The sequence below is a fragment of the Vanessa tameamea genome, chromosome 8 (assembly GCF_037043105.1).
Source record: "Vanessa tameamea isolate UH-Manoa-2023 chromosome 8, ilVanTame1 primary haplotype, whole genome shotgun sequence".
In the NCBI taxonomy this organism is placed as follows: Eukaryota; Metazoa; Arthropoda; class Insecta; order Lepidoptera; family Nymphalidae; genus Vanessa; species Vanessa tameamea.
In genome coordinates, this window is record NC_087316.1 from 9,473,652 (window position 1) to 9,576,893 (window position 103,242).

Consider the following 103,242-nt stretch of genomic DNA (forward strand, 5'->3'; position numbering starts at 1 on the left):
TACATCTTAAAAAAATAGAAATTAAAATAACGTAATTAATATTAACACCCGTTGGTCCGTTTAATAAAAACCATTTCTAGTAAACTTTTACTTGTTAGAAAAAAAGGAACGCTACTATTAGCTTCTGTTTCTTTTGTGAAAAAATATAGGCACCAGTTTCAGCATTTAAGAGTTAAAACCGCCACATGTTTTAAAACGAAACAAACAATACGCAGCTGAAACTCTCGAAACAAAGCGATGGAAAAACAAAAAAATGTGAATTAAAATGGTTGAATAAATGTCTACGTAAATGGTGCAATTCACAGCAGTTTCTATTCGAACCAACAAACATAAATAAGATAGACATACCTACATGCGTGCACGCACATATAAAACGTTATCGATCATACAACATTTTTCTATTTGATTTACTTTATATTTATTTATCATATTGTCAGCATAACATTTTATGCAGTGAGATAAAGCGTGACGCTGAAGAGATATTTAGTTGAAACAAAGAACAAAAAACTGATTAAATGTTTATCTCATCTAAATTTTAATTATGTGGAGTCCTAAAATTTCCAGAACAATCTGCACGCAGGTAAAGGGGATAATAATTACCTTTAACTTTGTTAATTAATGAATTAAAATCTTATGTTAAGAAAAAAGTATAATCGATTATATTCAATACAAGGAACATACTCAAAAAAGACAATGAAAGCGTGACGATGAGAATCAAAACCACGAAGGAATAACAAGAACCAAATAAATAAGAATAATGTAGTTAAAAAAAATATGAAATAAAAATGAAGCTCAATTATTAGATCATGATAACAAAGCCGTTAAATATTGAAAGAGATTCGACGACAATAAAGGTAATAGGTACGTGTACCCAAATAATATAAATTGAACCTTACATTTCCTGTAACTATGCATAAAGCGCCATTATTTCTTATGAATGAGTTACTTAAAATCGTAGAGATAAAAATTTAATCAAAGCGAGAAGAGGTAGCTATTATCGTCGAGAAAAAAAATAAACATCGACGTGTTTAAAATGCGTTCTGAAACAAGTTTTATGCGAACATTGCAAAATCAAAGCATCACCAACTAATTTAAAGACTCGGTACCAAAAGAAATCACTGTATGGTTGCATGATGCGTCCTCGCATTCTGTGAAACTCTGAATCCTTCATATAAACGGTGGGATGGGATTCCACCTTTCAGAGGACTCTGTGGTTTGTTCCGATGTAACGTTGGATGAGCGTACGTGAACAGTCCACTTTTTAGTTCATTTCTTTACATTATAAAATTGTTCAATTATTAGACAATGATAAAAAAATAGAAAATAAGAACAGTAATAGTGAGTTCATCTGGGTAACGACTTCAGACGGATTTACGCTATTCAAATAATGATCCCGTTTCCCCTCAGTAATCATGTCATAATGACCCGTCGCACAGTGAACAAGGGACATTACAATACGAGAATAAACAACACAAATGTGTCTGAAAATCTACATTGTGTTTCGGATAAATAGTTTAGATAAACATGTAAGTGACGATAAATATGTATTACGATAAGAAATATTAAGCATTTTATCCGATGATTGCGGACACAAAAATTAAGCACTGAATTTTCATGTGTTTAATTTGTGCATATATTGTTTTATTTGTGCATCCTGCATTCGGCAGCAAAGGAAAACATCGTGATTTGTGCCACATGTATATCTACCAAAGCAAAAGGAGGCCTTAGCCTATTTGTCATTTACAACATTGAAACTAAGATGTTATGTGTCTTATGTCTGTAATTATAAATTAACTCATTAAATAAAACAAGACAGGAATAAAATTCTCACCACAATAGAATAAATCAATAAGTGACGTTCAGTATAAATGTCTTTTATGTTTAACAGGATTAATCTATACCTTTATTACATTGTATTCATTCACGAGTTACAATGTTGCCAGTCCGTGACCTTTAAACACAATTACAATTATACCATTATTGTTGTAACAAAATCCAATCCAATTATTGTATTTTTATTAATATATAATTTCTAAAAAATGAATTAAAATGATATGCATTTCGTAGAAGCATATTTACTTATAATAAGAATACCTACATACTTAATCATACTATAATTTGGATATTTTCTAAAAAATATTTGTCGATGAATATCCAACGGTACAAATTGTTTGAAAACAATTTAAGACTATGTAATTAGATCGCTTAATCGTAATAACTTATGTCTACGTACAAAAAAAATCTTAAAAAAATTAATCGGATAAAATAAAGTCAGATCCCGCTAATTATGAACATCGAAAATAGGTATACGGTTTTCTAAGATTTCGTAAAAAATAAGAAAATTAAACTGACTGAGCGATAGTGATCGAAATTCGGCCACAATAATTGAAAACTTATTATGATAAACATACATATATATATATATATTTCAAGTTTCAAACATAGTTTTTTCCTCGACTCTTATTCCCAATTTTTTTACGCTAAGCTAATAAGCTGTTAACAAACAGAATAGAAAACCTACCTACATACTAAACTGTTTTGTCTATATCCAATGAATTGGAAATTTCGATAAGATACGATTCTATTATTATCTATTTTACTTTCTAATGACAAGTCAAACAGTTTGTTTATTATTTATAACAAAAGGTAATAATGAACACGTAGGTCTAGAAAGAAGATAGAATATAATACTTTTTGGAATCTCAACGATCTTTCGAGATCAGTGATAACGCTACTTGACTCGACGTTCACTGAATAATTTCCTCTTCCAACATGTAAACAACATATTTCCACCGAGAACAGAATAGTTTTAACACTCGGGATAGTGATAAAATATATTAAGCCTTAATACTGCAGTCACAAGATTTAATTTTATCTGAAATCAGTAATGAAATGAAACGTTAGTGCGGTTCGTGGTTGAGGTTTATTTTTGGCTGCGGTAGGCGGTCGCTCGAATGCACGGGGCTTTTTTTTAATCTTTCATCGTGTTTTTGTTAGCCGGCTTTGGTCCGCATTTAGCCCGTGCTTCCGGCTTTTGTGCAAGAATCGTTTTAATCAAAGGCCTTACGATTTGATTCAGCTTGTGGGAACTCGTGTATCTATACTTATATTGAGTTTCTCCTTTTGTTTTGATTTTAATTAAGTCAATATTTAATCGATTTTGAAAATGTTTTTGTTTTTAAAACATTCGAAGAAGCGAATTAAACCTATTTTCATTAAATATTCGCGATCATACAAAAAAATTGCATAAAGCACTATTACATTATGCACTTGAATTTAGATTAGGTATAATACCTAACGTTAAATTGTTAGAATTCGCCGTAGTAAGGATATCGTTAGAAGGCATGTAGGTACAAACACACACGAAAAGTAAAGCAGAGAAAAGTCATGACGATAATTGGTCAACTCATCCAGCTAAGGTATTTAAACACAGGAGTGTTTCTCGATATATATTCAAGAATACAGATAAACCAATTTACTAAGATAATAAATAATAAGAGCGTTAATATGTAAGAGTCACTAACAGACGTGGCGTCGCATCAACAGCGATTCAATGATCAGGAAATAGGTATACTTAAATTAAAACTAGGCCCTTCTCTCCAACGCAGTGGACATTTAGAAACGAGCCACCGGTTCACCCTACAGTATTCCGTCCGTTGCAGAGTGAGTTGAGATGACTCAGTAGATAGAACACATGGAAAGATCATCTTCTAATCTAGTCAACTCGTAAAACATCGTGATGAAACTTGCAAGTGTCGCCTGGAACAGTGTGCTAGAATAAGTTGCCAAATTTTTATGCCATTGGTTGGCGGTCGGCCAAATTGGTTACCTGATGGGTAAGTGGTCACCACTGAGTATAGACATTTGCGCTGTAAGAAATTTTAACCATTCTTTATATCACCAATTTACCACCAACCTTGGGAGGTGAAGTGTATTTTCTAATAAGTATTGTAGTTTGGGGGTAGAATATAGATGACTGTTTGGTACCTAGCAAGACGAGCTTGCACAAAGAACTAACAAGAAGTAATTTCCTTAAAAGAAGTGGAGGATTTTGTCCGGATTTTTCTGTTCCTAATCGTCAAATTACTGTTGCCCCGTGCCGCGTCGATTTGTTCGTCTGATACAATATTTGTTTTCACCAATAGACGGCATAAATCATTAGGAACATTAAGTTGTACAATTAATTATGGTTTCTTGTAAATTGCCCGGAATATAACAATGATTGTCGAATGATGCCGATGGGAGCTTACTGGCATGCCATGGGTAGACCGATCGAGTTATATCTATTGCGATAAAAAGTTTTAATGTAAAGTTTCATCCCATCCGTGCGAAGCCGCGGAGATATTACAATATATTTTCTATGCTTATTTTCGAGCGACAGCACACGCACCTATAATATATATTTCTGTGACGTCACCAAACTATACCGTAATTTAGGTACATCATTGCATGTATTATGGTACAGCAAGACTTGTTGAATTCATAGTAACTGTATTTTGCAATCACAACACTTTTATTAAAAGACGCGTGCTAACTCTAGGTCGGACTCTAGGTCGTATAAGTTCATTATAGCATCGTCTCCGTGTATGGTAGCTTGCTCTAATACCTATATGTTAAAGTACGGTATATTCATACATGTGATAGGCTACAAACTAACAATGTATAAGTATTAGTATTCCCTATTCGTAGGGAAAGTACCACATAACGCAAAACTGGTTTCGTGTCCATTACATAAATGTCATCGGAATTACTATGACGGTTTGATTGATTACCGTATAGATTTCCTCCGATCTAACTAATAATAATAAATAACAGAAAGTAGGAGTGGTTTAACGTTACTTCTCTATTTTGTCACTCGTAACGCCATCTAGTAAAATGTATGTGAACTATTGCGCACGCATGCGCGGCTTACGTTTAAAGGCGCGTCGAAGTGACATTCAGGTTGACAGATGAAGAGCATTGTGTGCGAGCGAGAGGGAACAACAACAAGCGGTTTCCATCGATTCGCCGGTCGGCGCATGTCAAGAACGAAGCGCTACCATGGTAATGAGGTGTATTTTATTTTAATGTGGGCGTTTTATTTATAGCATTTTCTATTTTTAGTACATTTAATGAAATGGATGCGTATCCATTTATTCCTTTAATACAGGATTCCATTTCATACAGCACAATTTTGATGTCGAATGTATCTATTTTATCTATCTAATCTTTATTAAAATTTAATAAATATATATTGTTAAATAAATACTTATTCTGCATTGCAACCAAAGTTTTCTTGACATTTTATTTTTAATGTTCTCGTTACATTCGTACACTGTACATACCGATGCAGATGCTACCCATATTTTTAACATCAATAGATAGATATTTTTGTCAATGTGTTCAACCATAACCGGGGTTAATATATTTTTATATAAATTTCCTGTGGGAATCAAATCATTTTATTGAGTTAAATTTTCTCGTATGTGTGTTTATTAAATAAACACATATACAAAAGTTTTTTTTTAAGTGTTACTACGCTGCCAAACTCACATGATAGTCACCGCATTGCTTTTATATGTAGCTGTGTAAACTTAATTTGAATAGGTTTTTTTTAAACTAAGCGGCACGTGAGTGACTTTTAAAACGTTAGTAGGCGCTCCCTTTCAAGCTACGTTAACGATCGATTTTTCCTAACATTCATATACACGATCTAACCTTTAAAAATGTATCTGGAGATACATTGTCATTATTTTTTTTTATTTAATTACTTACAAAGATTATATAAATAGAAATGTAATTTTCCCATTATTCAAAGTATTTAGTTTATGTTTTGTAGATTTAGAATTTACTTTATAAAATATTATAAATTATAAATTTAAAAAATATTATATATATATTTAATATGTGTTAAATAAGTATTTAAATGAAACAAATTACACTTTTTAAATATTTTTGCTGTTTATTTTTACAACAATAAAAATTACTTATTTAATATCGATATCTCGAGATTAATCGCGATTATTTTATACCTAGCACATCAGACTTATCGCACACAGACCAAATGTACCTCCCACACATAAAACCAACCGATACGTACACTAGAATACGTCGAGACAAATCCTTACACACAGACACAACACGTTACGCAATTCTGAACCTTATAGTTTTGGCACCCTCCGTTATGTGCCCTACATTTACCGATCCGCGGATAACCTCAAAAAATGAGATTTTGAACGGAACATGTCATGGTTTTTAGTAATAATTGTGATTCTATGTTCTTATTGTGATTATAAATTGATAAAGTTATTGCAATATTACAAGTTTAAATGATAGTTTTATCACCGAATGTGATTTGAAGTTTTTTCGTGTAGCATTCGTTTCAGTTGTGTATTTCGTGTCGAATGGCGAGAATGTGGCGTGCCAAACTTATATTGTTACACGGTAATTTATGATATCGTACGTACCGTGACAATAACGTGATATAAATGAGTAAGAATTGTGATATCGAATAGAAATGAGCGTAAGTAATTATTTATTTATTTAAAAAAAAAAAACCGTATTTAAAAGACTATAAACATATGTTTTAAGTGTATCGTAATCTAAGCTTAAATATGATAATTAGGTGTATAACTACATTATTAATGTTCATATAATATTATGGTTAAAAAAATTGATAGAACTTTTGGAGACAAAAAAAGATTTCAGTACATTTCAAAACATACTTTTGTTGAAGAAAAATTAGTTTAAGCTTAGTTGTGACTCATAATAATCATTAATTTATGAGCTTAGTTTACACTGTGCTTGTTATCAATCATAAAACGTATGAAATAAATGACAGGGATATGATTCCTTTATCATTCTTATCGCACATTATATGTCGTGGCAGCCGAAACAAATCCGATAAATAGCGCAATATCAGTTATAATATGACTAATATGTACCCATCTATCCTTATGTGATTTTTAGCACCATCCTTCTGTTCAATTATTTGAACAAGAAAATACTTTGTTGCAAGTTTTGTTAACTTAAGTTTAATAATATAATCATCTATTTTCTTTTTGATTATATTACCTATCTGTATTTTATTTTAATAACTAATATAATAATTAATTAGTATGCTTACTATTAAAAAAATATTTTATTATTGTAATAATAAAATATTTTACATGATTATTTTCGATCTCTTCATTTGCATCGAATAGATTCGATCACGTCACTGATTATCCTGGAATGTAAAACTAACTATATTTATAAAGCTTGACAATTATCGTGTCAGTATATATTCACGGTAAAATGTATAAAATAAGTCGTAAATAATAATTACACAAGATTAAGCGGTTTGAACATATTTACCATGCAACAGTTACGTTCAACAGACAATGCGAAAAGAAAAAACTTGTTGGATATGGACATACGTAAATCATATCAAATCAAAATATACTTTATTCAAGTAGGCTTTTACAAGCACCTTTGAATTGTCATTTAACAAACTATAATAAGTGAAGTTACCACCGGCAGATTCTACTGAGAAAAACCGGCAAGAAACTCAGTAGTTACTCTTTTTCAACATTTAAAAATGCAGTCATGTTAGTTAAATGCAGTTATATATGTATGTAATATATTCTGCCTGGAAGTCAACAAGTATTAAGTCCACGCTTTTTTATCATCAATATAATCTTGTATCGAATAAAATGCCTTCGTTACCAATGTATATTTTTACAAATGACTTGAATCTATGAAACGGCAAAGTTAAAAATGTCTGCGAAATTTTATTATATTATATAAATAAAAACATTAATATTAATGTTTACGTCTCCTTGTAACTTAATAAATAATTATTTTAAATAAGTATTTTACAGCTAAAACGAAAATACATATCGTAGGCTTAAAACGTAAAATTAAGATAGGATTTCTTATTCCCATTGAAATATAAATTTATATTGCTCTTAAAATTTCTATAAGCGAAATATTTTATCGCATATAAAAAAACCATACGTTGACACTTTCTACACGGGGATATATTATTTGAATTGTAACAAGTCAAGTTAATCGAGGGGTCGCTCAGCGCCACCAGTTGAAAGCTTCTGACATTGACCTATTTTTATGTAATGTCATGTCATGTCACTTCATTTGTCTGTAATATCTTATACTGTCTATACAAATGAAGCTATAAATAACTGATAAGAGTAAGTATATTTAAAGTACTATTAATTTTTGAAGCAAATTTTAAGTTAATACTAACTAACATTTTGACAGTGAAACAGTAGTTACTTGAAATCTTTCCACTAGTTTTGCTTTTGTCACAGTACGAATGATGGCCATTGAAATTCCAAGTAGATGCGAGAGATGGCGCTGTAACATAGAAAATAAAACTCAATTTTTTACCCTTTGTTAATGAATCCATACTAATACTATAAATGCAAAAGTAACTCTGTCTGTCTGCCTGTCTGTCTGTTGCTCTTTCACGGCCAAACCACAACCGAATTTGATGAAATTTATTATGAAATAAGCTTGAACTCCAAGGAAGGACATAGGCTACTGTTTATGTCTAGCAGCTGACGACCAACCCCTCTGCTTACAATCGACCGTAAAGCGAGCGAAACCGCGAGCGAAACCGCGAGCGACTAGTTCGACATAAGACATATCGTATTGTGTTTATAAACAAAGAAAAATCTATTTAATATTTAAATCCTATTATATATATAAACATTGAGTCGTTTTCGTTTTTTAACCAATACATATTCAATCCTTAAAAGCTTTTATAGACAGAGTTAATGTAATAAAAAGCAAAAGCCCTCGAAAGACCTTTGAATAATCTTTTGAAGTTTTATATTATTGAGTTTACTTCGATTTTGTATCAAAGATTCAAATTACTCAATACGAAATGTTTCATTTAAAATGTAAATCTTTATAACTATATTATTTGAGTTTGGACGTACGATACAAGAGATAAGAGACAAAAAAAAAGTTTTAGTAGGCAATAAATTCTCAGTATGCCAGAGTTGGGAGGTTCTACCAATCTGTTTTAACTTCCACGCATCAGACTGCACGTAAATCACCTGAGTGCAGCGTCAATGGCTTTGTATGCACAGACCCAATTTGTTTTGCAGAGTTCAGACTTTCGAATCTTGTCGTATTTGTCATCTCATTGGATTATGAGAGTGAAAAAAATTATAGAACAATTGGTACTGTGCATACGATTGTGCATAATATCTCCTTTGAAAATTGCCGCCGCGACTAACGTCACCGTAACCTATAATAGGTTAATCCCAAAATAACGACACTATTTTGATAAAATTAGTTTTTTATTTAATTACTCTACGTTTATTTATTTTATTTACTTAGAAGTCTTTGTTCGTATGTTCGACCACTTATCGATACGAATTAAGTACATTGACATGAAAAACTGTATACATTTTCTTAATTTTTCTTCTAGACATTCAAAATTGTAATTCAATCACCGTAATTCGAAAATAATTACTTACTTCACATAAAATTATATAATAGTATTTTATTTAAAATTGAAAATGTTAAGCGTACATACCTACGTATTAAATTTAAGGGAATCAAACTAAGTGCTTCTTAAGCAAATTTTGTTTAAACCTTAATAGATAATGTTAAAATATGACCTTTGACAAATCTTTGAATATTGTATTTAAAAAAAAAATGGCTTATTGTAGTCATAATCCTCTAGGAGTAGGCTCTTCTCATGAAAGGTCGAACTTGGCGGATATTTTTAGCGGAACAAAATAATATGCGAGGGAAATATCTCCTCAAAGGGAGAGGCGGCCTTATCCCAGCAGTGGGAAATTTACAGGCTGTACATGCGTGCTATACGAAGATTGGTTTTACTTTTCAAGACACGGAATAGTGCTAATACCTTACCAGTTATTTCTTTACAAAATTACTAATTATACATATCGGTAATAACTTTTATTAAACGACGTTATAGTACAACAGTAAGCCATAAAGGTTACTTTGAAACAATAGACACCCATAATGGGATCGTCAATGTTACGCTGCGGAAGAGTCGACATTAAACAATGTATTTTATATGATCATGTTGTAAAATTAATGTAGGAACATATTTCAAATTTATATCTATATACGTCATAACGCATTCGTAACAAAATCAGTAAGTACTTATAATGTAACGTATTATTTGACTGTAACTTAGCCACTTTGAGTTAATGCGTTTTACGAGGAATTAAAAAAAAAGAAAAGAAACAAAGTCACAGAAAGTATTATTTGTAATATATGTTTATTTATATTTTTTTAAACATAGTCTACGCCACAGATTTAGAGTATGCTAGATATCGCATGCTCATTAGACAGTATTAAAACCGAGCGTGCCTTCTTTTTCATACCTACGATGACGTCATCAGGCCATACTTGAACATCATTATAAATATTTTAAAATAGTACATTTGTGCAACAAAATGACTTACCGATGGCAGGTAAAATTAACTCGATTTACTGCCCTAGAAGAGTTTTCATAGTTTACCAGTTGTCGCCCGCGGTTTTGCTCTCGGTTTAGGGATTGGTCATCAGGTGCTAGAAATAAAGAGTAATATATGTCCTTTTTTAAAGTTCAAGCTTGCTTCATATCCATTATTCAGTTATTAGACCGTGAAAGAGCAACAGACAGATAGAATTACTATGGAATTTTTAATATTAGAATAGACTATCCGTTATCTAGATACACGAACACAAACTAAAGTCAAGCTTTGTGCATAACACGAACTTAGGGCACGCTTGGTTTTACGATTTGCGGTATCTAGCTAATCAAAATATGTGGTCTACGTTATATTCTATTGACTCTCTTCGGGATGTTTTTAACAAAGTACGAATAATCACTGTTGCGTCACAATATATTTACAAAAATATTATGTATATTCACAGTAACATTTCACATGATCACTTTGATAAAATCAGTGATAATCATTGTATGTGCACAAGAAATAAGGATAAGCTTATAACGCCAAGTTTCCGACGCCGCAAAGTCAATAAATCATTCTTGGGGCACGGTATCCGCTTCTATAATAAAATTCCGCATTTATTTTTAACTTTGCCGTTTCATAGATTCAAGGCGATTGTAAAAAATACATTGGTAAAGAAGGCATTTTATGCGATACAAGATTATATTGATGATAAGAAAGCGTGGAGTTAATGCTTGTTGACTTCCAGGCAGGAGACATAACATACATATATAATTGTATTTAACTAACATGACTATATTTTTAAATGTTGAAAAAGAGTAACTACTGAGTTTCTTCCCGTTTCTCGGTAGAATCTACATTCTGAACCGGTGGTAACTTCACTTTGTTAAATGACGATTCAAAAGTGCTTGTAAAAGCCTACTATAATTTGATTTTGATTTTATTCTATTTACTATAATGCCTCTAGCAGTCTGAATATCAACTGCGTATAACGCTTTTGACATTCTCACTCTAAGGCTTCCGTAGAGAAGTAATAAAGTACACGAATAATAGACGTACAAGAACTTCAGCAAAACGCTCTTTTAATCACGCACATATTTGGTTCAAGGAAAAATAAAATGGTAAAAATAAATTGGATGTAATTCATAGCTTATCCCAATTTCTCGTTGATTAGGTCACACGCCCACCGATGTAGATGAAATCTCATTTGCCTTTTCAAATTGCTTTATCGAATAATGTTATTTTATTTTTCTCTTTTATCCTACTTAATATTTTTTTCTGAAATGAAAAAAAGTATTACCTAAATTGTAATTTTGTAAAGAAATATTTTTTGTTCGATGTGGTTTATAGTTAAAATAGCATTCGCTTGTATTTAAAGCGTGTATATTTTATGTACAAGTTAGGGTAAATATAGAAGAGTTGACCGTAATTAGGGATGACGTAAAGAAAGAAAGACTTAATGACGATTGTTAAAAAAAAAATCAAAATATACTTTATTCAATTAGGCTTTTACAAGCACTTTTGAATCGTCATTTAACAGACTGTATTAAGTGAGGGTACCACCGGTTCGGAATGCTGATTCTATCGAGAAGAACCGGCAATAAATTCGGTAGTTACTCTTTTTCAACATTTAAAAATACAAAGTCATGTTAGTTAAATACAATTAAATGAGTATATAATCCTGCCTGGAAGTCAACAAGTTGATTTTAGAAGTACTTAATTTTGCGTGCGTACTTACATACGTGTACTACTTGCGTGCGTAAGTACTTTATCTTACCTGTTTTTTAAAGCTGTGAAGTACCAGGATACTAAGATACGAAGGAGATAAAGCATAGATCGATAGGGTTTTTCTGTTCATGATAAAAAGTCTATTAAAATTATCCTCTTTCTGCGGTGAACAAAGTTGAAATAAACTCAATGATCTTTGTGGTCAGCTTCTATTTATTCTAGATTTCTTCATGGTTGCTGTTATCAGCTTTAATAAAATGTAGATTAAATAATGACAATGACAACTTTGATTTAAAAGTAAATAAAGAAATAAATAAATATTGGACAACATCACATACATTACTCTGATCCCAATGTAAGTAGCTAAAGCACTTCTGTTAAGGAAAATCAGAAATAACGACGGTACCACAAACACCCATTCACAAGACAACATAGAAAACTAATGAACTACATCGATTCGGCCGGGAATCGAACCCGGGACCTCGGAGTGGCATATCCATGAAAACCGGTGTACACTCTACTCGACCATGGAGGTGGAAAGTGGAAGCACAAATTCAGATTTAGACGGAAAAAAACAACAAATGTATTTCGAAATGAATATCCAGCCAGATGTAAAGTTTTAGATGAAAAGTTGATGGAAACAATAATGTTTTCATTATTATTAAATAATATATTTTATTTACATAAGAAATTACAATTTACAAATTAATATTAATAATTGCGACCGTACAAATAATGAACGCTAGCAACATTTCTCAGTTGAGTCGTAATTCCGATCCTTATTTAATTATAATAATCATTCTATAATCATTTGTTTCATGAAAATTCATTTAAATTTAACCAAATTATGAACGATGAAATGTATTTGTTCGAAATTAAAATAAATTTATTTTTAATTATTATAAAAGTGTTTAATGAAACTTATATAATTCCAATGGTATTTATTGGCAGAAAATTGGCATTGAGAGTGAAAAACTTACACTAACATTTGGTTATACTTGATGTTATAAGCCACTTATCAGATATTCTACCGCCCAATAGCAATACTTCTGTACTGTTGTGTTTCGGTTTGAAGGATGAGGAAGCCAGTTTAACCACAGGCACAACGGAACATCTTAGCTCCCAAGGTCAGTAGCGTATTGGCTATGTAACGCTTATGGGCGGTGGTGACCACTTACCATCAACCATTTGCATTCATATACATATAGTATAAAAAAATCATTATTTAAATTATTTAGTCATTAATTACTTCAATTATTTATCGTATATACATCATCTACAATAATTTATAAGACTATATAATACGGCAATAAAATTAATAGGGCGACATCGACACCGCTTCGAGCGGGAAAGGGGTCCGTATGTTTTATTTCGATTCTTTTTCAATAATTGAGATAAAAGAGGTCGTAGGAGGATTATTTATAAATTAGTTAAAATTGGACCGTATTACCATCGTTTTAAATATTGTTATAATTGATTATTTAAATAATTCCTTTTCAGAAAAGTTGTAATGTAATTCCAGTATTCTATCTGAAGAGACTTTGAATGGCTACCGCTAGTTTATTAGGGGGTATTCAGGTGAGCTGGGACGCACTAGGCGTTCTTAGCACCGGCGAGTCCCACATACCCCCCCATTTCAAGTGGGGGAAACGCGTAAGAGCGTTTTTCCAACGAGAAAAAACATACTATATTCTAAAATACATATAAAAAAGTAGCGCTTCAAATAATTCTTTTTTGAGGCAGGATAGTATGCGCAGCTGAATAGCTTTCGATGAAACTCTTCAGATATTAGTCCGAAAATTACATATTCATAGATAACGTTCAACCAAATAAAATCACGGACAGTTCGTGTTTAGTTAAACCCTAAAATTCAAGTAACCAATTATAAAATGTGACTCGCACATAAATCACAAGCCATTTACACGCTTATACACACAATTATAAAGATCAATTTACAATATATCAACCGAGAACATCGAAAGTCCCGCCGTAAAGGAAGCCGGCAGATAGCGACCTGAATAATAATAAAGATAAGCTCATGAGAGTAATGGGACGAATAACATATAATAACATATCTTTGTTTTAACCAATTCAAAATGTTAAGAGGGTTTGGATACGGTCAGTCCCCTTACTATACACTGTCGTATATACGCCGTGTGCCGTGGTCACCCTTATGATTTAATATGTCTGTTTTTATTTGTCTTGTTCGTGTGTATGTGTGAGTGCAGGAAAATATCTTGAATCTGTTGGATGATATTCCATCTTACGTATACAACCACACTGGAACGACGCTGTGGAGTCCCAAGTTTTCTAATCAACAGAAGAGAGTTCTATTTACAGCAGGCTTACTCATGTCTGTTATGCACATAATGCCGACTCATTTCCTCAATAATTGAGCTATTTAACAAAATAAAATATCCTAATCGGCCTAGTTTCTACTCAACTAGACATAAGTCTAGTTAAGCCATAGGTAGCCATAGATATATATGTATGTGCCAATACGTATACGTAACACCTCAGGGGTGTTCGTGTTTTTTCAACCACGTACATCAACAAACCATCGTAGTCACCAAGTTTGGTGGCGTATTGGCGGCGTAAGGAATGGTTAATATTTCTAACGGCGCCAAATACCAGATAACCCATTTTTTAATCCAGTTACCCATATCATAAAAAAATCCTTAAAATATGAGCAATGGAATTCACTGAGCGAACTATGTCTTTAATTTTTTTATTATAATGCAATAGCTTAAATCTATATTTATGTTAACACGAAGCTTGTCTTGGTTTTGTTTCGCTACGGATTGTAAGATATACATATATACATACATATGTGTAACTCGGAATTGTTTATTCGTGAGCAGGTGTCCTCACTCTATGTTTACCTCTATCTTCAAGCATGAGATGAACGAATCTATTTCGATTCAACCTGCAACATAATCTATACTCTTTACTAATAATATAAATGCAAAGGTGACTGTCTATCTATCAGTTTGTTTTCACGGTCAAACTACTGAACTAAATTTGAAGCTTGATGAAAGCTTGAACCCCAAGTGTGGACAGAGGGTACATTTTATGCCTTACACTTGACGACTAACCTCTAAAATGTGAGTAAAGATGCGGTCGACAACTAGTATAACATATTTAGCATGACCTGGACTAAGCATATTTAGTGTAGACTGAATCATATTTAGATACAAATAGAATACATTTTTAAACGACATATTGGACAATCAATAAGTAATACTTCTAATCAATTCAATTCTTAGTTAAATGAGTAATACCTACATCGAATTAATGATAATTGATATTTAATTAATATTTTTATTTTGACTTTATTATACCTATAAAAAGTAAACCATGAAAATATTATTTAACCGCAAACATCAATATAGATTCCATGTAATATAAATTGATCAATATGAAATATAATGAATCCATGAAAGCGCGTCAGACGATGAAACAATGCAAGGGAAATTGACGCTTATGCCTTTGACATACGAACATTCTCGTGCAGACAGAGTGCTTAACTGTCGTTAGGCGTGGTGTACATCGCGAGTTTTATCGTTACGATATTGTAGTTGGATGTTGCATCCTGTATGTATAAGCCTATTGACAACCGTCTATACATATCAATGCATTACTTTTTACAATACAATTATCTCTTAAATTAACATTTATTAAATTATTTAGCGTTAGGTTTGCGCAGTAAAACTAAACATTTCATATAAGTTGTATATTGATTATACCGTTTAAAAACGTCAGTTACAACTCTCATTATAATACATGCAATAAACTAATTTTCGCATTTTTAACATAAGTTTGGATTCAACAACTATTATAACCTGTTAATTTAATGCTGACTCCAACTATGTATACATTACAATAGTATCAATTGAGTTACGCGGCGATAATGTACAAACAGTGTGTGCCCTACTTTACATATTGGCCCTGGAATATGCCTTTGATGTGTTGAACACAGACATGGTAAGCCGATTGATTGTGTGTCAAAGTCTATTATCATTTAATCAGTATGGCACGAGGTAAACACTGCCATGATCACGAACAATGACAGTGCGCTCGAGCGAGTTTATTGATGTACATTATGACCCTTATATTAGTGCCGACCAGCGTGATAATGTCAGGTTAATAGTACTTATACCGAATACGATAGATCTATGTTAAATTATGATAAAAAATGTAATGTATAGGTTGGCGGACGGGCATATGGGCCAGCTGCTGGTAAGTGGTCACCATCGCCCATAGACAATAGTCCCTGTAGTTACACTGGCTCAATCACCCTTCAAACCAGAACACAATAATACTGAGTACTGTTTGGCGGTAGAATATCTGATGAGTGGGTGGTACCTACCCAGAGGGGCGTAAGCTTTGTGCAAACAAAACCCTACCATCAAAATAGGCAAACTCTTTCGAGCTCAGTACGTTTATGTCCTGTGTTTGCAAATGGTTTTTTTTTGGTAGTTAATGACGTCATCAATAAAGAAATGGTAATAATGGAAGAAAAAGATCCTAATTCATTTACATAAGTACGTATATCAAATTTTCAGTGACGGTTTTATGATCGAATTTCGTTCACCGGGCGAACTCTATTATATTAGTCATAAAACGTTACATCAATCGGAGTTCTTGGTATCTCTACTTATATTATAAGAGGTTACATATGTTTGTCTGTATACAATCCCCCGGATATACGTCATATCCGGAACTAATGATACAATTGTGAAAACGTTTTCAATGTTAGAAAACTATTTTATTCCTGAATGCTATATGAGTCGGGATAGTAATAATCAAGTTAGTTGTTAGCATTCCAAATATATAATATGTCGTTTAAGATATATACGTATAAATAAATTTTATATGCAAACTAATATAAATAAGGTAACAATATAAATTGTGTCGATATATTTCTTTACTTTTATTGTTCTTAATTTAAAAAACAAGTACAAAAGAAATATTATTTTTTTCTTTAAGATCATCCTTATTTCTAAACAAAAGATCTTTTAGAACTGTAATAATATTCTTTGAAGAAATAATTCCAAAGACATTATGAAAATATATTTTTCTGTTGTGCTAACCTATTTCTTATAATAAGCTAAATAATAAAAACATATTTATTTATCATTTACTGTATTCTGTAGCGGAACAGACTGACAGACAGATAGACACATTACGAGTCGCCGCGCTATATTACGATAGTGTTAAACATCTAACACGGTGTGGTTTTGTTATACCATGCGCAAGTTACACAGACTAGACTAGGTTACTGTGCGACTCTCTAATAATTTCGATGGTTCACATCTGCTAGGTGACCTGCGAAGGCTCAATTTTAGTTTATTGTTAAGCAATGATAGTTACAGCCTGTAAATATACTGGGTAAAGCTTCTGATATTTTAAGGAGGGCTTGCAAATATCCCATCTGTTCGTATTTCAGTGCGACTTGTTACAAACACAGTGACAGAACATCAATCAATATCCAGGATCCAGGAGATGTTCACGATGTTTTCTTTCACGACCAAGCACAAGATGATACTTCCATATAATTAAATAAATAAATATTGGACAACGGTACCACAAACACCCAGACCCAAGACAACATAGAAAACTAATGAACTTTCTCTACATCGACTCGGCCGGGATCGAACCCGGGACCTCAGAGTGGCGTACCCATGAAAACCTGTGTACACACTACTCGACCACAGAGGTCGTAAATTAAAATCGCGATGTTGGTTTCAAACTTTCAAGTCGTCGTATTTAATCGTCTAGTCTGGTTAACTAAAAAGAAACGGTCAAGTGTTTAAAAATATATTATATATGGCGACTTGTATTCATGTTTAACGTACCATTTTATATTCATGTACTGTATCCTCAAGGAAAACGTTCTTGTAACAAACACAAGTACCTAATATTATGCTATTTGTAAAAAGATCAAAAGAGTTCCTCTTTATGTAAAATAATATTCAAACACATTTACGTATTTACCTATTCGTTACCAATTGGTATTTTATATAAAAAAAATCTCTATCAAATTTATATCAAAAACAATTTATATATCAATAATTAATTTACATCAAAAACTCAGTTTAAAAGTTAAAAGATATAATACGATGTTTTGAAGAAATATAATTGGTTATATTTATATTTAGCACATGGGAACTGATGACAGTATGAGTGACGACGTGTTTGAAGATGACACGCTCCGTGCCCCCGCGCCGCGCGGCACTCCCTCGCCGACGGGCTACAGGGACTACCGGCCCGAGTCGCCCGTCCGCTCCGCTATTGATGAAGATGTTCCTATACATAAGGTAATGCATATGTTGCAGGCAAGTAGCCTAATTAGCCAGCCAATGAAACGCCTAGCCACTTTACTATACGGCGCTGTTCAATAGGCTATTTGACAATGCGAAAAATAAAGTGTAATTAGTATATATTATGAGTTTAAATATGGTTATTTATCAACGAAAGTTGAAAATAATAATTAATTATTCAAAATTCCATAAATAAAAATGCCTTTTTTTTAAACGTTTGTCACGTGACAGAAAACGCTCCTGATTGGTCGGGCTTATGGTGACGTCACTTGCTTATTAACCTCGTTTGCCTACTGTATGTGGCTTATATGTGTCGTGTCACAGATTACAATACAGGCCAGTGACGTCAGCGACCCCATTGCAGCGCCATATTGTCAAAGTAGCGTTTTCGCGCGCTATTTAAATATGGAATTTTTATTTTGATATTTTTCAGTAAATATGTACTAGAATTAAAAAAAAACAACTTTTACTTTTTCTGAGGGTTTCTTAACCTCTACTTAATAATATAAAATGGATTTTTAAAACCAGTCAAATAGCCTATTGGCGGCCTGAATGTCACTCAGCCAATTCATTTCCGTTCATAGAATACGGATTTGACTTTTTATTGAAAATTAACTCAAAACTGACTATTTTAATTCCGACTCTATGTGGTCTTGTCGCCCTTAACCCTAGAGTGTTTTTTAAGAAAGCCGCTGATTTTCAAAATTGTTGATAAGATTTTAAGGTTACAATTAAAAGATTAGTTTTTTGCCAATATTTCAAGAACGGAGCAAATTCGCATGATGGGAATGGTACCGGGGGATAGGGAGAATAGACCCACCTCCCCTACACCTCTACCACTCCTGCACCCGATTACTAAACCACAACCGGCTGGTTGAACGGCGCCCTTTAGTAAAGTGTCTAGGCTGTCAATTAAATGACTAATTTAACCAGTTGACTGTGACACATATACATTTAAAAACAAAGCCGAAGTACGTATGCACCACCAGATTGTAATTTCGTTTATTTGTGTTATTTTTTTATTTAGATGTGAGAGGCCTATGTGCACATATGTCCATCTGATAGTGAACAGTAACCTATGAGCACAAAGGCAGTTACATTATAAGTCATATAAACACCGTCTTACACTAAAAAAACAGCAAATCATGTGATCCAAGATGACACTTGTATAAGTCTTGTCATCCAAATCGGATTATTTCAATACATGTTTTATTGATATTTGTTATGTTATACAGGGCCTCGAACATGACTGAAAGTAATTTATAAAGCTTATTCTACAACTGTTTGACCAAGCGAGATATCTCTAACAAAGATATTTCGCTAAGGTAGAGTTGAGTAATCGCGCTTGAGTGCACGGGTGTGGCATTCGCTTTACAAATATTTCTGCTTTGCATGGTCGAGCGGGTGTGTTCCAATCTCAATATGAATGAGTACAATCCAACTACAGGTCCCCTTATAAAATAAATATACTATATAGTGTATATATTTAAATGTATTATTGTTATTGAAATGAATAAATCTTGGTAGTTCATCGGTGCTTATAACGTAAAACGTTGTGCTTGCTTAATGACTTATAAAAAACGGTACATTAATTATAATTTTCCTCGTGATAGGGATTCACATAAACTGCCAAACAGATTGGTGTACAACAATACTATGTCAGTACATATACTGTACTGTTGTATTTCGGTTTGAAGGATGAGCCAGAGTAACTATAAGTACTTATTCTAGTTTGGTAACGAATTGGCGATGTGATGAATGGTTAATATTTCTTACGACGCCGATGTCTATGGGACCACTATAATACTATTAAAGATGTTCCGACTAGTCGGCGACTAGTCCGTAAAGCAGACTATCCGGCCGCATTCTTTGTCGGCGACTAGTCGGCGACTATTCAGCAAAAATTGCCAACTAAATGCTTCTTTTATTATATATGTATATTCCTTGATAAAATGTTTGTAGGAGGAATTACATTATTTTATTACAATTATTATTATTATTTCAATTACATGGATTTTAGATAAATTATCATTTCTCACTGGTTATGTTATGGTTATGTATATTATGTATATCCAATTGGTCGAAAAAATTCATAAGCGAGACTTTACTTTTGAGATGATTAAATTATAATCTTAAACTATTTCACTTTAATGAACAATAACACAATATATTTTACACAAAAACACCGCTCTGAACCGTGCAAAGCATAAATGATATGGCCGATTAATTAATATATAGAGATTTACATTTTTAAATGTTTTAGACAATTCTTCTGGGCGACAGTGGGGTAGGGAAGACTTCACTGTTGGTACAATTCGAAACTGGAAAGTTCCAACCCGGAAACTTCTCAGCTACCGTCGGCATTGGTTTCACGGTAAGTACTTATATAAAAATGTATACTGAATATACAAATAGAATTATTCCTTAAATATAGATAAATAAATATAGAACTCTCTGTTATCTGTGATGTCGTTTAAATTAACTGTTGTTTGAATGGCTGCGAAAGTTACTTCCAGTGCCTCAACTTTTATATTTTATATTTAAAAAAAATACTGACATCAAAATGTTTGTTGTTTATTTAAAAGTGGATTGTATTATAAAATTCTGTAACAATAATAACTTTCGTAAAGTTAAACTAGATTATGTTAATTCCCGGTATTAAATTACCTGGAAATTTCTCTAAGAAATAATTTAATAATATGCTATCACTAACTAACGTTTCATTCAATTATCAGTGAAGTAAATCTTTTATTTGGACTTTAATTAGTAAAATTTAACGAACTTGTCAAAAGTTTTAAGAGAAGTTTTGCGAAGAACGTTTCTGCAAAACAAATTAATTTTTTGAATAATTTAAGGTAAGTATAATTTAGTTTTATAACTAATATGTTGTATTAAAACTTCATAAAATGTTCATCAAAGTAGTGAAACTCTAGGAAATGCCTTTTAAAAAAATTTACTTCTATTATTTTTAAGTCGAGAATATTCATTCGGACGGATGAAGTCTTTCAAGTTAGTAGGATTATATTATTAAGTATTCTGCTTGAATTTTGTAATCTTACAGACATTATAATAAAATTTATATTCCTTATTTTTAATACGTAAAACTAGCATGTTCGTTTGTATACACTAATAAATGTGAAAGTAACTGTCAGCTTGTTACGCGGCTAAATAGAAATTGATGAAATTTGGCTATACCAATACCGAAACCTTAACATACAACCCAACACGCGTGCGAAAACTAGTTTTGTATAAAAAACAAATGAAACCATCCTTTATTCCGTATGGTGCAACAAAATAACGGCCGATACAATTGATTATTTTTCCATGGGAAGTTGATATGTGTACCTCATTTTAAACTGTCTAGAAAAGAGATGCAAATGAATATATCGGACAAATATTATTATGCTCGATATCAAAACAAATCAAAATATTCTTTATTTTAATAGGCTCATTAAAGCACCTTTGAACCGTCTTGTTACAGTATTGAACTAAATGTAAAGGTACTACAGATTCGGAAGTAGATTCCACTGATAAAAGTATCCATCCTTTCAATTACGTACAGAATTTGTGTTAAAATTGTTTTAAATTTATATATAGGTATCCTACCATGAAATAAACTAATATTACGTCCATGTTTTTTATTATCATTAATATAATAATATTGAAGAATGCCTTTTTAATCAATTTTCTTTTTTAAATGAGAGTTAAATCTATTGATAGGCCTAATTAAATAAAATTGTGTAATCATATTATAGAAACGAATTCCGTGCTCCAGGAAGGATGTATTTACTTTGCGAAGTCGGAAACTAAGCGTTATAATTTTAGTTATGTCACGTGATCAGCGATTGACAAATGGATAGTGACGTTGATAAATATTGTTTATTCTAGTTAATATTATAATTGCTGAAGGGATCGTTTATTACGCTTTCATGGTCTGTCACGGATACAGAATAAGACATTACAAGGTATTTGACTCTTCCCTCAAACGATTATTATATTTGAAATTGTTTATATAAAAAACTTCAACAGGGTTTTTTTTTTTTATGTTAGAGGTGGCAAACGAGCAGGAGGCTCACCTGATGGAAAGTGATTTTGATATTTACATTATTTCTTGCCTGTCAATAATATACACGTCACGAGACAAGAGGTTAGTGTATTTAAAAAAAATTTAACGCATAGATTGTTCGGCATTACTGTCACGTATCAAGGAATAATACTAGATCCCAAAATAAGGTTAGTTTATGTTCAAATATAGAACTAATAAAACGAACGTGGGCCAATCAGCTCCTTTATATAAAAATCTATAATTCCATTTTTAAACAAGCTGATATTGATATATACAGCAACTCGGACTTTGCTCTTAAAAATAAATATTTCTTACCATGTAACCACTATATAATTTTTTTTAAAGAGAATATAAAATAACTACAGTTATTTTTAAATTTTTTTTTGCATATTTTTTTTATTTGTGAGTAGACTAAAAACAATGTTTTTTTTTTTATTTAATAATAGTTATTTAATAATAGAAAGGTATTCAAAACTGAATGTATTAAATGTATAAAATTATAAAATTGCGTAAGTATATACAAATATAATTATTATAAAAGAGTTCTAGAATAATAGTTGGATGCGTTTTGAATATTCACATAGCATAAAGTAGGTATAAAAAATACCTTTTACCATTATTTCCGTTTCGCGCTCTATCTCGTAGAATAGAGGAAAACTTTTTTTAAATAAATCTTAGTCATCGGAACTTCTTTATACCGACTTACGAGGACTAGCTTGAACATAAAGGTTGTCAATACTGCCGTCCCCTTAAAAGTTCTGACAGACTGCATGCTTGCCTAGTCCTCGACGTACATATATGTAGCGCGCTACGATCAAATGCCTTATATCCTACTTATTATATATATATAACGGCGAGCCGGCAGTATTGTTTGGTTCGGGGTCACCATCTTCGTCATACATATTCACAAATAATACAACAAATCGATAGCTGGAATATCGTATATTGATTTTTACAATATTTCATTGGCCGCGACCACATCTGTCTTATCCTGCTTGACAACTGACATTTTATGTTTTTCTAACGTGACAAAGAGTGATTGACTTCACTGGCCATCCAGAATCAAATCTCAAAACTAAGAGATTTCAATCAAAGTATTTAATTATCTGACGCTGCGACATATATTATGCTTCCTTCTGGATATTATGGTACCTGTATCTACGATCATCTGATTGATATTTCTACATATACTTATTAAACAATCGATCGAGATAAAATAGAAACGAAATAAGCACATGAAAATGAAATTAAGCCTTTCCGGATCTGAATCCGCATACTTCGGTTAAAATCCACGTGTTCATGTCTGCTCTCAAAAATAAACCTATAGAAGTCCTATTGATTTGTATAGACATACATACTTAATATATATTTTAATATATTATTATCGCGTTCACTTCGTAATAAGTGTAGTTAAAGAAACACATCGCTTCTATAATGTCTGCTCATTTATAATACAAAACACGATTGACTTAAAATATCGTATAACAAGAGGAGGAATAAGGTTTCAGTAAATATTATAGATCAACTTCCACATTAGTTGTACGAGGAAATACGAGATCGGAATCTCTGCGAAGATACGAATATTAGAAAAATTAATAAGGCGATCTTGTTAAGGGTTTCTTTTCATCATTTGATGAATTAAATTAGTTTTATTGTTTCGAAAGTACCTTTTTTATAACCGACCTTGGGAACTAAGAAGTCATTTAGTTTTACTTATTATTTCGAATCGAAGCATATCAGTACTAAGTTGGTCGCTTGGCGGTAGTACGCGTGATGAGTAGGTGGTTCTTCCCAGACGGGCTTGCACAAAGCCCTACAACCAAGTTTAGATAAAGTAGTATTTAACATCTTAACCAGAGATTGTGGTTTCAAGTCCGGTCAAACGCTATTGAGACTTTAAGTATATAAGTAATTTGTCTTTATAATTCATCTCGTGATCTGCGCTCAAGAAAACATCGTGATGACCGGCGAGTGGATAAGATTTATAGTTTATTTATATACTTTACGCTTTTTAAGGTTCAACTGGATCCATGATTATGAAAAATCTATTAAGGAATCAACTAAATCTAACAATAACATATCATTAAAATCTTTATAAGCATTGTTACATTTGAAAGTATTTGTATCGGTGAATCTATTCTTTACCTATATCGTTATAAATAAAGCAATGTATACATTACATTATTAATATTATATCTCCGAGCTTCTTACATCTGAGTAAAGCATAATCGAATTGTATGAGATTGTTAATTACTTAAGCTCGGCTCGTACGGCTATGGGCGCTCTATATACCTACTCGCTGGCTGCGAGAAATGTTACATATCTAACTTTGTTATATGGTGCGTAAAATAATCTTGTTCCATAGGCAACTTTGCTCAAAAAAGTAAAATTGTTACGTCAAATTATTGGCTATGATGAGTGAGGCGAGTGGTTATGAGTTATCTTGAGTTAATGTGTTACGATTCAGAATAAAGACAGAAAAATTATTCAAATAAATAATTAAATTCCACGCAGTTATTATTTGTAATAGCTATTTTTATATTAGATTTGCATATTACACGAATGCAATATTTTGATTTTTGGGCTTGAAGCATTTCAGAGATTAAGCTGTGTTATTTAAACAGTCTTTGACAATATATAAACAACTCGTAGAGGAGAATTCCAATAACGTAGATATCATAAAATCTGAACTACCATTAAATAAGAATACTCAGTATTGTTGTGTTTTGGTTTGAGTGGAGCCATAAAATACATAGGGAAGATAAGAAGGAGGGCTACGTAAGGGGTTGATAACATATCTGCACATAACTACAGCAATATCTCAGTACTAATGTAAACTATTTCAAATTAAGCAAAATATGTCTTTTAACACCATATTTCAGACCTCACTTGCAATAAATTATTTTTGGAGATAATTTATTTTAAAATCAAATCAATGTACTATCCTACTATACCTCTGTAAATTTATATTAAAAAGAACATTCATAGAAAATTGTGTAGTTAAGAATAAGTGATTTTTATGTATATCATTACGCAATTTCGTATTGTATATATTATATTAATAAAATAAATCAGTTTTACTAACGGATACATATAATAGGGTTGTTTTAAAATTACTCCGAATATTAATAATAAATGAAAACAATTAAAATAAAGATTTTATTTTGAATCTCAAAATCAAAATAACAAGCTTTAATTTATTACGTCTTAGTCGTCGACCCGAACACGACGTTAAGATCCCAATTAAGACGTATCTTAATTCGCTTTTAGGTAGACCTTTCACATTTCAATTTCGTTCTTTAGTAGCCTAATTTTGACATCGTTAGTGACATTTTGTAAGTTAAAAAACTTAAATAAAAAACGTTCATATTAATATTTTTTTAAAACGCTGCAAGGGAACGGTATCGGCGGATTGGTTGTTTGGCATCTACTCTGCTATTGAGGCGCTAAATGTTTACAGTACATACATATAAGTCTGCATTTAGCGTATCGCAAGTAGATTGCGTTTTATACAAATAGTTCAATAAAATAGACAAATATATTCGACGAATGGTGCAATTTATTGGTCCTACAGTCTTCGTTCTAATACAAAAGAATACCGCAATTACATAGAAAAAAATTCAAATACATCTTAATATGCTCGATACATGTTCTATCAAATCCATACATCAGAATTAACTATTAGTAGTTTCTTTTGATCGGCAAGTAATTCAAACTCAGTAGGTACTCATTTCAATCGATTAAATCTTGTTGAGGTATTTTTGTTAATTATATACCTATGTGTAATTAAATTGTCTTTTGTATGAAAGTTAAAGAACACATATGAGTGGATTTTACAATAAAATCGATTAACTTGTCCAAGAAGGATTTATTATAATTAAGTTTATCTAGCAAAATAATCAATGAATAAAATTAAAAAATACATATGTATATCTATAAAGAAATGTATGTTTGATAGTTTATACTGTTTCCTGGTTCTATTGAAACATACACCGCCCCCTCGGGGAGACCAATCTTATTCAAGTATTTGGTACGTCCTTGAAACCTGTTACAGATTAAGTCCCGGGACGCCATTCAGTTTATTGAGGACCAAAATTATTTAATCAAGCCATTATAAATACAAAAGTTTACTATTTTTGTTACTTATCTTTTGTTACATACCTACTATTTTTAATTTATATTTGTTTAGTTAATGTAATGTTTGTATGTAATGTAACGACCAAGCTAAAATAAACATTGAAATTCTGCGATTTGTTCTAGGAGATAATGTAGAATATATCTCAATGAACGGAGTCGTGGAACAGGTTGATTTTACTAACTATCCAGTTGAGTTTTTCGAATCCCTGAGCGCTTGCCAGCTCATAAAATTGATTTGAAAGTCGCCGTACCTATAATATACCTCCTTAGAAATGTTAGCCTACCAAATCTATATAATCGTACCAGATTAAAAGTGATCAATTTGCAAAGTTAAAGAAGCAGAGTTTTTAAGAGCATGCGGCGCATATGATTCTATGTTTGTACCCCGAATTCTTCTCATTCCAAAAAACTTCTCGTTTTAAGTTAGTCCAGTTTCTAGGGCGCACGGCCAGCATTATGTGGCTCTGTCGCGAGTTCTCAGCTCCAAAAATATCTATAATATAATCCCCGACGACATTATGTGTAAAATTGAGTGCAGAGAAACATTACTATTATAATAAATAAAAATTGTGACAGTGTCGTGTAGTTAGACAAATACATGGCAAACTTTTTACTAACAACATTAAATTATAAATTTAAAATTGAACATGGCGAAAAATACTCAAAAATAAGTCTTCTTTCAATAAAAATAATAACAGTCATAATCAGTTTATCCGTCCGGGAAATACGATGCCACGACAGACACACAAATATGCCAATCATAAAAATAACCTTATTTTTACGTTAGGGCTTTAAGTCAAGCGAACGGAGTCACGGGCACCAGCTAGTTTATAATATTAATATAGATTATTTCAGGGCGAAGATGCCGCAATAATATTTAGGCTCTTATAAGATTTATTTGATATTGTTTATTTTCAAGAGTTTCCTTCAAAACTTTTTGAAAGCTTTATCAGTTTCTGAAGTGTTATATTCGTTGTATTTTATGATTTTAAAGTTTAATTTCATTTATACGAGATTTGTTGATTAACTGATACTTTAATTTTTAATTAAGCACTTAAAATATCTAAATGAAATTCTAGTTATGTTAATAACAACAGAATCATCATATTATTACTAGCTACGCCCTGCGGTTTTACTTGCGATAGATTAGTACACGAAGTTAAATATATAGATACTCTTATTGCTATTGTATAACATACTTATAAATTCAAAGTATTTTTTAAAATCATTCCTATTATTAAAATTATTGTTAATTATCTTAATGGCCTTATCTGTATCGTTATATTACACGCCTAACGTATATTAAATAAGCTTGTTAAAGAGTATGTCACGTATCAAGCATTTATCAATTAATGTAAAACCAAATCAAAATATTTATATTTTATACAAGTAGGTAATTTTTTAAACGAAATTTTACAAGAAATATTAAACGTAGCTGCTCCCGGATACCTACCTATAATTAAACCTACGATATCTAACGATAAAATTGTTTAACAATAATATCTACCAGGACGAGCTCGGTATCTATTGAGAATCATAATTATTTACCAACAGTACACAACTTTTTATCGTCGTGTTTGTTTACAGGTTTTCATTTCCAATAATAATTTTGGTCGAATTTCAACCGCTGGACGAACACTAGTAGGTATTCATAAATATATGTTTCTGACCATTATTCGAAAAACAAAAACGCTTGTTTCGTTGCAAATAATAATTTTCAATCACTCAACGGTGTAAGCCAAATGATAGTCCTAAGTTCGATCCTGAACCCTCGGTTGTCATCCGTGTTCCTAACACAAGCTCAACTTTCTTAATTATTTGTCTAAGATTTAGATATTTGACGAGACAGAGCACCGACAATCTTTGCCGCTTTGTCTGTGCCAAGAGTGTGATGGATGACTTAGTATATCAAGAATACTTTTATTTCATTAAAATTAATATTTTCTTAATATTATTTGGTCTTTGCAAATTACATAACAGATTTAAAATAAATAGATATTTGTGTTTATTAATCGCATATTAAATTAAGTAGATAAGTTTGCTTGGAACATCAGATTTACTTATTAACACCTATTTATTAGTTAAATCATATATAATAAAACATGTTAAAATTTAATTCTAGCCACAAATCATATGTGGACAAACCGCATCCAATTTGTAATACTGCTGAAAGCGTATAGCTCAATGTCGTTGCCTCAGCGACGGGGCGAGGGGCGTCCGGAGCCAGGACAGGAGCGATCTAGGATTTACGAGCAGTTGTGGCTCGACGATAGGGTGAGTTGTTGCACTCCCACGGGACTCGAGAGTAATCGCGCGGGAAATTCGCGTGTCGCTACAAAAAGTTCGTAATTCAAATTTGGTGATTGTGATTCGGTATATTTTGTGTTTAAACGGTCTTTGCGGATTTTAATATTTCGTCGTAACCAATTAAAAAAAAATTGTAATAATGAATTCAATCAATTAACTTATAAAAATTAATTGATATAACATTTTTTGAACCATTTGAGTTTTATTATATTAAAGTTTGAGATTTATATTTTGTAGTCAATATTTAATTTGCCATCATGTAACGTTCGGTTACTTTGTTAAGCTTCTAAAGAGAGCAATTAATGGCGCGTCAGTTGCAAACAATTTTCACATTTTCGGTATTAACATGCAATCAATTGTTGTGTATTATATTTTTAACATAAAATAAAGAAGGAGTGATAAGAATTTGTAATATGAATTCATTCGTCTAATTAAAGCAAAAAAAAAAAAAGATATCACACATTCTAAAGGTGCATTTCCACTGAAATATTTAACAATAATTATCCGTATTTACAAATTATATTTTTTTCTATAAACAACATATATATATATTATTTTTTATTATATGAAGTAAGTTTTAGTACTTATTCAATTGTGCTCAGGAATTAATTAATTTGAACTGAACATCGTCATTTGTATTCAAGATATGTCAGACAAAACTTCCATCTAGGGTATCTATGGTGTATATACACCCATAGATATCCTAGATATCTCGTCTCTTTTCTACACAGCTCTTCACAACGTAGATAATCTTTTAAAAGTTTATTCGTAAAACAAACTGGTTATATTTACTTTCAAATTGAACAGTAAATGAAAATAAGTGTATAGGAATTATCATTTCCTTAACGTTCGCTTATCTGACTCCAATCCTCGTTAGGGATATTCTTATAAGATGTATCTACTTGGTGCAAGGGATTGATCAAGCTCCTCTCTGTACTACCCAGGTATCATATATTCTTTTACATATTTATTGTTGTGTTCCGGTCGGAAGGGTGAATAAGCCACTGTTATTATAGGCACAAGGGACATAATACATTTGTTTCCAAGATTGCTGACATTGTTGTGAAAGATTGTTTCTAAATTTTTTCAGCGCCAACCCCTATGGGCAGTTTCGGTCAAATACCTACATATAGCAACCTTCCATTTGCCAGTCTGCCAAGCATTTTTTAATAAAAGTTAATTCAATATATAATATATCTACTTATGTCTGTCTCTGTGTATACTTAGATCTTTAAAATTACACAACGGATTTTGATGCGGATTTTTTCAATAGATAGATTGGTTCAAGAGGAACGTTTATAAGTCCAAGATGGCACATGTCTATCTCTTAAGGATAACCCACAATAACAATTTTTTATACTTTACTTTTTACGAGAAATAATGGCTTATTTTCGAAGCGATATTAAGCAATACAGCAATATTCCTTATCCAATTTAGTACCTTAAATACATTGTGCATTTAATATAGATCAATATGGCCCTTTACAGCATGTCATTTAAATGAATATTTTCGAAGATATTACAGATTTAAAACGCACGGAGATAGCGGTTTGTATTGTCTAATGATAAAAAAGCTGTGAACTTTGCACCCATGCGAAGCCAGGGCGAGTCGCTAGTTATATATTAAATATTTCTTGGAAAATGATTCGATGATCGAATAGCGACTAATTTAATCTGTTATGGGGTATTTGTATAAATGCCGATATAAATGAATTTCCCCATTCACTTTAACCCTCAACTAATTTAACAGGACTCGGCTGTAAGCGCGTGTCAAATAGAGAATCGCACAGACCTTGTATTTTACGACGAGCGTGATAAAATTACGGATTTATTTTCTTTACCTGCATGTTATACGAGACGGATCAATTGTATAACGACTTCTCGTTAAAAGCTTGAAATTTACAGATTTTATTTCGCGATGACGTTTGATGTTAATCTTTTTTAAGTCGCGCTGTGATTATTTGAACGTAGGATTTTATTGCGATGTTTATGTATGTTTAAATGTTTCCGACGCTAAAAGACATTAGATACTTTTGTTAGTATGTGTACATTTATATTTACTTTATAATGTTACTAACGACATATGAAGTGTCTCTTTGTGTGTCTTTTTATCTTTTTTAAGCGTTGTATTAAACGAAATTCTCATTTTTTGTGAACTTCTGTATTATACTATTTATTTAATATCCTTTCAAATGATATAAGTAATATGTGGGGTATATATTTTTGCTGTTTCGGTGGTTTTATTCGCGTTCGTTTTATTATAGATAAAAAAAGTAAAAAATCCGAAAAGCTTACAGTGGTAACGAAACTAAACAACGCCTTCTTTCCTATCGATTTTTTTCGAAATATCGTGATTTTAGTAACTAAACATTTGAAGAGATAAACACTAATCGGACCTTAGATTACATGAGATAATGACTAAACGGTACCTTGGATTACAGCCATAATAATCCGATTAATTACATTTGTAATTTTCTGTTTTAAAGATAACGTCCGTTCAGAGAGACAAAACCTTTTTTGTAATGTAAATTAGAAATTGCCAACTTCAAAGGCGGTAATTCTAAAATCATCGAAAGATATATTTTTTAATTTGTATATTATTTCTATATATTATCAACAGAGTTGTCATTTTATTTATTTGTATATATACTAACGACTTCGCACGGGTGCAATGCTGATACTAAATATCTCACAGAATTTCTTTATATACAACGTTCATAGCTTTTTCAGTCAGTTCAGGGCCATATTAATCTATATTAAATGCGCAATGTATTTAAGGTATATAAATGGTACAAGGATTAATGCTGTATTACTTAAAATTGCTTCATAAATGAGACATCATTTGTCGTAAAAGTAAAGGACAAAAAATGTTAATGTGGGTTATCCCTAAGAGATAGACATATACCATCGGGGGATTTTTTATAGACCTGTATACTGTAGTACATTATTTTGATATATCGCGTAAGGTTCAGCTAGCGTTTGCAATGTAAACCCATAAAAATGTGTTTATTTACATAATCTTAGAAACCTCTAAAATGATCACTGTTTCTCTACTATATTATGCATGTATTATACATAAATATATATCTTACTCTTGAATCACTCTATCTATTTAAAAAAAGGCATCAAAATATGTTGTGTAGTTTTAAAGATCTAAGCATACACAGGGACAGACAGATTGCGGGAAGCGACTTTGTTTTATACTATATAGTGATACGTAGGTACATTACGTAGTTATTAATTAATTTGAACGACTGCGAAATTTAATAACTCGGGTTGATTCGTTAGCAGGCTATTCGATACTTTCTCGACAAATAATATTTTCGAGGACTACTGTTGTTCGAGACACACTTTTCAACTATAGTGTGCCCGAACGAGTTTGTTGACGAGGATTAGTAATAAAATGCACTTTTCTATTTTCTATGCTAATCTAGCTGAAGAAGGAATCTTGGTTGCTCGTACTAGAGCACTGTACCGCTGTCGCTGAGTGAATGAATTTCTATGCTTTTTTTTTTTTGTATCTTGATTGAGTAGTGCTGTTGGCCCTACTGGCCTTTACAGCGTCACCGAACGTTGGGTCGAGTGTTAAGACTCTGCCTTAAGGTGAACCCTTTTGGGCTCGAGAGTGACGTTCGTCCTGAGGGTGTCTCCTATGAGATCGCACCTCGGCTCAGAACGTAGTCGGTGGGGTAATTTCAGTGCCCGGCGGCCGAGTTTATATACCAGGTAGCACAGTGCACGTGCGCCCGACCCCGCTCTATGCAGCTCTTTATTATTTAACCAATGGCGTGACTATTATATTATATATTTTTTTTTATTTTACAATTCTATATTTCTATTACAAATTACAAATTAAATTACACATTACAGTTAACAAATTATTTACCTATCAATATTGTGGTTCTTATATTTAAAGATAGTCCTGAATATTTACATAGGTATATCACTATTGTAGTGTTTTTATACTTAAAGATAGTCCCGAACAACTGTTTTGTATATAACTCTCTGATATTAACAACAAACAATTTTGCACAGTTTTTTTTTTTTCTAAAATAAATATGAACTGGAACTAAATGTAAATCATTATTTAGTTTATGTATAATAATGGGATACAAATAAATTGATTCTGAGACCCCGTTCCGAAATGCTCATTGAGCCTTGCGACAATTTGTCCGTCCGCCCATCCATTCGAGTTCGGTGGCGCGGAAATATTATGTTCGTCTATCAAATACATGTACGAAGACACAAATAAAACTATTCCTTGTAAGCGCTTGTACGATCGTTCTTGCAATTGGTTTATAAACTAAAAGCCCATATGATTCAGTACTAAGAACACGTGAATCCTAACTGACGGTCGCGGGTTCAATCATCATTAAGTTTAAATTGTTTAAATTATCTCGTGTCGGCGAGTTCACTCAATTCTCACGGTATATTCATCAACGCGTGTTGGAATAAGTTTAAAAGTAAATGTATCCTTTTATTTACCAGTCGACTGCATGACGCGAGTAAACCCTGAGAATGTTTTTCCCGTTGGCTTGGTAACGTGCTCCTAGTGTTGAGGCGAGCCTGTATTTGACGTAGCAGCGCTTTCAAAATTAATTCGGTTGTACGGAATCCGTCATTTTTGATGTTAGAAATACGGAATTCGGTGGCTGTATTTACCTTGTAACGTTCGCGATATTGTTGAGTTGGTAAAATGCATAACGGCTAAGATAAAAATATTTAAATGAATTTTTATTTGTTATCATACAAGTATATTTTTTTGTCTCAGCGGAAACTCTTCCGTACGGACATTCTATGCTCTATTTATTTATTGTAATAAATGATAAAGTAACGTGTATATGATCACAATTTTTTTCATGGCCTTGGTTGGCGGACGAGCATATGGGCCACCTGATGGTAAGTGGTCCATAGACAAAGTCGCTGTAAGAAATATTAACCATTCCTTACATCACCTATGCGCCACCAACCTTGGGAACTAAGATGTTATGTCCCTTGTGCCTGTGATTACACTAGCTCACTCACCCTTCCAACCAGAACACAACATTACAGAGTACTGTTATTTGGCGGTAGAATATCTAATGAGTGGGTGGTACCTACCCAGACAGGCTTGCACAAAGCCCTACCACCAAGTAAAATATAATAAATAAATATTAATAATAATAAAAACACTTTATTGCAGTTATTTTCAATCAAACTATTTTGTTACACACAAATATATATATATACCTGTTTTCCAAAGCAAAGCTAGCTCACGAGTGTTTGCGAGGTTTGGAGCAATTTTTACTTCGGTAAAATGGCAATACAACTCAGATTAACAAATATTTATTGTGTTACATGTAAACACTGGGCTTTTCTACTAGTGTGATATTTTTAACATAAATAATGATCTTAATAACTTGCTTAAACAAACTCTACACTTCCTAAGCCACAGTTACAGTTTGAACTTTAACTTTAACTTTTTAGTTTAGTTATTAAAAAATGTAAATATATATTTTGGATAGCCAGAACGACATTATATTTAAAGTACGTTTGACGATGCCGTCTCTATGCCGGTTTCGTGGTGTCAATGTCTCTCTACGGACCCGTTTGATAACACACGTTGTCGTCCGCCACTAAATGACTAAGCTGCAAAGTTTGCAGCGGAGAGCGGATTCGCGTAGTGAGAGGGTATCACACAATACTCTACGAGGCGGCAACCGTCATAGCTCGCTTCCCACCCTGGAACATTCTGGCAAATATGAACGCGAGAAGTCTATTAACAAATTTGCGCCCCCGTCAGAATATCGAAAGGTCGCCCCGTCTGAGTGCTATTCTTTCCTGCACAATAAATACTCCTTTCATTTGGTTTTTCTCTTAGTTTGAAGGAAGTATATTTTACCTGTAATTATTAATCTTTACAATACCAGCAAAAGCCATAAATGCCGTAGGTACTGCTGGGTTGACATTTAAGTAGCATTGGAGAGCCGCTCTTTAAGCTCCTTATTTCTATAGAGCCATATTATTTACGATTTATCTTCGTCATGTGGCTTAACCTGCTATACAATTGTATTTTGACCGTGGGTGACTTTTTTGTCTTCAATTGAGCATTTTTATTTACAACAATTCAAATATATATGTAAGTCCACTTAAAGTACGAAAAAAAACGTCGTTGATAATCTTTATGGATTTTTAATAGACATATTATTTTGAAATCAGAGCCGGATAGATCAATTGTATAAAGATTTTACGCGCAAACACGAGTTTCCGTTCGTACTGGATAAATATTTCAGTATTATTGCATTGGTCTTTATTTACCTTAACCTATAAAATTCTTGATATTATATTTGACTTTATATTCAGATAAGGAAATCAGTCAATATTATTAAATATTACAAGGCTATAAATATTACGACTATCGCGTAAATAATCTTAATTTAAAAAGGGTAAAACTGCGATTCGAAAAAAAAACGTTCGCTGCGAAACGGATAAACGTCAGCAAGAAAAGTTTGACCTTGGCAGTTTAAATCATCCTGAATACATAAGCCGTTTATACTTTTTTATCTATGTTCCACAATAAAATTATTATTCATATATATGTAATTGATATGATATACGAATTTAAACTAATAAAATTAATATTAATATTTTCTAGCTTCTTTTTCTTTGTTTATCAATTGCACCCGTGTGGATCCGGAGCGGGTCGCTAATACAATCATAAATTAAAACCTTTTCCGAAAGGCGTCGCAACTTTAGCCTTAGAACCTTGTGATAGATTCATAAAAAAAAAAAAACGTTTTTCTCACCTTTTTATATTTGTATTCTGTTGTAATATAAATAAGACTTCTAATGATTGAGTATAACATTCGTATAACAAATATGAATGTGTTCAGGCCCTTGGAGGGAACATAAAATATAAAAAAATGCTTGAAATATTTCTCGGCTGCGATATTGCCTCGAATGAATTAAATGTATCTGACAACGTAAATTTCAACTTGAAATACTTTTCTCTCCGCTCAAAAACACTTTTTATATTGTTTAATTGAATTAAGCATTTATTATTGTAAGAATTAATTAATGAATTAAAATACAATAATAAGCACAGGAATTTTAGAATTTATCCTATAATAGGAATTGGGTATATAATTATACTTACCTATTATACTTTATTTAAATACTAGCTACCCGATCAGATTTCAATTAGAATCTCACAGGGAAAGCGGTTAGACGGCAGGCAGCGATTTTGTTGATACCATGTAAAGATTACTTTCAATACTAAGCGTATATATCAAAAAGGTGCACACACAAATACATTTATAGTATTGTATATGTACTATGGTTTTAGGTAGATTTTAATAAAAATATCTAAGTGTGTGTAAATGTCTTCATGTTCACTATTAGCGCTTAATAATTCTTAGCGACATTTCATCATAATAACAAGCTGACATTAGCAGCCTGTACATTTCCCACTGCTGGGCTAAGGCCTCCTCTCCCTTTGAGGAGAATGTTTGGAGCACATTCCAACACGCTGCTCCAATTCGGGTTGCTGGAATACAGATGTGGCAGAATTTCGTTGAAATTAGACACATGCAGGTTTCCTTACGATGTTTTCCTTCACCGCCGAGTACGAGATGAATTATAAAAATAAATTAAGCACATGAAAATTCAGTGGTGCCTGCCTGGGTTTGAACCCGAAATCATCGGTTAAGATGCACGCGTTCTAACCACTGGGCCATCTCGGCTCCTTACATATAAGGCTAATAACAAGCTTATCACAGCGTATAAAAGCACAGCTGAGGTTCCGCTTTTAAACTTGTATCATATTAGAATATTAACATACTAAACATCTATATCTATAACAAAATATAATGTTTATCATAATATCTTCTACGTAGTTGGTCTGAGAATGGCCAGCCGAAATCGTTGAAATGACTTACTCAATTCTTTTTTAACAATATAAAAAAAGAAGGATGACTATAATCTATTCGGTTGAGATTTTTTTGTTCTTTACCTCAGAACTCCGTCAATTAAAAAAAAGTTTGGAAAAAAATATTTTGTTTTTAAAGGTATACTTCCGTTTGATTACATTAATATTTGAAGAAAAAATACCTGGAGCGGTATTTTTGACGATGAAAAATTCTGGATGAAAATTTTATGAGCTCAAATTTTTATTCCACAAAAAATAATCTTCATAAATTCATTATGGTTGAACTAGGACAAAAAGTCTGAATGTATAATAACATAGTCCTCTCCCCGAAAGTTGAAATAATTAAAATACATTAGAAATATCGCCCAGGTAATTACAAAACATATCTTATGTAAAGTGTTTGTAGGTAAATAAAATAGAGATATGATTTTTTTTTGTATGTGGGTGCTATTCTAACTTTAACAGGAAAAAAGCCAAATAAACAACTTTTGATAGCAAATTGACGCGATTCCATTCGTCAAGAGCTTGATTAATCTACAATATTTACGAAAAAAAATTTTTAAACGACGACGAAACTGTTGTCGGAATTTTGGAAGTCAAAGTGAAAATAGGTAGTTAAGTGCAATTATGTTGTATTATAAATAAAGATATACCAATCACAAACGCTTAGTAGTGCACAATATAACTAAGTTATTAGCAAATCGCATGAAATACGTACATCTAAGGTTTGTTTATCTTTTTTCCTACTTTCATTAGAATAGACTATACATAAAAACATTTCCTGAGGCGCAAGATTGTAAACATTAGACATTTCCAAATACCGAGTTACTATTGAAAATTTCTTGACAGAAAGAAACAATCACTTTTTACCGGCTCGTGGTTTGAACCCAGGACTTTATGTATTTTAGTTACACCGTTATGTTTAAAATTATAATAATTATATATATTAACAAAACCTAGCGCTAACATTTTCATTTATTTCTGATTTGAACTTCCATCGTTAGCTGTATAATACGATATCCTTGCCATTACTGTAAGACGAGCAGCTTTGATGCTGAAGTACTAAGTCCTTACTCGCGCCGGATAGTATGATATACAGACGGATAAGAAGGACAATTAGAGGAATTTTGCTATAAGATACAATTTTACACCTTCATTAAATAAGTATTATTATAAAAATAAAAAAAAAAACAAAGTTTTCCCCCTGATAGGTGTCAGTCCAAGCGCTAACTCAAAAACTACTGAACGATTTTTCATAGCTTATACCGATGCACGGAGTGATTAATGATTAGGTTTTAAGTGTAGGTATCATTTATTAAGGTTTCGTGTAAATTTCCTTAAATACGACGGTGATTGTTGACGATGTCGGAAAGAATCATGATGACTGGAAGCTTTGACAAAACTATGCTTTTTTGGCTTTGTGCTAAGCCGGTCTGGGTAGGTACCACCCACTCTTCAGATATTCTACCGCCAAACAGCAGTACATAGTATTGTTGTGTTCCGGTTTGAAAGGTGATTAAGCCGGTGTAACTACAGGAACAAGGAACATAATATCTTAGTGTCCAAGGTTGGTTGGTTGGTTGGTGCACTGGCAATGTAAGGAATGGTTAATATTTCTTACAGCGCCATTGTCTATGGCTGGTGGTGAGCACTTACTCGTTTGCTCGTTCGCAAACCTATATCATAAAAATGTTTTTTTAAAAAGTGGCGTTTTAGTCTGTGTAGAGTAACTATTAAGATATTTAACTGAAATCCCTCAAAATATTTAATTCATTTCACAATATGAGCAAATATGTTCATATATTCTAAGAAAATACTTTTACTTCTAAGTAGGTATATATTTTAAACTTTACCAACGGTTGAAAACTATCGAGGAACGCGAAGTTATCCTAAACGTCCAAACTAATGCTTTGATAAACTTTCCAGTTTATCTGAACAAACTACACGACTTTAAAAAACTAGACCGTGCACTTTCATATCGTTTCAAAAATGTCTGAAACAAGATTAAATTAGTTTTTTTTCCGAATAATGAAATTCAATCGAGGTGAGAATTATTCATGCGAATAGTACCACGAATTTAAAATAAGAACTTAAATACATAGTTTAATTACACATTAAGATATAAAGAAATAAATAAATAATATAGTAAATATTAAAAACAAACTTCCCGAAGCTGAAAAAACTGGATCAGAACTCAGAAACATTTTTCATTAAAACCGTCTACTGTCGTTCCAGGAAGATTATTTTCGACCACTGGGAATGTACAAATAGAAAAAAAAGAAATTGCCTATGAATTTACAAATGTGATCTTTCGACAAAAAAATTCACTGTTATATTTTAATTATTAAACCTTTTCGTTAAAAATATTTTTTTAACCTTGTTGAATTATTTGTATTTGTATGTGTCGAATAATAAGTTGGACATTTTAAATCACTAGTGAGCATATTTTTCTTAAATTAAGAAAAAAAAATAAAACGATGAAATAGTATTGAGCATAAAAACGTAAGACAGTTTTCAAGCACTTCGCTGTTCGCAAGATGTCTGATAAAATCTAATTAATTGCGTGACACTTTTTATCGTCTCTCAACATCTGGCAACACTGTCGAAGCGCGTTAATTACACATGTTTCCGTATCTTTTCGCCGAAGCCCGACAACTTCCCCTAATTTTTTGCCAACTCATACATATAATATAATATATATAAATATTATATTATATGAATATAAGCGAAATAATACGGACTCATCACCAAAACTATTATGGATCTAATTGATTTGGAATTTGGCGCTCTTTTAGCGCTCTCTCTCACGAAAAAATATTTTTTAGAAATTTCAAATTCAAGGGGTTATTTCGGAGGGGTTAACATTGTATGATTTTCTTCTGTACGAAGTCGGGACGAGCAGTTCGTAATTAATGTTTTCAATATTATATTTTTTATTTTTTGACATAGATTGTAAAAGGTTAGTGAAATTTTTAACGATAGTGACATTATACCTTATACCTCGATGAAACTCGATGTGGTTGTAGTTCATATCCCTATTAAGTTTCACAGTAGAAAAAAAAACATATTATCATAATGAACGACGCAAACGACGCGGGCAAACCAGCTCGTTATAAAATATATCTTCATCCCTACAGGATATGAAGTTATTAACGTTATATATTTTATACTACATGGGAAACATTTCCTTTGATGATAATTATGAAGCGTTGCACCGAACTCGTCGACGCTCGGAAACGACGATATTAAAAACTTGAATACGATAATACGTTAGGCTTCTGGTAAAAGGCGTTGAATGTTTAATTAATCTTTCCTTCTGCTTAATTAAATCATGCTCAGCATACGTTTCGAATACAATTAATTAAGTACCTAAGTGTTATTTATAATTCAATATAAAATCTGCCATAAAAATAGTTGAATTTATGTATTTCGACGGGTGTTTTGAGCACAGATGTCTGATTGGTAAGGAGGTAGATTTTCTCAATTTACATAGTTTTCTTGTCCAATGTGTACAGTTGAATAAGGAGATGATGAAAAAGACTAATACAACCATCATTGTTCCTTTTCTTATTGAGGTCTCTGTAATTGGTCGGGATGACGACTGACAGTCCTAGGAATTGCAGGCAGGTCTTATATTGGGTTGCATGCATTAACAAATAGGGCTAAATATATTATATATTGGGCCAATATTGGTATAAGGAAATCATCAAGAATTAGAAAATAATTAAGCGAACAAATATCGTAAATTATCGTCTCTAATTTCAATCAATATAATTGTGTCCTTTGCAGTAAACACCTGCGAATATCACCTTGGAATAATAGTGTAAAAACTTTTATAAAACATGTATCATATCGTCTTGTTGCTCTGGACTGGTTGATTTTCAAAATTAAACACATGCAGGTTTTCTCACGAAGTTTTCCTTCATCGCTGAGCACGAGATGAATTGTAAACATAAATCAAGAACATGAATTCATGGCTTAGTCCTCTAACGATCGCCAAAATCTGCATGTTTTTAAGGAAGATTAACAACTCTCGTGTATTACTTGCAATAAAGTCGATGTCCGATCTGGAAATCGTGTCATATAGGATAAAATCAACATAAAAAAAAAATATAATAGGTATATTTATATTGCTATGTAAGTGGGTTTGATGAAGAGGTCGTTACGAACATTATTTAAAGCGCTATTAGTTCAAGTCTAGTAGGTAAGGTCCCTTGTTCAAATTGATAAATATCAACAATATAGTAAAACCGCTCAATTTAAACAAAATAATATTTCTAGTATATTTAATAATATAATAGTATTTAATAATAATCTTAGTATATATGACAGTGACATTAAATGCATTTGAAAACAGTGTCAGCGTTTTGCCAGACCAAAACTTTATTTATATTTGAATTAGACAAATCAGTAACTATGTTGATTTGAAATGAAACAGCAACTATTCAATTAAATAATTTACATACAAAACTATGTTTATCTATTCAAATATTTATACTTACAATAATAATGATTATTATACAGCGCATATTGTAAACAGGTAAGTTTGTGTTTGTTTTCGAATTCAAATATGTATCTTGTATTTTAGTATCATAATGAATAAATACACAACACAAATAAGCTTAATATATTTTATTACGGTATTGTTCATATAAATAGAGCTCAGCCTTTTTGAGGGCAAAGTGAACTACTTATTACACGAATCAGGGCCGGATTATCCATTAGGTCGTATAGTCCTAAGGCTCCTAGACAATCCATAAATTAAGAAATAACTTTTTGATATACATCGTTAAAAGAAATTGTTTTAGATAAATATTATATTTGAATAGGAGGAGATTTAGCTTTGTTATATAGTGATGTCGTTCTGACCGATTTCGGTCACGGTTTCAAACCACAAAGGAGACCAGCCAACTACGCAGGACATACTCGTATTGTAGTGCAGTACAAGTACTCTGTATTCCCTCACTTTCTTTATCTGAAGGGACGGCAAATCCGACACGAATGGGAAGAGTTTAAGCGCAGGAACGAGGGTTTTACGTGCTTTCCTAGGCATGGGAGTGTCCACACTTTCAACTTTCTGCGAATTTTTCGACGGAAAAACCCAATATTATTTTATTGGGACGATCTGGGATTTGAACCCAGGACCTCAATTCCTCTGAATTTTCACGTGTCTTATTTGTGTTTATTATTAGTTTCGTGTTCAGCGTATTGGAGCTGGCATGGCTTTAGACCTGCTATAGTACATATAATACCGACTGTTAATTTTAGAACGGTTGTCTATTTATTAGATATATTTATTTTTTCCATAATTTAAATCGATCCGATGAGACGTTGAAACGTTAAATTACTTTTCTATGGATACTCCATCGCACCGTATTCGTGTTTTCGTAACTTTGAAATTAAAGTATATAGTTTTAAAAAGTTTGCTTCATGCTCAAGTAAAAAATCCAATCAAAGCGTCCGAGAGGGATGTTGTAGACTTTTTTTATTTCTGTTTGAAACTTTTATATTTTACACTTAAAAAAAATATTATTCTCGTTGAAAACATCCTTTATATATTTTTATATACCTATACATCCATGCACACACACGCACGGAAACTAACAGTTTGTCTCATAATTTAATATTTTTTGTGGAATCATTATCGATAAAAGTTTCTTTCCAAATAATCCTGTATAATGTTAACAGCCATTACATCACTGTACTTTTAAAATTTTGAACCTGTTTTTATTTCGGTTTTTTACTAAATAATTGTACTGAAGTTAAAATGTAAATATTCGCTGTTGAATTACAAATTGAATTAAACACAAAATAAATAAATAAATTTATTAATAATCACCTTAGTACATATGTACATATATAATACAGAACTGTCGATGATTTGAAGTTTCTTGGATATCTCTATATATCTTCGGTATATATAACTGAGCTTGTAAACGGTTGGACTGATTTCGATGATATTATTTATCTGTATTTCGGGGTCCGTGTATGGTTTAGATTGGGCACAGTATACAGATCGGGTATTAAATAACATTTTTCAATCAGTATGAAAGTTTACATGATGTTTTATGAGAAAGAGCAAATTTGAAGTGGTATCAAAAACACGTTAAGGCATATTTGTAATATAGTTTGAGTTACTCCAGGCCATCCAGCTTGTTTATTTATGCTTCAATTTATTTCTCATTTCCATCAAAGCGGATTCATTTCCACGTAACGGAAAGACCATCAAATTTAAGCGTTTGTGTGTAATTTCCATGTTATATTTGTTTACAACACGCAGTATTCAAATTATACATTTATTTAATTAGGTCGAACCTTACTTCTAGTTTTCAACAACAGGCTGTATTAACATCATGTTAAATTTTACAGTTGCTTTTTAATTCATCAACGTTTGAATACATTTTTTGACTTTATCATGTATTCATTCTGAAGCCGAGATGGCCCACTGAATTTTCATGTGCTTAATTTGTGTTTATAATTCATCTCGTGCTCGGCGGTGAAGGAAAACATCGTGAGGAAACCTGCATGTGTCTAATTCCAACGAAATTCTGCCACATGTGTATTCCACCAACCCGCATTGGAGCAGCGTGGTGGAATATGCTCCATACCTTCTCCTCAACGGGAGAGGAGGCATTAGCCCAGCAGTGGGAAATTTACAGGCTGATTATATTCTGTACTTAATATTTTGGTATTAAACACAATTATTTACTTGTATGTATTTTGCTTTTAGTTTATAGTGTTGAAACATCTATTCGCCTTAAGGTTATAATCGTAAGCAGTGACGGCAAACGACATGGCGCTCTCTAATACGGTATAAGCCCTCTTTCTGCCTCCCAAGCCCCCCCCCACTCCCTTGTATGTGTTCCTAGTGCTAGTACTATAATTTGCTTTTTTATTGTGTTTTTTATCTTATTTATCTCTGGCTTCGCACTGGTGCAATATATGCAATAAATATTTTATATTAATTAAAATAAAACTTGTTTCAATTAACTCGCGCTTAACCGCTACTTTTAAATATAATCCGAGTCTACAAAATAAAGCGTGGAGTGTCAGAGATCTAATTAGATCAACTATTGCACGACCCAGCTTGTTGCAGTGTCATAATATGTTAATACAAACCGGGGTTAATTATTATATAGGTAAAGCATCGAATAAAGTAATTTGTGATACTTGTTCTATAATTAATGTTTCATCCAGTTTATTCATTGAATAACGGAGATGAATCGTTATTATTTTGTTTTACTAAAAATAAAAACAGCAAATAATCATCACGATAGTGGTCATCGCCGTCAATAGCTTACCTTAAGGAATATTGACCATCCCTAACTTCGCAAATGCGCCACTGACCTTGAAAATTATGAAAATGTAATGTTCCTTGTAACTGTAGTTACAGTAGATCACATGACATTGTTGTGATTTGTGTTACCTACCCAGACGAGCATAATACGCCAACTATTATATTAAATCATAATTTCAACAACAGTTTGGAAATGTATCACCGCTGGAGAAATATGTAGCCTTCTGTTAGAATAAAGGATTAAGACTGGCCAAGACGAAATCTCTAGACAATTTAATAGTTCTTACGCGAATTCAGGCCCCAAAAAAAGATTTATAGGGCCACTACGACCTAGTTCAGTATTAACGTTCAATATATTATATATCTTGCCTTATTCGATCACGAATTTCCTTAGGAGTACGAAATAATTGCTGTCAGAAAGAGATAGTTATATAAATACAGTCATACTTCGCTTTATTAACGGCAAAGAGGTTTTATTGCTTGTATTGTATTGACTAGAATTTTACAATGTTATTTTTGCTCAATATTTATTTTCAGACTGGATCGCAATTACCGTTATGAACTCGCGTAGGCTTTTAAATGGAGATCGTGTTAATAGAGCATCACTGATATAAAAAACACTATCCAACTTTTACTTCAATTTTTAAACAAATTAATATTCACATCAATCGTGTCGAAAAATTGCACGTAAATTTTATAATTATGTTTACTTTGAAACGTAAGTATAAAATATATTAAAATAACTCGTTAACCTAATAATCATAACTTGTAGACGCTGCTTATATTGCAGCTTACTTTCAATGCATATTAAATACTACTAGAAGTTTTTTGATCGCATATTTTATTGACTTTGAAGTACGTTGTCACCTTTCAGGATACGCAAACTTCAAGGGAGGTTATAATTCTTATAAATCCAAGTATATTGGTTTCGTTTTTTTTTTTTTTACGTCAATCAGAGTGAAGGCCAAGGCCCTAGTTCTAACAAAATCATCGAAATCGAATCGAAACAATGGTTGCCCTTCAGTCGTTTTCCTATTCTGCCAAGTGGAAATAACATCTCAGCAGAAGGTTAACATTAATAAACGTTTATTTAGAGTTTGAATATAATATCACTACTCATAATATATGTATGTATATAATGTATATGTAGCTATTCCAATAGAAAAAAAAACAACCAAAAAATAACAAATTAAACAAACCTCAAATTTACGTTATATTTTTCACTACTAGCAGTTCTTGAATAATTTACCTTTATACACTATTTCACTTAACTACTTATGACCACTTTAATTATACTTCAAAAATTTTGATAACAACTTCGTCGAGCGTTCAAAAGCCATTTTTTCTCGAAACAATAATTAATTTCATAGATTATATTTAAGCTCGACCAATGTTATCGCGTTAATTCGATGTCAAATGTAGTTTACGAGTATTTGTGTCTATTTTGTTAGAATAGGCTACATATTTCTAACTTGTTTGTACTTATAATAAAATACTAAGATCCTCAGAAAATCTTACTCAGCAAGTTCACAACATTCACAACAAAATATTTTATAATGCTTTGTTCGTAAGACCCTCAAAATGGATATTTACTAGCTGAACCCACGGCTTCGTTTGTGGAGATTATGATTTTAGACGAGGATTTTTAAGGATGATTTTTTTTTAATATTATTGAAATATATATATATTTGTAAGCATTGTTGTTTGCCCAGTGTGGAGATCCGTAGACAGGTGGTTAGCACATACTAGTATGTATATGTGTGTGTATATGATATTTTTATTAATATTATTATAGTGAAGTTTTTTTACCCAGCTCACAGTAGACTGAACTGGCAGAAATAACATTTGGAAAAGGTTATGCCTTCTCCGGGCGACCTTTTCCCCCCTCTCTCTTTCACTTTTATATAGTTGTATATAATATTATTCAAACTTATATATTGTTATTTTCAGACGGGATCTTAATAAAAATTCATTTAGTCATTGTGATTTAATTATTTTCAAATATTGTTCATTTATTTTCTTGTGTCTGTTATTTAATACACGATATGTAGCAAAATCAACTTCATTCCAACCGGGTGTCCCACTACAGTTCTTGTTTTTATTTTTTTATTTTATAAACAGTTTTGCCAGCAGTCTCTTACATTTGTTTATTGTAGCAATATTTCTATTTCAACCTTTGATTGCCTGGTATTACATATTAACTGCACAGCTTATTTACACAATTCTTGAAAATATTGCAAAATTCAGTAATCTGTCAAAAGGATTATCTTTTAATGAATTAACTTTTTGAGACATTGTTATTAAATTAATGTTCAAATAGTTTTCGATTTAGAAGTTAATCGATTCTAATAATCTGTGAGAACGCAGCATTACAATTCTAATTATGAATTATTAATGGCAGCGGGCAACATCATTCCAATATAACAAATATATGGGCATATAAAGTCCTGTCATTGACAACCAGGAAAAGAAAAATTGATCTCGTCCCCTTGAATAATATCAGTCTAACTTAACCCTTAGCTAATCTAACAATCAGCGTCAATTACACAACGATTAAAAAAAACGTAATTTAAAGAATAAATAATCTATGCTCAGATAAAATGTCGCTAAGCAATTAACTGTATTATTGAATAAATTTTACTTTAAATAATGACGTTAAATCTAATTATATATTAATATCTTCGTTGAGTTAAAAAAAGTAATTATTATTATTTCAGGTCGTCAAAAAATATATACCTATATTTTTTGACAACCTCCGTGGTCAAGTAGTGTGTACACCGGTTGTCATGGGTAACGCCATTCCGAAGTCCCGGGTTCGATTCCCGGCCGAGTCGATGTTGAAAAAGTTCATTAGTTTTCTATATTGTGTCTGGGTCTGGGTTTGTGGTACCGTCGTTACTTACATTGGGATCAGAGTGTGTGATGTTGTCCAATATTTATAAAAAAAATATATTTATAAAATATATATAGGTACCTTACAACCTATAAAATTACTTCATTACCCGATTTTAACAAACTTATTGTTTATACTAAAAACGTTTATTCATATTATAATAATCTTTAGACGAAAATAAGAAGACTCAGTTCCACTTCACTGAATTTTAATAATTTCATATCCATTGACTCAGATAAATTAATAATTTATTGAAGATTACCGCTTACCCTCTCACTTCGGTAAACATTTATCCTGAATTCTATAAATTAGCTTTAAAAATTATAATAAACTGAAAAAGCAACGTTTTCAGTGTTTGTTTTCATTGTTTATTGTTATTCAACAAATGAATAAAGAATTTATAAAATTTTCGTGAGTTGTTAATTTTTTAAAAGGTTTTCCATTTGATGTATATTTCGAAGAGTAATGAACCATATGACAACCCTCTCGGACCACGCAGACACGACGTCAAATATAAGTAATAAAATGAGATTCAACTCGAAGAGAACGGGAGCTTTCTATTTAAAGGGTACCAAAATACTGTATATTCGCCCGAAATATAAATAGATACTTGTAGTGGCAAGCCGATACAAAAGTTACAAGTTAGTTTAACACGACTTAGTACTGTCTCTGATAGTTATATTTTTCATTACTACCTGTAATAAAATACTTGGGAATATATTAATTTTATATATGCAAAATCACAGTGGAAGCCTCTTATGGATACAGAGTTTATAAATACAGCCTCAATAAGATATATACGTACATACATATTACATATTAACGCACTTCCAATAAAAAAAAACATTACAGGTATACGTAAAATGTTTAATTTGAAAATAATAACAAATATATACGTATAAGAGAAAATATGAGAAGTACGCAACAAAAATAGAATTTAAAAAACGACGTCTTTGCAACGAGGAGTTAACACTATACATTCCAGATTGTCCAAGTGACCGAGTATCAAGCCATATTACAATTTTATTGTAATATTATTGAAGTTATTGATAGAAGAAGACAGACTAGAAAAGAGCTACGAAGTACCAACGCTTTAGTTAAGTCACCAATCTAACAAGTAAAAATGTAAAATCACGTTGCCGCTCCGATTTCGTGTCGGAGCGGCAACTACGCATTCGCCCCTTGTCTTGCAATTTCTTTAACGATATTTAAGGACCTGACACCGAAGGGCTTTATAACCTATACACGTGGCTTTATATATGAATATTTTTATACCATAATTGAAAAGGTTTTTATATACAGTAAGTAATTTCTGTACAGCCAATCTATGTGTTATATGTAAAATATATATAAACATTAATAGCGCACAGGTTAACGGGCCGCCTCGCAGTAAAAGTAGCAGGTTCAATGTCTTGAACTAGCTAAATTATAATAACACCTGATTGGAGGACTAAATAGAAATATTATTATATTCTCGAAGACGAGTAGTGCTATCATTCTTTAAGAAAAACGGATCAGCCTTGTAAATAACATTAATAAGTACTAAGATAGCAAAGTGACTGAAACACGGGCAAGCACCTCTGAAGCCGCAATGAAAATCTTCAACATGTGTATCCACCAAACCGGATTGTAGCAATGCGTCCAAATGCTCCAACTACGTCACCTGATAGGGAGAGAAAGCCTTAGTCAGGCCGTGGGACATCTACAATGACTTTTACAATAATCCATATTAAAACTCGTCATTTCCTCGAAATCTTATTTCGTGGATCCCTTTGTACAAAACTTGCTACGCTTTACAAGATTTAATACTACACTTTCAAATTTGCTTGAACAAACATATTCTATAGAGAAACTTCATTTAATAGATCCGCCAGCGGCGCTGCAGATATCTCCGTGTACATTTTTCGTTAACGTAAACGTAATAGTTCACGTTTACATGTCTCACTCACACAGAATGTATCTTGAGTCAAAGCGAAGGTAATTAGATCGTGAAAGCACGTGGTTAATTATGTTTTGATTTAGCAGCAAAGCCCCGTGTTTAGATCGCTTTGCTTGACATGATACGGTAATACAACAGACATAGTGACATATTATGCATGTAAATGCATTGTACTTGAATCAAGTATGCGTGACGATTATATGAACTCTTTTTATTTTGTCAGGCTAATCATTAGATGTACATTATGTGACAGACATGGAGTCTCCATTTAAAGGGAACAAGTTATAATAAAATTATTGGTTGTATTTTATAAAAGCCAAAGTACTTTATGTCAAACGCATCCTTTTAAACCTTGTTTGCCTCGTCATCGTAGATCTTAGGTTCTCGGGTGTCGATTAAGAGTTATTAAACTGGAATATAAAGATTGTTGAAGGTGTCGGAAAAGTCATGTCGGCTGGAAGCTATACTGGCGTGCACGAATAACAGTCCATTATACCCGTGCAAACCCGGGACGTTAATTTTAGCTCGTAATAAATATCAACAATCATAAGTTTATGCAATATCTTATTAAATCTGATAATTTGATTATTTAAGATACATAAAGAACTACTAGGACAAAAAATTTAAGCTTCTATTTCAAAGGTTAAATAATGTGTCTATAGGGTATTTTTACATTAGCAAACTCTTAAAGTCTAAGCATTTAATTTTTCCATGATGGCCAAATTTTTTTTTTGATGCCGCCGCGTCGTCGGTAATAAATATTGGTAAACTTTGGGAACTAAGATGTTATGTCCCTTGTGCCTGTAGTTACACTGACTCACTCATCCTTCAAACCGGAACATAACAATACTGAGTACGTACTGCTGTTTTAAACTAAAATTCATTTGTCGTAACAAATATTCAGTTTAATTGTTTAACACGCGTTAACTTTAGCCTTACAACTTTTTGTCAGCGGGATTCGTGTAGTTCGCTTGTTTCAAGTGTTAGAGCGGAACTAATTTGTAACTCTGGTACGAGTTAGTTATTTCAAATGGAATTAATTATATGTTTATACTTTTAATGAATTTATGAATAAACTTTAGACAAAATAATATTATAGTGTTAGTTTTATATATTTAACATTATATTTATAGCAAGACATGTCGGTCTTTTACCCAACATCTGCTTAAGTAGGTACTTCATAGTTATGTGTTACTTTGTTTATGTATATATACGTATGTATATATACCTACATATTATCAATGCGACAGTTTGAATAGATAATCAGAATCACGAGAGAACGACTGAATAGATCTAAATGAATTTTGGCACAGAGATAGATTGTAGTCTGGAATGACACATAGGATACTCACACGCGGGCAGAGCCGAGAGCCGAAACTAGTAAATGTGTAATAATAAACAAATGATTTTTGTTTTGTTAACCAAACTCTATGTTATTGTTTATTTATTGGTTTTCATTCATTTAGCTGGGAGTCCTTGAACGCCGACATTTCTTTTTTGTTTTGAAATTAGTAAATATATATTTCATACATATAAACCCCTGCCCAGTATTTTTTTTTCTGTCAATCAAATCCGAATTCTCACTAGTTTGAAAATCCTTAGGCCTTCGCTTGATTTATCTCCGGTCGTGTCAGATTGCCAATTGCCATCGATCGGATTATGAGAGAAAAGAAGTTTCAATTGTGTTTGCTCACACAATCGACCGCTATTATGTTTATATGTACATATCTCTTGCGGTGTCTAGTCTCCATGAAGAATGGCTTCCGTCGCCCGCGACCCAAATCAGGTCAGGATATCATCATTGCGTCTGACATCTGTCATTAGTCGTTTCCTCCCCCGTCAATTGCTCAACTTATATAATTATAAAACTATGAGTAAGGTATATATTCTCCGAGCCGAATTGGCCCAGTGATTAGAACGCGTACATCTTCACCGATGATTTCGGGTTCAAGCCCAGGCAAGCACTACTGAATTTTCATGTGCTTAATTTTTGTTTATAATTCATCTCGTGCTCGGCGGTGAAGAAAAACATCGTGAGGAAACCTGCATGTGTCTAATTTAGAAACGAAAATTCTGCCACATGTGTATTCCACCAATCCGCAATGGAGCAGTGTGGTGGAATATGATCGATACCTTCTCCTCAAATGGATAGCATTAGGCCTTAGCCCAGCAGTGGGAAATTTACAGGTTGTTAATGTAATGTAAATATTCTCCACAAAAACCTTATGTATGTTACATTATGCTTTATGACGTCAAGATGCATTATTTTATTAGAATAAATAATTTTCTGAATAAATAAAAATGTACAGTAATTTTCCATAAAGGGAAATAAAATATTGTTACAACTGCGAACATTTCTTACGAAGATCAGAATCGAAAACAATCTTCTCGATCTCGAAGTACAAGTAAATAAAAAACTAAAGCAAGTTGATATTAATTTTGTAAGTTTTTAAACACATGTTTTGTACTAATTTTATAACTGTTTACTCACGAAAGCACGTTTAACACGTTAAATTATCGGTGCGCATTAAAAAACATAAACTTATTTGTATATTTTGCCTTTTTGTCGCACGAGGTCGCATCTCACGCACACTAAGACATATTATAAACACAAGCGTACTCACACTAATGCTCGACGACAATTTAGCGTGGAGATGCTTTCGTGAGTCAATAGAGATCTATAATAATTAATTATTATATATTAATCATAACCGTGTGGAATGTCGGGGAGCGAGCAGCGTTGAACGATAATTAAATATATAATCCACATGTTATTACATCTAACGTAATTATAGCTGGAATAATATATTTTATAACCCTAATGACTCAGTGGAAATATGTAGCTATGACCCGATCGCTTAGCAATGAATAAGGTCACGGGATTAAAAACATTTAAAAATATATTGAAAGGAAACCTTCATGTGTCGAAATTATATTCTAAGACAAGGATATCCGGCAATTTGCAAGTAACGTCCGCCACGACGTATCTAAAGACTACAATCTACATTGTATATTTTGTATAAAATAACTTCCCTTGTTTAGTTTTGTTCACGTTGTGTGGAGTTCAATTATTTTATATTTATTTGTAGACTTAGGTATATTTCAGTTTGTAAAGTCTGTAATTTGCTCGTGTAAATTTGCTCATTGGTTGCGCATTGGCTCATGAAGCTTTTGTATGTCATATAGGCATGTTGGCAAATGGCAAAGGTCAATAATCCCACCAACTGAGAACTAAAATGTTACACTAGCTCTCTTATCCTTCAAACTGGTACACAACAATACTAAATGTTGCTGTTTGGCGGCAGAATACATAATATGCGGACGGTACCTACCCATACAATAACTACAGGCTACAAGATTTGTACTATTTTCTTTGCATTACTGCTGTGACTACTTTCTTTGGACAACTTATACAAATAAATAAAAAGGGCATCCTAAGGAGGTCTAGCAACGGTGACAAAAGATATCACCCATTATAACCAAGGTATGAAGTTAATTAATAATATTCAACAAGCATAGTTTAAGAGAAAGCGAGTATGTCTTACTCAAATATCCAATTCAACCAAATAATATTTGTTCAACTATCATGTCCCGATTCCCACAACAGTTAGTTGAGAAACTAATTAATACACGAATCCTGTTAAATTCATACACAAAACCGTCGCCCATCGATTTCCGATAGAACAGAGCCGAATAAGCCGCTATTTGTTCCCACCTACAGGTTAACAACATTAAACGGTTTTGTAATCGAACGATGTCTTTGTTTGTAACATTAAAGTGGTAAAATTCAATAGAGCTCTCTATTTTTAAAGTATGTCAGTCAATAAGAGATAAAGGAAATTGAAATCAGCGAAAGCAAATTGTGTTGACAATACACATTGTCATCATTGGTGACATTTAAGAACCTCGAGTTGTAAACAAATATAGTAAACAAATTTCGTGATACGTGTTTCCGTTTTATACGTTTTTCTCCGTGTATACGCTTGTAGTTTGATCCGTGCAGACGTATTTGGTCACAATATATTCTAATGACGACATTCTCAAGAATTTTGAACAGTTAAAAAGGCAATTATAGAACTACCCGTTTTAGTTGTATTTAGAGTGAAGCGATGCATAGCATTTCCAAGTTAAACTAAAATACCAGCCTTACCACTGTTGGGCTAAAGCCTCTCCCTTTGAGGAAAAGGTTTAGAGCTTATTCCTCCACGCTGCTCCAATGCGGGTTGGTGTCATACACATGTGACAGCATTTAAATGAAATTAAACAAATGCAGGTTTCCTCAGGACGTTTTCTTTCACCGCTGAACACGAGATTAATTATAAACACAAATTAAACAAAAGAATATTCAGTAAGGCTTGTCTGGGTTTGAACACGCAGTCATCGGTTGAACGCGTTCAAACCACTTTTTCAGCTCCAATGCTCCAAGTAAAACATATTGAAAAAAAAAATAAAGCTGTCATTTTTAATTTCTACACAAAGATAGTCCATCGATTTCCAATAACTCCGAGGTGAAGAGTTGAACTTCAGAACAGTTAAACACAAACATCTATATATTTAATCGGTTTATCAATACTTTTATAGCAAGTCAGACAATTAAACATTCTCGACTAAAATAACTTATTAATTAATTACAGTTATTTCGTTAAATTATTTATTCATTTCCAATTTATTACATATTTCATCTGATTTTTAATTTAATATGATATTTGATTTATTAAAGTTGGAGTTGAATTAAACAATTCAACTCCAAATTTGTTTTTACCCAAAGTATAGGTTTCATCGCGATGGTATCCTCAAAACCAACCGGATTAAAATTCACGTATTCTACGTTTGGACTGAGGTATCACAGCTCAATATTTTATTTGCTTCTACAAAATATGGGTCTCGACTCAAGTGGATTTCATTTTACTCGGGTTTCCTTCATATCAAACAAGATATATTTACAGAACTCCTACATCTGAACACAATGTAATAAAATTATATTTGTGAACATCTCAATATCCACGGACAAATATAAACTACATTGACAGGCTAAATAAGATTATAAATGCGTAATTGAGTTTGTTTGTTATGCTTTTACGTCTCAAATACCCAATCGATTAACCTCCTACCCTCCCCCTCCCTCCCTTACATACAAGTGAAGCCGCGAGTTTGTATGTGCGCTGAGAGTGTTACTGTATCAGAAACAAGTCATAAATGTATTTGTTGGTCACAGGAGGTGGTTCGGAGTATATTACACGGAGCTGTATTATTATGTTTTACACGGATGTCAGAATTTCACCCGATACGTGTATCTTTCTCGCAATAATTTTCTTCACCGCTGAGCATGAAATTATCTGTAAACACAAATCTAGAACGTGAAAGCTTAGAGAGCGGATTTGAACTGGCAACCATTAACGTTCAGATGATCTATGTGCAAGTCTGTCTAACTATTTTATACATTACATTAATTTGATCTTTATATTACCTATCGTAAGTATTAAGGGAAATGCTTTCTGTGACGTCACTCTTTAAACGTTGAACGTCTTTAAATGGAATTTGATATGAGAGGATTTCTTTTCATTTATTATGATTAATTTCTGTGTAATTTTAATTTATATTTTACATTCAACTAAGTAAGCAACTAAACTATTGAATAGTAAATTGTGGTCAGGGTCCGATCTACCATATGACTTTTTGGGCTTCAGCCCAGGGCCCCGTGGATTCAAGGGGCCCCCAGCTAAGTCAAGTCAAAGTCAAAAATAGACGATAATGCGAAAGAATCTATAACTTTATAAAATTAAGCAGATTGTATGATTTGCAGCCCTGCAAGTCCTGCAATTAATCAGACAGTCCTGAATTTAAGTCTACGCTCAGATACGTCTTAGGTGAGCCCCTAAGTAGTGTAAGACCAAGGCCCCTACAGTCCGGCCCTGATTGTGGAATAACATTAGGACAATCTTTGTGTATTTCTGATCATACGAAAAATTCAAAACCACTTCATGCACAGAAGCATTTCTTCCATATTGGTATTAGTTTACGGTCAGGATATTAACATAGTCTATGTGTCTTCCCGGAAAATTGTGTGAATTTGAGAAAATGTGCTCGTAAATAAGGTATAAATTAAAGTAAAAAACTCCGATAAAGTTAATATCGTAATCTCAATTTTTATTTACAATTTGTAAACAAAAAATATGATTGGCGAAAGTTTACTCGACGGTGATATGAAAAATTTCAAATATTTTCTCGTGTAACTTCATAAAATGCTTTCAAAAGCGCTTGAAGCTTAACGAACGTTATACCTCTTTTTGCGTAGGAAATTTTGATGACATCATATAAGTATAATATTTAGAAAATTAAATCAAGATTTAGAAAATAAGATATAAAAGCTTACATGTTTTTTGTATACATATTTATTACTTTTTATTATTGTACATTTTTTTTTTGTGTTTATAAATAATTGACCCAATATTTAACATATACATAACATAATCAGCCTGTAAATTTCCCACTGCTGGGCTAAGGCCTCCTCTCCCGTTGAGGAGAAGGTATGGAGCATATTCCACCACGCTGCTCCAATGCGGGTTGGTGGAATACACATGTGGCAGAATTTCGTTGAAATTAGACAGATGCAGGTTTCCTCACGATGTTTTCCTTCACCGCCGAGCACGAGATGAATTATATACACAAATTAAGCACATGAAAATTCAGTGGTGACCCAATATTTAACTAAGAAAAATTGGTCATTTATTTCTATGTATATAATTGTAATAATGATGATGTTAGTCCACAAATGTACGCGTGGAATGCATTCTCCCTTCTCCCAATTTAATAATCCGATAGGATCGCAAATGCTTGAAGTGCTTTTTGAAGCACGGAGTGTAAACACTGAATAATCTGAAAACCGCTTTTTAACTTAGGAATATTGACAGAAAAACCGAATGACTTCCAGACAGCATCTGCAACCGAATAAGCCCACCACTAGTCACTAGACCAACAAAGCAATTTAATATAAGCATATTTCCTTGTTGTTAGTTACGACACTATAACGGAAAAAGAAAGAACGCTTTAAAATAAAATTGATTACTAAAAATTATCTAACATATAATTTATCTGGATAGAGAAACAGAATTTAACATAAGTAATCGTCTCCTAGCATTGAATCAATTAAGAACATTCTAAGTTTTGTAGCTGGTTTGATTATTTTGAATAAATTCGTGCGGTGACCTGAATTTTGCAGCATTCAATAAGAGAAAAGAATCGAAGAAAGATAAATAGAGTGGAAAATTTGAAGCGGATGCGGCTTAAATTAATTTGAATTTTTCGATAAATAAAGCGAGTCGAAATTTCATATAAAATATATGTATTTTCATTATTTGTACTTTCTGTTTCTTGAATTTGAAGGCGCTAAGTTTGCAGCAACATACGAGTCTCGTGTAAATACTCGTGTAAGCAACGTGCATTTAAATAACAGTGTATTAGTGTTGCATATCGATAGTCCACTATCGATAGTATTGCAAAAACCTTTACTTTTAACTTAAACTATCGATACTATTGATATTTTCAATATTATCGCTGCTCCCAATCACGGCGACGGGGCGGACCTTTCAGGAGGCGGCTCGCCTAGCTGAGGTCGGAGTGTCGCTCAAAGTGGATCGAATCGGGATGCTGGGCTTGAGGGTCTCTGTAACTAAAACAGAGGCCCTCCTATTCCACGGTCCACGCCGAAGTCCCCCTCGAGGAACGTCTATCACCGTCCAGGGGACGGTGATTAAGGTGCAGGCCCAGATGAGGTATCTGGGCCTCATCCTGGACGGAAGATGGAGCTTCGGGTAGGATTTTGTCCAACTCAGCCCGAAGCTCATCAACTTTGCTGCGGCCTTAGGTCGTCTTCTACCTAACGTACGAGGGCCGGAAACACCTTGCCTTATTTACTTATATACTTTATTCAAATAGGCTTTTACAACCACTTTTGAATCGTCATTTAACAAACTATTTTAAGTAAAGCTACCACCGGTTCGGAATGTAGATTCTATCGAGATGAACCGGCAAGAAACTCTGTAGTTACTCTTTTCAACATCTTAAAATACAGTCATGTTAGTTAAATACAATTATATATGTATGTTGTGTCTCCTGCCTGGAAGTCAACAAGCATTAACTCCACGCTTTTTATCACCAATATAATCTTGTATCGCATAATATGCCTTCTTTAGCAATGTATCTTAAGTTATTGTGTTCGATTTTCGGAATCTTATACTTCGACCAATCCCCATATACAGCGTGTTTAATTGTTCAATTTCGATAGTGTTTATTACTTTAACGTAATAAATTATAACGAAATAAAATTATGTAGGTACTTACAACATATACGTAAATATCGAAAAATAACGCAAAAAAACCTATATAATAAATAATCGATGTTATTGTTTTCCCATAAACGATTTTCTCGTGTTATCTACATCGAGCCCTCGTACCCTCGTCCAGTTAAATATAGCTCCGTACCTAAACGCACTGGCCCGATTCATACCCCAGACTGAACATCACCCTTTAATCATCGCACTTTACCGGGCGACGCGCTGTTGTATGTTTAATTAAACATAAAAACACACGTGATTATCGTGAACGTTATATTGTACATAAAAGTAGTTACATTGATTGAATCATTAAAATAATAACGACGATAACCTCTTCATTTTAAACTGAGACGAAACATTTAGATTTTCTAATATATTAAGACCCTAATTTGACAGAGGAAATTTTCTACTATAAATTAGTGTAACGGATAAATTGATGTTCAGATATAAATGAGACATAGATACATCTTTATAAAATACCTACTAGGTATAAAAAAATGTAGCCATGTCCTTCCTTGTGGTCCAAGCTTGCATCATACGAAATTTTATCAAAATGGGTTCAGTGGTTTTCGTGAAAGTGTAACGCATTTATAATAGATAGATAATCCAACTAAAAAATAAAGAAAAGTATCAAAAAGTCACGAAAGTTAACTAATTGTTAAGAAGCTGTGATTGTGCCAAGAGTCCCGAAACCTGGTTGACATTAGCGTGTCCTCTACTTATTTTTTTTGTGTCAGACAATTTGTTTATCTAGTTTTTTTTTTTTTTTTTTCTTCGTTAACTATACAAAGGCACAAACATGAAATGCACTACAGTTAATGATTTGTCTCGTGTGAGACAATGGTGCATATTTTAGTGTCACTTTTAGAATCGAAACATCTAAGAATACTAGCACCGTACAGTTCGATTTAAGGATGATTTATTTGTAAATTTTGCCTAAAATTGACAAATAAATCATGCTTTAACAAATTTTAGTTAAATTATAAATATTCGAACATTAGAAAAATAACGCAAATAAATCCAAATGATACACCACAGAAATGCACAACGAATCGGTGGAGTTTTAGTGATGTGATCGTCCATTTATTGATTATCTAAAGGCCGCCAAAGAGGTTTCATTTAAAATAAAAACGTAACCCAATCTAAAAGATTATACTTTTTGTAATTACATAGGTTTTATTGTAAACGTTCGAAATGTTCTAACCGGATTTAAAATTATCGGTTGACCTACATATGTAAACATACATCGACCCATCTTTCAACATTGAGTTAAATAACCAGTATCCATCCTCTCGCTAAATAATTGTCATACTTAAATACGAAGTATCTGCAGTGGCGGATCGAGCCGGTCAGAGGCCCGGGGCGGTAAAGCCGAATGAGGGCCTCAGCTTTTAAAAAAATGAAGTTTTAATTCAATTTTCATTTGTTTGATTTTTTTATGATATAGGTAGGCGGACGAGCAAATGGGCCACTTGGGTAAGTGGTCACCACCGGCCACAAACAAGGGCGCTGTAAAAAATATTAACCATTCCTTACATCACCAATGCGCCCCCAACCCTGGGAACTAAGATGTTATGTCGCTAGTGCCTTTAGTTACACTGGCTCACTCACCCTTCAAACCGGAACCCAACAATACTGAGTACTTCTGTCTGGCGGTAGAATATCTGATGAGTGGGTGGTACCTACCCAGACGGGCTTGCACAAAGCCCTACGACCAAGTAAAATTTAATTTTATAAAGTCATTGTATTACATATTTTGAAAGATACTTTCGATTTAATTGAGTTCTTCGTTATTATACATGTTCATGTACTAAGCCTTAAGGTAGATCCTTCGAATTCAGTTTAATGTATCCTGCTTGAAAGCCCTGGTCTAATGGCACTAAAGCGAAATAGCCTATACGAGTACATTTATGTACTCCCGAGCGATGAATCCCATCTTATTTACATTATCTCGCCGTAAGCATGGGCCGCATCGTGAACATAAAACAAAATGCTTTCAACAGTACAACAGCATTTTGATGAAAATTCTAAGTAACGTTTTTGTTTAAAATAAATTGATCACAGATTTAAAATTATTATTAATATTATTTTTTTTAATTCGAAAAGAAAAAAACTTGCAATCAGTAGCAACAGACCATTAGCAAAACATGAAAAAATATTACAATATGTAGGCATTAGGTATGTGTGTAGGTATTTGTATGAACGCGCACCCAACAAACACGACTGTTTGTGTGCGTGTTTGGTGTTTCACATCTAAAGGTCACAAGGGCCTATGTCAAAAAATACACGTTAATCGTTAAAAACAACTCAACAATGCTTAATTTTTAAGATAACACAGATACTAAATTTTGTCGGTACTTTAACCTAATTTAAGAAAAATTTACTCCGAGTAAGACAATATTAAAGGAAACTTTGTAAGGTTTTGTCTTGGAAAATTAATTAAAATCCTGAAACGGAATTTAAAATTAAACTTTTATTTTGCAATTCATTTACAATTTTTATATCGTAGGATAAATTTGTTGAAAATATCATAGTCACTATTCGACGTTAAAATAAATTATATTAGTCGTCGCCCGTGGCTTCGCTTTCGCGTTTGAGGTTGGTTGTCAGGTGTTAGACCTAAAAGAGTACCCTATAGTCTTACTTGGGTTTCAATCTTGATTCATACCAAATTACATCAGATTGGACTCAGAGATAGAGCGACAGAAAGACAGAGTTACTTTCGCATTTATAATATTAGCTACAACAGCCAATGTACGTAAAGAAGGTTCTCTTATATTGCAAGCTTATAGTAGACCATCATTATAAAAGCCACAGGTAGTCGGGGTTTCAGTTCATCGCGTAGAGTTAAGCTCAGGCTGACGCCGCTCGTCAAAGTCAATAAGTATTTTTGACTAAGGCTCTCAACACCAAAGCTGTGGCTGAAAGTCATCGCGTGGGCCAAATTTTAAAATTTGATATTTGTTTAGTTGTAAATGAAAATCCTGTTCTATGTCCTGATTATACCTGCTGTCCTCAAAGACTTTGTTCAAGCATGCCTGGGTAGGTACTACCGCCAAACAGTACTGCTATTTGGCGCTAGTAGGTACCTGCCTAAACATCAATGCTGAATAGTGTCGTGATCCAAATGTGTATAATTACAGGCACAAGGGACATGTCATATTTTATTCCCAGACACAGAGAGGCACATAGCTATATAGCAGTCCTACCTATTTTAAATTAAAAAATACTTATTAGTTCCATAAAATTTAACACTATTAATCACTCGTTTATCGTTACTATGAGCCTCGAGATTTTATGGCTACGATTTGACGTAAAACTAAAACGAACTTCAATTACATTATGAAAGTAATTACTTAGTAAATTAAATCTTACGACCTGATTTCATTTTTATTTGTAAAGCATGTTCTTTTACTTTGAGGTTTTGTTAAATCTCGTCTAATATTTGTTTTTCTACGACAAATTATCAATAGTATTTGTTGCAGTGTTTTGGGATGAATTTTGCAGGCATAGTTTATAGGCTTAAGCACTCTGACGTAACTACGTCGGCTACCTTTAATCCCAAAAAGTGTACGGGAGTTAAGCCACGAGTATTAAACACATGTTAACTTTTTTGATTGTTCGACTTCCAGCAAAGATTAAAAAAGAAAAGATAGACTATAGACACTGGTACAAGGATGTGTTTTAGTAGTATATTTTTATTTTCGGTAAAACTTAATATTTATATAAAGTCAATATTAGAATAAACATAATTATATGTTTGAATAAGACGCTGATAACATTATCATGAAAACGAAAAAGGCGTACCTCCTTCACAAATGCCACCGACAGTTTTGTTTAGGGTTTTATAACACATATTCACATCTGTCAACGTCGCTGACGTCACGGACGACAGGGGATGACAGAAACATAGACACTTTCATTTAGAAATACAAATGTTCCGTTCTATTTAAAGTTACTATGAAATATAGTTTTGTGTTATAAATAGATCCCTTTATCATGTCTCATTAACAGCAGAATAGTTAACGTTAATATACTTTACTGTACACCACAAACATAAAATACAGAAATCTTAGGACTAATATCAAAAGAAAAAAATAAATAGAAATAATACTAAAATTTAAAAAATATACTATAAATAAATATTTGATGTTTTGTACAAAGGGCGGACTTATGGCTAACTAGCCATCTCTTCCAGATAACCTAAAGAATAGTAAGGTCGCACACAAAATGGCATAGTATTTTTGGGTACATACATAAATAATTACGTACTCCTCAAAAGGAAGAGGAAGTCTTTTCTCCGCAGTGGGAGATTAAGAGGCTGTTACTTTACTTTTACTTTATCTTGGAACACATTGGTACCATTTCATTTCACTCTGATATTTATATATATTTTAGATATTTCAAGAAAATATTTTTTATTTATATCGAAAAATTCATACCATTTTTTATATTTTATATATGGCCTGCTAAAATTCTAAAAGCTTTTAAAAATTGTTCAATTGAATCTTTTATTAAAATGTTTTTATATGTACAATACAAAAAAATATCAATAATATAATGTAATATATACAATAGATAATAGTCCGACTTGGGCCTGTCGTTCAAATTATTTTGTAATTAAAATTATTAAAGAGATAATTTATTTACAATTAATAATAAAAAGAATATGTTTAAGCAACGAACACGATATTTTTACCACGCCGTCCAAATTTTTTTTCTCTGAGATGTATAAAAATATATCTCATTTTTGAATTAGGTATTAAAAAATATAAGAAGTATTTTTTATAAAAAAATATAGGATAGGATAGGATTATAAAAATTATATGTAATCTTTTTTTTAATAATACAATATTTCTAGTCAAAGCCCATACTATGTAAATAATTTCTCAAAATGTTAGCAAATTTTAGCTGTCAAAATCTATATCGAAGATATTCAATAGGCAAAACTATGCCTGCGGTGTCTACAGCTCTATACAAATGACGTTTACAATGAAAGTGACTGCGTCCGAGCTTTGAAGTACGGTTCACAAAATACTAAAAAATTCCAATTTTATTAAAAAAATAATCATAAAGATTTAAGTAATGATTTTCACTTAATACTAAGTTGATAAATCTGACTTTATAAAGCTGTCTCGATTTTTAATGGTACGGTGGAGACACAGATACCTAACATATAAATATATTGTATATTATTATGTAATCAATATGAAACCAAGGCTTCACTCACTCGTTTTAATAATAATAACATTGAAAATGTTGATTAAAATTATAAAATGTTATTATATTATAAAATTCTTGTTATAGTTTAATCATAATTTTCCCTCGACATACCTTACTGTGTATATAAGAATTATCATATTTTAAAATTTATATACAAATAAGATATTATATACTTAATGTCCAAACTAAACTAAATAACAAAAAAAAAACTAATATCTCAAAATCACATTAGCTCTTGTTAATACTTCATTTACGTTGTAAATATAATAAATAAGAAAATATGTTATTAATTTTCGTGCTGTCCGTCCGTTCGTTCGTTTCTATAGCCACATGTACCCAATCGAATTACCGCCGATGGAGGACGCTCAAAGGCCGGGCTTAGCGAGCTAAACTATTTTAGGCCATCATATAATATGCTTATCAATATATTCAATATTCTCGGAAAACTTCTGATAATTCCATCAATCCGTTTTTATTATTTTCGGAAACTGTTAATTGAATTTAATAATTCATAAATTTTAGTGTTAAATTTAGTGTGGTCTGTTTGTGTTGTTTAATGAGTTATAAAGTTTTATAATGTTGGAACAAAATTGTTTATGCTTTAGGGTTTGTTTAATTTACATTACGTATTTAATCAATCAACTTTGGAAGATTTCATTAATTTTCAATTCAATTTAAATGTTATTAATTATTTTACATGAAATAATTTTACCTTTAAATTGTTGCTTTTTTATCTGTCGGTGGTTTAAACGAAGACTGAATGATATTTTATAGTGTGTACGCAAAGAAAAGTGCACTCTCTAATTCCTCATTGTCACAATCTGTTGGGATGAGAAATCTAACATGACCTTTCAAGAAAAGAGCGTACTTCTTCATTAAAGGCCGGCAACGCACCTGCAAGACCCCCGGTGTTACAGATATCCATGGGTGGTGGTAGTCACTTTCCATCAGGTGAGCCTCATGCTCGTTTGCCACCTACCACATAAAAAAAATGACCGGAAAAAAATTTATATGTTTAAATTATTACTAATTAGTTACAGAGTCATATTTATCTGTTTATTTACTATATATTATTGCTACAGTCTTCCGACATATACTCGACTCTAAAACAGCCTTCTGGCTATTATTACTTCTAATCAAAGACAATGGGATTTAGACATAGACAATTTTACTAATTGTTATATTTATAATATTTCGCAGGAGATTTCACGTGATTTTCAAACACTGGACTGTTACCATCTTCCAAACCTCAGAAAACCTCATTTTTTTTATAGAACTGACTCGGGGTTAACACCCAAGACTTCGTGGCTTGAAGTCATATAAAAAAGCTACTAGACCAAGAAGGCTCTCAAATAAAATTATAGTGCATACCTCAATACATGCTATAAATTTTGAAGATTATTAACATGTATTTATGTCCTCGAACTTAAACTGTGTTCTATTAAATATAAGGTATCTCATTAAAATAATGAGATGTTCAGACATAATCTAAGAATGAAAATGTTTATATGAATTGTTGTTATTATTAAATACCAAAAATCATTATTTCTTATTAATATTAGTAACCGAAATAATATTTGAAGAAATAATAATCTAAATCTTTATTAAAATGTTACCAAAAAATATGAAGAGTGAATTATCTTACATAAATAAATGATGAAGAGTACAAAGAAATATGGCAAGAAAAACACCGAAAGAGGTTTTACTATTGTTTATAGATATACAAATAAAGAGCAAAAGTTTATACAAAAAATATATACTTAAACAATCAACAGAAAATGAATAGATACAAAAAAAGATAGTCACGGGCACGGCTATGTTAGTGTTTTTGAATGTGTGAGTGCATAGATGTAAGAATACTCGTGTGTTTAATTGTGATTATTTAAATTAAGAATCAAGATAGAATAGAAAAAAAATAAGCTGCTAAGAGATATTAACATGTATCTGTGTATGCGTAAGTGCCTGCTGTGCACGTATATATGCTTATGTGTGTGAATATGAATGATATGAGAATATGTCTATAGAGATTTTTTAAATTAAGGTGGAATCAGACGGTTCATTTTTTGTTCATTTTCGTGTTTCATTTTGCATCTTTCACTCAAAGTGACACGTCTGCACACAAAGTGAAACAAAAGTGCCGAATGAATTCATTAGTGAACTGATCCAACGACGTTGGATCGGTTCATTCGGCATCTTTCATTCCCACTCCGAATGAACGAAAAATGAACAGTCTGAACACAGAGTGAACGTTCACTCGGATTTGGCCATTTTGTCTCGAATGCTGTAGCATACGGTCGGTACGTCAAACGTCGCGGCATAATGGTGTTCAAAAACAGCAACGTATTTTGATCGTTGGAACGAGAGGAGAGAAAAAGTGGAGAAATTAAAAAAAAAATACTCTAAAGTTCCAAAACTATCGCCAGTAGCCAGGTATCTCAGTACAATTTGAAGTTTTGTTCGGTTAGGTATACTATCTCTCATTAAAGTGTTTCCTTTCGTTATTAATGTAGAAACAAGTAATAGAAGTTCTTCAAATTTACTGTTATCCATTCGCAGATGATTGCAATATGATTCTGGATCTTCATCAGCTAGTTTTCTCAATAATGTATCTGAAGCTCCAAATATATTTCTTCTTCCAATCCATGGTCGCACCCACCACCGTCGACGCTTTTTTTTCCTTCTTTTTTTTAGCTTCTTGATCAAATGATCACAAATTAAACTTATTCCAAGAGACACGACTTCATTCGACGCCATATTGAAAGAAACTACGGATGAATGTTCTTTTTTACGTCATTCCAGCTAAGCCGTGTGAACATGGAATGAAAGAAAAATGAATCATTCACTCAAAAGAACATTCACTCGAATGAACCGCCTGATATCACCTTTAAGAATGGTACACCAAAATTAATACGACAAAAAGATAATCACGCGCGGCTGTGTGTAATTTTGAATGTGTTCGTGCGTAGTTGTTAGCATATATTAATGTATGCAAAGTATGTGATATACTGTTGGCTGTTGCGTTTTTTTTTATAATATTTAGATACGTAAGGAAGGTAAATTATAGGAAATATTAGAAAATATTTTTATTTAGAAAACACTCGAAGCAAACTTGATATGACGTTTCAATCTACCTTTTGATATCTATTTTATTTACCTTACAATATAATGAGTAAATTGTTATTGGAAATCGAAAAGTTTCCAGTCGAGAAACAACAAGATATCGGAACCGAAGCGAATTTTCTTAGAAATATAAACTCTCTGTAAGTTTATTCGCTCTACCGCCATTAGAGATCGGTATTAAATTACACTGGATACTTTACAAAGAATTTCATCAAACTTTTGAATGGTTTATCCTGAGTTATGTTAAGTATTCATACACGTCTAATTATTGACTTACTTGGAAATTTGTTTCTTATTCATGATTTTACATTATAATGCGAATAATGTAAAATCGTTTATGTATACATTTTAATTAGTGATTAAGGGTAACTGTTTTTTATCGAGACAAAACAAAAGTAAAAGTCATCATGATGGTCAAAAATTTACCACCGGTTCGGAAATACACATCTCGGACTTCAGAGGAATCGGCGAAAGAAACTCAATGGGTTTTTTATGCGTTTTCGCATATAATAAGCAGCTAATTCTGAGACAGATGAGAAATAAATAATTTCTGTATAAGTCATGATAGTTTTTAATGTTGGTAAGAATGATCGCAGCATTTCCTTCTTTAATCACGATTCCGATCCTCTAAGTGAAAAATAAAAGTGGCCCTGGTGGTATACAAAGAATTAAAGTTGCGAGAAAACCTTTTAAACGTTAATAAAATACCGTAAATAGATCACGTGGACGTAAGTTACTACAAGCTGTAAGCTTTCTATTTAGGTACCTACAATCAAGTTGAATTTTTTTTTAATTCCGTCATTCAAACTTGGTGTGCAAGCCCGTCTGTGTAGGTACTACCCACTCATCAGATATTCTACCGCCAAACAGCAGTACTCAGTATTGTTTTGTTCCGGTTTGAAGGGTGAGTGAGCCAGTGTAACTACAGGCACAAGGGACGTAACATCTTGGTTCCCAAGCCTGGTGGCCCATTTGTGATGTAAGGAATGGTTAATATTTCTTACAACGCCATTGTCTATGGGCGGTGGTGACCACTTACCATCAGGTGGCCCATTTGCTCGTCCGTCTACCGATTTCATTAAAAAAAAACATACTAATGGTAGCGATAGTACTAGCTTGGTGCCTAATAGGCCCGTCTTAACCCAGGTGCATGGGTCACAAAAAATCAGGGCGATGGGGGTTCTTCGCCGATGATAATCGTCAGAAGACTGCTTGCACCCGGACATTTGTTATGTTGATATGCTGTAGACGGCTTTAGTGCCTAACATCATATAATAATTAATATGTTATTGATTTTTATTATTATAAAATGACGTTATATATATAAAAACAGCGAGCAATTAATTCCAGTTTTCAATTTTATACATTATATATTATAAATTGTTGAACTTCATGGAATCACTGTTCAAATAATCCTTCTTTATTTCAAACCCTTACCTTACCTGGTCTTAACTTTATTAATCATGGTTTTGATTTTTTCTTTTGACGAGGTTAGTATCTTCCGGTAGCAAACTGATCTCTTAATTATGGCTTTCTATTTTACAAACGCCGACTTCCTAAAGTAAAATATAGGATATTTTCGTTGCTGTCAGATGCATGATGCGTGTCAAATAGATTATTCTGCTCTCATAAATGATGATAAAATTAACAATTATGAATTAAACCGTTTAAAATCGACTTTAATTTTTGGTAAATCTTCTTCCTTTAATACTTCTACTAAACAACTTACTTAATAAAACAAACAGATATATGTTCATAGAAGTACATGTTTTTAATTACGTGTTTAATCTTGGTAATGGAATTTTGGTACGTAGCTAAAGTATCATCAAAAGTATAACACATCGCCTTATTGCCTCCACTGGTGACAGGAGGGCTGTTTCGTTTTTTGCCCAGAGTATCGGAATTGCGATTCAACGGGGAAATGCTGCTAGCATTCTTGCCACCATTCCAATAACTATTTTTAATTCATAGGTATTTATAAATATTTAAGTACTTAATGTTATTTATTCTTATGTTAATAAATTTATTTATTTTAATTATATATTATTATAATAATAAATAAATAACTAACTAACCTTATGCACTGAAATATTATTTTCTTGGTGATGTCTACAATGTATATGTATATATGTAATGTTATGTACAATAACGAATATGGAAATGTTGTAAATAGTTTTATCATCGGTACAGGCAAGGGCAAATGTAATTATCTCTTAAAATTATTGTCGTCTCTGCCTATAACTAATAAGAAAAGTTTTTCGATCATAAATTACGGATTCATATCTTTGAAGTCCTCTGTAAGTATTTGACTCGTGTAATATGCCCATATTAAAGTATTAACTGGTTTAAATTTATATTCATTTATTGTTATTGTATTTTTGATCATTTTAGATATTCAAAATTAATTAGTGAAATAACCATCACGTCAATTATCGTGTTTAAAAGTTTTTTAATATTATTTATAAAGCCATGAGTAATTAACTTTTTTTGTGATTGATTCAGAGGGACAGAGTTTTTTGGAAAATAACTTCTTTTTTTAAATCCAATTACGTATTTGAAATTTACGTCACGTTGGCCCAATAACTAGGTTATTAAGGATGATTCACATAATCATGGATTTAAATAGTTTCAATACTATTTAAGGTTTATCAGTATATAAATCTGCCCTGCGCTTAATCTTTCTCCAGCGCTATTGTATTGTTCCATTGAACAGTTCCAATGAAGTAAGAAAATGAGAAAATTAAGAGTATAAACATATGTTTACACACAAACTTGATCTCCAATATCTTGTAACGGACTATTCTATTTACGTATATACGTGAGAATGAATTATTGATATTTTAATACATTTTTTTTCTCTTTAAAACATAACATCTGTCGCAGCGCCACCTACCGGGTTCAATATAAGCCGTCCGTAGACCCAATTAAGCACATATTCAAATTTAATCAAAATTGGTCGAATTGTTTTTGAGAGTTTACGTACATACATACATATATAGAATCATAAAAACATGCATACATATATATATATATTCATACTTTATAACCTACTACGGTAAAAAATATAACAAATGATGTTAAATTCACTTACATCATTCCTACGCGGTAATTTTCATTGAATAATATTCCAGTATGTTTGGAATTATTACTTAAATAAATAAATAAATAAATAAATAAATAAATAAATAAATAAATAAATAAATTATTATCTTACGATAAAACGACACTCTGCGACAGTGGATATAGCAACGAATAACGTTTTGCTTGCATTAGGCCGCCTGACGGTCGTGCACTTGAACTGGTACGAGAAACAGTGATTTAATGCAATGATAATCCAGGATTTACACATGGACTACAGATTTCCTCAGCTATGACTGATTAACTATTTATGGGACTTTGATCCTTATTTTTATTATTATTGTTGTAGCATTGGCTAATTTATAAACACCGCAGTTATGACTGTGAAACCCACTGGACCACGGTCTATTTTATTTATAAGACTATTAGTCTTTTATACACCTCAGCTACGGCTATGATACCTGCTGGACTTTAGTTCTAGTTCATATAATATTTAACAAAGTGTTGGCACACTATAAAATTGCATTTCCCATGTTCGAGGAAGGTTCACCGATCTATGGTTGGAATCTACAGTTCTCCTCTTTTACATTTTTCAAAACAGTTAAATATATAAAAATGGGTAGGAGCGACATCCTTCAGCTACTCGTAAGAGGTGTTAAAGGAAATGGGACCGGTATCTCATATATTCGATTATTATTATTCAAATTAAGTAAACAAAATATTTATATTAAAAACGAATTTAAAAGATAACATTGATTTTATTTGACTCTTCTATAGTCGATTGAACTTATAATCTCTGACGCTCTAAAAGAACACGGGTATTACACAAAATCAACGTTATATGGATCCTAACTAACTAGACGAAATCACGAGTCAAACCGATATTTAAATATAAGAAATATAAACGTAAAATTATATTTTAACTAAGATAGGCAGGGAAGCGTCACTATCTCCTGCGTTTAGTTTTTAAGATTGGGCATTGTCTGTTTGTTTTATTGTATATACATACTTAAAACTTGAAAATGACTTACTAACATACAGTACACAGAAAATCTTGTAAATCTGCCACAACCTATGTTATGTAAGCTTCCTCATAAAATTTAGATCCGTATAGATGTTTTTTTAAAAACAATTACTAAATGGTATTTACAGTTAACAAAAGAAATAATAAATATAAACAATAGACCGACAAAGTCAAGTTTTATAATTTCGATCCTTATTCAATTGTGGGGTCTCATTAGGTGATCTCAGCTGGAATTTACCTTAATATAATAAATTAGACAAAGGAAATTACGTTTTAAAACCAAGTTAAGAATTAAATTAATTAAAATTTGTTTATCGCCCTCTTTATAATTTTGGGGTGGCCTGTGAACCCCACACTCCATTATCGCTGTCGGTGATGCGGTGTCGAAATCAAAATCAAAATCAAAAATTAAAATAGACTTTATTCAAACAGACTTTTACAAGCACTTTTGAATCGTCATTTAACAAACTAAATATATTAAGTAAAGCTACCACCGGTTCGGAATGTAGATTCTACCGAGAAGTAGTTACTCTCGCAAAACAGTATTTACTCTTTTTCAACATCTAAAGATACAGTGATGTTAAATACAGTTGAATAAAATTATATTTGTATGTTATATATCCTGCCTGGAAGTCAACAAGCATTAACTCCACGCTTTTTTATCATCTATATAATCTTGTATCGAATAATATGCCTTATTTACCAATGTATTTTTTTACAAATGATTTGAATTTATGAAACGGCAAAGTTAAAAATGTCTGTGTGTCTGAAATAAAATGTGAATCGATTTGTATCTTAATATTCGTAACCAAAATGATGTTGAAACTTTGATTATTTATGCATCTAGATAGACTGACAAAACTAAACGTCAAAAAAAAATTGTGGCCAAATATTGGGCACTAAGTACACGCACAGCAGTAAAGTATTATATTTACGTTATACGTTTAGCGAGTGTCAAGCGTAGCCGTTACACACACCAAGACAATGGCTCGTTTTTTTTAGTGTTCGCTTTTGTATAGGGACACTATCTAGACATATAAATAATCGACGTTTAAAATTGTGACGTCAATTTATTTTTATAATCTTACTTTAAAAAAGAAAATATTTTTATTAGATAGATATGAAGTAGAGTTGCCCAAAATCGGTCTTGCTCTTGCAGTTTTGGTCTTGTACTTGCATTTTTAAAGGCCAAGACCAAGAACGCTTAATTTTAGACCAACTTAAGACCAAGACTGGGAGCGCAATACCAAGACTAAGAACATTTGTATTGGCGCAAGACCAAAACCAAGACTGTTTAAGTCTCGTCTTGTTCTTGCATACGGGCAACACTCGTAAGAGAAAATAAATTATGTCACAAATATTTATTACGAATATATCGTCATATTATGATGTAAATTGCAATTACATCATGGCACATGTAGATACGCCTTTAATGTTATTACGGGTTTTGTGAAGAGAAATTTGATTAACTGTGTTATACTCTGTTTCGAAAGTATTTCATCCGTGCAAGTATATAAAAGGAAAATGTAAAAGCTTTCAAGTCTAGTCTCCATATTGTCCCGATTATATTAAATTTTCTTTCTCAGAACTTTTTGTGGAGAATATTTTTTTATTCTTTTGATTTTAACTTTAAAATTTTGACATTAATTAATTAATGATTTCTTTGAGTAAAACAGATATTAGAGGCTTCATTGGCCGATGTGTATTTAAATTAATTATTTTTTAACTAAGATACTAACTAAATTATTAACTAAAATAACAGACCTTAGTTGCATATTATTAATTACTCACATTTCTTTCCTAGCCTACGTTACACGTTACTTTATAGTTTTATAAGGGACGAATATTTTCACAGCGTGCAACGTTATAGTATGTTTGTTTACGTTATTGATTTTTGTGTTATTTATCTACCTCGTAAGCCTTTATTTTTTTAATTGACATTACACATACACACATGGACACACACCCAAAAAAAACTCACGCACGAGAATAACTATGTAAATAAGCATTTCCTATATCAATCGAGAGTCTTATAATATCGGAAATGTTTCTTTTTTAAAACAGACATGAGTGGTTTCACTATCATCTTGCTTCACAGTTTTCACTTTATACGATATGACATATCGTTACGGAATACTAAATGTTTTTCAATTCAGGATCGTGCCGACGTGAATTCAGATATGAAAACTGTTTTTAGTCCTATCGTGGTTTTTACATAATTGCACTACTGCTTAGAGTTTACCAACGTTCCCTAAGGAATTCCTAAACAAAATTTCATCTTGTAAGACCCACCAGCTTAGGCTGCTCGTTGTATGTTTTTCATATTTTTAAATTATTATTAAATAGATAATATTGTATAACTTAAGTTAGTTAAAGTTAGTTAAGTCAAAAATATTGTTTTAATTAATTTACTTTGTGATCGTCCCATTTTTTAAGTCTTTTTGTGTAAGCCCTGTCTCAATTAGATACTCTAAGCGTACCTTAAATCCGTATGTCGTCCAGATTAAATGTGGGATGCAATTTCAGAGTTTTCCCAATGCTTCGTAAGAGATGCTAACTTTGAAGTTATTTAGTTTACATATCATTTTTTTTCAAAAGCATTTTAATTATATTAATATATCTTCTAAGTCTAATTTAATTTTAGTATCTTCGTCAATCAGCCAATCAATCAGCAGTCAGCTGCGGAGATAGTTTTCAATTTACATCTAAATTCTAAAGCCTTATTCTTGTTCAAGCGTTTGTTTTAATTTTACAAACAAACGTTAAACGCAGATAATTTACATATATTGCAAGTCAATTCTAAAAGTTAAATTAATAGCAACAGGTAACGTATAATATCGGATCTGTTTCATCTCTCTCGTTTGATAAGGGTCGTACACGATAAAGGGGACGTCAATCTTAAGATGAAAGATAAGGAAATAACTGAAAATGAACTCGTTTATTTGAATGTAGCTGTAATATTTTTGTGGAATATTCTACTGAATTATTATTTTTTTGAAAGGCAGAAGAAACATCTTACTGACGTCAATGTGCCACCAACCACGTGGTACATTGGCTCACTCACCGATCAAACTGAAAGGCAAAACAAATCACTGACACTCGATGTTAGGTGGTATCTACTAGTATCCTCAGTGTCAATACATAAAATGGCTCACTTACCTATCAAAACGAAAGGCGAAACAAATTACTGACGCTCGGTGTTAGGTGGTACCACCCAGTCGGGTTATACAACTAAATCTTGTACAGATCAAATTATGTGGTAGTATTTCCTATTACTTTAATCACTTTGAGCAGTGATTCTCAAAGTGGTCCAGATGGACCCCCAGAGGTCCACGGGAGACTTGCTGGGGGTCTACGTAGGCGTGAATAAAAAATGGAGGTCCATAAGATGATAATGGGAGTCCACGAAAATTTATCTGCTTTTGATAGTAAAGAGCAAAAATGTAAGCATAGTTTTTATAAGGGCCTACTCGTACCTACATTGTTTTAAGTACCTAACTAAGCAGATAATATTTTAATAAGGCAAGCGACTGTTACTTGTCCAAACTTGCGTATTCGATATTACGTACAATTTCGTGTACAGACTTGCAAAGCGCTATCCGCCCGACAATGCTTAATGCTTGTTCAGACATGAACTTGATCACCACTATAAATACTTGATGCCAAAATACCTACCTTTTTTTTTTTTTTTCTTCATCAGTTTGAGATAATCACTAACAAATTCATAGATTTTAATTGCTGAAATACTCGTAGGGTTACTAAGGATAGAATTAAAAGCACCAATATTAAACAAATTTAAATTTAGTTCATATTTTAGTGTTTCTCTCAAACTGTGGATACGGACACATGCCAATAGGTGGTCCACGAGAAAAATAAGTTTAGGAACTAATGACCTAGAGCGTCAATTTGAAGGAAAGCTACTTCCTGGAAGCAACCGGCGCTAAACTGCCTCGCCTCTATAGCACGAATCAACCGTAAAAAAACATTACGATGGTACAGATCAATTCAAATTTAAAAAATAAATCATATACATAATTTAACCGAATAATAATGGAATTTTGTAACATCATACAAAGTTTTTTTTTATATAATCCGTTAATTAGTACATAATTGTATTCACGAAAAGGAAAACCTAACTTTTCTTTGTATGAAAGCTTTGTAACTAGAAAATTCTTAAAAAGCCGTGCTTGGATTTAAAACTACATTTACGGTTACCACTTTTATTCATTAACTAGTGGGTCTCCCGCGAAACTTCGCGTTTATTCAAAAAAATATTTAGGAACTTCGAGAACTATTTCAGTTTTTTTTTAATTTCATTTAATTGTAAACTGCATGTCACATGTAGATGACATTTGGCGCCAAAATGATGAAACCTTTTTTTAATGATTTTTTTATTGTTTAATAGCATACATTAGTTCAGTTAGAAATAGAGTTTGTCGATAACAATTCACTTTAATTTTCTTTACATTTTTCATTTTTTTTTTTTTATAAAGCCGTAGTACCGCTCTCTAACCAGCCAGTAACCTTTTTCTCTCTCCCTTTTCTCTCCTTTTGCTCTCTAAAATTAATTATTTGTTAATCGTAACGATTTCGTAATTTGCAATCATGAATCCTCTTTATTGTTCTGCACATCGACGGAGCTCTTCAAACTGTGACCATAACCGATTTTTTATGTGCAGTTATCGTCACATAATCACTGGGACCAAAAATCTGCTTACGCTATTAATATAGAAGATATATTAATATGTAATATTATACTGTACACAGAGATAATTATTGTGCATTCCCTACAGACAACCTTGGGAAGTAAAGGGAAAAGAAAAAAGTTTTATCATATTAAGTACATAAAAAAAGTTATTTTTAATTTTATTTTTTACAAATAAAAGTTTTACAAATGACACAAGAAGATTAACAAACTTATATAATAACTACAAAATAACCAGACCCGGCTTCGCTTGGGGTAATAGAATTGATCAATTAATAAAATATGACATAAACGTTTTATCTTGACAAAGTATTGAATTATACACTTAACCCTCCCTGATGAATCACTTCGTCCATTAATGAAAACCGTATAAAAAAACAGACGCGTCGGGAGGACAAAATAAAAATTTTGTAATATGTAATGACGAATTAGACAGATCACCGTACCGTTGCCGCGCTAATATATGTATTGTGTATATGATATCGTCGGTTGATGCCATAACAGCTATTAAAACCTTATCTGCCATGAATTATTTCCTACATTTTTATTCTCATTCCAAATCCACCTCATATTTAATGATTAAGGCTGAAACAGCATTGTCTTTCACGTTCGTACCTATGTTCTCGTCATTTTTTCTTGTTAGGGCTTTGTGCAAGCCCGTCTGGGTAAGTACCACCTACTCATCAGATATTCTACCGCCAAACAGCAGTAATCAGTATTGTTGTGTTCCAGTTTGAAGGGTGAGTGAGCCGGTGAAACTACAGGCACAAGGGACATAACATCTTACTTTCCAAGGTTGGTAGCGTATTGGTGATGTAAAGAATTGGTTAATATTTCTTACAGCGCTATTATCTATGGGCGATGATGCCCACTTACCATTTGTAAAAAAAAATATTAAGAGAATAAGTAAGATTTTCATTACATAATTAATTAAATCAACATCATTGTTAAAATTATTATCATATTGCTCAGTACTAGGGCGCTTGTGATGCGGTTCTGAGGTGTTTATATTGCGGTCAGGCGTCGTTGCAAATGCGGCGATGGGTATATCTCATGGTTGTATCGTAATTAATTAAAATTCAAACCCCTAGGAATCGATTTCGTCTAGTCAATTAAGGTGAAACGGCAGTCGGCGTTGCATTTTTGCGTTACAGCTGCAAAACTATAAAAAATATCTTTATTAAGCCTACTCATTGTTTATTTACACAACAAAAAAAAACTATCGTTTGTGCCTGTTTTCCTCGGGTATTATATATTGTATGTTTTTATATATTTTTTCGGTTCGGTAATAGATTTTCACAATCGATAAGTAAAAAGTAATGATTTTATTTCCAACAACGATTTTGAATTTATTTGCCTCATTGTGGACTTAAGTTTAGTTGGCTAAAATAAAAAAATGACCAGAAAATAAAAAAAAAATTATACCTAATAAAAATATGGTTATAAAAATATTTTGCGTCAGAAACAAGACTCTCAAATGTTACATTCGCATAAGACGTTATAATTTTAGTCACGTCGCGCCCAAAGAAGGTTCGAAATACCTTTACAGCTCTGTTACAGTTTGTTTATAATATGTGGATCGCCGCCGGCGCATAATTATGTAGACCATGTACTACACGCAGGACTTATAAAGTGTGGATAAATACAATGTTTATCGTTTAGAAGAATTTCATAATGAAGTTGTAAAGAAAGTTTGCCTTCTACTCTAAAAATTATCTATGTTTGCGTTTGTTGTTGTGTGAAGAGTGTCTAGTTAGGCACTTAGATTACATTACATGTACAAACATTTTTTTATGATATTACTAAGCGGATGACCAGATATGCTACCAATGTTGGGAACTAAGATGTTATATCCCTTGTGCCTGTAGTTATATTGGCTCACTCACCCTTCAAACCGGAACTGAATGTTTTAAACCCTATGAGTCGTTAATAGTTATTCATAACATTAAAACTGATATAAAAATCAAATGTTATACAAATTAAAATAAATGTTTTTCATTTTCCATTAAATGAAACAATGTTAGTTTTATAATAAAGTTCTAAATTTGATGGTATCGATTATGTTGCACGCTTAGGACCCAATTTAATAGGAATCAAAATATATCCATCTCTTTCTGATGTATGGATTTATTAAAGACGGTATCTAGTTTTCTTAATTTACAAACCGTGTAAGCACAATTACAATATAAAAATATTTATATAATATTCTATTTCTACAGTTAATTACAATCTCAAAAAGTCGTAACTGAATATTGTAAGAGGAGAGAAGGAAACAGGAAAACTAATTAATACCTACTTATTATATTTTTCCTCTTGTGTTGCCAAGGTAGCTAAGATTTAACGTAAGATTAAAAGTATTTAATCTATACTAATATTATAAATATTTCTCCCCCCCCCCCCCCCTATAACACATTACTATAACTAGTTCTTGATAAAATCCTAACTAGTGTATTAGTAGCGTACACGCGAGAAAAATAAATTAAAATTAACTTATGGCATTACGCAATTTTTTATTGGTATCTAATTTTTACGTTCGAATTATAAACGTAGACCAATTTAGATTTGTCTATTCCAACCACGAGAGGAATAAAGAATGATAAACTTTAGCGATTAACTGACGCGATATTATTGGTCGACATCTCGAATAATCCGCGATAATCATTATGGATTCGAAATGTCGGCTTAGTGGTTATCGAGAGTTTAGGAGTAAATTAAAGTGGTTATAATATAATAATAATACTTAAATTAACTAAATTTAAGTGGAATATTATTGTATCAAGAACTGTTTATAGTGCATAATACAGTCGAGCCATTAGCGAATCTCATAGAATATGTAAATCTCTGGATTATATCGCTCGCTTATTTCAATACCGTCACTAAACGTAATTTATATTTTAACACCATCTAGTTGCTGAGAGCGGAATTTACATTTTGCTTCGATTCTTGTTCAAGAAAGCAGTAGTTGCGGATCGACACTAAACGAACTCCTCTCCTCCGTCTATTCCTACAACGACAGTAAACAGATAAGTACGTGTCGTTGTTTATAAAATACAATTATTTTGAGTGTTAAACTCGCCGATCTATACCTGAACAATATAGGTATGACCCTTATACAAACTGTGAGGAGAGAGATTTGGCCAAATTTTATTTCTGTTGTTTTGAAATAAGTTCCTAGTTGTTATACATTTTTGGAGAGTGAGAAACTGTTATGTTTTTAAAATAATCTGCAGGACAAGTTTAATAAGGTTTTTTTTTTTGTTTTTAAGGCATTTTTGTGGAAAAAAATATCCGATATATATCCAGGCCAAGAAAACGAAGCGAATTTCATTCTGTAAACACTTAAAAATGTGAAAGGAATTTGTAAAATAATACAAGTGTCGAAATACCACATTTTTTATTTAAAAAAAGTAACAAAGGAATTAGTGTCTATCAATTTGAGAAAGAAATTTTTAATGAACACTTAAAAAACAAGTACCTTTTATTATTATAATAATCTTCATTTGTTTGTGAGTTAAATCAACTAATTTTATTTTAATATTAAATTTTAATCGACATATCATAAAAAGTAATCATTCAGATTCAGGCCTTAAGCATAGATCTATGTGTCAACACAAATTCAGAAGATAGGAAAAAATCAATTGATATATATCAAGATAAAAATCAATTGATATACCTATATTTTGATATATATCAGCGAACCCTGATAAAAATACATAATATTCCAACGTAATGTGAACCCAATTATTATGCAAATATTACTCCCTCGTTGTTAAGTGACTCGATAATGAACAAAACCACATAATAATTTGTATAGGTATATCAGGTATTTTCTCGTTACAAATAATATAAATGATCTCTATAATTTTAAAGGCCAATATATTTTTAAGAATCATCTTTAAATTCAAATACAATGGTATTAGTGCATAAAAATTAAATTGTGATTTAAAAACATTTAAAAGGAAAGAAAATTAAAAAGTGTTCAAAATATGTGGAACCCACACTCCTTAGACAATAGACAAATGGAGAAGAGAGTTGTGGTCGGGAGGGTCAGACCCACGTGGGCTCGGAACCTTCCAGAAGCGAGGGAGGATGACGATAAAAGCGAAGAGCTTGGAGTCATGCCTCACAGCGATCCACCATCACCGACTGAGACCTGGAATCAAGGAAAACAAGATGAAAAATACGACGTATTTGGAAAGGTTAGTTATTTTTAATCTTTTACTTTTTTTTAAATAATCGATCTAAGTACCTAGATAATTTAGCAATTAAAGTTCTCATATTTTTTTAAATATACAAAATTTATACAAATTAATATTTTATTCAAACTTACTGATATGACATTCCACATATTAAAATATATGTATAAGTAGGTATATTGTGACTTGTGACATCGCCTTTGCATTTATGTACTTATAATAAAAAAACTTAGAGCTTGAAATCATTTCGACTAATGAGTAGTAAGATATTATAATATAATTATTAAAATGAAGTAGGCAATAATAACCATGCTTTAAAAACATCGTATCATGGAAAAGTAAACTAAATTTACAGGTGATGCTGCTCGGTGACAGCGGCGTCGGAAAGACGTGCATGCTCGTTCGCTTCCGGGACGGCACTTTTCTCGCCGGCAATTACATTTCCACCGTTGGAATCGACTTCCGGGTATATTTACTCCCAAGACAAACGCTACAAAACTATCATTTATGATTTACTACCTACTTATTTAATATTTATTTTATTTGTTAATAAAATTACAAAAAGGTTTTATATCAATAAAACAAAACAAGCAAATAGTTTTTATTCGTTCTATATTCCAACAAAAAAAAAAACAATTAAATGGTCGTCAAGGGTTCCGAGTTCAAATGGGCCATTCACGGGGATATGCGGCTGGTCCGCCGCTACGCTATTGGTGTTAAAGTTTGGCGCGCTTTTTCTGTTCCCGCCCCTTAACCATGACAGCTGTGATTGAATCGACTTCTCGAGTGAGTGATTTATTGCGGCCCCACTGTTTTTTTTTTTTTTATTTTTTATTTATGGTATCTCGTGTTGTCTGTTATTATAGTAGTAACTGGTTATATTCTATATTTAAAAAAATATAGACCGTAACCGATTCAAGCTTAATTGACTTCCTTTTTTAATTGTATAATAATAATATTTATAATTACGACGTTTTCATTAGTATTCAATTACCATAAGTAGGTAATACCCAACGAATAGTATTACCTACAAAAATTAATTATTAACGTAATTTAATTATTTATTTTAAAACTAGAGATTAGTGATAGCATATTATTTGAGGCTAATGGATCTTATTTAATTAAAGCTACTACGACAAATAATTAATAAATGTACATTATATTAAGAATTTAAGACTAAGAAAGTTGAAGGGAGTTACAACTAACGCCATCTATTTTCAGAATAAGGTAGTGACGGTGGACGGTATAAAGGTAAAACTTCAGATATGGGACACTGCAGGACAGGAGCGCTTTCGCAGCGTCACACACGCTTACTACAGAGATGCACATGGTATAATAACCATTTATTAACCTCAATAAAGTAACTTATATCGTAATATATATATAATAAAGTAATTTATTGACGTATAAAATTTATTTCATATTATAACAGAGACTGGGTAACTAATACTCGTACTATATCTGAAACTACTATCGCCACCTAGTGGCAAATAAGGAAATCTAAAAAAATTAAAGCATTTAAAAAAAACCTACATATTTATTTTATTAAATTTAAATTATTTTTAGTCAGGATGTTTTAATAATATATATTAAATGAATTATACCAAAATAGGAATAGGTAAGCGTAATAATTAAATCGTGATCTGTTTCAATTAATATCATAATTAAATCAATTCCTTTTAAGTTGTTACATGTTTTTTTTTTTACTGGTAATTGGACACAGGCAAATGATTTACTTGAACTGCCTCTATTGAAATTGTCAGACTAAATGTACATCGATAATACGTCACCAATCTTGGTGTTTAAAAAGGAACATATTATTGCAATACAAATTAATTGCTATTTGAATTACTAATGTTGTAAACACCCAGTGGTAACACGGAGCTCTACTGTCATTAAGATGATAACAGAAATCAAAAAAATATTAGTGACATTAAAGATTAATTTGATTCACATAATTTTTTAATAACCTAACAACCTAACATATTATTTAGTGTAATTTAATTTTTAATGTCAATAATATTTTGTAACCATTTTTTGACAGTCATAAAAATGATTGATCGTCTATACAAACATTTGAGCTAAGTATGTTTTTTTTTAGTCTGAGATTGTGTTGAAAAAATGTTGTAAATGTTTTACTTATTCGTGATAGGTCAAGATGGGAAGCGGTTAATCGGCTCAAGACGAGCACACGATTTATTTTATATGTATATAATCATCATTACATAGTATAAAACAGAGTCGCTTACCGCTGTCTGTCCATAGGTATGCTTAGATCTTTAAAATTACACAACGGATTTTAATGCGGTTTTTTATAATAGATTATATATATACATGATTCGAGAGGAAGGTTTATATATATAATACATGCACAATATAGAATAGAAACACTGATAATTTTAGAGGTTTCTAAAGTGATGTCGTAAATAAACACATTTATACATACACGCTTACATTGCAAACGCTGGCTGAACCCTACGAGATAGATCAAAATAATGTACCACAGTATTTTATACCTTAAAAAAGTCTTCAAAAAAGTCCGCATTGGTCTATGTCTGTCTCTTAGGGTTAACCCACAATAACCATTTTTATCCTTTACTTTTTACGAGAAATAATGGCTTAATTTCGAATCGATTTTAAGCAATACAGCAATAATCCTTATCCGATTAAGTACCTCAAATACATTGTGAATTTAATATAGATCAATATGATCATTTACAGCATGTAATTTAAATAAATTAAATAAAATTAATATTTTTGAAGATTTAAAACGCAGGGACATAGCGTTTTATATTGTTTAATGACTGAAAAACTGCGAACGTTATAAGACATTTAGTATCAGCATTGCACCCGTGCGTAGCGGGACAGGTCGCTAGTGAAAGATATTTCACAAAACAAATGTTTATGTAACTAATAGTACCTATTTATGTCAAAAAAATAGACTTATACCTAGGCAGAAACGATTTCATTACGATAAGTAATAAGTATCTATATTGTATCATTTATTTTTATTCAAATCAATGGTGAACAAAACAAAATAGTTATATTAAAATTACCTTAAATAATTAGGTACTTTTAAATTCATGCTACTTTTACTGCATCCGTGTATTTTTAAACGCCCCTGGGTTCCGTGTATTTTTCAAAGTTTCAGAAAGTACGTCTTCAAGTTTTTATTAAACAAGTAATGTTAACTTGTTATTTTTCTCTGTAAGGCTAATCTCGCTAAACACCAGCCCCGAGCGATGCATGTAAGAGATTTCTATTAGTAATGAGACGGCCTTAGCAAGTAATTATATTGTTCTGCAAAACTAGTTATTTTTTTTTACTGAGCGCAATAATCATTTTATTACTTATTTTATGTTATACTAGCTGTGCCCGCGACTTCGTGCGCTTCGTGTGTTTCGATTTAATAAAAAAGCGTGTCTTTATTATTATTTTAAGTACATACAATTCTAAAATAAAAGATATCTGCCAGTGAAAGTCCCGTCAAAATCGGTCATCAATTTAATTAAAAATTAAGTAGTAATTAAAGATTAAATACTACTTAATTTTTAATTAAATTTAATTTTAATTGAGCTTACTTTGAAAGACACGTTACGCTAGTGTAACGTTACGCGAAAAAACGTTTCGCACGTTGACCTTGAAATTTTAATTGTACTCATAACGTTACGTTAATACAATAGTTATTAATTGCAACAAGTAACCAAATGTCCGTGATCTAATAACGTTTGTCGGTGTAATAGTTTTCCTGGTCTCGTTAATTAGGTATATATGATATAACATACATAAAATAATAAACATACCAAGTGCTTTGCTTTTGCTCATAAGAATTAAAGTGTTCCGTTATTCTCCATGATTCCGATCATTAGATCGTAAGAAATTTTGTATGTGAAACTCCTGCAATATCCTTTCCAAAACAAAAAATATTATTGAAATAGATATGCAGACCTCGACAAGAGCAAGGTTCCTCTTGTTGTCGTATTTCCTTAAATGAGATCTCGAACTCAAACCGAGTGGTGCCGCTGTGAAAATCTGAAGAGTCAAGTAAACTATCATCCGAGCCATAGACAATATGTTAAATTTGTATTTAATTCTATTGATAGCTCATCAAAAATCACTTAGAGTGAGTTAAATTTTATGCCTAATCTCTCCATCTTATGTTAACAGCTCTTCTCTTGTTGTATGACGTTACTAACAAGATCAGCTTCGACAACATACGAGCCTGGCTTGGAGAAATCCGCGAATACGCCCAGGACGACGTTGTTATCATGCTCCTAGGTAAAATTACTACTGCTGAATCCAAATTTATTCGATAAATTATTAAAAACACCACCAGTTTCGTGGTAAAGTTATTACATATCATAACACAAATCAATATTATAATAAAATCTTAATAAACTTCCCAAACGAATTCAGTAATTGATTTTATGTAATGTGAGATGCTGATGACTTACATTGAGATGTTAAAACTGTTTAATAATTTAAAAGAAAGTGTTGCATAGAAAATTCTTATAATGGTTAAATTGCTACAAATTTATTTAAATTGGAGGTTGGCTGTCAATTCTAATCTTTCAAATAACAAGACATACAAGTTCTCAATACCTCCGACATCAACTAACAAGCGGAGCGGCACAAATTCTCTTCCAGGAAACAAGTCGGACAGCGGACTCGAGAGGGCAGTGCGGCGGGAGGAGGGGCAGCGGTTAGCGAGAGAGTACCAAGTCGCCTTTATGGAGACTTCTGCGAAAACCGGCCTCAACGTTGAAGACGCTTTTGCTCACGTGGCGCGCGCTTTAGTCGCGAAAGCGAATCCCGTCGACCCCTCCAGGCTAGTGGTGCGCGCGCAACCGTCACAAGAGCAACGGTCTTCGTGTCCGCCATGTTCTTAGATTTCGCGCGCATTTTTCGAATTCCTAATGCGGTTGTTTGTGGACCAATTTAACGGTCTTTATGACGTGTTTATAAAATGAATTGGCTCGTAATTTTTATTACTGAATTTGTATTTGATTGTAGAGGCTATATGTGTAGGTATATGTTGCATAGCGTAAAGCACAAATTTTTAAATAAGGCTGAAAACACACATTTTCGATATTTTTTTATCTTGTTTGTAAATGATGTATAGTAAATTATTTGCAGATTATTTGCTGAATCAATTTATTTTTATTAATATGCACAATATTTTTAATTTTATATATATAGTAATAACCCAACCGGGTTATAAAATTAAGCTTATATTATAAGAAATTTTATGAATGTAAACTTTGGATTTAATAATACTATGCATAGTGACGCATCAAATATGTCTCAAATCAAAATCAAATCAAAAATCTTTATTCAATATAGAAGTGTTTACACTTGCTTATTGATTGTCAAAAATCTACCACCGGTTCGGAATTTAGCACCTCGGACCTGAGAAGAACCGGCGAAAGAAACTCAGCGGGATATTTTTTTTTTTTTTTCCATTTTGCATGTACAGGAATTTTACTTATTGCCTTTTATTAAATTGTGTTGTAGAAAAAGTATATAATGTACCCAAATGCTTAATAAAGGCAAATAAGCGTTAGATGATTGTATATGAACTAATAGTATTGATGGAATTGTTTTGTTATATATGAAATAAAGTTACTACTATAGGGTCTTAATGTCATTATAGTTCTTACCACAATAATTTTAAGGTTTAATATCGCTAAGCACCCCTGAATACAACATTGGCGTATGTCCATATTTCGTAATATGACATTTACTAAAAACAAATAGCAAAACATTTTAATTTTCATCAAATATATATTCTTTGACATTTGTTTTTTATATAAATCATTACTCACATATGTAACTAAAATCTATCTATCGATCTAGTATAACTTATGATAAAATATGAGCGTGTTTGAAAAGTATGCTTTGTAAATTAAAAGATGAGGGTGATTTCCCCTTGTATTAGATATTTTATTAATAATATTATACATGCGAAAGCTTGCATGTCTGAATAGTTGTAACTCAATCACACATGAATGTGTGGACAGTAATTAAAAAAAAAGAAATAAGTGGATGTCGGGGAAAAAGACATGGCGTACTATTTAAACTCTATACCTACTCAATAAAGAGGAGACGTGTGTTTTATAACATTTAAGTAAGAAATCTACTAAACTAATATACATAAAACTCATACCATAAGTGGTAGCACATTTTGGAGAAGGATTTAGTAGTTATGTACAAATATATGTTATAAGATTATAAGTAAGTTGCTTCACCGGCTTTAAGTTTAAGCTTACGCTTACCTAATCTGACAAACTACAAATTCATGTTATTACTTATTATTTATGAACGAAATAGATGGGTAACTCCTAGATACTAGTTGTCCGTCTCTAATTCGTACGGGGAAATGAATGCAAAGTTTGCCCTACCACTTTCCCCCCTCGAAGTTTAAATTTCCAAAAATCCTCATATATGCATTCGGACAATTAGATTCGGATATGACAATTATATACAATATATATGTATATTCGAATAAATAAAAACAATAATAACGTAAGGGCCTGCATTAAACAGCATCCGAATGTTAATAAATAATTAAAATTTTAAAAAATAATTAAAAGAACATTTTTAATAATCGCAATTTTTTCTTATAAACAAATCAATCAATCAAACAAATCAATGGCACAGATATACTCTGTATCTATGGGCAATGGATTTCAACGTGACCTACTAACCAATATGAGGCCCCAGTAGCAATTTTAATAGGTTGTATTTATTGCCTAGTTTGTAGGATTATGTGAATTCAACATATAAATCGGCAATTGTCGCTGTTGCCAACATATTTAATGTTGCGAAGAATGAAGTGAAGATGCGAAACATTTGAGGAAAATAAATGATAGATTATTTTCAAGAGTTTCAAACTTCGTCACAATATTTTAATCTAAGGTTGATAATAATTACATTTGGAGATATTTAACAATCTGAAAAAAAAACGCTTCAATATATTGTGGATATATACTTCACTATTTTTTTAGTATCTGAATATCTAAAAATGCAACGCAAACTAATATCATTATAAAAAAATAAAAAAATAACAAAAAATAAGCATAATGCGTAAGTTGAACAAAAACCAAGTCAGTTGGCGCAAGTGCTGTCGTGTATTATCGGATGAATGGTAGTGACCAAATCACGCTCACAATGACTAAATACAATATAACTATACCTATAAATAATATCATATAAATAAGTACAAGTCAGTATATTGAAATCAATTATAAAATTGTCCCAGACTTAATTGAAAACAACTCTTTAATCTATAGTCTATTCCAACCATAGGAGGAGTAACCGAAAATATAAAAAAACTTTGACATCAATTGACGCCATACCAATGAATAATCTCTTTGGTTTTTTAGATATAGTGGAGAAAAAAATAGTAGCCAACAGTTGGCAACTAAGTACACGCACACTAATCAAGTAGTATGACGTTTGGCGAATGTCAAGCGTAGCTGTCACGCACACCAAGCTAATAAGTTGGTTAAAGTTTTCGTTGTTTTATAGTAGCACGACACTCTATTTAGATATAAAAATAAACTAAAAATAATCAATGATATTCATTAAAGATTTTGAATATCGGGGAAGTTCTAATTGAAGCTTTGAATGTAAAATTAAAATGGATATAAGTAGTAGAGTTAACTGTTTGTATTGTATAACACAGCTATGAGCAAATCGCAAGGAATATATAAATCTAAGATTTGGTTATCTTAACTCCTTCTTCGATTGTAATAGGGTATACACAATATCGCAAAATAGAAGCGTAAGGCTTATATATAAATTATTTTTAAGCTGTTTATCTATTAAGCTTTGAGTATTTGTCTTATCTACATAAATTTGTAAATCGTGTCAAGGTCTAGAACATTATGCCAAAAAATAAGGCTCAATTTATGTTATACTTATTTTAATAAAAATTGATGCACAATGTATTTTAAAATAAATCGGTAATAATGAAGTGTTTATATGAATAATTGTGACAGTTGATTTTTATCGAGCTACGAGAGAAAATCTATGTCCTTTTTTTGTGTACCTATCTACCTGCGCTGTGTGTTTTGCAATATACGAGGTACGTGCCTATTAGATATATTTTGTTTGAGTGTCTCTTCGTTATTTTTGTTCAGTTTAATTCCCGCAATACAACATGCCTCGTTAGATTATAAATAGAGTTATTTCTTTTATTCGACAATGGTAAATAAATTCTAATGTTTTATATTATCATTATAAATGTCATGAAATATTAATTAATTATTAAAAATACATTTACACTTTCCTGTGATATTTTAATATTTCTCGTAGTCATAAATTAGTTCCTTTGTACTTAAGTTATCAGACTTAAAATTTTGTTCTAAAATAAATAATACAAAATACATCATGTTAAATACAAATAAATATTATATCGTACTTATATAAGATTACGAAGCCCTTATTTATATATTCAAATGTACACACAATGAAATATATTCTTGGGAGATTCGTATTCATAATTTAAAGAAATTGTGAAATGTAAAGTTTTTATGTTAAATAAATATTCTGTAACCATTTCCTACTTGTTGTGGCATTAAATGTTGCTTGTGAGAAAAATAAAAATATTATGAATTGAAACAAAAGAGTTTTTATATTTATGGCCTGCGTCGCAGAAAACATTAATAAATCTTCCAGGGAATTTAAAGTTTCATTTGGGAAAAAACAAATAAGAACAAAAACCTACTTCATTTTTATAATTAAGTACTTATAGAAAAAAAATTATAACATACGGTCCCGCGATATCTGAATATTATTAAAGATATAATTCAAATATAATTTCTGTCTATTCCACTCCAATTTATTCCACCGCGCTACTCCCATACAAGTGACCGATTTTTATCCATCTCATACAGGTTTCCTTACGATGATTTAATAAAACAAATTAGGCACACGTTAATCCAGAGATTTTGCTCGGGTTTGAACTTACAATCTTCGATTAAGATTCAGGTATTCCAATCGCTGGACCATCTTATTATTTAAATATAAACACATAGACTTACATATATGTTTAAACAACATTAAAAACAACTTCATATTTACTGTACTAAGTGATAGAATAAAATATTTTAAGTGAATATAATGCATTTTTACCATTTTTCATACAAACCTACAAATTTGTATTCAATTCATATTCAATAATTCAGTCAATGAAAGCGTTACTAAATGTAAAACAAACAATACACCACATACTTATCCCGAATTACGAAATAATTTCTATTTCTAAAAAAAAAAGTTTAGATATGCGATATCATGTTTTTTTTATTTAAAAAAGAAAACACTTACATATTATATGAATATAAAAATACTTAAAATAATTCACAGAGATTAAACAGTAAAACTAAAATACATTACATTAAGTTCTAATTTTAAATAATAGCGTATTATAATTTAAACGAAATATTAACACTACAAGACATTAAGTTTATATATTTAAGTGTGTTTTATGTTTAGCGTTAGCCGTAAACAAATAATTTTGTAATTCACTAAACAAACCAAAGAAGCTATCTTTTAATTAAATGAATCTTGTATTAATTTCCCATAAATAACTCTAAAGAATAAAAAAATGTATATGAATGGTTTGATGTAATGTGTATAAAATTTTATTCATAAATATTAGCAAGTTGGCATTATCAAACAATAGTAATATTTATATAAAATGTTCTTTAAAAAACAACATTAGGTTTTTCTTGTAAATTCATTTTGAATTAACATAAGAACTTATTTTTTAAAAAGTCACTTAAAGCGTCATTTATAATTTTTAAATATCCCGCCACAATTTGCATAAATGACAAGTTTGTCGAAGTTTAAATCGGCCGCCACATTTGATACAACTTTAGAAAGAGATGGAGAATACAAGTCAGACGCTGCAAACCTTTACCTTTGTTTTTCATATTTAAGTTTTAAAGTACTTACCTACTCTTTTTCAGTACAGTTCTCACAACGACACTTGCTATAAAATACCGCTTAAAAGATTTATGACAAAGCCATTTCATAGTTATAATCATTTATTTAAATTTATAGAATTGGAACGATACAATAAAGATTTAAGCCGAATGGAAATAGTAAACTTTTCGTTGACTCAATATGAAAATTCAATTCAAAATATTTTGATACAGTAGTAGAATAATATTAGTATATTATATATAATGCGACAGATAAACACAATAAACTCATTTCTTATTATTGTGGTAGTCTAGTAAATTGGCCTTTCAATACGTAGTTACCATCGCCTACAGACATTGGCACTGTAATAAATAGTAACCATTCCTTTTATCACCAATACGCCACCAACCTTGGAACCTAAGAGGTTATGTCTATTGTGCCTGTAATTAATACACTGGCTTACTCACCTTTCAAATCGGAACACGGCAATAGTAATATTGCGTTTTTATATTTATTACAGATGTATTAAAAAAAACTATAAAATGTAATACTACTTAAATAAACAGATTTATTGATAATATAACGAATATTATTGAACATTAAATTAAAAGTTTATTTCACTACATAAACTTTCTACTATTAAATGGTTTACGTTCTATGAAAATACTCATTTTTCGTCTGTGGAAGGTTGGTACGCTTGACGCCATATTACGCGCACATGCGCAGAACGACAGGTGGTCGGCGACTCGACCCAGCTATTCCGACCGAACATCGACTTCTCATCCTCATCATCAGCCGCTATCGTGCTCAAGCAAGAACGATATGCAGTGCTTTGTGTTGAAGTGGTCGTGGTGACATGGCGTCTGTGTTTTAAATGTTGTAGAAGGTGTTAATACATTAAAAATTTTGTTTATTTACAATGAATGTGAATTATGATCGTGTTTGTAGACTGTGCTTGTCATCTCGATGCGAATTACTACCGATATTTCCTACCACCAGTTCGGATGACTCGGAACCTCCTGTCCTCGCTTCGAAAATTAAAGATTGCGTGTCAGTGCAGGTATGTAATACAATAAATATGTGTCAGAATGGAGTTTTTAGTGAAAGTAGACCCTTGGTGTACGTGAGAACTCGTCATCCGTCTCTGTTCGTATAATGACAGGCAACGCTGCGTCTAGGTGAAGATGTCGTAAGAACGTCCACCATTTTGTAATGTTCCCCGGCTATCGCTCGACTCGTGGTCGTGTCGCGTCGCATTTCGTGCAGCCGGCAAGGGCTAGCTCATATGAGGAGGGTCGGGTTTGGCATTATTCCCGGAGGTTTTTTCGGGAGGGGTCTACATATCGCTAGATAGGCATGTCGTTGGACATCGGGCGTATTGATTTATCGGACGACCAGGCCAGTGCAGCTCGTCCCTCGAGCGAGCGTCGGTGTCGGCGTGAGTGCGCTTTAGATGTGTGTGTGCTTATATTGAGCGGTAACCCTCGAGGGGCTCGCTGGTTGCCACTCGACTCGCTTCTACTTATTCGGTCGAGAAGCAGCCGCTCCGTGACGCGCGGATATACCTACGCCTACTTAGTTTCTCCTCGCGCCATATCTATATAGTCATGAGGCGCGGTTTCGGTTCATGTATAGAGAAATGATGAAACACGCGCGTTTTTTGGCTTCAGTAAAATGACTGGTGCGCATTATTTTTTCAGATAAGCGAAAATGACGACCTGCCAACTAATGTCTGCAGGAAATGCATGGACAATGTTAATAACTGGCACATATTTAAGACTGTTTGTGAAAGGACACAAAACAAGTTACAGTCTCTTATAAATAAGGAGAGCAACCAACTAGAAGAGGTGGGTTTTATTTCTGAATGTTGATTTTAATCTTCAAGCTCAAGTCTGGTGATTATTATATGGTTGCTATGTGTTTGCAGGTGAAAATTAAAAGTGAACCCTTATCTGATGAAGCATATGATGATGGAGTGGTTATTGATGGATCATACCCTGATAGTGAGGTATGTTTAGATTAGTTTAATTGTTACTATATAACCATAAAACTGATATCATTTCTCTGACTTTAACATTAAGTTTTAAATGAAATTGGCTTCTTTATTTCAAGGACATCTGCATAGCAAATAGCATGTCAGTGTCAAGTGAAAAAAATCTTACTGGATTGTAAATATAGTAAATTTGTACTTATAAAAAATATATTTAGATGAATTAGTATAATACAGTTGTTAAACATTTTTTAATTTTCAAGATAAAGTTTAATCATTAGCAAATATTTTTGGTTATAATATTAAATTTATATATTGTTTATAATAAATGTTAAATATAATATTTCAGAATGCCTCATCGAGTAGAGTACAACCTGAAGGACCACCTATTTTGGCATCGCTGGGGCTCACACCGAGAAGTGATAAGGTAAAGATTAAGTGGCCAAGTTCCTTATCATTGAGTCAAACTCAATTGTATTATGTTGACATACTATACTGATGATTAATATGACTCTTTACTCTTTACCTTGTAATCATTAATGTGTATTAGTTGTATAGTATTTATTTAGGTCATTGGTGTGAGAATAGTTCAATTGAATTAATTTCATCCACAGAAAAATATAGATCCTCGGATGGATTGGCATCGAGTTCATGCCATACTGGATATGGTCCAAGAAGATGAGGTCATTGACTCTCTTCAATCTATGGAAGAATGTGATGTAATTCACCAGTCTGACCATGATTCCGACTCTGAGGCAGAATTGAATAATGACAATGTGCTTGATGACTTCATTGATTGTAAAAATGGATATTTATGCAGGAACAGGAAAATAGTATCGAAAAACCCAAAAATATCATCTGTGGAAGCTTTGGCCAAGATAAAACAAGCCATCAATTTACGCAAACGTAATATTGTTCCATCTAAAAATTGCCCTCAACCTAAAGCAGCTTGGCAGATGATCTTTACTGACGATTTGTTAGAGTTAATTGTTACTTCGACAAATGAAAAAATTATTAAAAATAATAACAATATATCAGAGACTACAACTGTGATTGAAATCAGGACACTAATTGGAATACTGTATTTTCATGGTATAATGCGACCTACACATCAAAAATACAGTGACCTCTGGCATAATGAGTATGGAGCACCTTGTGTTCGAAATGCAATGACATTAGAAAGATTTAAATTCCTTCTGAAGAACATGAGTTTTGATAATGAGGATGATGACAGCATTGTGCAGTTTGATGTTATGAAGCGAATGAGGAAAGTTTTTGAAATATTTGCTCTGAATTGTAGAACTTCATTGGATGTTGGTAATTTAGTTGTTATTGATGATGTCATATTACCTGTTTATGGCCCTTGCCCGTTCCGATATAATATAGCGAAGAAAAGTTTTAAAAATGGACTTAAACTTGTATTATTGATAGATCCAGTAACTTTTTATGTGACAAACTTAGATGTGATTACAGATCCTTACTTTGGATGTGATGAAATTGCCACAAAATTGGTACAACATTTGGCTGGCACGGGACGGACAGTTATAATGGACAGTTGGTTCACATCCAATTCTCTGATGAATCGACTGAAGAATGAGTATAAATTGTACAGTATCGGAGCAGTCAACCCAAATAATGAAATTATACCTCCATTTTTCTTATCACATTATAGAAAAGAAAGAACATTTATCAATGGATTCTTAGATAAAGATATGTGTCTATGTTCATATGTGAATAATAATTCAAAAGTTGTCAATGTTATGACAAATGACCCAAACTTTTATAAAAGAGGATATAGTAACAACACATCAGTAATTTCTTTGTATAAAAAATATCAGTCTTCAGTAGAAGTAATTGATGTTCTAATGCATTACTACACAACTATGCAACACTCTAATGATTGGACTCTCACTTTATTTTTCACGCTTTTAAATATTGCATCGGTTAATGCTCAAGTTATATGGACTTCATATAATACAAACAGTGTTGTACAAAGGCGCTTATTTATAAGAGAACTTGCAATTAGTTTAATGGAGAATGAGGAACAGATACCATCCTTCAGTAACATTGATGTCAAAAGAATAAAATTTTCAACATTTGAACATGTCACACAGTTTTACAAGAATAGGAGAAGATGTAAGATTTGTTTTCATTCAAAGAAACTTGATCGTAGAACCAAACAGTTTTGTCAGAAATGTGGAACCTTTATATGTAGGGAACACACAATTTCAATTTGTACTAATTGCATATCTTCTTAAAAGAAAATTGTTAATTTTATTATCTGGATTTTTCTTAAATAATCAATTTAAAATTTATTTCTTCTAATGTGTATATATTTGTAAGCAGGTTGTTTATTGACTTGTAAGTTAATTGTGATGTTTTTTTTATTGATTGTAGAGAAAGAGTCATATTCGGATTGGTATATTAAATACTGTAACGTTAAAATAGGTGTGGTGGGTATTGACGAGTAGTGTCAATTAAAAAAAATATTTAAATTTTTTTGAGCTAAAAAAAATAAAAAAAATCAGTAGAGTTGGAAAAGTTTTTAAACTAAACAAATCCTCAAAAGAAAGTGCTCCGGAAGTCAGATAAATTTTAACATTACAAAAAGATTTACAAAAACAGCAAATCTATGTTCAAAAATATTTTATTCAAAAAAAATTAAAAAGTAATTTTGTTATAATATTCTAAATTTAATTGCTAACATAATCGGGCGCCAGGATGTTTACATCCGTTTAAATTGAGCTTAAACAAATATTTACTAAATGTAACATTTTTTAAAGTTCAACAAAAATATTTAAATACATGTCAAATTTCAACTTCAGGTAAAATTATTCAAAACTGACAACTAAGTTACTTAAAGTTACAAACAAGTCAAGTTTATCAACATAATTAAACCAAATGTCTAAATAATTATAAATTAATTTAAACAGTAAATTCAAATAGGGAAAATTATGTTTGAATAAAGTTTCAATAATGTTTCGATAAGGTTTGAATGCCAAATTTTTTTTATAAAAGTAAATAAATTTCTAATTAAATCTCACGCGGTTAAGTTTCGGCGAAAATAAATATGTAAAAATGACATACCAAGATCCAGTAATATAAATTAGTGTGATAAGGTTTTACTTTCTTTAACGTTTCCAAAAATCCATCTTCACCAAGTAAACTTCAAATTATGTTTCCCAAAAGTAAACTTCTATTTAAATCTTTAAAATATCCAACGAAATGAAGTTGAAATGTTCATCGAAAAGTGTTGAAAATATCCAATCGAAGATAATGCCAAAGAAAATAATTCCCGAAAATTATTCAAGAATATCATCCCAGAAAATGACTGAAGAGATTAACCCATGAGATAATTGAAGAAATAAGTAACGAAAAATATCTTCGAAAAATAATGTTTAAAATAATGTCGAAAAATAACTGTAAAAGGAGAAATAATTCTGATTAGAATCTATTACAAATTTCGAAATCCTATACTTTTAACTTTAATATTCCAAACGAAAAATAATATTCAAAAAATTCTTCACAAATAACAAAAAGCATCGTGGGAAATATTTTAAAAATTCCCTGTAAAGAACCACAATCGTTGTTACGACACAGTGCAATTCGAATAAATTCAAATGTCGAAGAAAGATTCAAAACTTACCACGAGGCGAAAAATATCAGAATTAATTTTGATAATCCGAAATGGATTTATTTCCAATTCTTCATAATAGAAGTCACTGTTCATTCAAACAAAAATTTTCAACAATATTCAAAGTTTAAAACAAAATAAAAGTTATAAAAACTTTGAAAATAAATTAGCGTCACATTTCGACTCAAAAAGCGGAAGGAAAGTGAAGCTTTAGACAAATGTCAAAGATCATCTCAAAGATAATATAAAGATAATAAATCACAATTAGTTCAGAAATGCATAATGCATAAAAAGTGCATTTTTGATTTCAAATGTCAAAATTAGCGGTAATTTTAAATTATGCGTAACATAACCTTAGAAATTGTTATCAAAGTCAATTGACAGATGACAACAAATATTTTATGCTGGAAATTGAATATTTTTGTTGAATTTATTTCAAAAGAATGTAAATATGTAATGTACAATACTACTAGCAAAATTACTTAATTAGAATATATGTACATATTATTATAAAAAAAATACATATAAAGATTTTGATTCAGTTAATTATGAAGTTAAAAAAAAACCTTTTTTTTAACCTGCTTAATATATAAATAAATATGTCTTATAACTTGACATATTAAATGATAATTGTTTTATTAATCCACAAATGTATTAAAACTTTGTCACAAACATTATATTTTATATTTAGATATAAAAATTAGTATTATGAGGTTTTATTTAACTTCAATTGTTAATATATTATAATGGTCAAATCTTGCAATTGTATTTTAAATTGATTCCTCAGAATTGATTAGGTTGAAATTTTGCATACATGTTAAATTTTATTTTTCCTTTTTTTTTATATAGCGTGGTTATTATTTTAAATATATAATGGATCTTTTATATTTCGTGCTGGTTTTTTATTTACTTAAATTAAGTGACACTCAATTCATATGTAACATTTAGCGAAAATTGTATTTTGGATACTTATAAAAAAATTAATATGTATATTTTTAATTCTTTCAGGGAATGGAGAGTGAGAAAGATGAAGAATATGAAGACGAGGAAGAAATGATGGAGCAGCAGCAAACATTTACGCACATGCCTAATATGCCTGAAGTTTCCATTACTGTCATGCGCCCATCAGGAGAAACTCTTCATGCCCGCCAAGGTATTCAGCAGCTTGCATCTAAGGATTGTCTAGTGTGCGGCCGATCCTATAGGTACTCTCACAATGCTCGACGACATGAACTTACAGCTCATGATTTCGATAGATACACCAACAAGATTAATACAAAGAAATCTCACGCTCATATGCAACCTAAATTCAGGCCGAATCCATTCAATCCTAAGGCCAGATTAATGCCAAATCCAATAAGCCACAAAATGCAATTTCACTCGAAATCTATGCCACCTAAAATGATGCCTCAGAAGATCATTGCACCACCAAAGCCTATACCAATAAGAACAGGGAAAAATTCCCAAAACAACTTACCATATCCACTTCGCATTAAGGCTCTTAAAGATTTGCAAATTAAGAAAAAAGAACCTCAAATTTTAAAGACATTATTAACTGCCAAGCCAGAAGTTCTAGTTTCGGAACCTGAAATAATTAATTCGGGGCCCGAAAGTCCAGAAACATTAATTTCGGAGCCAGAAATTGCCTCATTTCAAGTAGAAGCAATTTTATCAGAGCCAGATGGTTTTGTTAATCAACATGAAGATGACGAAATTGATGATGAAAACAATCAAGGACAAAATTATGACACCGTCGATATGGATTCGGAAAATGAGATTGAGATAGCTCGTCAGCAAGAAAATGATATCCAAGGCGATGAAAATCACGAAGTTCACGATGAAGAAAATACTCAAGAAGATGAGAATAACATGGAGGAGACAAATGACGATAATGAAAAAGAGAACCGTGAAGATAATGGCGAGAGTCAAGATAATATGGACGTAGAAAATAATATTGAGGAAGAAGCCGACGCAGACGATGATAATGCCAAAGAAAATGATGAAGAAAATGGAGAAAAAGATAATGATGAACAAATCATCAATCATGAAGAAAATGAGGATGACGACGATTTGCCACCTATGAGTATAGCACCCGTTGTCGAAATTAACGAGGATTTGCAAACTAATTCTTATAATAGTGATGGAAATGAAGAACTTGATGAAACTGTAGATCCAAATGATGCAGTTGATGGCGATGAAGGCGAAAAAGATATTGATCCCGATAAAGTTTATATTACAAAAACGCAAAGAGATTTTATTCTCAAATATCGTGATATTATACAACAAATTAATACAAAGCGCTGCATTTGCTGTAACAAAGAACACCCTCGACGAAAAGCAGTTATACAACATTTACAGAAAAATGGACATAAAGTTCCTAAGCATACATGCTACAATTGTGTGGTTACTTTTACACATATTGGGGCTTTGCTTAGTCATATGAGATCAAATACGTGTACTGATCTTTGGAAAATAATATATAACGAAAATGGTATCACTGATGACATAGTTTTAGAAGTTGAACCTAAAGACGTCAAAGTTCAATACAAAGATATACTTAATGCTAGATCTTACGCATGTAAATTATGCCCTGCAAAATTTCAATTAAAACAATTCATTATGAAGCATGTTCTTGATGTACATGAAGACGGTCAATCTCGTTTTCCTCATTCCTGCGTACATTGTGGTTTACGATTTAAAGAAAAAAGTATAGGCAAGAGACACATACGTAATGGAGATTGCACAGTTGAAATCTGTTGTGAATTATGTTCCGAAAAGTTTTTGAGCTTGCAAGAATTTAATGACCATGCTGTAGCTATACATGCAGGCAGTTTTGATCCTGATAATCAGAGCAAGTGTGTCGACGGTCGACCTACAGATTGTCCAATATGTGGAAAGAAGAATAGTAGTTACCCAAATTTGGTTAAACATTTAAAAATAATACATAATGAGGAAAAACCTCATCACTGTCAGCATTGTGACGCTAAATTCGAGCAAACTGCTGATCTTAACAAGCATATTTATATGGAACATTCTGATAGATCTTTAGGTATGCATACTAATGAACCTGATATATCTCTTGTAAAAGAGGAAGCTGAGGAGTATCACTATTCTTGTACAGAATGTAATGCTATTTTTGAAACCGTCGATGCTTGGACGGATCATCAGGTTGCGGAACACAATCAGGTCGCTCATCACTGCGACCAATGCGAAAAAAAATTCTTGCGTCCATCAGAACTTGCAGAACATAAGAATACACATTTGCGAGTTAAATTCTATCCTTGTAGCATCTGTTCAAACTCGTACAGTACTCCGCAAAAGTTATCTGAACATGTCCAACAAGCCCACCCAGGAGCGAACACACGGGGTGGTGAATCTGAATTTTTCTGCGACTTATGTATCCGATCATTTAAAAGCCGTCAAGCATATTCTAATCATATGCGTATTCATTCCAAAGTGCCTACCACTAATAGAAAACCGGGAGAAACTAAAGGTTTCGGACCTCAAATCATCGGAAAACCTATTCGTCATTTCTCTATGCAACCTGGTTTTAGTCCTTATGTTCCAAACGCACCTTATTGTTGTGATATTTGCGGTAAAGGATTCATGCACAAGAAAAATATATGGAAACATAAAAAGGTGCTGCATGCGGATCTACTTAATGATAGGAACGACAGTGAAGAGAACACTATGCAAGCTTCTACCGAAGAAGATGATTATAATGTTGATGAAAACGGTGCGATTTTGTCGACTCCACAATTTGATAGTTTTAATTTCACAAATCTAACTAACAATATGCAACAGACATCACAAGATGCTTTGCCATACTCCTGCGAATTATGTTATAAAAGATTTCCGCTTAGAACTAGTTTATGGAAGCACAAACGTGCTAAACATGGAATTATAAATGCCAGTGCAAGTGGTGCTTCTGAAACCCAAACACAGTCCTCGAATGAAGGCAGATCGAGTTGTACTATTTGTAAAATTACTTTTTCAGACAAAAAATCATATTATCGTCATAGAAAAAATGTCCACAAGTCAACCGTTCAAATGTGTAAAATATGTGGAAAACCTCTTAACTCAACTTTAGAACTTTATGAACATCTGAAAGCGGCACATGCTCGAGAACTTCTGGGTTATAATGCGAATCAAAGCTCCAGCAAATCACAAGACATGAATCAAGAAATGGACATAGAATACGACGGTGATCAAGATTCAGTCGATCCTAGTGTTGATTATCAAGCCCGCTATCCCTGCGACACGTGTGGGAAACAATTTGTCGGATTATTGGCTCTACAAAATCATCAGTGTATTAACCAGATACAAAACCAGCCTCAAACGTTTGATTGTGAAATATGTCATAAGAGTTATACTTCTATTGCTGCCTTAAAAAGCCACCGAGGCTGGCATCTGCGTTCCCCTGATGGTAAAGCCGCAGCAAATAATTCTGGACTTTGGATGCCTCAAAATAAAGTAACTAGTAAAGTTAGTAAACATGAAGTAGTGGATGCTGTTCCTGTTCCTCCTAAAACATCAACCTCGACGCCAGCCACGTTGGCCAAAAGGAGATTGCCTCCAGAAGTAGAAGTGACAGTCGTGAATCCTAATAAAAAATTGAGATCAGATGATTCTATCGAAATGGATCACCAGAACAATTTATCAGGGGGAGCCGAAGACAGATACTGCAATCTTTGCGATAAAGAATTTACAAAGCGAGCGGCATACCAGCGTCATATGGACGAAGTTCATCAGCCGAACTCGGTATTTTGTCCCGTCTGCGACAAGAGCTTTACGCGGAAATCTACTCTGATCGTGCATATGAAGAAACACTACGAGGGCGGAGAAGGAAGTTCTACACAAATGGAGGAAGACGTACAAGCGTGCGAAGTGTGCGGCGCTCAATTCGATACTGTAAAGGCTTTAAATTCACATCGGGCTTTACATCACGGCGAAGAATCCGCGGAGTCCGAGGACGACGGTGGAGCCATAGCTGCGCCCCCCGGCGAGTTCACGTGCGGCCAGTGCGGCGACGGCGTGGCCACTCCGCGCGATCTGATAGCTCACCGAACGATGCACGCGACTCCTACTAAATTTTTTTGTAATATCTGCAAGGTTTACTTTGCCCGAGCACTTGATTTGTCCTCCCACACCCGGGCCAGACACTCGGACAACGAGAAGGTATTCTTCCCTTGTGCTATGTGCGACCGGTTCTATATGAACAAGAAGAGTTTGCAAAGGCACATTGAAATGGCGCACTGATCCTTGTTTTAAAATTCAAGATTAAAGGACCATGAAAATATATCTATCCGTGACTTAAGTGTATGGAGTTTTGTTATGACAGTGGTCAAACTGAGTGATATTAAGTGTCATTTTCTAATTGTATATATTTCAGTAATCGTCCCGATTACCTGATGTCAGTTGCATGGTACTGAAGGTTTTTTCTTATAATATTTATGTTGTCATTCCTTTGTATGCCATTTGGCGAGTAGAATTTTAATTATCCATTTCATTTGCTATTTTAAGTCTTTGCTCACGTATATTGTTATTTATTTTATAAATTTACTTTTATGATTATCGTTATTATTCATAGTGGCTTATGAATGAGCTCGCATTGAAAACAATGAATAGGTTTAGTGATTATAATTATTATTGATAATACTGTGGCATGTAAGTGAAATGATTTTTTTTCTTATCTTATATTTTGAATATTGGAATTGGGCCAAAATTTTTAAATCAGTCACTACAGTGTTAAAACTTTATACTTGTAAGAATGACATGTTTCCTTAATATTATATTGATTAATATTATAGTTTGCGTAGATCGTCGATATTGTTTAGTTTTAATTTCTTTTTGGTTTTACTCTTAGCATGTAAATAAACATCTTAAATTGACTTCTAATTAGGACTTTCATTATTTCGATTGAGGAAACAAAGGTCGGATTAAGTTTTATTAAAATGTACTGATTATTTTATAGTAATTTGAAATGTATATTTTATACAAACTAAATTAACCACCAAGGACATATTTCCTCATCTATGGTTAATTATTTAAAACGGCCTAATTATATTATTTAATATAATATGCTTACGATTACTCATTCATGGATACATCTTTTTTTTAATCTGAGTTTGTAATGTAACCGAAAAAGAATCCAGCCAGTATCAAAACACATTAATTTTTCGGATGTCTAAAATTTTCCTATTACATAACAAATATACCTTTTTATTGTATAACATAATCACCTTAATAATAGTGCCAAAAATTTGAGTTTACTTAGCTTAAGAGAAATTCTATCTAAAAAATGTTTATGTTCCAGAACTGGCTTCATAAAATGCATTTAAATTTGATTACTTAACATGGTGGTACCATATGACATGTTAAAAACCACAGACTATATACATCACTAAGTTTTGTAAAAAGTACCATATCTATTTTTTTAAATATTGCTTTCATCATTTGGTTAATTTATACATATATATATATATAATCATTTGAAAGGACGATAAAAGACATCAAAATCCACATTTATAGCAATAAATATGTACCTGTATGAATCTACTTAAAATCAATATATTTACTTACGTTTTATATTCACAATGCAGATTATAAAAGTATTAATAAATTATGCAAACGCTTTGGCTTATAAATGGCTCTTGATTATAAAATAAATCAAAACGCGATGTTCCAAGGCAATAAGCGTGATAGAGCTCATTATTACCATTTTATTTCAGGTGTCTTATTAATCTAGCGCTTTATGGCGCTTGATAGTGTTACAGTGTATATATATATGATTGATATAAGTGGTTTTATGAATTATATTTCTACTTTTAAATATTCACATATAGTCTTGCATTTTTCATTTTAAGACAGAGTTAATGGCAACTTCACACTCACATTACGTGATTATTTTTACTAATTTGATTTCGAGATAAATGAAACGATTATGTAAATATAATATAATAAGCTGATTGATTCTGAAGTGCCCATGTTTGCGATTATGTAAAAATATATGATAAAGTACGAAAAGTTTGACTTATATAAAAGGATTTATACGACAAATCATTGTTAGTGTACAGTTTAAAGTAATTTAGGTGTTTTTGTATAAAATTACCGTCGACGTAAATTTTAAATGATAATGTGCTTTGATGATGAAAGAATTTGTCAAATTAATTTAAATTATAAATTGAAATTTTACACCTTAATTATGAATACCGTGTTAACAGTGTATTAATAATACCTATATATTTGTCCATAGATGAGGTTTATTTTTGTCATCTTTGTGGTTTCAATAAAGTGACTTAATAATAACTCAGTGTTTTATTTTCAAAATCCATCCATCCAAAGTATTTATGGTGGTAATCTAGCTACACGTCCTTCGGCTTCGCACAGGTATAATAAAGGTCTAATTAATAGGGATTGGTACCAATAAAGCTGAAGCCTGCGCGATTGTTATAATATTTAATGTAGTGATATGTACTATGAGGCAATAGAATTATGAGATAATGACAATTTATAATGATAGGGCTTAATGGGACGTAATTTTACTGTCAGTCTAAAAAACATTAAAGAGATAATTGTAATGGAAAAAGTTTCACGTCTACTTTTGAGTTAGGTTAGTATATTATATAGTTTTTGAGTTATTAATAAACAAATGGAATCTGTTTTTTTAACAGTTGTTAATAAAACACAATTTTTTTAAGTTCATTCTTAATTTTACGAGTATTTTCAACACACGCATTATGTTCCAATTTCAATATTTTTTTATCTCTTCGTGGTTAAAGATTTCTTTAGGGTAGACGTCATTTTTTTTTTCAAATTATACTTTTCTAAGCATTTCTGATTTGTTCATATACTTAATAATTTCATTTGTTATACCATACTATAATATGAGTTATATCATCATAAAATAATATGTCTTACGATCGTGATCGTATCTATATTCAGATAACAGACTACTTCTATAGTATGGAATATAATAAAGCCTATTTTCAATAGAATTTTTATTATGATTAGACTTATTTTATGCAAGCATATGGACGAAACGTGTTTGCTAATTTTTTCTTGGCGTTACGTTACATTAGGTGTGAATTATCGTCGGTTATATTTATTTTCAAAAAAATAGATGGCATTTGAGGTAGGTATTCCATGACAAATATAAAATCGAACTTGATAAAATCTACTTAAACTTTTTAGAAAGCATTACACTACCCAAATGTGTGCTTTTAGTATTTACTTTGCTAAAACCTTCAAGCCTTGGATCCGCCATTTATGTATTGCAGGTATTCTTGCGTAATTTCTTTTTAATTGCTATAATGTGTCATTAGAAATACATTATACCTAAATTGAACAAATGAGTTTGTTCCGTGTTATTTGTGTGTCATTGAAAAGCTTACTTTTGTGTAATTGTTAGAGCATTCGAGTTACTTCAATTATTCATAACAGTTATATTGTAGTGTATAAAATCTGTTTTTTGTATCTTCTGAGTCAAACTTTAATGAAATAGAAACGAGTATAGAAAATAATGAGAATGTGAATGAGCATATCATTATTTGAAAAAGGTTAAGTAGTTTTGTACCTACTTAATGTTATTTATTAATGCATCGTGAAAATATTCATTTAAATTACATGCCGTAAGGGGCCATATTGATCTATATTAAATGCACAATATATTTAAGGTACTTAATTGGATAAGTATTAATGCTGTATTGATTAAAATCGCTTCGAAAATAAGCCATTATTTCTGTTTATGGTGGGTTATCCCTAAGAGATAGACATATACCACCAAGGACTTTTTTGTAGGCCTTTTTAATGTGTACAATACTGTAGTTTATTATTTTGATCTATCTCGTAGGATTCAACCAGCGTTTGCAATGTAAACGCAAAAAAATGTGTTTATTTACGACATCACATTAGAAATCTCTAAAAATATCAGTCTTTCTATAGTATATTATGCATGTATTATACATATTCCTTCCTCCTAAATACTTCCTCTT

At 32.0% G+C, this 103,242-nt stretch overlaps 2 protein-coding genes across 4 annotated transcripts; both read left to right on the plus strand.

Annotated features, from left to right (window-relative positions):
• The first annotated feature begins 6,084 nt into the window (after nucleotides 1-6,084).
• Rab26 lies at nucleotides 6,085-83,878 on the plus strand. Of its 2 annotated transcripts, XM_026639403.2 has the most exons (6): nucleotides 6,085-6,502; nucleotides 18,311-18,469; nucleotides 20,736-20,846; nucleotides 79,917-80,025; nucleotides 82,863-82,973; nucleotides 83,343-83,872. In XM_026639403.2, the coding sequence occupies exons 1-6, from the start codon at nucleotides 6,497-6,499 to the stop codon at nucleotides 83,582-83,584; spliced, it is 738 nt and encodes a 245-aa protein (XP_026495188.1). In that variant the 5' UTR covers nucleotides 6,085-6,496; the 3' UTR covers nucleotides 83,585-83,872. The 2 variants fall into 2 exon arrangements, with proteins under 2 accessions (XP_026495188.1, XP_026495187.1); XM_026639402.2 differs by lacking the exons at nucleotides 6,085-6,502; nucleotides 18,311-18,469; nucleotides 20,736-20,846 and adding exons at nucleotides 78,415-78,698; nucleotides 79,051-79,161 and having other exon boundaries at nucleotides 83,343-83,878.
• Nucleotides 83,879-89,342: 5,464 nt separating this feature from the next.
• On the plus strand, nucleotides 89,343-101,557 carry LOC113400036 (zinc finger protein 91-like). Of its 2 annotated transcripts, none has more exons than XM_026639400.2 (5): nucleotides 89,343-89,685; nucleotides 90,326-90,472; nucleotides 90,553-90,633; nucleotides 90,965-91,042; nucleotides 95,258-101,557. In XM_026639400.2, exons 1-5 carry the CDS (start codon nucleotides 89,545-89,547, stop codon nucleotides 99,506-99,508), a joined length of 4,698 nt encoding a protein of 1,565 aa, XP_026495185.2. In that variant the 5' UTR covers nucleotides 89,343-89,544; the 3' UTR covers nucleotides 99,509-101,557. The 2 variants fall into 2 exon arrangements, with proteins under 2 accessions (XP_026495185.2, XP_026495186.2); XM_026639401.2 differs by lacking the exon at nucleotides 89,343-89,685 and adding an exon at nucleotides 89,857-90,063.
• Nucleotides 101,558-103,242: the final 1,685 nt, after the last annotated feature.

Coding starts and splice junctions, on each gene's coding strand:
- Rab26 (XM_026639402.2), top strand. CDS start 78,486: ATGTGGAACCCACACTCCTTAGACAATAGACAAATGGAGAAGAGAGTT. Junction 80,026..82,862: donor TTACTACAGAGATGCACATG/GTATAATAACCA, acceptor TTATGTTAACAG/CTCTTCTCTTGTTGTATGAC. Junction 82,974..83,342: donor CGTTGTTATCATGCTCCTAG/GTAAAATTACTA, acceptor ATTCTCTTCCAG/GAAACAAGTCGGACAGCGGA.
- LOC113400036 (XM_026639400.2), top strand. CDS start 89,545: ATGAATGTGAATTATGATCGTGTTTGTAGACTGTGCTTGTCATCTCGA. Junction 90,473..90,552: donor AGAGCAACCAACTAGAAGAG/GTGGGTTTTATT, acceptor ATGTGTTTGCAG/GTGAAAATTAAAAGTGAACC. Junction 91,043..95,257: donor TCACACCGAGAAGTGATAAG/GTAAAGATTAAG, acceptor TAATTCTTTCAG/GGAATGGAGAGTGAGAAAGA.